This window comes from Excalfactoria chinensis, chromosome 4 (genome assembly GCF_039878825.1).
Source record: "Excalfactoria chinensis isolate bCotChi1 chromosome 4, bCotChi1.hap2, whole genome shotgun sequence".
NCBI lineage: Eukaryota > Metazoa > Chordata > Aves > Galliformes > Phasianidae > Excalfactoria > Excalfactoria chinensis.
The window spans coordinates 21,945,536-22,046,524 of NC_092828.1; the positions used below are offsets into that span (position 1 = coordinate 21,945,536).

The following is a 100,989-nucleotide window of genomic DNA, read 5'->3' on the forward strand; positions in this document are numbered from 1 at the left end:
CTTAGCTTGCTTGTGATGGTTATGACATTTGAGACCCTATCAGCTGACTTCTTTTGCTATCAACATATTTCATTACGCATTCTCCTGGTGCTTTACCGAGTCTGTTCCAATCAATCTTTAAGTTTAATCATCACAAGCCAGAAACGAGGCTGATTGTGGCTGCTCGTTCCAACAGCCTCTTTCCCCAAAAGATGTCTTTTATTTTCTTATTTTTTTTCTTTTCCCTGCTGAAGAGTAATTAAAAGCATCTGGGAATGATTAGGAACTTGAGCAGGTGGCCTGCATTTCTGGAATCTGTGTCACCAGGAGGGGGAACCTGTAGCACGTTCCTGAGTGAAATCCCAGAGCTCAGACCAAGCCAAAAAATGAAAGCTTCCTTCTCAAGGTTCTTTATTTGTCTTTTGCTATGTAGTTGCTTCAGTGGAATTGTACTCCGTGCATGGACCTCTACCCAAGAATAAAATCATGTATGTATGGCTCAGGTCAATTAAGAAATCAATATTAAGGCAAGGAACATATCAATGAAAGGAAGGTTAATCATTTCTGAGACCTTTTAGATGGCATATGCTACATATTACAGAGCAAGCAAGAGAGATGCGCCTTGTGTTGTCCAGCTCATAACGGCATTGTGGATCTGGTTCACACAGCAGGAGCTCTGTGGGGAGTGCTAGGCCTAGAGGGCTCAGCAGTGCCGGAGGTGCGGTATGAGCGGATGGATGCCCGCTGCAGTGCTGATATACTGCGTGTGCTGATGTCATTACGTGGGCGAAGCAGCTCAGTGTCGCCTCGCCGGGCCGCATGAAGGCACCGTGCGCTGCCCAGCCTTATGGCAGCCGTGTGGCGCAGGACTTGGCACCCAACGCCGCCGCAGACCCCGGCAAGGCCTTGTTACGTCACGAGCCGGGAAACGTGACGTCAGCGAGCCTACATTGCCCGGCAGGCCGCACGGGACGCTGGAAGTGACATCAGGCCGCATCCGGGGCAGGGCCCGGCGGCGCGTGGGGTCGGGTCCGGCGGTGCTCGCGGTGGGTCCCGCGCGGCCGGGCAGGGCCGGGAGTGAGAGTGGAAAGCAGAGGCCGTCCTGATCCCACACCCAGCTGAGCCGCTTCTCTCTCCGCAGGTGCGGCCATGGCGGACTCTACGCAGAACGGGCACATGCAAGGCGGAGCCGGCGGAGGAGCTGTGGTGAGCAGCGCTGGGCCGGGCGGAGTAGGCCCGGCCGTGTGGGGCGAGTCGGGACACGGAGCGGGACCGGCTCTCATGAGTGACCCCGTGGTCCCGGTGCTGCCCGCGGGGTGGCTGCGGTCCCGGTGCCGGGGGATGTTCTACGGGCTCGGGGCGGGAGGAGCAGCTTTGCTTTCTGGTGGTGTGTGCCGCCGTGCTGCCAAGTGCCTCGGTTTGTGAAGTCAAACTCAAAATGAGGCACACAGATGTGGAAGCAGGGACAAGTAACCTGCCAAGAGTGCAGCTGGAAGGAGGGTGGCATCCTGGCATGTGTAACTGAAAGTGTGCCATGGTTTGCTACAGCCTTCCTGGTGTTGGGACTGTGTAAATGAAAGGACTGTAGCTAAGCAGTGTTTAAAAACAGGAGAAGTGCTGGAGTGTTGGGAATTCCATTTATTTATTTATTTATTTAAAGCCATGCCTTTTTCCCCTGAAGGCAGGTGTGCTAGTTTCAGTTTGCTATTTCTTCTCTTCCATAAGGAGTGTGGTGTTCCTAGGCCCAGCTGCTTGAAATTTGATTTTAATGAGCCTTAGAGTGATAGATACAGCAGTCAGTTTGGTCTGAAGATGCTGTGTGAGAAGTTCTTGAAGTTGCCTGATGAGGTTGGTCTGTGTGGAGATGTTCACTACCTCTACAGGGAAACTCAGTGCTGTGTTTCTGTATAGGATACAAAGGAGCCTTTTGATTCTGAGCTATTTGCAGTCCGGTTAGTACATCATAACACCGTATGAATCTAGTATCATGCAGGATGAAAATACTCCCTTTGCTTCAGGCAATAATTTGATCCTAGTCAAGGCTGCTATTCAATACTGAAGGAAGAACGTTGAGCGTATGTAAATATTAAGATACCAACTTATTTGGGGTTGTGTTTTTGTTGTTATCTTTCAACGTAGCAATTTCTGATGGCTAACAAGTTGGATACAGCAATGTGGATTTCCCGCTTGTTCACAGTTTACTGCTCTGCTTTATTTGTCCTGCCTCTTCTAGGGTATGTATTTTAACATTGTGAAACAACGTTAAAAGTTTACAAGTGACTACATTCCATTTTCATAGAGTAGTTTTCCACGTAAGGGTAACTTTCTATTAGTTAGTTTGTGGGCTTGGTTTGTGAGAAAGATTTTACTAGTTTACATAGTTAAGGTTGGCTTTAGACATTTGTTGACTTGTTTAGAAAATGCTCAGCAGCTGTCAAGTACTGGCAAATACTCACGTTTTGATGTAGTAATGGAATAATGTATTGAGTTATTTTTACCTTCAACATCTGCAGTAAGTGACTGTTACCAGTTTTTAAGTGTCCTTTGGTAACAGTGCTTATGTACAATAACAGAAATACGAAAAGTACTGTGCAGTTGTGATGCAATTCTCAGGGGTGAAAGGCTTCTTCTGAACAGGGGCTTGGTTCTTATGGTAACGTCTCCTCTGATGATTTGCAGGTTGCATGAAGCAGCAAGCTTCTATCAGCGTGCCTTGCTGGCAAATGCTCTGACTAGTGCACTCCGACTACACCAAAGGCTACCGCACTTCCAGCTTAGCAGGGCCTTTCTGGCCCAGGCTTTGCTGGAGGACAGCTGCCACTACCTGCTGTACTCTCTTATCTTTGTGAATTCCTACCCTGTCACAAGTATCCTTTGCTTGGTTTGTCCTGGTGATGTTTTTAAATATCTTAAAAACTTGATTCTTTTCATCATCCATGCTGCCTCCATTGCAAGACAAGGGGAAATGGTTTTAAGTTGAGGGAAGGAAGATTTAGGTTGGATGTCAGGGGGAAGTTCTTTGCTATGAGAGTGGTAAAGTGCTGGAACAGCCTGCCCAGAGAGCTTGTGGATCCCCTGTCCCTGGATGTGTTCAAGGCCAGGTTGGATGGGGCCCTAGGCAGCCTGGTCTAGTATTAAATGTGGAGGTTGGTGGCCATGACTGCAGAGGGAGAGAGTTGGAGATTCGTGATCCCTGAGGTCCCTTCCAACCTGGGCCACTCTGTGATTCTGTGACTTAAAAAAATGTAGAGTATGTTTGCTATTCACAAAACATACTCTATGTAGAGTAGGATTGATCCATGTTCAGATTAATCAACTCTGTGCACAGTGCACTGCAATCTCTGATCCTCATTTTCTTTTCCTGAAACTCAGAACTCTCTGAATTTATGACCAACCTCATATGATCCTTTAAGAGAAACTGATAACTTTCATTTATGACCAGTACAGGGTTTATATCTAACTTCTCTAAAACACATATATTGTGTAGAGATACAATTATTCTGTAATAGCTGTTTCAGATCAGTAACTAAGCATTCTGCAAAAAGGGCTTATTCCTGTGGCTTGTCAAAGCTGATATTGAAGTAGCGCTTCCTCATGCTGCTTTGTGTGTATGCTTAATGTCCTACTCTTAGAATGTCTCTGACAGAGGAACATCTATGTCCTTGCTCTCCAAACTGCTGGCAATTGCATGTTCTTTGGTGATAAAGTGCATTTTGTAGCATCTGTTCATGAAAACGTGGTGAGTACACGTACATGGTGGATTTTAAGTAGTAACCTTACATGTCTTTCATTTAGAAAGAATGCATTTCATTAGAAGCAGGTTGGTATATAATAATGGTGTACGTTCTACATACATATGTATACACTGATTTTAAAGCAAAGAAAAATGCAAAGCAAAGATGTAAAGAGAAAATGGAACAGCTATAAATATAGATGTTAATCATAGATGTATCTTACTTGAGTATTGCTCATTCCAGCCAACCTCTTGCATAATATCGTGGGGAAATGATACACTTCTTCAGTCTTTAATTTTCCTTATTCTTGCTTCAGTGAGTATTTTCCCAGTTCTGCTGTTCTCTTTGCTTCATGCTGCCACATACACAAAGAAGGTTCTTGATGTAAGTATGGCATGGTATACAATATGATTAATATTGTTTGTGCACATGGGATTTATAAGCAAGTTTGGGAGTTGCAGCTGTCTTTTCAGCTATGTTAGAGGAGTTAGAGTGAATCTGTAGTATGGAATCTCAGCACACAATCTGAGAGGTCATCTGGTTTGGTTTTTTCCTTCTATTATAACTCAGTAATATGCTGAAGCTGACACTAATTATTTCTCTTGAAATGGTTCCCTTTGAAGGAGGCCACTCGTGTGTAACAGTGGGGTCCAAACTTCCGTCTTTTCAGGCTTAACCATAAGCTATGAAGTCAAAAGTTCTATTTCAGTTGTGGAATAACAAACCTCAGGGTGAGGCTAAGAAGCAAAAATAATTTGTCAGGTGAACCACCTGCTCAATATATGGTTTCCCACAGCTTAATGTATCTCCAACATCCAGTGTTCCTACCTGGGCTGTCTTGCCATAGGCACTTCATCCTAGTGGACAGAATAAGGCTGCTGGCCAGCCCTGTGCACTTAAACACAGAATGTGTGCAAGGGGAATTTACAGCATGCTTTATTTTTAGTTAAGCTTTTTGGTTCCTGAGATTGTTAGTGGTTATTCTAATGGGGGCTCTGCGCTTCATAAAAGTGTTCTTTGCAGTATTAATTTGAATCACTTGCTAAAATGACTCATAAATGGTAGATGTTAATACTACTTTATGCTGAAGAAGATTGATATAACGTGTATATTTTATGTTTTCTTTAAGGCACGAGGCTCAAATAGCCTGCCCTTTCTGAGAAATCTTCTAGAGAAACTGAATGCTAATCAACAGAATATTCTAAAATTCATTGCTTGCAATGAAATTTTTCTGATGCCAGCCACAGTTTTTATGCTTTTCAGGTAAGAATGATCATTAATGTTTTCAGAATTAGGAACTGTGTGCATGAGATTGCTTTTTGCAGTTAATTCTGCAGGTTGCAGGGATCTACATGTGAATAGTTGTCTGATCAAGCTTAAGTTTAGTTTGGTTCCTAGATTTCTCAAGATGATGCATCATGAAATCAAACATCATTCATTCTGGTATAGTTGGGCATTTAAGAAAAAAACAGCTCTTGCTTTCATAGAATCATAGAATTACAAGGTTGGAAAGGACCTACAAGATCATCTAGTCCAACCATCTTCCCTTTACCATACCTAAAGAAAACCACTAAACCATATCTCCTAGCTCCCTATCCAGACGCTTCTTGAACACTGCCAGGGATGGTGACTCCACCACCTCCCTGGGCATAGCATGAGTGACACTGTTGAGTCAGAGTTCTTTTCAGGTCTCTAACTTGTGTTCGTTCAGTTTGTTACATTTTTGAGAGTGTAACAGAATATTGATCTTCAACCCCGCTGAAAAGTATCTGTTCACTCTTACTTCTGGTTTTACATCCCAGAAGTAGCGTGGAATTTCATGGTGCTAAAGAGTGCAAGCAGGAGCAGGTTATGTCCTCTTCCATGTTACTTCTGACCGTAAAGCCTTATCTATTCTGTTTGGGTTTGCCTGCTTCGTTTGTGTGCAGCCTGTTGAATTCATTCTGGGGATCTTAAGAAAGTACATGTTCGAATCCTATTGAAGTCACATAGATGTAGCAGTCTGCCAATCACTGAAGTTTGAGTTACTTCTTTTTAATACTCGAAGAGGGAATATTTGTATTATGCATGTCATATCACAGTGAGAGCATTTGTCCTGAGTGGTCTCAAAGGCATCTTCTCGTAAGATGATAGAATGCATTATTTGTCTTACAGTTGGGCAGCTGAACACTTAAATGCTTCAGCCCCGATGGATTTTATTTCCTTCTAAGGCCACTTACCAACTGATGGATACTATCTGTATCTGATATCTGAAACATTTGAGTGCTCTCAAATTCTGGGATGAAGATCTTGGTTTTAGTTTCCTCTCTATATGGAATTCAGTGTGTGGAATGGAGCTAGTTGATAAGTCATGTATTAGAAACTTGTAACAGATGATATATCAAATGGGAAAACAGTATAAAGGTTAAATGCAACTGTAGCGGAAGTTTAGAGAACAAACTGTTGAAGCCTGTTAAATTGCTTGTAAATACCATACAAATATAAGACTTTGCTTTTTCGCCACTCTGAAACTGTGATGTGGTGACACAGATTTTTAATATTACATTATTTGAAGAAGCTTCAGTCAAATAAGCTCAAGGTATTTCTGAGCTTTGCTGTGTATTGGCTTGCAGCTCTGTCATGTGGAACAGCAGCTTCGTGAAGTACAAAGATCTTATTTCAGAGTAACTGAAACAGTTCATTTAGCTTTAATGTATAAATACATAAAGAATAATCTCCATTGTGTTCTGAGGTTATTTTTTTTTTCTCAAAAGTTACTATAAAAATAGTGCTTCTATAACCTGAACTATGCTGTGAGCTGGAAAAGCTCAGTGTACCTGGACTACTTACATCAGTCAGTTTTAGTGCTTGTACAGCAAGCTTTTCCTTAATACCGAACGATCTTGCACTTGTCACTTCTGTAATTCTTTATCCATCACCAGAAATGCAGCGATGCCACATTTCTCAAAGTTTCTGCTGTTGTTAAAGGCATGGTTATAAATGTTTTCTGCTGTCAGATCTAGATTGTCTGAGCAAATACAGCCCCAGTCTGGCTTTTTTGAGCTGGGATAGTTTCCTAGGTTTTGTTAGGGAAAGTCCTGACTCTATTTTATTTGTTTATTTATTTAAATTAACATTAACCTCTACTTCTCTGTTCTCTTTCAGTGGTCAAGGAAGTCTGCTCCAGCCATTCATTTACTACAGGTTTCTAACATTACGTTACTCTTCTCGGAGGAACCCTTACTGCAGGTAAAGCACCACATTGATTTTGGAAGTTAGTGTTTAACAGTGTAGTGATGAGACATACAGATGTTTTTCATTCTGTAATGGATGCATGACGCGTGATACTAAATCACAGAATTGCTGAATTGTTGGGGTTGGAAGGGACCTCTTGAGATCATTGAGTCCAACCCCTCTGCAAAGCAGGCCCTCTACAGCAGGCTGCACAGGTAGGTGTCCAGGTGGGTCTTAAGTATCTCCAGAGGAGGAGAATCCACAACCTGTGCAAGTGGTAATTATAGGATGTAAAATACAGCTGGACATGCTTGCTTTAAATAAAAAAAAATACCACAATTGCTTTAGAGTAACATTTATTTCATGTAACTGAAATTATCTGAAGTGCTCTGCCATCCTTGAATGGGAACTTGCAGAACATGTTTGCATAATTAAAATCTATGCTTTATGAGAAGAGTCTTTTAATCGTTCTGCAACCATTTATCAGGAAGATATTTATAGATTCTTGGTCTCTCTAAGGCTAAACATGTACACAAACAGATGTGTACAAACTTGTGTAATGTCAGCTGGAGGAAAAAGAAGTCAGTCTTACTACATGTATTACAAAGATTGTGAAGATACTTTCTTTTATGTAAATAAATGTTGTGCATGAAAACAAACTGTATAATTTCAAGTGCTGCTAGGGTTTCAGGTTTTATTTCTTAAGTGTTTCTTTTAAAAGTTGAATCTAGAGTGCAGGGTTGTTTGCATCTAATGAGAAACAACCCAAACACATCACTTTTCATTGCCTCCTGAATCCTTATGCTACTTAGAAGAAATTACCGCTCTTCTTTCCAGCCTACCTGCAGTGGCTGTTTTGGTTTCTTTTTGGTGTGTGGGTTTTTGTTGTTGTTGGTTTTCTTCTGCCTGAATGTGGAATTTTTCTGCTGTCTCTATGTCTGCTTTTTGCCAAGTTAAAGGTGATTAATAAATATTAGCGTTTAAAGGGCAGGAATTCTGAAATTCTTGCAGGATGCTGCAACGCTGAGTTGTTCTAAAGAAGTCTCTAACTAGAATTAGCCTGTAATTATCTTATTTACAAAATAAGTGAATTAAAAAGGTGATCTAGATATTAGTTGCTTCTGGTGAATGTTATGATTTTTATTCTGTATTTAAATTTTTTCCTTTTTTTTTTTCTTTCCCTGCAGGACTCTCTTCACTGAGTTGAGAATTGTTGTTGAACATTTAATAATGAAGCCCTCATGCCCTGTTTTTGTAAGAAGACTATGTCTCAGCAGCATTTCCTTTATAAGCAGATTGGCACCAACTGCTGCATAGCCAAATTTCAGACACGCGTCTATTGTGAACATTATGAGCAGCTGGCACTTCTGCTGATGATTAAATTTCTGGTTTTACACTGATCTCACTCCAGGCTGTATAAAAATGTGTCTTTGCTTTTCTCGGAGATAATATAAAATTTAGCATATCAAAAGTAAGTCATGGGAACTTTAAAATTACTGTGCTATATTGGTAATTGGTGGAAAAAAAAAGTAGCTGCATTCTATCCTAAACGTGCCCAGTCTTGCAGAATTGTTTCTTAGAAATCATTAGTTGTTGGATGCTGATTAAAACTCTTTAAGAAGCCTGTGCATAATAGGTTTATACTAGCTGGAACCATTGCTATGGTAGGATGTCTCTAGCAGGTAGCATTGGTACATAGACCTAGGCAGTATGTGTTGGACAGTATTCTTCTGCTTACTAAAAATATATAGAATTATTGTCCAAATTATTATATTCAGTGAAAAATATTGCCCACATTTAATTTAACAACATTTAAAGGTCGTCAAGCTGGAATAGTTGACGCCTTTTCAGAGGGAGAGCCTATTCTAATGTCATTTAATAAGGCAAAAGCTCAGAAGTGTTATGATGTAGCCTTCTGTTAAGTTGCTGGGAGAAATCTCAAGGCTCTGACCATGGAGGATTCAGTTGTCTTGTCAAAACAAGATGTTTTACCAAACCAAACTGCTGACCTGGAGGCTTTTCAGACAAAGATGCAATGCTTAAACTTTTAACCATCTCTTAAGTGAACTAATCAATGTAAATGTTGTAACTTTTGGAGAATCATTGCGGATGTGTTCTTGTGTCTACACAAATGTGAGACTGCAGTAATTCAAGCATGTCTGCTTTTTAGAAGATTAATCTGTACCTAGCTCTATATAAATTGTTATTCCAGTTTCTGAGACTCTCATTGTAATGGGAGATTTGCATAAAGGATTGCACCTGTTCAGGCAGCTATTGAAACAAATTGCTGTAGGATTTTTTGGCATAAATCCATCTTATGACTGATGTGAAGGTAGTATCATGACTACAGAAGTGAATATTAAGTTGAGTGCCGATTACGTATTCACCCGGCAGCTGAAAGGTAGGTCATGGAAAAAGAGTATTATCTTCCCGGATATAATGTCTTTCCTTAAGTTCAAGGCAAAGTATTTGCCTAATCTTCTGGAGCTAATGTTAATATTCTAATTACATAAAATTAAATGGGATAATTGGCCTCTTGTAAAAATCCTAAGGTACTGCGTTCTTCTTCCTTGGTCAGAGAAATGTGAAACACTTCTGAAAACAGTCTCAGAGCAAAGAATGTAACTACTGAGTTATCTTGTTCGCAGTGTGGATGTAATTTGGCCTTTTCAGTTGTTTGCTTGCAATTTTAGAACTGTGTATTTACACATAATTTTTTGCTCAACCTCTTGGTACTAATAAGAACCTGTTTTTGGTAATCGAATATGATACTCTTTGACTTCGCATCTTGCTTTCTGAACATGATTACTTATTTATAGAACACTCGCATACTGCATAAACAACTGCATGCAGTACTGCTCTACAGCTGCTAAGACTTGCAACAAGATTCACTATGTGTATATCCCGTAACTTGAGGATTTTATAAAACCTAAAATTTCTACTGCAATAAAAGGAGTGTTAAATGTAATTTGCTAGGCTCTTCAAGCTTATTTTCGTTTTAACAGAATGTGCTGATACTTGAACCTCGAAGTTGAGCAGAATGCAGTCTTGTGCTTATATGCGTGCACACTTGCCACTACAGCTCTTGAAATGGGACAGCTCAGTGTCTTGTGCATCTTTAAGTCATATTACAGAAATTTTTGCCTTCTACAATGCAAAGATTTGTTACTCTTTCCTTCAAAGCTTAACCCAAGAGTAGGCACTACAGCAGTGATCTCAGAGGAGAAATCTAGACCTACTTCTTTACCATTTCAACTCTTCAGCACTGTTCTAGACCTTTTCATAAACTATATGTTTTTGATTGGTGACATCAGGCTCTGTTCTGCTCTTCACTTCTGAATTGGGCATCTTAAGTTCACCCCCCATCCTGGAAACAGAAAGCAAATAAATGCTTTGGTAGTTAATGTAAGGATAATAACATGTTTCTTCTGAGCAAGTTCTTCTGATCAAAGACAGCTGCTGTGAGTGTGGTCTACTGTTCTTTAACTATATACTGTCATTAAATTTGAGTGAATTGGAATTAATATATTGCAGCTGTAACTGAAGGTTGCTAAGTCTGAGATGCAGCTCTGTGAATGGGGAAAGGTGATTAGAAGGAATAAGTGAATGAGATTACTGTGCAAATCTAAACGTGGATGCGAAACAAGCACTTTTTCTGATAAGTGGTATTAAAATGGGTTGTGGAAAAATGTTTTGTCATAAAAGGGGCTTGGTTTGGCTGGTGCTCTTCTCTTGGCTTTGTCAAGAGTTGCTTGACAAAACTGAGGCCTGGATTTTGCTCGTGGCCTGGTGAAACTTAGAGGAGTGCCTCAAAAGTATGGAATAAAGGGATAAGAATAATTTCCAAGCAAAATAAATCAGGCAGCTCACCTGCACTCCGTATCAACTTTGTTTTTATTTATTGTAGCCTTATGCTGCCTTCCTGGTAAAACCAAGCTTTCTCAATGCTAACAAAAACCATTCTGCTCATGTGCCTACTTCCTTAGTAACTGTTACTATTCATATTACTTTGCTGTCAATAGCTCGCTATAACTGAAATCTGTGATAGCAGAAAGTGGTGAACCCCAAATATGAAGCAGAAGAGCTTTTGTCTTGGTGAATGGTTGCCTACTAGATAGCGCTATTGTTCCCACTGGTATGAATCACACTGGTAATTGTTTTTATTGTCTCAGCTTCCGTAAGTTAAAAGTGATGTTGGATAAATTTTTGGGTAGATGCAATCCTTGCTGTGCACAGGTCTGCTGTAGATGTGATATTCTAGCATAATACTTACCTGTTCTGTATATATAAAACACCAGGACCAATTGGGTCTGTTGGGAGCAGCTACTGCCAGTTGGGATTTCTTACACACAAAGTAACCCACTAATGTGCATCCATCTTTTCCTTTATCGTCTTTCAATTTTCATCTTTTCATAGTCATTGTTGTGCTGTCAATCTTATGTTCTCTTTCCCTCATAACTGAAATGCTAACTGTGCTGTGATGGACGTTCAAAGGGAGTGTTATTGGTCAATATTGGTCAATAACTTCCATGTGTTTTTTTTTTTGTTTGTTTGTTTGTTTTTGTTTGTTTTTTTGGTTTTTTTTAGTTATAATAATGAACTGCTATTTGTTCTGAAACTTTCTGAGCTGTTAGTTCTGTGATAGTCGTGTCCAAGCAAATAATTTAGCTGGATGCTTTGCACAGTCCATGCTGGACCTTTTTATCATTAGGCTCCCATATTGTCATGTTTGCTGTGCAGATCTCTAATTAAGCAAGTATAGTTCTTGTCCATTATACAGATAGAAATTGAGGCGTGGGAGGAAAGGTTCATCTCCTGAAGTGATGTAAGAACTCTAGCAGAGCAAACAATGGGAGGGAAAAACAAAAATTGGGCATTGGAGGGGCTGGTGATTTGTTGCTATAGCATGTATGATTTGGTCCTGTTTCCGAAAAGTACTGTATCTTGCAATGCTCAGATTAAAGCTGGGAAAGACCATAGAGCTAGAAGAGCATGTTCCTTTAAAATGTCACAAACTGCTTCGTACTTGCAAGAGCTCGGTATGGCTCTGGTGTCTTTCTGTTGAGGGAAGAAAGATGTGACTGTGAGATCATGAGCACTTTCTGTGCTAGATTTTAATAGGCTATGCCGATCTGTTGCAATTGTCTATAATTGCTGCCTATATTGTGGTTAGAATATACTGAAATAGTGTATCTCTATCTTTTATTCCAAATACATGTCATCAGTGTGGATCATGTAATTGAATTTAATCTTAAACGTGGATTCAAGAATACCTTTTTAATGAACTGTCAGCATTACTTATTAAACTTTTTGCAAAAGCCAGCTCTGTGATAATGGCAGATATTGCCCAGGTAAAGGAGTTTCATAGCTTAGCTCCTTGCCATCCAGATGGTACAAATTTCTCAAATGAATTGAGAAATTCATCTTTTACTTGCATTGAAGGACTGAGGCACAAAATGCTAATGTAAGGCTCAGAGGGGAAATATAGTTCTCCTGCATATTTGAGAAAATGTGAAGCCCTTTCAAGAAAATCTAATAAACATAATAATCACAGGCTGCTGACACTAAGGAAAAAGCACCTCATTCGCTCTTTCTTTTATGCAGCAATTTACCGGTCCCTACTGATTTTCAAATTGGATCACTGCAGTAAATTATCCATGCCAGTACCTGTGAAGGAAAGCATTGGGATCCATATTTGTTTAGTGCTGTGCTTAAATCAGCAGGAATGATAAATTTGATGGTATAAAATTGGAAATACCAGGGGCTTTTCTCAGTGAATGAGCAAGTAACTCCCTTAGTAATTTACTGTGACCCTTCTCACTGTATGCGCTTTGTATGTCAAATATTTATTTCAAAACAAATTTAATTGTTTTCTGTATTGATACAGCTACGGTTTGGTTGATGTTCTTGAAATCAAATTGTATGTATATATATTTTTTTCTGGATGTAAGATACTATCAGTGTTACATTGCAAAATGGCGCTTGTTTAGGTTTCAGAGTTTGCATTCCTGACCAACATCTTTATGTGCTGAATGTCTTAAGTGTGTGTTGTTTTGTTTTTAGTTTGTTCTGTTTAGGTTAGTGCAGGGAATGCTGAGCTACTGCAGCTTGCTGTTTGCTTTTCTAGATAAAAATATTAAGTTGCATATTAGAATGAAAAGCTGATCCCTGTTTTTTTCAGTCATTGGAACCATTCTGCTTTACACATAGTGTTTGTAATAACATCTTCTGTGAAAATGTAACTATGCGCTCAATTTACTGCTGGATTTCCGTGCACATCTTTAGTAGAGAAGGTTAACTACCTGTTTTGGCAGTAGTTTTGGCCTGTTAATCCTCACGTAGGTTACTTTGTGTGATGTAATCATAGTCACATAGCTACATAAGAGCAACTGCTGATCTGATAGAATGCTCTTAGCTAGCACTTGCTGCTTGGAATTTATATCTGTGTAATATTTCCTTTTGTAAGAAGTAAGCAAAATCATGAACCAGTATGGTTTAAAAATGTGACCCTGTGTTATCCTCCTCTCGTGGGCTTAGCTCTTTAGTGATGGCATATTTAAGTGCTTCTGTTCAACTGCAGCTTAAATCATATGGGATTTATTCTGTCACTGTTGGCTGCTACCACAGTTGCAGTCCTACATTGCTTCTGGAGGAGCAGTAGCATGAATGATATTCTAAGGAAAATTAAGCTGAAAAATCAGACGTGAGGGTGCAGGACTAGATTATCAGCAAGGGTTAATGTCAGCTGCACTTGTCATAAAGGGAGAAACAGAAAAGACTGGGGAGATAAAAGAAAATGGGGAAGAATTCAGCTCCTAGGTAACTGAGGTATGGAAATTCTATGGCATACTATAGCTTCCACAAGCCCCAATTTACCATCCATGATTTTGCGATGCCAGTATCCTCTGGACAGCATTTAAATTTTCTAGCTCTAAGTTATGTCTACTTTATTCTGTATAAAAATAACATTGGGATCTTTAGATGCTGCTATGCTGTATGAGAGCAGACAGGCTGGTCTCGGTCTACCTGGAGGGAAAAATAAAGGAGCTGTGGGATTATGTGGTTTTGTACATAATGTTTGAGACTCCTGTAGTGGAAAAGTAAAGAAATAAAGCTTTACTATGACCTGGATTGCTACTGGGTTTCTTGGTATATTTAAGCTTTTTTTTCCCCCCTTTTCATATTGTTTTGTTATATGTTAGCAATATAGGGGAAGATACCATATATGCACCTGGTATGTGTTAATGTATGAAAAGACAGACTGAGAACATGTATGTGCATGTGTTCTAGCATTTGGGGATTAGCATCATTTAGATTCCTGACCAGTGTTTTGAAGTAACCTTTGCCTATTGCAATTCCTTTCAACGTGCTTTCTGTTATAGCAGCTTCAGTTGGGGTCTGACTAAAGCACAATAAAACTGTTGTGAAAATAGCAGAAAGTTGAAATCAAAGCTATTATTAACAAATTTTTTTTGGTAATAACATATGGAAATATGAAGCTGTTGTAAAACACATTTCTGAGTTCTAGTGTGTTTGATACAAAGGAATTTTGAGACCTTAGTATAGTTAGAGCAGCACGTGCCAGCTTAGTATGCATTTCTTAATTACCCAGTGCTCCTATTCCCAGCACTAATTGTTTCAACTTTAACATTGCTTTAATGCAACCAAATGGCCTGCTTACCTCCATCCCAGTGTGTATGTGCGAGGGATTGATGTTGTACGTATACTTACAGCAGCAGATAAATGGCTTAGAGATCAAAATATCACATTTTAATTTTTGTTTCCTATTTGAAAGTGTTTGATTCTTTTTTAATGGCCTCTCCCTGCCTTCTGCCAGCCTTCTCTGCTTGCCAAACATCACACATTTGTAAGGAAAGAATACTTTAAAAAAGATAACTTGCACTGAACAGGTGCTTTTAATCTCTAGCTGTTGTACGCTTCAAAAGCAGGAGGCAAGCTGACTTCACATTTATTAAATAATTAAAAACCTGTAAAGTTTCTGGGGGCAGGAGAGCCAAGCTGCTTTCAAGCTGGGGCTCAGTTTGTTCCAGTAAGACTGTATGACAGATGGAGCAGCAGACTTGATCTAATGGTACCAGAGGCTTCCTCCAGCCTCATGTTTCTATACATGTCTGCATAATACTGTTCAGGCTGAAAGCTTCAGTAGAGTGAGTATGCATGTAGCACTGTTTGTTAAGAATCTTAGCTAGCTTTCTGATTTAGGATGAGGTGACTGTTGTTACCCTTGGAGGTTATTTTTCCATCAAAAGAAGCTACCTATGATTTGATCAGCTGAATCTAAATGGATTTTTTCTTTTGTGTGCTAGTTTTGTTCCAAACCAATGACCTCTAGTGGATGACTTGCATCTGTGAAGCAACACACTTGAATTTGATGTACAGTTAGATGTGTATTGTTTACACTGTAACCTTTTTTCTCCTAAAAAAGAGAATAATGTCTTTTCATGAGTACTTTGGTTTTACAAGCATCTACCTGTCCTATGCATTAGAAAGGAAATTGAAGATTTATGGTTAAGGTTTCTTTAACTAATTACTCATAGGCCATAATGTTTGTCACAACTGCTGAGAAGCTAAAAGACCCTGTGATCTGAGAGCATCTCGTAGTAAAGATGTAAAACCTTACAGTCATAAGTCATATATAGCAGGAGTGCAGATTCACACAGACGCATGGAATGGCTGAAGTTGGAAAGGACTGTCGGAGATCATCCGGTCCAACCCCTGTTCTAGGAGGGCACCCCAGAGCATGCTGCACAGGATTGCATCCAGGTGAGTTTTGAATTGAAGTCACTTCCTACATGTGTAGGTGTGGGATTATTGATACAGAAAGAATGACCTTTCCATTCCCCCTTTTCCCACATAACCATTAAGTGCACTCTTTTGGATGTACTTGTATCATGATAGGTGTGCAGCTGCATGAATCTTTCCTTTTTCCCTAATTTGATTGCAGCTGCATGCATCTCAGTATAATTCCCACTGATTTTTGTTCAGACATGCAAGTCATTCCTCCGGGGGAAAGCAAATTCTTCAGAAGTGTAAAATCTTCCTTTAGGAAAACAGTATTTAAAAAGCATGGAAGTTAAAAGAGGTGCCTGCACTGGTCTGCTAAATCAGAGCCAATCAGAGGTTTTGATGCAAATCCACATGTGCTCATTTACCATGAAACCACCCTGGCAGGGTTTGCCCCAGGCTCATCTGATGGGATCAGTGGGGCTGCACTGCTGCTATGTTCTCCAGCATATCATAGCAGGCTCCCAAGCTGTGGAGATGCCAGTTGTGTCTTGAAGGACCAAATAATACACCTGCCTCCACATTTGCTGTCAATCTCTAGCCCTCAAACATTAGCCCGTCTTTCTCCTGTCTTCTTTCTTTACCTGCCCAATCTCCTGTTGTTAAACCCTCTCTCCTGGAGCCCACTTCTATCCCCACCCCACCCTTGTACTCCCATTTCAACCAGCTCTGCAGTACTGATGCCTATTCAGCTTGCCAGAAAATCAGTCACGTCTCAGCTGAAGTCCCAAGGAACTGATGAGGTTATCACTGTGTGCTGTGATGGGTCTGTGCTTCCTTGTGCACCTGCTGGGTACAAAAAGGACAGGACTGCAGTTGCATGCTGTTCATGAACCGGAAATGACTCAGCGGGTATTCAGGTGAATGAACTGCATGTGAATAATTAAACTCCTGCCAACACGCTGAAAACTAAAGATACTAACTTCTAGTTTATTTTGAACTTTGATTTGGTGGCCAAGAGATTATTACAGACCTGGAATAGCGCGACTGGGAGTTGTATAGACTTAGGTGGAATTACTATCATAAAAGCCTTAGAAGGCCTTACTGAAAAGTCTATATGCTTTATACAATAAGGTTCTAACATTGTTGGCATGTTTTGCTTCTTACTGTTTTCTGCCAAAGGGAAGCCTGAGGAAATGACTCCAATGCCAGAGTCAGAGCAGAGCCAGCCTGCTGCCTTCTGTTAAGCAATACACCAAAACCTTTGTGTGATATGTACATTAGAAGGGTGAACATCCCCATGGATATCATGCTGGGCAGGACTGGCCCCAGCTGTCTCTGCAGGTAGTCACGGCAGCTGTGTGGTGCAGTCTGCAACCTGCCAAAGTCTCATCACCAGAAGCTCAGAAGGCACAGGAGCCCCCTGATAAAGCAGGGCAATGGTGCTCTGTATGCAGCACATAACTTTGACAGGGGAGTCTATATTTTTTACAGGTATCTCTTGTGGGGAAAGAAAGGGATTTATTTACCTTTATGACTCCACAACTTGCAGTGATCTAGTATTTAACTGCAGTGCCGTCCATCTGTTGGTTAACGACACGGCATCTGCTGCGGTGCTCCCTCATTCACCTGGCACGGCCGCCATAGGACTACAGGGTGTCCATTAAATCATATCACACAGCCTTTCGCTCCCCTCTGCCTCCCCCGGGCTCACGGCACGCTCACGCTGGCGCTGCGGATCAGCGGATGACTGTGGTACGAGCGGCGAGCAACGAATGCCCTCACCCGCGCACGGCGCATGCGCGGCGGTGGGGAGGGAGCGGCCCGTGAGTCAGCGGCTGCCGCCCGGCGCTTCCCGAGTTCGGCGCACATCCGGGTGTCGCGGCGCCGCCCACCGCCGGCAGCCGCCCGCGGTCCGGGGGGGGGCCGCGCCGCCGGGCCGGGCTTTTCCGATGCGCATCGCCGCCCGTTCGGCGGCCGCTGGCGTGCGGCGGGGAGCGGCCGCGCTCCGTCCGAGGTCGCTGCCATGATGCCGGCCCTGTCCGTCCCGCGGCGGGGCTGCCGCAGCCTGTACCGGCTGTACGTGCGGTGCCAGGCGGCCCCGCTGCGCCGCGCCTGCCACGGTGAGTGCTCGGCCTCCCCGAGCGGCTGGGAGCGCGGCGTCACCCCGCGTGGGGCTGGGGGTCGAGAAAGAGCGAGGTCAGGTGCCGCTGAGGCAGCTGGGGCTGCGGCCGGCCCCGAGTGCTTGAAAGGACAGCGTTCCTGGGGTGGCTGCTGTGTTAGTCGGGTCGTAATGTGACGAGCGTCGTGTGCTTCTCCCAGCGCTGCGTCGGCCTCCGGCGCTGCCACCTGCAGCCTTCCCCGCAAAAACATGGTGCGTGGTTCGTTTACCGTCATTCTATAAAGTGCGTTCTAACAAGGCGATACAAGTCTGTAAAGCAAGGCCAGGCCTTCCCTTTGGGTTGCAGGTTCTGCATGGTTAAAATTCTTACCAGCTTTCATACTGTTACTTAGGGCTGAATTGCGACACAGGCCTTCTTCGGTAGCGGCTGTTAGTGAACCTTTAAGGCATAAAGTAAAGAAGACTATCATCTAAACGTACCAGCCGGTTTCCAAGCACTCACTGGAGCGTAGGGAGCAGCACTGCCTGTGTCATGTCACGTATTCACTGCAGTCTTCTAAAAGCCTTAATCACTGAGGTCACCGAGTTTTGTTTCCTGGGCTTTTGTACACTTGCAACACTAAACAGAGAATGAGAGCTTATTTGATGACTTTGCTGTTTTTCTCTGTAAGGTTCAAGTCAGTGACACTCACACGTGGTGTGTGTGCTGTGAAGGGTAACAGTAAGAGTGAAGTTGTTGGTGCTCTTACAGAACGCACAGTTCTAGGTAACAGTCATTGTATTGCAAGGTGAATTATTCATGCGTGATTAGCCATACTTTGCATGACCTGATTTACCAGCGCTGCTTGAGTATTTTCATCCTGTGAAATTATTTATTCCTTTAATGCATTTTTTCCAAGGGAACTGTTGTGCCCAGTGCACACCAGGCTGGAGGAGCCCTGTGCCCTCTCTGCTGCCTCAGCCGATCGGTTGCTAATGCAGGCGGCCTAAAGGCTGCCCACCAGTGTGGCTTCCTACTTGTCTTTTTTACATGTTTGCATTGTAATTTGTCTGTTGTAAATACTATAGAACTGAAGATTTTTCTTCTCTAAGGCTTTTTATAAAACATAATGCACTTTTATGGCTAAATTTGTTAGCTCCTTGCTCTTCAGTTGAGCTTTGTAACACATTTTGTTAATTGGTAACATACAGTTTGTACAGAGCGGGTACACAGTGAAATGAAGTGACAGCACTGGCTAATAGTTTTGTAGTGCTATGGGTTTGTTCATTTGTTTGTTAAGACTTTGAAGCAGTGTGACTGGAACCAGGAGTTAATGTATCAATAAGCCAGTCTTATCTAATAACTTAGTATCTCTGTCCTAACTTCATCTAGAGGTACTTGCCAGAGTATAGGGAAAAACAAACAACCATTTGACTGGAATGTAAAAGGGGTGTTTGCAGAGGAGGGAGGAAATTGTGTTGTTCTTCTGTGTTATGGATCTTAAGCGTTGGTAAAATCAGCACCAATCAGTACTTTGAAGTTAATTTTCCATAACATATGTTGGTATTTTTGGACAGTCTTCTTTTAAAAACTGTTGTCTGAAACATCATTTTGTCCTCCCTCTGTCAGGATGGCAAGCTTCAATGAAAAGTGGGAGCCTGTTTTGTGTTTTGCCATGCAATCGTCCGCCTGTGCAGCTGATGAGTCAAGTGAGAGTTTATACCTCCAATGGTCAGAAGAAAGATCTCGGATCAGAAGATAAAAATGCATCTACCCCTGAAGAGGCTGCTCGCAAAGTTGGAACAGGTACCACTGGGCTGAAGTAAAAAACATTTATGTAAATGGGAAAGAAAAAGTGTGTGTAGCAGCTGATACTTTTATTCCACTGCAGTACTAGAAATGTAGAATTCTAGTATTTGTTTCTTCTGGGCATCTATAAGTTTCAAATATGTACATGGTAAGGAATGCTGAAATTTACTCCTTTATCCTTGCAATATTTAAATGATTTATGTTTAAGAGTAATCAAAATTAACATGTGGATATCAGCAGGGATTGGGTAACAAATAGAATACATGAATTTTCTTTGGCCACTTTGCTTGTTTGAATTTTTTCTGTGCTGTTGCAGGCTTGCTGTGTGAAATGGTCTAGTAATGAAGACTGGATGAGTGTAAATACTGTACACTGGGACTTCTCCTGATCAGGGCATAGGTGATTGGTGAAAGAAGGCTGAGCTGTTTCATATGTTAGAGTTCTCTGGTCTTGCAGTTGTCACACCTGTAGTGTTCACATTGAACATTTGATGTAACAGACAGACCTTGGCTCTGCTTACTTTTCAGTCTTGTGCTAGTTAGGTACTTGGGAAATTCAGCAGTGTCTTGTGCTTTCTCTGTCATAGCATCATATATGTAATATTAGCAGGTATTAGTTCTTATTTTAGTAACTTGTAAATTCCTGAGGCTTTGCAGTGGTCTTGAAAAGCTAGTAAGCATAGTCTGCTAAGAGTATTACTTTTCTAATGCTTGGAACTACAGAATTAGATCTCAGATGTTTCTCTAAGTGTAACAATTAGGTATTGTTTCCAAAGTTTGTAATCAAATTTTAGAACAAGATAATACTGCTCCCACTTATGCTTCGTGGAAAATCTTGATCTGAAGATGGTTGCTAAAGGATGAAAATCTTGCAAAAATATCTGCTCAAATACAGCAAAATGTTGTAGAGTCAGTGGTAGTTGTTGGTGTCTTCTGGGTTCTCAATATGCAGCTACTGGTGTTCTTGGAGGTTGGACATGTGGAATTTAGTCCAGCACTATTGCTTTTGTGGTTGCTGTAAACTTATGTAATTGGTGCCTGTTGTCCAAAGGAGTGTCCAGTCCCTCCCTGACTGTGCTGACATTAATGATGTTCAGGCTTGTTTTGTGTACAATTAGTTGCTCTCTTCTTCTGTGGGGGTTCAGGTAGATCAGTGAGCTGATCCTGCGCACTGTCTCGGCATGATCTGGAGGAGACATTGCCCTTGGTGGTAGTACAGCCTTAAATCCCACTGAGCCTTGAGGGTAGCTTTGCCATATGGTCACTGTAAGACTCACCTGTTGCTCAGGGTGTTGCTCAGGGTGAGTGCACATGAAACCGACCCATACGGATGTTATGTGCGCGTGTTTCGTTTTGAAGTTCGCTTTGGAATGCATATTGTTACTTTCACATTTCAAATAGGGAATGTTTTCTGGGGCTTAGTGGATGGAGCTTCATTCTGCATTATGGTTATGTTACCGCTGTTTGTTTTAAAAATAGCAATATTTTTTGATACAGTTCTCCAAAGATTGTGTACTGTATGTAATGGTTGACATAATTTTCTAGTAACTCAAAAGTTTGCCAAATAATGAACTATTCATCGACCTCAATTTCTTAATCAGTAAAGTTGGGGAACGCTTTTTCTGTTAATGGGATATATTAAAAAAAAAAGAAAAAAAAGAGAATGTATTCATCATCATCATCAAGGTCTGTTTGCCTGCGAAACAGTCATAGTGAATTGAAGTATTTGATGTATATTTTTTCTTACTTGATGTACTATGATGTTTTTTCCAGTCTCTAGGCCAAGGCTGTGAAGTGTGAGAGGGTAACTGATGTGGGTAGAGTGCAGTGAGGTCTCCCTTGAGCCTTCTCTTCTCCGGGCTAATCAATTCCAGCTCCCTCAGCCGTTCCTCATAAGACTTGTGCTCCAGACCCCTCACCAGTTTCATTGCCCTTCTCTGGACACGTTCCAGGACTTCGATGTCTTTCTTGTAGTGAGGAGAAAGACAATGCAGTACAGAAGTTGTGTTTACTAGTCTAAAGTTTTTTCATTTAAATTGCCTTAAACTGTGTGTACAATGTTAAAATATTTATAAAAAATCTGGATGTATTCTGCTATATGTTACATGTTTGTGATCTTTTTCAAGAGTTCACTGATCAGTACTATGTTAAATTACTTCTGTTTTATGGAATGTTCTACTATTCATGCTTCATGTTTTGAGACTTCTAAATGTTGAAAGTCCAGGATTTTTTATGAATTATCATAAGAGAAGGCAATATTAAGCTATAATCTTACACTGATCAAACTATTATACAAAACAAAAATGACCCTGGGTGTTTCTACATTTGCAGTGAGCTATATTTTTCTTTTACAGGACGAGATACTGGCAATGCAGATCAAAAGCAAACTTTCCTTAAAGAGCCTATCCAAGTGAAAGGTAATGAAATGCTACATGTATTGTAACTTTACTGCTGTCAACTAGTGGTCAAAAAAAGAAGTGTGTAGAGTAGCTGGCTTCTCTTCAGTTGCCTAAAAAGTTGTGTGAATAACATTTTAAAAATACTCGTGTATCAGATTTGTTTGCTACCCAATTGTCGATCAATATGGCTCCTGAAAAAGTAGAGTATAAGAGTATTACTTATAATTATTCTCTTGTCCATAAACTTTACCTTTTTTCAGTTACTTCTTTCAAGCTAATGCATATGTCAAGGAAGAAAATTAACTTGCTTTCTCACCTGTTATGACAGTCTGTCCTCCCTGTATCTTTTAAGGCCTGTCCATTCATCATTTCAGATATAGTGCAGCTAAGCTGAGTATTTGAAATACTTGATCTTCCCCAAGTCCTTATTCTAAATCTTCCTCCATTCCTTCTTATTGCTGAGTTAATCTAATCAGTGTGGTTTCTAAATATATTTTGACCACATGAACTGCCTAATCTGAGTGCCGTAGTGTTCCTATTTGTGCTTGTAATAAATACTCTTTTGTCTTTACGTTGTTTAAAAACATAACTGGATAAAATAAAGGCATATCTTTTATCATTTTAGTTTGTCATGCTTGATTTCGCTCTATCTGTATTTTAAGTTTTTATTATGTTGTTGTGAAGTTATGCTATAAACTCTTGGGAAAGAACTTGATCAAAACAGAAATTTCACTTTAAACTCCTTTAAATAAGGATCTTTGCAGAGAAGCTGACTGAGAACACAGTAAATTATCTACGTTCTTTCCTGACTTTCTCACGTTCTTTAAGAAAAACCCAAACTCATCAGATCACAGGGCTCCTCAGTAGCAAGGTGAGGTCCCGTGCAGTCTGCAAAGGTAACAAATCTTACCTACAGGATTTGGTGTTGGGGAAAAAAGAGAAACAGAGTTCTTTGCTGCCATCTCATTTGTCAGAACAAAGCTTTCCGAACTGCCATACTTGAATGCTGTATTAGCGGCCAGACAGCATTTCTGACATTGAACTTGTTGGATACGTAGCTGACAGTGAGAGTTAATTGTGTAGGATGTTTGAGATCATTGAACTACCCATGTAATGTTTTTGGAGATGGAATGATCCTACTGCTATTTGTTTCCACAAGTGTGAATGTTTCTGTCTTTTCTTACACATTTTATGCCTTGCTCACAAGCAGTATTTCTTGGATCTCCACTTAGAGGTATCACAATTTGATATCAAATTGAATTGCACTTTGCAATTTCTGCTTCAGTCTTCTCTCCTTCTGTTTTTAAGTGAAAGCTGTCCTCAAAAAAAGAGAGTATGGACCAAAATACACGAAGAACAACTTCATTACTGGAGTCAGAGCAATTAATGAGTTTTGTCTCAAATCCAGGTATGATGGGTTCAGGTTGAAATTTAAATAGTGAAAACATTTGCATCAAAAGTAATAATGGATTATTCTAGAGTGATTCAGCCCAGCAACTTTTTCTGAGCACTTCTGCAGTGTATATAGTGCTAAGTGGCTAAAGTTAGCTCTTGTTTACTTAGTGTTGCAGTGCATTCAGAATCTGAACTTAGTTTGCATGTCTCTGCAGTGGCTTCTTAAATTAATTTACCTGTATTTATATGATCATAATCTTGGTTGAGGAGTGTCCACCTGTAGAGCAGCTAATTGCTGAACACTTCATGTTATGTGAGGTCTGTAATTTGAAGTGAAATATAATCCACTTCAATGCGACCTAACTCCAAAAGTAATGCCTCCTATTCATTTCCAAGGAAACTACAAGAGATATAAAGAACAGAATAACAATATTTGATAGAGGAAATTCTTAGCTACAAAATACCATTCTTTTTTCAGCGTAATATTTATAAATGGTGGTGACTAAGCTGTGAACCCTCTTATACAGCACTTGTATACAATCAGTTACATGCAGATCATTCACTGGAAATGTTTTATTGCTTTGTCTTCGATGTATAGTACTTTCATAGTGTGAGTACACAGTCTGGACTTCTGACTGTGGGAAAACAAACTCAGATTAAAATTTAGGATTAGAATAATACAACCTTTGCTAAACTGCTTGTCCACTTTCCTTAGTGATTTGGATCAACTGCGGAAAATTAAACGACGAAGCCCCCATGATGACACTGAGACTTTCACAGTGTACCTGAGATCGGATGTAGAGGCAAAGTAAGAGAATTTTTGTAAAGGAAATGTTTGGCTCATTTAAAATGGCTTCTGTGAGAGGGAGAGCTTTTAAAAGTAAAGTTTACAGTGTGAAAGGGCGACAATGTTTTTCATTTTCTGATTGAATACATTTTATTTCTTAATTTGTGTAACTGTAATCGAGTTCATGGAGGCTGTGTTTCATGTGTTCAGTGGTGAAACACTTCACCCCTGCTTCTCTCCCAATGTTTTGCTCTGCAAAGTAACACAGGGATTCTTGTCAGGAGGAATGATGTGGTATTCTGTTTTTAGGAAAGTCATTTGTAACATAGTTAAACTAAAAAGCAGTTACAGGTCTGCTGTTTCATTGCACCGATAGAACTGTTGTTAAGCTACTTCTACTCTGCACAGGTCTCTTGAAGTTTGGGGTAGTCCAGAGGCTCTTGCTAGAGAGAGAAAACGACGCAAAGAGGCGGAGATCAAGTACAGAGAAAGTAAGTATGGAGTTTTCAAATCAATTCAAGTAAACAACAAAGTATGATTGGAAATCCACTAGATTGTGAACGTATTTGTTATTTTGTTGAGAATGTACAAAATTGGACTTACCAATTATTGAATTAGATTTTATAGCATATTGTTAGTGCAACTCATTACCATCTATGTGGTAATATTCTGATACTATCTCATCGTTTATTAATCATGTCATATACCAAGAACATATATTGAGTTGAAATCTGTTGTCATACTTTGTTTCTAGGGGGTACTTTTCATTTCTGGATGATAAAAAAGGTTTGGGATTTTTCTTACTGAGAGTATTCCAAAGATGTAAAACTTATCTAAATTTTTATATTGTATTTTTAGCCACTTGTTTTTCTTCTGGGTCTGTTTAGCCTTGAGAAAAGAAGGCTTAGAGGGGACTTGATCCAGGTTTATAAATACCTGAGGTGTGGGAGCCATAGTGGCGAGGCTGGTCTCTTTTCAGTAGTGCGTGGGGACAGCACTAGGGGAAATGGGCTGAAACTTCAGCATAGGAAGTTCCGCATGAATGTGCGCAAGAACTTCTTTACAGTGAGGGTGACGGAGCACTGGAACAGGCTGCCCAGGGAGGTGGTGGAGTCAGTCTCCTTCTCTGGAGATATTCAAGACCCGCCTGGACACCTACCTGTGCGACGTGGTGTAGGGAGCCTGCTTTGGCAGGGGGGTTGGACTCGATGATCTCTAGAGGTCCCTTCCAACCCCTACAATTCTGTGATTCTGAAATGAGTTCAGTGCCCTTCTGCTCTAGAAGGGGTAAAAACATACTAAAAACATCTTTTTGCTTAAAATTATTGTTGTAATCCTCGTATTATCAATTGCAGCTACAGTTAAATCAGTATAGCTTGTAATGGATTTGTTAAAATTCAGTTAAAATCTCATGAGAGGTAATACTCCAGGCATACACTTTAAAATTAGAGATGTCTGAAAACATTAGAGGCTTTTAAAAAATAAACATACTGTTGAAACAATTTTGCCACCGGAATATGCAGTTGTTTACTTTGAAATTAACAAACAGCATCAATGAGTGGAAAAAATACAGTTGTTGAGTCACGCAGTGAAACGTCCTCTCTTCTCCCCTTTTGTGGCACAAAGGATTGGGACAGGGAGTGTAGAAGCCCTGGATTCAGCTATACAGAGTTGGGGGTCATTTTTTTGTTTGTTTTGGAGGTTTTTTTTTGTTTGTTTGTTTGTTTTTGTTTTACATAAAGGTGAAGGAAAGCAAAAACTGTATTTTGCAATTTTCTCTTTGTATGTGATCCTTTGTTGCTCGAAATGGTGGCAATGTATGGGATCATAGCAGATTTTATTGGGCATTTTGTGTAAGTGTATAGTATTTATTTCTGACTTCCAATATTAACAATATTGGGTGGGAGTTTTTTACAAACAAAAGTCCCTTTAGGAGATTTTAATTGGATAAGACTATCTAGCTTTTACTCAAACTCAGCTGCTGTATGGAGGGGGGGGGGGGGAACAAAGTGACAAAACCTTAAATTCCCAGAACTACTTGTATCTACAAAGTATTCATGGTAACGTTTTTTTGCTGCAGATTTATTTAGAAACCAAAGGCTATTGAAGGAATACAGAGAGTTCTTTGGAAATACTAAGGTAAGTAAGTGCTGTTTTAATGTTTTTAACTAGAAGAATATCATGAGATGATACGACAGTTTTTAAAGGAAAAAAAGGTTGTGAAACAGTTTCATAAACATAACTATCAGAACAGTACGTGTAAGTTTTTCTTTTCTTTGTCAGTTGCCTTCTTGGTAACAAAGTTGTGTCTTTGTTTGGATTCTACTTAAATGATTGGGTATCCAACCTTTTGACTTGCCTGAGCCTCATTGAGCAAACACGAGCGTCTTGGGCCTCATATAAAACGTACTATGGTTAATGTATATAAGTAATAAAACTTACTTTTTGCGTATTTTTCTTGAAACTTAAAAAGCAGAGAGCAACAGAAAGATAAAACTAGTGGGATATTTGACTCTGGTTTTGTGACACTGAAGCCTTCTGCGATGGAAGTGATTACAATCCTTAGTGAGTTCTCAGGGTGTTCATCAGAGATTTTAGCTGAAATATGACCGTCCTTGACAATAATGGTTCACAAATGCACGTAGTGTTAAAAAGTGGGCTGTGAGTTGGTTGTGCCTGACCTTCAGTCTATAAACTTGTATACGCTGTTAATTTAAGAAAGTGGAGTGGGTTTCTTAAGGAAAAAAAACACCAGTTCTTAGCTATGTGCCCTGCATTACTCTTGGTCTTTCCTCTTTGCTTAGGTGGATGTATTCCCTAGATTCAGGTGCTCCATCATGGTAGACTGATTTCTTCATTTTCCTGCTGAACAGCTGGCTCCTGCTGTTATGGTTGCAGTGGCCCCTGGTGGAGGCTGGAGGCTCTGTTGGCTGTTTATCTTTTTTATAGCCCTTCATTTGTAGTAATGTGTACGACCTCACTGCAGTTCAGTGAACACTCGGAATTAAATTAATAGTCTTCAAGGAATGCAGCTTCACTTTTTCAGTACAAAGATGTTATTGAGTAATTTGTTCAGTAGATACTTTAGGAGATCTTCAAAGTTCGTCTACTTTGTTTTAGTAACTTGTTTTAATATTCACTTATTTTTACAGCCACGCTCCAGTGCAGCAGCTATGTTTTTCAAGGGACCAGGGAAGGTGGTAATGGTAGCTATTTGCATGTAAGTTTGAAAAGGGAAAAGTTTTGGTTGTGCAAAGATGAAAAATATTGTTTTTTATTATCCTGGAAAGGGGAACATTCTGTGTACTGAAGATGAAGATACTTGTGTCTCTGTAACTGGAGTTAATAGATGTGTTTATTTCTTGTTGCTGGGAAAGATACTCAGTAAATACATTCGCCAATATGTGGAGATGAAAGTATCTCTCTGATCAGAGAAGAACATATTTTTTTGGAGATGATGAAGTGATTTATTAGTGCTAAAACCAACATTATGAAGGACATGCAGAGGCAGATGTTTGAAGTTGTCCACTCTTGCTCCCTTGTGAAAGGAAGCTTTTAATCAATATGTTTTAAACAGTCTTTCATATGACAGCAGCAAATGATGCCATTTTCTGTTTCTGCTGTTGTTCAGTACTGTGTATTACAAGTTTGAGTGGAAGAAGATGAAACTAATGATCCTGTTTTAAAAGAAATGAACATAGAGAGTATCTGGCATCATTCATGAAAATAAGTGAAGTTTTCCTAAGTATGTCTTAATGATGGCTGCTGCTTATTTCTCATAAGACCTGTGCATTTGTAAAATATATATTTAAAATGAAATATTTCTTTACTAAGACATTAATACAAAATGAGCAAAACAGAAACTTAAGGAAAAGTACTTTTTTAGCTATTCTAGTTTTCTTTTGAAACAACATGCTTGTTGCCTAGGGGAAAAAACACAAATTTCACTTGATGGAAAACTTACCTCTGTCGTTACTGCTTGTTCCTCTAGCAAGCGGGAATGCATGATTGTACACTGCTTCTAGTTATGCTGAAAACATTAAAGATCAAATATTCAGATGTTTTTTAGCTTATTTCTTCTCTTTGTTTTCAGAAATGGGTTGAATTTTTTCTTTAAGCTGCTTGCTTGGGTTTACACGGGTTCTGCAAGTATGTTTTCAGAAGCTATACATTCTTTAGCAGACACGTGCAACCAGGTGAGTTTTTTTTATGCTGCCTCAGTTAGCACTTGTAATTATTTTTTTTCAAGAATAGAAGTAAATACTTCAGAGTATTTTTATTATCCTGGAAAGCAGCAATTCAATGTACTAGTTAGTATTTAATCTAATGGCCATTTAAAGTCTCCTTAGTTTTTATTTAATTGAACAGTTACATCTGAGAGAGCGTCTTTTTGTGTTCTTCTCAATTAATAAGTAATATTTTTAGGTTTAAATCATTCTGATTACGAAGCCTGCCCAGGGTGTGCAAGAGGAGCAAGACGTACTCTTCACTGCATATGAGGAATAAATAAGTGCATTTTTAGTTTTCTGGAGGCAAGGGGGAGTATCACATAAAACATAACATTATTGTGTATAGTTCTTTTCAGATTGTAGGCTGATGAAGGCATATTTTGTCAGAAGTGCACGTTACTTCAGAAACATTGCTAAACAAGGGGCTCGTCCTGCTGTTCTGCAATCTGAGTGCAGAGTTGTTGCTACTCTATGGCACGTTCACTTGTAAAATATAGTGATTGCTGCAGGCTGCGCTTTTATTCTTTAAGTAACATCTGTAATTTGGCAGAGAGTTTATAAACCAATAGTAATTGACCTAATCTAGAGGCCTTATTTGCAGATTCTAGAAAGATTTTTCTCTGATTATAAACAAAAACCCATTTCAATATTTGGGCTAGTGTTTATTCTGAGATAATGTATATATACTACGGGAAGAATTATTTTACCTCTCCCATGATTACTTTCAGCCTTCTAAGCTGTTACTTTTTCCGTATAATTCATCATTCCTACTTCAACTGCAACTTACTTTCCCTTCAAGTAACAGGATGAAAGTACACTGATAAAGTTTATACAGGTTAAAATATTAGTCACAGATTGTCCTGGGACTTATTCCTCATCTTGTTTGTCACCACACATATGCATAATGTAACCAGTCCTACCTTCTGGAAGCAGAATTGGAACCAAATACCTGAATTTTAGTTGATGTGATCATCCCTCTCTGCCTCGATCCCTGCCTGTCCTGGACAAGAATGATATACTGGTCATCTTAGTGTTATTATGTGCTTGTCCTCATACCTTCAGCAATTAAATTTTAATTTCTCTTAATGTAAGAATAAGACAAGTCAGAATGTAAATTCTTAAAGTTTATTTTAGAAGTAAGTTGAAGGAGGAGTTGTAATAATTAGAACTGTATTCATCTAGTCCATGCATTGTCGGTGAGACTTGAAACAAAGCTGATGCACAAAGTATACATCTTTATTGTTTTATCTGAATGTTAAGTCGAAAAACTTCTCTTGTCAAATATGGCAATAGAATGATAAAATTTGCTTAGTCATTGCTTGTAAAAAGAATGCTGAGAATTATGAAATTATTGCTTTAAAATTATATTCTGTTGCCATAGCTTCTGTACAATCCCTCTTCAATAGGGATCTATTTAATGTGGTTTTGTTTCCTGAAAAAATGTGTTTTTTCACACTGAAGGAGAGTGAGAACACTTGTGATTACATGTGTTGTTCACTTCAGGTTGCAACTCTAAAATCTCTTACAGTTATAATTAACAATTGTTTTGTGGGGAGGAAAAGGATGACATTTGGTTAACAGTTATGGAGGGTTATGCTCCAGCTCCAATAAAACATGAAGAATAAAAGCATGTATGCAAATCAGCTCATTGCATTTGCTTTTATTTCTCTTTCAAGTTCAGATGAAACAGAATATTACTAATATTTTTTTCAATTAATATTTGCTTGTATTTTATCCTAAATAGGCATTGCTAGCTTTGGGCATCAGTCAGTCTGCAAGGACGCCTGACCCCAGTCATCCGTAAGCTTTTGGAGTAAATAATGGTTTCAGTAATCATATGTAGGAGTAAGATCAGCTTTGTGCAGTTCTTATTCTTGTTCTATGTGCCATTTTTATATCATTTCTGGAATGCTTGTTATTTTTAACATGGGGGGGGGGGGGGGGGGGAAGAAAAGCAAATGGATTTCTGCCAAACTGCAGGAGTTCTAGCTTCAATGGCTTGATATGTGTTATATTTAATGCTTTTTGTTGTGTTATGTGTTTTGATATGCACTGTTTTAATTGGCTTTATTCCTTTTAAGCTATTCTGCGCTCATCTGCCTCTTCCAGTGGTTAGATTTATGTCGTTTTTATATATTACTCACATGACTATTAACATTTAAAATACAAACAACAACAAAAAACACCCTAAGCCCCAACAGAGGGGTTTTTTTTGTTGTTGTTTTTTTCAAGCATACTACATGTGCTGCAAGAAGAGGTGTTAGACTCAAACTACTGTTTACTCTTAGCTAAGTAACAAGTTTTAGTGATAGTTCTTACAGCTCTGTGAGCATTAGAAGCTACCATCTCCATGATTCTTCCGTGTTGGTATTACATACTACTGTTTGAATGTCTCCGAGAGATGTACTGTTCTAGTAGCAGTTAATATCAGAACAGGAACGAAGGTACACTTTGATATTGCTTTACCTCTTCCCTCTGCTCATAAAGACTGCAAGCATTAAAGGTTTGCAGTTAGCTGAAATGAAGTTGTCAGATTTTCTTCTTCCCTTTTCATTAGCATTAAAAATGTGTAGACCAGCTGCCTATACGGTGAGAGTTTTTGTTTAGAAGTTGCATTTCAATATCATGTAAAAGTGACATGATTTTTTTTTAACGGTAGTTACAAAAAAGCCCACACCCCTTCAGTCTTTATCTAAGGGACAGTAAAGCCAGTGTAGTTTGTTTAAATAGGAGTTAGGCAAATATATATGCTTGATGTCTTATTACATACTTGATAACGTTTTTTGAGTGGTCATGGAGAAAGCTTGTAGACATGTTTGCAGAGATGTGGGAACTTATTTTCCTAAGTCACTTTCTTTCTTTATCTCTAGGTATGGTTTCACAAACATGCGCTATATTGCCTCCCTGATTAGTGGGGTGGGCATTTTTATGATGGGCGCAGGACTTTCTTGGTATCATGGGATCATGGGTTTAATCCACCCTCATCCTATAGAATCACTTCTCTGGGTAAGCTAATCTTGTTTTGTTATTATATCTGTACATGGTACTACTGACTCAATAGAAAGTAGTGGTACCCTCTGACATTCACTTCTGGAGTCATTTTGAATCCCAGCACAGTTAACTAAAACCATCATTAACGACCATGTTTTGAGGGGAAAAAACTCTTGTTAAACCATAGCAGATGTTACAGAAGAACAGCTATTCTTTAAACCCTGCCTCTGCCCTTCTTGCCTCCCAAGATCCTTTTCTATTTTACAATATATTGCATATTTCAAGTATTGTTGGTTGCACGATCACTTTTGTTTTTCTGTTTATGAACAACTACGTGGCAGGGTGTCTAATGTCATTCTGGAATGCAGCATTAGGGTAGTCTGTGGTGAAGAGGTTAATATGACAATAACTGAGACTTCTTTTTCCATCCCCACCCCACCCCATACAGGCATACTGCATTTTGGCAGGGTCATTGGTATCTGAAGGAGGTATGTAGCTCCAAGCAATATTTCTACTGAAATATTCTTAATATCTGAGACTGTGCTGTGAGTATTTGCCTATACACAGGCCTTACTTACACAGCAGTAAAGTTTTGAACTCTTTTGGTGACAGTTGTGCTAAACAGAATAATTGGAAAACACAAAACCATGACACTTACCTATTTGTAAGCAAAGCATTTGAAAAGCATAAGTAGAATGTGTTTTAGGTATTTAACTGTCCACATAGATTAACTGATGATTTGTTTGGGGAGGGGTGTGTAGAAAAGGATGCTTCCTGCTGTGTCAAAGAATCGTTAAATAATCAGAGCTTTCTTGATGATCTGTTGTGATGATACAAAGAAAAGTCCCCCTCCTTTTCAAAATGAACACTTTTCACCTCTACCTTTTTTCAGCAGCTACTTTGGTCTTGTTTCAGCTACCCTTCTTGTTGCTATCAATGAAATCCGCCGGAGTGCTCGAGCCAAGGGTCTGTCATTTTATCAATATGGTAGGTGTCCTTAGAGCAGTAAGATAATGTGATTATTTAAAACAGAATCTATTTGCTTGCATTTGCATAGTTACATATAGAAATATTTTTGTCCCTTCACTTCCAATTTGCCCTTGCTTTATTGGTTTGTTTTCTATTCTAGAAAGAAAGGCATCTTACAAATTAGATGATAACCTGTTGATTTAAGTAGCAGTACTTAATTACTCTTACTGAATTACTTGCATTTTTAAAATAAATGCTGCTTTACACTTTTCAAATGCTTCCATGATATACACTGGGTTTGTTCTCTTTATTCTTGAATGCTTTGTGAAAGCATATGGAATCCACAGTTTACAACTATATAGTTATGGAATCTTTTTGTCTAATTTGATAGTGTTAATATCATTCATAGAGTACTATGCAGAATGTAGTAAGACCAAGATTTCCAATTCCTGATTTTTTTTGTGTATGCAGTCGTGCAGAGTCGTGATCCGAGTACCAATGTAGTGTTGCTGGAAGATGCTGCTGCAGTTCTGAGTGTGGCTGTAGCTGCTACCTGTATGGGTCTGACTTCTTTAACAGGTAAAATTCTGCCTCAAATTGAGGCAAGCCGAGTATGAATTTCTTCCTGTTAATTATATGAAACGCAGAGTATTTGGCTGGTGTTGATTGACTTAAATATAGCTCTGCTCTGATGCCTGAACTTATGTGGGTTTTCAGAGGTTTATACTGTTCTCTGATCTGGTTTCCAGTAATTTGAGTTAAAAGTATTTAAAAAAAAAATAAAAAATGGTCTGTTTTTCCTTATGTTTGTTATTAAAGGGATTAGGCTTACAAAAGTACTTGTCCACAAATGGACCTAACTTTCTTTTGAGCTGTTTTTGTGGGCAAGCTAAGATATTTTAAAAATACACTTCTTATAGTCACATATTTAAATTGCATATTCTACGTAATTAGAGCTTCCGTAATCAGTGGTATTCAGCTGCATGTGCATGTTGGGGGGTATTTAAGGAAGCAGTTCTTTCCTTCCTTTTGATATGTAATGGTGTTAGTATTATATTTTGATTTTAATAAGCGTTCTCGAGCAATGTGGCAAACCCAAATCATGCATCATCTGTGTAGCAGCTGGTTCAAAATCTGCCTTTGCACAGTTAAAATGGATTGAGGGAATGTTACTTATTTGCCCCTGTTAAAGGTTTTGACTTTTTAAAATAATTGTTTACAAAAATGTACAGCAGTTTTGTGTTTCTGGCTTTTAATGATTGAGCTGCAAGTCTAATTTTTTAATGGAGAAGTCTTTTTTTTTTTAATTCCAGCTTTAGTTTCCTATGTAAAGTTCAACCACAATATTGTTTCTACCAATTTGAATACATGTTTAATGTCCGTTATATAAATACTGTGTTCCAGAAATGGTTAATATTTTAAGGTCTTTGAGTTGATAGGAAAAATCATGTAGGACATCTGTTTTGTTTTCCATCAAAATGATAGGTATAAATTAACTTAAAACAATGCTGCTTCACTAATAAAAGAGCAAAGACGTTTGGTTGGGCTATTACCTATGTTTAAATGCATAAACTTGAATCTGCACCCAGAAACCCGAGTAACTGAACTGCGTACTCATTTATCTGTGTTGCAGTAGAAAGGAATATATGATATTTTCTGTCTGAGAGGGAGGAGGGACTTGAGGCTTTATTTTATGATGACTTTTTTCTTCTAACTTCCTCTTGTTGATTGGTAGTAAAGAATTGCTAATGCCCAGAATAAAACAGAAAACCACACCTGAACAAACTGTGTACTCCTTTCAGTGGGAAATCTGAATTACCCGATACGTTTTAGAAATGCACTGTAAGCTAATTTGAGATGTCTCATTTAGGAAATCCATACTATGACAGTGTGGGGTCTCTTGGTGTTGGAACTTTGCTAGGAACTGTGTCAGCATTTCTAATCTACACTAACACTGAAGCCCTGCTGGGACGATCTATTCAACCAGAACAACTGCAGAGACTTACTGAGTTACTGGAAAGCGATCCTGTAGTAAGGTGAGAATCTTTGCAACTCAGAAATTCTACTAAATAACAATAGCAGGAAAACAACATTGGGGAAAAATCATTGGAGCACTTAAGAGAAGTCTTCTTGTTATAAGGTGGAATCTTCCGTATTGAGATTTTAGAATATTAATTGTTACTAAGTTCTGTGCTAAAGATTTTAATAAGTGAATGCTCCTACCTCTCAGACGCTCTACAGCTGAAAGGAAACTGCGTGTGTGTAACAATTAATTCCCAGAACTGTCACATGACTTAATTGAGAAGGCCGTGAAAAATGTAGAAGTATCTTCAAGTACATGAAATACTAGCACAGAAATGATGCTGTAATGGTGCTTTTGTAGCTTATAAGACTTAAATGTTTTAATTCTGTGTTACTGTTAATATTCGGTGTCTGGAGTTCAGTAGCAGCTGCCATTGAAGCGCTGCAGTAATGTTATGGTGTAATAGATTCTGCACGTTAGATGCTTACAGAATGAACACAATGCTAATGTCTCTTTCTTTGGAGATTTGCAATTGGAAATAACAAACTTACAGCTCACTGTAATTCCAAAATCTTGCATAAATGCTTTTTAAAGAGCTGTTTTGGATTACTTCAACCCTATTAGACTTAATTTAGAAGCAAAACACTTCTGGTTTTCATATTGATCTTTAGTTATGAGTATATTTCTGAGTAAATCAGCTACAATATTTTAGGGTATTTGTTTGTTTATCTGTAGTCAGTGCCGAGGTCTGAAGGAAAACAAACAAAGACCTTTTCAACTATTCCTGTGTTAAAGCCCTGCATCGTCAGGAATGCTTCAGAAATGTCTGAACAAATTCGAAAAGTTCAACTGTTCTGCAATTCACATCCCGTATTTTAGACTCTGCTTTTTTCTGGCCTGGATGGAAAAGTGTGGAAACTTAACATGCACTGACAATTCTAAGTTCTATCTGTGTTAAGGATAAAGTAAGTTTTTGTTAGTCTAACTAGGGAAGTAAAGGTAGAAGAGTTTCATTGTTGTTGTTTTAAAGCATTGTGCTGTTGAAATGAACCACAGCATGTCTAGATCTAAACTTTATTTGTATCCTGCCCCTGAAAAATATAGGGCTTTTTTTTTATTACCTCTATTTGTGCATCATGGAACTTAAGTAACAAACGTGAGTGAAGATGTACAATAAAAAAACAGAAGGATTCAGTTGTCCAAAATATTGCAACAATCATCTGTTATGGACCTTTGAGTAAATAAGTGTTGTCACCAGTTACAAACAGCTGTACTGTGATTAGTCACGATCAATTATTCAGTATGATCAAAAATGAGTTCCAAACACAACATCCAGAACTTTTTCATGTGTTAAATGTAGCTTGGAATAGAAAATACTCTCAACCACACCCTTACAAATTGTGCATTTAGGTTGGAAAGGACATTTCTGTAATTGCAATGAGTCCTTCCAGTAACTGCCACAAATCAGCTTGTTCCTTACCTCAGAATTGAGGGTACTGAAAGATTTTTAAATAGATGCATGTATGTGTTTTTAGTTCCGGAATACATTATGTTTTAGAGTGGAGGAAAGAACAAAACCTTCTGCGTAGTATCAGATAAGTTGAACTTAAAAGCTAAAAGCTTATCTTTAAATTCTTTTTCAATACTACGCATCCAGTTCTAAATCTACCATGCTTCTTGTAGTCTGCCTTTCATTGTAGCCATCCCTTAAATAGATGGGGATACTTGCGTTGGCGTAGCATGTACCTGTGGGAGTGTTAAATATAAATCAGTATTTAACGGAAATGTGTGATGACAAAATGATTTTAATAATTTCAAATTCAAAAATGACTGTTTCAGAGCAATTCACGATGTTAAAGCCACAGACATGGGAATGAGCAAAGTGAGATTCAAGGCAGAAGTAGACTTCGATGGACGGGTTGTTACACGTTCTTACCTGGAAAAACAAGACATTGAACAGCTGCTACAAGTACGTTTAAACAAAGTGATTTAGTTACTTCTAGCTTTTGATTTTGCTTTGCAGCTTCAAGTATACTTAACAGTTTTTCAAGTAGATGAGACGTTAAAATGACTTCTTTGTTTTGGAGGTTTGCAAATGTCTTTACTTTGTGTTAATGTATCTGTATGCAGAACTGTAATTATGTGCTGCTGAAATAGACCCATTTCTGGGCTTAGCGGGACTTGAGTAAGAAGGAGGGCAGATTTTTAAGTCAACTTAGAAAAATGAAGGTCTGTCTAAAATCATTCTGGTGAGAATACAGTGCATCAGATAAATGTTTTTTAAATTACAACAACTTCAGACAAAGCTAGAAGCCTGTCACCTAAGAATAAGCATGTTTGTTGGCCTGGGTATTTGCCTTGGGTGCTAAAGATGCAGTGGCAGTTCACGTATCTTGCCTTTCAGGCTAGACTTGAATATGGATTATTTGCATGGTGTGATTCAACATTTTGACAGCATTCGCATTCATCAATTAACCATCCTCAATGTCTCTGATTCTAGTGTAGTTACAGAAGCTTTTTTTACATCCCTCCCTCCAGTACTGAAAAACCCCTCTGAGTTGAATTTTATATGGTAAAGCTATGAAGTCTGAAGTAAAGAATAATCTATCTAAACTACAGGGGGAATTTTAAGTAGGCCAAATCTTTTGCTTACACATCTATCTTCACAAGTAACTACTTATTATATGCATTTGCTTGTGTAGCTATCAGATTGGTCTCTTCTGTCTTTTCAAAATGAAAATTTGATGTCTGAGTTTTATGTGTGTCCATTAAAGATGACTTTGCAGTTGTCTGAATTTACATGTAATTACTGCAATTCTTTAAGCCGTAAGTCCATGTTTCAATTTTTAAAACATACCACCCTTTAATAACAGTAGAAGTATATATGTATGTGTGTGTACATATAAAGAAAAAGCAATAGGTAATGCGTTCATGTATTGGATTTCAGTTTAATATGTTTTTTGGAAGGAAGAGTGCTATCAGATTTGTGCGACAGGGAACACAGGTTTGCTTGATTTTTATATTGCCAAGTCTAAGTTAGTTTGTTTTGCTCTTGCAGCTGTTCAGTAGTACCCTTGTCCCAGCTATGAAAACATCTTTAAAGGATAGCCACTTCCAGCAGGACGCGGTCGTCCATAGTCAAGGGCAGACATAATCCTTGCCTTTTTGTCCGTGTTTCTTTGAGTTACTAGCTTATCCTGTAATGCTATCAACACTGCTCATTCTGAAGTGGTAAAATTTATCAGTTGAAGTGCTGTCGTTCAGATTAATCTCACTTCTTTTGCTTGTTAGACTTGCCCTTGTCATAGCCCAACATCAGTGGGACTGGGGGATATTTTTTAAGCCTATTCCAGTACATTATTAGGCTCTTCTGTCCCATTACTCTGCAACTGAAAACAAAGCTGTTGTTTTGTCATTGTATATACGTGATGAATTGACTATTTTACTGGCTCTTACCAATCACCTATCTGTCCTATACTGTACCTGTATTATCTACTCTGTGGCTGAGATACTGAGGACAAATGCCTTCTGGTCAGCTTGGTTCTTGGGTATAAGAGCTCTGAGGAAATCAAGGAGAGTAACATCCTGTCTTCCTTAACCTTATTGTTTCAGTTTGTTATGCATTTAATCTCTTGGTCTTAGTTCTTATCAGCTGTCTTTGAGTGTTTTTCATATTATCGAGTAGCAGCTTTCACAGTAATTGTTGTGGGATATAAGATGAGTTGGTAATGTGATTCTCAGGCTAAGCAGTATATGGATAAGCAGGAATGCGTGAAAATGATGAAAAAATACAGCATCCTGCTTACCCAGCAAGTGATACCCTAGAAGCTTCTAGAAAATGAATGAAATTCCCTAGGCTTAGTTTGCAAATAAAGGAGGAAATGAAAACTATATGTCAAATGGAGGTGTAATGATGAGCCAGCTATTTGCATCAAATGGATATACTTTTGTGCCTTTGATATGTCAGTAGGAGATGTTTTGAAAGGAAATGGTAAAGGCAGATAGGTTTTTTCTGTTTCTTTTTTGCATTTCCATTCCTATTAAGCATGTCAGAACCCTCTGCCGGGTTATTTCTAACGCTGTCACCACCCCCCAACCCTTTACTTAACCTCTTAAATCTGATTTCTTGTAAGGAAATTCAGCAAGTGAAGACCTTAGAAGAATTAGAAGCGTTCATGCTTAAGCATGGAGAGAACATCATCGACACGCTGGGAGCTGAAGTAGACAGACTTGAGAAGGACCTAAAGGTAAAATTTAGCTGTTTAATACGGAATGTATATTCTGATACAAGAGAGGAGAAGAGGAGAAACTACTTGCTGTAGTTTCACTGAATTCTGAACAGCAGCAAAACCTTGTTTTGTTTTGCATTTGGGTCAGTTTTATTTATAGAACACAGCTTTCAATAAAATAAGGCCAGTGCCCCTGTAAATGCTAGAGTATTCTCGTAATGTCAGGTTATTTACAGGCAGTGAATTTTGTTTTGGCTGTGAAGCAGGAAATTTCACATTATTTTTAATCTGGTGCTTAGCGTTCTGTTGAAGCTGATATCACTGTGTGGTGAGAGCTCAAATCACTCAACTTATTCTGCTCATGTTGAAACTGAACAGTATTCACTGCTTTCATAGGCCTGTCTTAACTTCTCGTCATCTAAGATTTAAATGCATTTGGGTTAATGCAACAAAGAATCATTGCCATTTTTAAGTTCCTACTTATTTTGTGGTTGTTAATTTTACCTTTTCTGACACAAATGTAGAGCTGTATGTATACTGATTGCCAGACATATTCAGTAGTGTTATGACCATCTTTTCCTTTGATCTGGAGGTTCTTCTCAAGAGCACGTCTATCCTTGCCTACCATTTTTGATTAGTATTCTACTTTTAGTCTATACCCTTAGAGTGGTGCTGTTTAAAAATCAAAATATTTTGGGGATGTAATTGCATCAGCAGATCCAGTTCTTCATGGTGCTTAAGCTGCAGGCTCATGACTAATTATTTTATTAACGTGAATACTGGGATTTGGTATAGTTGGGGATTTCAGATTCACGTGGCTTTGAAGCTGGTGATTTTCAGTATATCTATTGTGGATTATACAATCCATGTAATGAAAAATACAATACTGGAAAGTGCATATGTCTTAATAGAAACAGTGTTTTGAGTCTTCATAAATAGCTTTGATGACACATGAGAAATTATTTCAGCAATTATCCATTGTTCTGGAAATTACTTGTTACATGCAAGTACATCACTTCAAGTATGTTTTATTTGGGCAGTTTTTAATATAAAAACTAATTGCCTTTTTAAAATTGCAATAGCTCTTTCATATGTTATAAAGCATGAGCTAATTCAGCTGTGAAGTTAAAAAGTATTTGTCTAATAAAAAGAGGATTCGTCTTCAGAACAGCTCAAGGTAACGGCTCTATTGGTTGAACCTACTCCTTGCTTTAAAATCATTGATGTTACCAGAAAAAGGAATTTGTTATCCAGCTGCCAGAATCGTACTAGAAATCAATTATTTCTATATAGATGCGAAAGTGTTGAATATTTTCAACAAAAAAGTAATTTTTCTTAATTCTTCTTTTTAATTTCAGCAACGCAATCCTGATGTTCGTCATGTGGATTTGGAGATATTATAGACATAGCGGAAGAAACCTTTAAGTTGATAGCAATTTGGGAAAGAAGCCATATAAATGGCTGAAAAGCTTCTGAAATGACAGTGACCTCAGCAGCGTACCTCGCTTTAGCTTGCAAGCTTCCCAGACTGTTAGCTTCTTAGACTGCTTCTTTTTCTGGAAGAGCTTTAGACTCGCAGTCAAAAACTTCCATGACAAATCCACTTGAAAAGCTACTTGACTTAAATTCTGCTGGAGAATCTGTCTGTTTACTGCAATTCGGAACTTCAGACTTGAAGTTTAGATGGGCAAACGTAACTGCCTGAAAACACGTAGCACACTTAGTTTTTTCCATTCATGTCCCTTTGCAGTCAGTTTGCACTTCTTTAGTTTCTTTCAAGATATCATTAAAGGTTCTTGGGAGATATTAAGATTAGCTATGATGAGTTTGTTCCAGTGGAACCTGCCAACCTTAAACTAATAGTTATTTTTCAGCTGTGTGATTCTTCCACAGTTTTTCTTTCCTATGAGATAAATTCCTTCAAACGGGCGCTGACCTTCTCTCAATTACCGTGACCTGGAAACCTTTTTGCCACCGTTTCGATTACCAACAGCACTTCAGGGATAAAAGAAATCGGGTTTTTCTCCTTGTTGGATTCTGCTGTATGTGATCAACCTGAGGATGCTGGGTTACCGTGAAGAAAAAAATGGAGAGGTTTCAGTGAATTTCCTCTGTTTAAATTCCATTCTTTTCTTTTCCCCCCACCTTCTTCAGTTATTATTATTATTGTTTTGTAAATATCTTCAGATGTAATCTGGGAGACACAGTAGTGTTCAATGAAAGTTACCTGGCATTTTTGGCTTTTTATACTTTTAATAAGCAGTACTGCCATAAGTGGTCATTGCTTAGAAGATGTAAGAAATGTACTTGGCAGTAATAATAGTCGAAAAATGTATCAGAAGTATTTATAATTAAACACTTGAAGAGATTGTATTTTTTATTTATTTACTTGTAGGTATTTTCCATTTTCTGAATTCTAAACTACTTACTTTGTGGTTTGTTTGTTTTTTTAAGCCCATGTTTGTCTGAGAAAGGGGAAGAATTGTTTCAGTGGTCCTCAACAATCATGAGATAGTGTGACAATGAGATAAGTGCCTAGTCTTTATCACTTTGAATTCCGCGATTCTAGCACTATACAAAATCAGCCTAAAGGTTTTCTGCAGCGGGCCCCTGAGTCATACCAGGTTCTTCAAGAAGCAGCTGTTTAATAGAGGCAGCGATCATGCAGATTGAAATGTAAGTGAAATGACTACGTATAAATAGCTGAGGAAAATCCTTGATGCACTTTAAAATATTTCAGCAAAACAAGAATTCTTCATGGGTGAGAGGTGGTATTAAAAGCTTCCTGCTGATTCTGTTCCTGAGCAACGATGGATTGCCTGACAGGAGAGATGCTGATAGGAAACAGGTCCTCAAAAATCTATTTATTAATATTAAGCTACAAGCATTGCAGTAAAGAATAATCATGGAAGCCAGTAAGTCCAGATTTGCCTAAAAGCTTTTATTATTATTATTATTATTTTTTTTTTTCATATTAAATACCATTTAGCAGTGAATTAGAAGAAGTTATACTGGCATACCTTTTTGCCACTGAGAAACACTTTGCTTGCTGGTCATTTTATGCAGGAGAACATTCCAGAGCTTATTTGAAGATGAGGCTTCACATACAGTAGCTATGGGTGAAGGTATCCCTGTCCCATAATTCCTCTTCCTCAATGGCATCTTCGTTAGCTTCTTATGGCTAATCTGAAAGGCACCATTTACCTGTTTGCTCCCATTGTAGCACCTGTTAGTATATAGAAGCCTGATGATTTGAAACGTGTTTAGTGAAAGATTTTAAAGGTAATTTTGCAGATGTACCATATCAAGTAAATACCACTTACTTTAGCACATTATAAATCATTTACCTTTCTCCTCACTCTGTGGCGTGAACTTCATCTCAACTCATTATGCACTCTGCTGATGTTAGTCTTATTCATGAAGAGCACTGGAATCAGATAAATGCATCACCTCTTTCCTACTTACTAGAATCTCTCTGTGGATTTTGAATTTGAATAAACACTTAAATTGTTATTCCAGAAATGTTAAAATCCTGAAGAGGACTAAAACTGGGGAAATCTTCTTTCTGTGGAGAGGTTATAGGAGGCAGTCAATGTGATGTAAATGATCTCTGTGCTGCCATCGCCGATGCCAGCAGAATAAAGATGTTATAGTCTGCCACTTTGTTAGAGAAATTTCCCTGAGTTAGTAAACATTTCCTAGATACTGAAGTATTCCAGTGTCTTTTTAAAGAGCACGCGTGAGCTTATATTCTTATGGTACATCTGCTCCAACAGCTTGTAAAAACGTTTTCTTATTCATCAGAGTGTAATTCATATGATTCTTTAAACTGGATTTCTTTATCTGAGTCAGAAATATGCCCACGTCCACATCTTTTGTTTGCATCGCAAGAAGAATCTACAGGTCTTTGTCTCCCAGTTGTATTATTGAATATATGAGTACGGTATGTTAAATTTAAGAACGTAGTGCTTGAATGGTTTGGATAGATCATAGTTGCATAGATTGAGCATCTATTTCCATTATCTAAAACGGATCTGGATGGTGATGTACCATAAAAAAGCAGAGAAGTTTTGGCAGTTCCTTATAAGCTTATGTATCTTGTCGTTGGGTGAAAACATGGATTGATTGGGCTTGTCAGGTGGGAAAGGTAAGATAATTGCAGGTTGTTATATTCACGTGTATTTAGAATAATGATTTGCAGTCTGTTTTTAAAAGTTTTGCTGTTTTTACTACTTGAAGAAAGAAGAGAGTTTGAGGGATGTGGGTCCAGTGCTTCATTTCCTTTTGGCTTAGTGTTCTGCTAGGAAATGTTCATTAATCCATTTATGTGATGGAACTGAAGAAAACTTGTCAAGTGTAGAGGAGCAGACTTTTCTCCTCGTCAGAAATACAACTCCATGGTGACTCTTTTGGATGGCTTTTAAGCAGTATTTAAAGAGCGGGGATTTAGCTAACAACGAAGTTATATTGCAGGATTGTGTTCAATAAATGTTTAGTCTTCTAAGTGATTTATTTTTGTTGGCAGGCTTTACAGGTTTTAGTTTTTCAAGCTGAGTTCAAAGCACCGCTGCCCTCTGCTTTGGAGTTCGCTCATTTGTTGTGGTGTGTCTCATGACTGTGAAATCTGTGCTATTTGAGGAGGACTGTCTTAGTATTCCAGTATACCGAGTGATCGTAATGTATTTTAAGTCAAAGTTGGCTGGATGCTGATACATGTTTGCCTTGAGAATTTGGTTTTCAGTTAGATAAGGGTAAAATTCTGAAGTGATTATCTTTGCTCCCATGAATCAACTTAAAGCCTGACTTGTTTATACGTTGTGGAATTCAGTTCTTTGTGTGGCCCACAGCCTCCCTTTTCTAAAGCATTTGGTTCAGTGTGCCGCTGGCACTCTGTGATTCTGGTAAGTGAAGCTTTTTCAGTTTTACCCACAGACTGACAAGGAAGAGAGTACAGGGAAGAGCTTTAGATTTGTTTTGCGTAGGCAATGCACTCACTGCAATTCTGTGTTCTCCTCATTTGTTATCATTTTAACCTCCTTTTCCTTAGAAAAAGAAGCAAACGTGGCAGTACCGCAGTGAGATATGGGCTACCTGCAAAGAGTTTTAATCCCACAATTAAATTCTCAGTTAACGAGCAATGTGAAGAGAGGTGGCTGATTTCAGTCCCGTCCCTCCTCACCTGCCCACCAGTAGTGAAAACTCATACAGTCAGAGAAAACTTGATGCTCGGGAGATGGTATAATCTCAGCTGGAAGCTTCGTTGAGGAAGTGTGCACCAGGTGAGGGGAGGTGAAGTACTTTTAATTGTGGAAGTGGGAGCTGGAGTGGGAGTGAAGAGAAAACGACTGAGACGCCGTGCTGAAATGTAGAAGAAGTGCAGTGTTGGAAGGACTGCAGGACTGTTGCAGTGGCCTGCAACCATTGTTGGATATATTAGTCTGTGTTATCAGGTTGTGTCTGTGGTTAAGCAAGATTTCTGGATAAATCATGCAACGGAGCTAAAGAGCACTTCCAAGCAGTAGTACAAAGAGGATGTATGCTTTATAAAATACCACTGAATTAAAGATACAGTAGATCTGGGGCAAATCGGTGTTCTCAAGGACAGTTTCCTTTTTCTTTGTCTAAACACTTATTAAAATAGAAAGTTTTGGTTACTTCTCAGAAGTGTCACACAAAGGGTAAGACTGGTCATACTTCAGCATTATCAGTGTTCATAGCGCTGTTATGGGGACAAGGTGTCTGCTGAAGCAGTGTAATATAACTCCACTCTAATGTAAGCTAAGCTTGATTTTTCTTTTGCAACTTAACCTTAGATTGTATTTAAAGCATTTGAGGTTGAGATCTGCTGCTTCAAATCTGAAGGCAGAAGAACAAAATGATGCAATGCTGTGTAAATGATGCAAATACAAAACTTTTTGTAAGTTTCTCTTCCAAGTAAAGACACTGAAAAAGGACGCAAGATGAAGCGTCTGAAAAACATCTGTAGCGTTTGGGAGGCGCGTTGGTTATTGACAGAACTGCCAGAAAGTGGGGAAGCCAACAGTGAGGATATTCACTGGTGGTAGAACTTTCTATGGGCAGCCTCAAAATTGAAAGATGTTTTTCCATGCAGCCTGTTCTCTATCCCCCTTCTGCGCCCTTCTGATGCCTGCTGGTGTGCTGGCTATTCCATTCTCTCTTGGTTACTTTGTATTAGCAGGGAGAAGTCAGTTTGATTTGTGAGGTGTAGATATTTAAGTATTTATCTGCGTATGTTTTCTCATGTTATTATGACTGAATTTGGTACACCTTGTAAAATGTCTGGAAGCTGTAATTATTCAGTAAAATGTTCCATAGCTGGTAAAGGTTGTGTTCCGTTAATTGAAGCAATTTCATGTATTGCTTTGAAGGTGGTCATTAACACTGGCTTTAGGCGGTTGATGGTGATTTGCCATATTTCTGAATTAAAAGTTCAGTTACGGATGCAAAAGTAAAGTTCTATCCATCTATCTCTACTGGTTATTCAAACTGCTCTTTCAATGCTATGAGCATGCACTCCATATACCAGTAACCTGCCCAGAGTAGCCAAGCTGTGTTTGTTAATACTTTCTTCACTGCTCTGAATCCTATTCACCTGGATCTTCAAAGAGTGAAATTCCTTCCCCAGTACACAGTAAGATCTTCCCACCCAGCTCAGACACCCTCTGGTACTATCTCCAGTTTGGACTGCAGTCGGTAAGTAATGATTTGACGATACCAGCAAAGCTGTCCAAGCCTCTTAAGACAGCTATCGTTCACTTGAGATTAGTGATTCACCAGGTGCAGACTTACAGGACTTGTGTCCTTCTGCACGAGCAGCTGGCACTTCCGATACCAATTCTCTGCACTCAGAAATTAATCAGGTTATTGTATGACCCGTCACCCCACCATCAGTTATTACTGGGAGTGTTCCTGAGTGCTCACTGTGTAATCCTATCTTCTGCAGAAGCTTTGTGACTCAAAGGACTTCTGAGTGCCAGAATTGCCAATGAAGCCAACCAACATACAAGATGTACCCTCAGTAACCAGATGTTATGCGTGCCAGATCTGTCTTGGTTGCTAGTTATTCATAGGAATTCCTCCCTTTAAAGGGATTAACTCTCTCAAGGTTCTGCCGTACCTTAATGTGTGGTGTTCAGATTGTGAACGACTGTGTCGCAAACTCATTTCCCATGCTAGACAATATTATTTCTGGGTGGTGGTTCCACTGCCAACGGGGTGGGGTGTGATTGGTTTTCTTTGTTTTATTTTGTTCTGTTTTTAATGAACCAAATGGCACAAAGCCTGAGCTGGGAAATGGTAGACTAAATGTGAAGCCTTTTCTTTTTGAGGTTTCGAGGTCCTGGGGTCTGTTTTCTGGGCTGTCTTAATAGCCGTGCAGGTGGTCTCAGCCACTTGGAAAGTGTCTTCTGCAATGTAAACCGGAATTCTTAAGTAATCCTATATTGGCCAGTGGGGCATTTGTTGAAAGGCCGTTCATAAATAACTGTGTTAGGTGGTTGGTTACAAGTCAAAGTGGGTCCTTCTGGTTTTACCTTAACAGTTCTGTTCAAGAATCACTCCTAATATTTTATGGAGGACTTCAGTAAGAGATCTTACAAATAAGCCTCCCCTTCAACCGCTGTACTGATATCTTAGCAAAAATCAAAATCAAAAGAAAAGCTGCAGGAGAATGTTCTAATAAATGTGGACAGTTTGGAATCCTTAGTGAAAGGGTGATGTTTCAATGAGGATATGGATTGGGAAGACCCAGTCTGTGGTGTTCTGGGTGCTGCCCTATGGCTGTCATAGAATCATAGAACCACTCAGGTTGGAAAAGACCTTAAGATTACCAAGTCCAACCACGACCCAACCATACTACCCTAACTAACAACTCTATGCTAAATCACATCCCTGAGCTCCACATCCAAAGGGTTTTTAAACACACCCAGGGGTGATGACTCAACCACCTCCCTGGGGAGTCTATTCCAGTGCTTAACAACCCTTTTGGTAAAGAGGCTTTTCCTGATATCAAACCTAAACTTACCCTGGCACAACTTGAAGCCATTTCCCCTCATCCTGTCAGCTGTCACCAGTGAGAAGAGACCAGCCCCGCTATTGCCGTAAGAACCTGTCAGACATTGGAAGACAGCAATAGAGAACATCTTGTTCTGTCAGCAGAAAGATGAGATCCTGATGGCCCTCAGCTCATGTAGATAGCTCAGATCCATAAGCAGCTCTGTTTTTGAAGATTCTGAAGATGGCCAGGTGCTGACTGGGAAATCTGATGCAAAAGTATGAGATAGAGAATGGGGTGAAGCCTTTGAGTGGTTTTCTATGTGCATCAATCCAAAGAGGAGCTATGTAGGGTGTCATATAGAGCACCTGAGTACCACCAAAATGTTGTTCTAAGGTAAAGCATCATGTTGTAATGTCCTTTCACCTGCTGTCTTTACAAGACAGCATAGGAAGATGTTTGCTTTGGTAGTAAATGTTCAGCAATGGTTAAGTGAGCATGTTATTTAAACAACTGCTCTATCAGTTTTGATGGTTTTGTACTGACTCTAACTCAATATGTAAGGAAAAAGAAGGAACTGGATGTTTCACAGAATCACCAAGGTTGGAAATGACCTACAAGATCATCCAGTCCAACCATCCACCCATCACCAATAGTTCTCACTAATTCAAGTCCCTCAACACAACGTCCAAACGTTCCTTGAACACCTTCAGGGTTGGTGACTCCACCACCTCCCTGGGCAGCTCATTCCATTGCCTGACCACCCCTTCAGAGAAGCAGTATTTCTTAACGTCCAGCCTGAACCTCCCCTGGCACAGCTTGAAGCCATTCCTTCTATCACCAGTTTCACAAGAGAAGAGGCTGACCCCCAACAACCTCCCTTCAGGCACTTATAGAGAGCAATGAGGTCTCCCCTGAGCCTCCTCTTCTCCAGGCTGAACAATTCCAGCTCCCTCAGCTTCTCATAAGGCCTGCGATCCAGACCCCTCCAATAGTGCCCCACCGTCGCTGTGGTGTGTACAGAGCGAGACAGAACAGTTAACCAGAGACCAACTTTTATTGTGCATTGTTATGCAACAGAACAAATGGAGCTGGAGGTATGTAGTAATAAAACCAATATTCAAATTAGGATTAACGCCTGAAATAGTAAACTGCAGGTAACAAATGTCTTTATACTTAAAAAATATTGACTGTTTAAAAAATTCTCTAAGTTTTTTATATTTTTCAAAAGAAATGTGTGTTGCCACATAGAAAACAATTCACACATCCTATAGAAATTGTCACAAAAACCTTACTAGTCTATATTACACTATGCACTTTGTTTTGTACAATATCTGGTAAAGGCCTATCCCTAACCTGTACTTACTCTACACAGTACAATCATCGTTAGAAAGTATTCATAGAATTAACTACACCATAACAATAAAAATATCAGGATTAATGGTTTTTTAATCACAGTTTCTCCACAAATATTTGTCATAGAAAATATAGCGAAGGCATGTTGGCACAGATGGGCGTGCGGTACTGCTACACAAAGTTTGAGAGGAGGCAGACACATAAATGACAGTAAGATTAAAGAGCACGGAGGGATAAGACAAGGATCTATCCTCCTGGGACGTGCGGGAGTGACATGACGGATAGCAGCCTCCTGCTGCCAGCCTGCCGCCAGCAGCCAGCACAGAAGGGATGTGCTGGTGTGCAAAGCACGGCGCGTCAATCCTGGTGTCTCGCTGTGCGAGGGCTTACAGCTATCTGTTATTTCAGGTTCCAGAGCGTTATACCTAACATCTTGCGGCTACATCGATGCTTTGATGTGTGTACATTTATAATGCCTTGTGACTCGGGTAATTGGAGTGAGAGGTGGTGGAATGATAAATGAGATGGGTGGGTCAGGAGTCGAGTGGCCACAACAGCAGTTAAAACAAGGGAGATGGTCGTTGTTAATTTAAAAACAAGACTAAACCCAAAAAGAGATGAGCTCCCATCTTCTGACAGCGGTCTGTGGCTGCTAGTCATGCACTGGTAACTGCACGCAAGAGGCAGAGGGAAAGATTTTGCTCATAAATGAAAGCCGTTTCCAGTGCTTACGTGGCTTTTGGGTCAAAACTATACATTTGGGTGTTTTGCACAGTATGAGAGCGCAGGACTGTGGGTGGTACCAGGACACTGGCTATGCTTTTTACACTAAAAGTAAAGCTAGACTTACAAGGTATTCCAGGAGAATCTTCAGGCTACTAAGTGAGAGAGGTCTGTCCAGTCCAGGAATTCTGTCCTGAGACTGTTAAAAATGAAGCCTCTGTATTGTTAATTTCATACGTTCAAACATTTGAAAGGAACCATCACAATGTTTACAAAAATACAGCATGGTACACATTGCCGTGGACACATTTACAGTATAATGCTGACTCGCACGCTCTGACATGTTTTACCAAGTAGATCTGGCAAGTGTCACCACATAGAACATACACCAGCAAGACTTACACCATCTGAGCAATGTAACATCTTCTATAATAGTTCTCTTAAAAAACGTGTAAGTTCAACACAGAAAAGCTACTATAGGATATCTGTACTGTGACGTTTCTATACACCGAGTTTCTCTCCCCTCAGCCAAAGCACCTCATTGACTGGTCCAAGCAAGTCACCTCTGCCTGACGTGAGAGATGCTGCCCCCAAACCCCTTGGCCTGTGGTAAGGTGCAGCGTGACTGAACTGCTGTTCATGTTAGAAAATAAATCGAATCATCTGCGTCAGATGAGCGCCTACCAGCCCCCTTTTCAGAAGTACCAATGTTAAAATAAGTCAAGAGGTATTGGACATTTAAGGGCCTAAAGCATATCCTGGCTGAGCAGGGTGCACACAGAAGACTGCAGGCCGCTCACAATGGCGGGTGACGAGGAGGTCGATGCTAGGACAAAATGGTGGTGTGGGTGAGCTGCTATTTGTGGGACTGCCCCAGGCCCTTGTTTCCAGCTAGGCTGGGGCTATGGCTGCATTGCACTGCACTGCAGAGAGACCTTCAAGGCCCTTAAAGGAATGTGGTGTGTGTTTCCTGCCCTGCCTGGCGCATGGAAGAAGGTTGGGAAAGAGAGAAGGGTGGAAGGAGGAGTTAGTAGCTTCTCCAATGGTTTGAGCGAGGAGGGTGGGAAAGCTGAGCAGTATGAGACACACGTTCAGGAGAAATAACACTGATGAGGTAGCACTAAAGGTGATCAAAATTTGGATTTTCTTTCCAAAAACCAGTTCCCCATCCCCATCTGTTGGGAAATATCACCTCAAGGAGGCTGGGCCAGGCACTGACCAACACCAGCAGCAGCCTGGGCGACTGACCAGGGTATGGAGATGGAAACACCCTGAAGCTGAAAGTAAAAGGGATTGTCTCTTTGGCATTACGTATTTCTGGAGTGCATCAATTAGGAGGGACGTGGGACTCCCAAGCCTTTGAAATTAAATGTCTGAAAAGGACAGATTGTTTTTCCTTTATATCAGCATCTGCTTCCCATATTGTACTCTGCTGTGAATTGGCTTCTCCTCTAGAACATATCCTTTTTTACAGCTCTTAGTCTGGATCCCAGGCTTACTTCTCTTACAAAGAAATGCTGAATTAGGATTTTCTAACTCAGCTCCTCCCTGAATACACTACTGAACATCTGACTGTTGAGACCAGCACATTGCCTCATCCATTTTGAGGAATGGATACAAAACACAAATTAAAGCAAAAACAAGGAAAGACAATTAAAAACCTCTAAAGCTACGTAATGTAGCTGCAGAATAGCAACAGACAAAGCAAAACCTGTCTTCTGAAAAGGCCATTTGTTTTTAGCCATCTTTTCTTTTTTTGATGAAAACTGTCACAATCAAGTCTAATTCCCTAGAAATCTAAATGAATATAGTCTCTATCCAACACACAAAGTAAATTTTATCTATTAGAAGTGCCTGTTATTGTTCTGGGCCTTTGAAGGACTCTGTGGTTGACGACTGGTGCTGTTTGATGCAAGAAGCTTAATTTCCTGGCATAGTTGGCTAAAGGAGGTCCCTGAATTTTCCATCTTATGTGGTATTTTAAGGTAGCATTTGTAATTGTGCTACTTTCTGATTACGAAATGAGTGACCACTTCTTTTACCGTCACAAGCATGGAGATGTGTTCTTACGTCTCCTGCTCAGGAAAAGCAAATAGTATCTGGTTGTTCCGTCTGAAGGTCCAGATCTGGGCCTGTTAGAAATACGCAAACAAAATGACAGCTTTTGTTTCTCTAGAAATCTTTGTAATATTGAAGTGATCTTTTCTCTAGAACTAGATGAAGCAAACTGCAGTTTCCCCTTGGGGTGCTACAAAGGGCTTGCAAATAATAGGCACTGAGAAATCCCAAAGGGCAGATTCTGAAATGGACTTTTTTTCTTTCTGTAAATGAGGATATGATAGAATGGAGAAGCTGAGATGTATGCAGTATGTGTTCAAACATGCTTTGGACTCTTAAATGACTTCAGGGTAAGTATGCTTAACAAATAGTCTCTTCTAAATTAACCGCTTGCTACTGTTGTGTGAGTTTCCTCTCACTGCTGTCAATCACCAGATCCATCTTGCATACCTCTATTGAAGACTTCATCCTGTGACCCCGGATGGTCAGTCCCTTCGTAATATGAGTTCCCATTGTGAAGGAAAGTCCCCACTGCACGCCCCTGACGAGCGTGTCCTACCGCGTCGCTGAAGACCTTGTTGATCTGCTCTTCGGATGGCATCCACCAGTCAGGGTTGGAAGTACAATGCATTCTAATGAACTCTGCAGGAAAACAGGTAAGAATACAAGAAAACAGCTTGTCTTGGCAGCACCTGCTATCACCCAGACATCAAAAGCCCATGGGAAATAAGAAACAGGGCATCACTGTTCTACTTAAGCAGAAGTAAAGCCTTATGGGAAATGCCATGATAATGCCAGCTGGACCTACTGTACTTCTCTACAAGTGTGTTTCTCCACATGCATGTCTGCTCTTCTACCTGATGAGACCTGAAGATAAAATCCCCACTCGTAGAAAGAAAAAGAATTAATTCTAAGTGACATTTACGATTCAGCGCCTGCAATACATGTAAAAGAAGTTTAAATTGGGATGTGTTTCACTTGAAACCCGTTGTGTGTGTGTGGTTACTTTCAAGGATCTTCATCATCTCCCTCTGCTGGCCGCTGGAACACCAGCAGGCTGCTGCAGCAGCACGCGACCTGCTCTAAAACGTGACTGCTGGCATTTCAGTTTGGTGCTACTTTCTCCTTGGAGTTTCTTTCCTTTTAAGTCCTGCTCTTTTCATCTTGGAATCTGACACTTGTTTTTCCAGAGACTAAACTAGCCTTAGAAATAGCTAAATGAGATGAAAGGGTCTAAATTGGGGAGCCATGCAATAGTTATCAATGTGTGGGAAAGTGAACTGTACTGAATGTAATTTGGCCGTTTAAGCTGCCACTGCTTCTGTAGACAGCTGTTCGTGTGTGATGATTAGCTTTTAACATTTCTTTCCAGATTCTTTGATGTCCAATAACTACACTTGCAGATTCTGGAATTAGAACTGCTAGACAGATCTCCAATAGGTGTTATTTGGACTTTGAAACATCTAAGTCCAATTTTAAATGTGAGGGAGCCTCATTAGATATATCGGATATATTGTATCTTATAAGGGAACCCAGCTTCTTATTTATTCTGTAACATTAGTTATTCCCTCATGCAGTGCCGTGTTTCCTAGGATATTTTTAAATTCCATTTTCTTCTGTTGACAAGCCAACAGCACACAGTAAGTGGAGTAAGGTAACTTTATTACTGTCACAATGTCTTGAGACCAGGTAATGCTGTGCTCCTACATGAGTTGCTGTGCCTGCAAGATATCAGTTGGACAATTAGGATGTGATTTTTGCATAGCTCTTCCAGCAGTGTGTCTGCAGAAGTGATAGCTATCTAGGATTTAAGTTCATTTCCCTGAACATCCACACAGGCAACAGTAATTCCTAGTTACGTTCACACAAGGCTTCACAAACATACTCATTCTCAAAGAATTGATACATTCTCAAAGAAATGATCACTATGTAAAGGATTAATCTTATAACTTAGGCATGCCGGGCAGCTGGAAAGCTGGTTCCAGGCAATGGGCTGTTGTAGGAATACACTGAAAATGTTTACAGATGTTTAATCTACCCTGAATGCAGAGAATAGCAGTTTCCTCTTCTGACCATGGTGTGATATGCTGGAAATTAGTCAGACGTATTATTTGAGCTTGAAAATGGGTAGGAGTCAGTAGCTAACTCTTGGCACTGTGGAAAGTCATAATGTTCCCATACACACAAGGAAGTCGAAAGGGATGACTGTCTATTTGGCTTTCTTAACTACACTGAACATTTTGACTTCCTGTTCAATCTTCTGAAAATTAAGGCAATTGGCCTTTCTCTTTCTCCCAAAGAATGCTTCCACATTTGGTCTGCTTAGTGCCTGAAGAGGCAATTAGCGATACATGTAAATTCATCTACAGGTGGAATTATTGGAATTATTGTTAGTCCTAATGAGAAGAGGCAGGGGAGAAAGAAGAAAAGGGCATTAGCTCTCAGTTTGTGCACAAATCGTTAGATGAAATGTAAATCCATTTAACAAACAGTATTCAGCCCTTCAGCCTTCAGTTTCCAGGAGAACTTCTAAGACCCTGAATCCAGCTCCAGACTCCACTGTGGCATGCTGTGCAATGGCCTTGCCCTTCTATTGGGCCCTCATGGAGTGTAAGGACTGACGAAGTATCATAGAACAGGTTAACAGGTTCTTTCATAGCATAAGAACATCTTTGCCTAATTTGGCTGTGTATAAAAACTGAGTTCTTTACCTGGTTACATCAGTGTGCTACAACTAAATTTATGATTTGCTTGGCCTTGCTGAATTCCTCTAAACCAAATGGGAAGAGGCCTTGTCTTACGTGTAACGAGTTGGGGTTGCTGTTATGTGACTAAAAAATATTACTGTTGGCTGCTGAAAATGTATCATTTTACACCACACTGATGAGTAAAACATTCCTGAAGTCAGCTCAGTCTAAATTTAAGGCATGTGCTCATAGAACGCTATACGTGAAGTTCATTAAATAAATGATAAGCAGATGCGCTTAAGAAATGCAGGCACCAATAACTACAGAAATATATATTTTTAAGGCAGAACATTAAAAGGCCTTGCTTTGTATGTTTCATTATAAAGCACGGCAACAGGTCTTAACATTTCAGGAAACCCAAGTATGAAATGCCGCAACAGAATTTTTCTGTATAGTCCAACATCGTCACTGTTTGCTGTTGTGAACTGCTTGGAAAACTCTTTGAGGACAAATGTGGGGGTTCCCTAACTTTTACAGTAAATGTTACATCAGTATTTTGAAGAAGTTAAGTTAAATCCTTGGACAATGCATTTGCGCACACCTGTATTTATCCATCTAACCTGCAGATGGATAACCTCTTGGCCCTACTGAAAGTCCTAACCTATTCTGAATCCTGGTAAGGTTTTGACTCAAAGGCCGTTCACTGACTTTGAGTGCCATTTGCTAAACACGTTTGGCTTAAAATATTCCTTTGGTTAACTTTATTGTGTATTGGCATCAAAGAATGCGTCTGTTTTACTATAAAAGAGGGCAAACAGCACTGCCTGATATTCCTTTGCAGTTTCACATGGTGTCATGCACTCACTGACTTATCTGTCTCCTCACTTAAGTAAGCAGCTCTGCTTTCTTTCCCGTTCAAATATCTATACACATAAATCTAATACATACATACGCATATGTATGTATTAAAAACCAAGGGTTTCTGGCTGCTTGTCATTTGTCTTTGAAACCCCTTCTAGATGCGCAACTGTCAGCCAAACGCTTCTACTGAGCCAGAGCCAATGCGGTGAAATGAGATCACATATGGTGGACACTGAGCGAAAGGATGCAGTACCTCTGAGACATGTTACTTTTACTGGATCCAGAGGACGTCTTTCAGGACCTGTCTCTCCTGACTGCACTGACCTTTTCCTTTTCCCAAGGCCGCATGAGTACTTAAGCTCATCGGTTGTGAAAACAAATCTGATGAGATATCGAAGGAGCCGCCGTCCATCTTTCTTTGATGAATTTACAGCCTCATCCCACTGTTTACTAGTGATGTAGACAGGATAGTTGTTCAGCAACTGCTTGCTCCCCTGAAAAAAAAGGAAATATTTCCACTGTTTATTTTACAAGGCAAATAGCGTCGGCTGCAATAAAAACACACGCTTCTTAAACAGCTGGGATACTGACAGAGAAACACACACTGAGGTGAACACATCCTTGCTCTTACTGAGTACCTTTTCAATTACATCTCCATTTTTTATAACTGCAACTTGGCAAGGTGAAAGGAACACGTCTAAGAGATGGCTACTGATAATTCGCACTTGAGCAAGTAGGTCAAAAAGTGCTGAGAACCAGCGATTGGATATACTATTTAAATATAACCTTTCTTCTTAATCTGTTAAAATGCATAGAAAGGGTCTTTGAAGAGCATGATCAAATGGATTGCTTCACAGCAGCCGACAGTTTTCTTCAGAGGTGGCTCTTTTGGTCTATTTTTACAATAAACTTATCACTTCTGTAGCGCACACCTGAAACCTGACAGCAGTTACGTTGCTGTGAAATAAAAACATAAAGAAAATAAAGAAAGCAACTATGAAAACTAAAAGCTTCATTACTATTAATGAATGCCATATTAACTCAAATTACAGCTTTACAGGAATGCCACCGTGTCAGCTGGAAAGAAATTTTGCTTTTAACCTTCGTAATTTGTGTGCTTTAATATTCCAACATTAAATGAATGCCGAGGGACTAATTATGGGGATTCCTGTAATCCACACCCATTATAAACCCTCTTTAGTCAATTGTACCTCAGTTGTGTTGCTTTCATTCTTGCCTCCTATAAAACGCTACACTTTGGGATTCGTCAATTAATGTATGATGGTACTGTTAATATACAAAATCAATAAGGAAATAAACCACGCAAATAACACCATGCCCTCCTAGACACTTGTACAGTGATGCCCGCAATAACACCACTTTATTAAAATGTTTCTTACACCCGCGTGCTACACTTGTGGTCAGCTGCTGCAAAGTTACCCATCCTGCTTTCACATCTTTGATATGTGAAAACTCTTTTTAAGAACTGCTCTTGTCTCTTTTCATACGGTTCTAAAAGCGTGCTGGGGGCAGCTTGAGAGCATCATCTTTGAAGTTTCTCCTTGAGATCTGCTTTTAATTTTTTTGATAGTTAGATAAGGAAGCATGAGGCTGAAAGCAGTGGAGGCTGTGAAGAGGGGTCACTGAAGAGCCTGTCGGTCACTTCCCAGTGTGTGGAACACCTCTAGGAGCATCACCTACATGATGGCATGCCATGTATTCGCCTCACTGCACACCTAACTGGCTTTGTGTAAACCACAGCAAAATCACCCATGGGCAAATCCAAAACTCAGCAATGGAAGCCAAAACATAAAGGAGGAGATGGGCCTTGTTGCTCTGATGGCCAAATATCGCAACACAGTTGGAGCTGACACTAATATTTCCTTGGCTTGTTCCCTCAGATGTAACGCTCACCTAACCCTAATGTTGGCACTTTTTTGTCCAGAGGCTTGCTCCACATCCCTTTTCTATATACCATAGATCCCTGAAACTTCCTTTTTATTTCCTATTAAGATAAAATACACTGAAGCAAAATCCTTTCTTACCGATACTGGTGCAGCTGACTCTGGGCACTGCCCTGCTTTTAGGCAAGCCAGTCCCTGCACAGCCTTATGCTCCAAGCTCACTCACATGTGTTAGGGATGGATGCTCGTGTGTGGCTTTGCTAAGCAGCGAGTTATCCTAAAAGCCACCTTTCTGTTTAAATGCATCGCTCTAATGGAAATGTGGGTTTTTAAATCAAGCGCAGGAAGGCCTTGCATCTAAATTTCACGAGAGTTCCCATTACTATTAACTGTGGAGAAGGTAATAAATTTTGCGTAATTTCCTCAGCCCGAATTTTATTATACTTCTCTCTTATTCCCACTGAAATTTAGGGTATTTTTCCTTGTTCCTCACCAAAGGCATGATACAGTGTTATGATATTCTGTTGAACAATTACTGTGTTCCTGCTACAAATACACTTTCATTACTTGCTGCCAGAGTAAGGCACTTCTGGGCAAAATATTCGTGGTAAATATATGATATGATGCGGTTTGATGCGTCCAGCAATCATTAAACTAAAACAAACAGAAAATCTTCCAGAAATGAAATAAGCAGATCCTGAAGGATGAACTAAAGTACAAATGTGTTCATGCTTTTATTTGTACATGATTAAACTTATGAATAAAAGATCAGCATCTAAGTGTTTAATTGAATAAAAAATTCTGTCACATCATGACAAGTGATTCCATGTGGGCACTACAGAACAGCCTCATTTTTACAGTGCTGGAAAAATTTAGTTAAACAAAAGAGCATTAAAAAGGGAAAATGAAACACTGGAATATGTTGGAGCGATAACATCCAATGATATAGAAATATAAATATATATGCATAGCAATTTGCACAGAGCAAAACTGAAGAGAGGAGCAATCTGATGCAAAGTCTGAACTGCTGCAGAGCATCTTCAGCAAAACTGCTCAACTGGACTTTGTGAGACTTGCATGACATGTAATTTATATAAGGATCAATAGGAGGACTGGATCAAACTGGACCTATGTCTTCCCTACTGTGATTTTGCTCGTGTGAATGACATGTAGTGACACGTATGGGCTATATAAATGCAAGCATGCATAGAAAGATCCTGAAATATAGACACTTTTTACATGCCTGAACAGAAACAAACTGGAACAAAATTAATGAGTTACACCAGAGCTGATACCCACGTCTATGGGGGTCTAAGGGGAGGACATCAATTCTCTGCTTTCTAACTGAAGCGCCTTCAAAAGGCATATAAGTACAATAGTCCCCAAACTTTGCATTGAGCACAAAATAGCCAATGTGTAACATTTTGCTTGGGATCCTTTCTGAAAAGAAAGGGTGCACTGAATACTTCCTGAAGTCATACACTGGCTCTGGTGCCTAAGCGAAGGAAGTAATTTGTAGTTTAGCTTACACCAGCTCAGGGTTGCATTAGACAATGGGAGACTGTGGGAAGCTGGAGGCAGCCCCACTTTCTTTCTTTACAAAGCACTTGTTGGCCACAAACTCTCCACTTCCTCCCTCTCTCTCTCTCTCCAGGCTGGCAGTGCCTTAGCCTCCTGCGTTCAGCCAACCAGTAGCACCCACTCAGCTGGGAGAAGGAGGGGGGGACTTCACCAGGCTCCCTGCTTCCAGCTACAGCTTTCACCAGCCCAGCCCCAGCCTGAAGTCCACCTGTGACTCATCAATCACATTCCCAAGGGAAGGGGGAGAGAAAATTACCCAAGTGGGATGGATGCAGATGCACTAGTGATGATGCTCTTACATTTTGGGGATTACTGTACCAAGAATGACAGTTCAGTATAAGATTTTATGTATTTTACTATTACGTGTATTCTTCCAGCAGCTTCTCATTTATTTTCTTACAGGTTTTCAATGAATTTTCAAACACAAAAATAAGCAGCTTGTCTTCACTGTATACTACCTCAGTCGGATGGTCTGCTGGCTGTGGTACCATAAGTTGGTTGTGATGCTGAAGTACAGTCTTCAAGTAATCTAAAACAGTCTGGCAGGGCACTGCATGAAACAAATGGCAATTACTGTATATTAGTCAGCTAGCACAAAACAGGGAAACAATATTAAATCAAGCAGTGTTCCTCAGGATTTGTGTGCTTCTGTGAGATTTATTTCAAATAGGAAATATTCCTCATTTTGATTTGTGTTGTCGTTTCATTCAATAAATACACAGCTGACGCTGCATTATTATTTCCTATGTGGAGATCTCTGACATTCATTCTATTTTCCGCCCGCTAGTTTGTAAACTAGGCTTTCTCTAGTTTGAAATGACAATTATTAGAAATGCAAATTAGGTCAGCAGTAATGATAGGAAAAATATCTGTAAACACGGTAAACAGCCCAAACCGTACAAACAAGAAAACATTCCTTGGACCCAAATCATGCATTGATTAACACATAAATATGCCCTAATGTTTCTGAAAGCACAGCATGCTTAACTACACCGAACAGATTTAATGATTCATATACTTTAATTTCTTTTCCCTTCCTCCTTCCAATTTTTTTTGCTATAAAACTAGGTGTTAGGCAAATTGCTTAATTTGTCTTTCCCTCGTCCTTTCCCCTTCCCATCCCCACTGCCCTCATCCATTTCAGTAGTTGTACCAACATCCTATTCCCTTCTGCTGAGGTGATAGGTTAATTAGGGATGATTCAATTACAGGTCTCTCTTAAGCAGATGCTGCCACATCCCTGATTAACTCTGGAGTATTTTTGAGATACAGTGCTTTTCTCCTGAGCCTGAAACGCAGTAGGAGACTTAAACAGATATTAACCCAACATTAAAACCGACTCCTCCAAGACTAAATAAGCATCATTTTAAAGGTATCAGTCTCACATTCTGTGTGGCTTGTTTCAGTAAAGTATTCAGAGATGTTCTTAGCTTCAGCTGGATTTTTATCCAGGAAAAGAAATCTCAGTGTTCCTCCTTATTTATTTCTTAGTTCTCAGCCTTTACAGCTGGCATCTGGGCTTTGTCTCAAGCTGGCAATCAGAAAGCAAGCAACTCAAATCACCAACATTGTACGAAGGCAGGATTTACAGCGGCCTTCCCCCAGTGTTTTGCACTCCTCCCTGGGCACTCCCAGTAGGTAATAACAAGCCCCTGCCAAGGCACTGCTCTCTGCTTGGCCCTGTGAGAAGCAGGTCTGCTCACAGGAGCCATGCAGAGTCCCTTACATGGGTAACAAACTCCTACCAAATCGTTTCACCTCAGGCTGACGTATCTGTAAAGACTCTCCTATATCATTTGATCTAACAGATAAGTACTTTACCATGAAGTTGTGAACTCTATTGGACAAAAGTTAGCACTTCCAGTGACCTGAACTATTTAATATCTTTGGTGACCTCACTGTTTATTTCTAGACCAGCAATGTAGGTGCTACGCAGTGACACTGCTGAAGTAAGTGTATGAGGAAGAGAGAGTGTGCACATTTTTGTAGGGGAAAAAAAAAAAGAGCCTTTTAAATTAAGTCATCAGATGGCTTTGGAAAACGTTTCAATTCTGAAGAAGTCAGAATGGCAGTTAAGCTTAATAGTCTCACCAACCTCTTTGGTAACCTTGTATTGACAGCTGTGTTTCAGCCTATAGCAGCAATAAAAAAATAACAGTATAGTAAGTTCTTGGGTGGAACAAAGGAGAAAAACGTGCTAACCACAGGTGGTACACTGGATATTCTTCAGAGGGCACAGAAAGAAAAGATTTGCCTTTTCTTCCTCATTTTTGTATACAGGAAAGGTTATGGAGAAAGAAGTTATATATGTCTTTTTGTCCCTGTGGATAAGCTAAAGGATGAGATGGTATTTGAAGATCCTTTCCTTACATTTTGTTCAGCACAACCAAGTCCCTGCGGTCCTGTGCTAGGTGACTGCCGCTTGCCTGAAGAGCTCAACAAAACAGTGCTGTCCAAGTCCCTGCAGAAAATTAAATGCTGACTAAGGACATCATAGGCTGGTGTAGAGGAGAAAGCTCCTTTTAATGATTTGACTGATTGCCGTGAGGCTGGAGGTATTCTAATAGACAAATGGAAACTGTGCCCTACTTAAAACACATCCCTTTTGCCTGTGTTTGCTGTCTGATGTGTCCAAAGTTTGAACTGGGGATACCCATGCACAGGTTACTCTGTGTTTAAATGGCTGTCCAGGGATGAAGCACAAGGATCACGAAGATTTGCTCTGGGAAACTTCAGAACCTGTGTGATATGGTCAGCAAAACCTCCCTCTCAGATACCCGGGATCTTTTGGGAGGTTACAAGAAGAGTGCAAAGGGATATTATGGGTGAACACACCATCGCTAGAAAGAAAAGATGCTCAGACCAGGTTGTGGATGCCCCGTCCTTGGAGGCGTTCAAGACCAGGTTGGACGGGGCTCTGGGCAACCTGATCTAGTAAAGGCGTATGTTTGGTGGCCCTGCTAGGCAGGGGGGTTGGAACTACATGATCCTTGAGGTCCCTTCCAACCCGGGTCATTCTGTGATTCTGTGATTCTGTGATCTGTGACCTGGAGGACAGCTGAGTAATAGCTGGGAAACTCAAAGTATGTGAGAAAAATCCTGCTGCTGTCATTGGATGTGCCCCTTTTTGCTTAGCAGTTTCACTGAGCACAAACAGCCACCAACACATCAGTTCTTCCCCAGAGTTTCAGTGATCTCCAGGCCTCACGAAGCGCCCTTCCACATTCTTCCAAATGAATGGGGCACAAGTAAGAAGATAGCAGGAAAGTATTCAACCTGTTGTGTCCCTGGTACAAGTACAGCTCTAACTGCACCCTGCTGACAAAATGCTTTCACACTGCTGGTGAGAAGCATAAAGGTGCTAAAAGCTGGCTGAAGTAGATAAATAATAAATTTTGAAGTACAAAACTGTATGATTTTTGTATTGTTCTGGTAACTGAAGGACTCTGAGCACTTTTGACCCATAAAATCCTCATGCATCACACAGCTTGCTGCTGGCACAAGTAACCCTTGCCTTTCAAACATCACATGCTGCTCAGGATCCAGGCTTCTCAGGTTGCCATTCCACTAAACCCAAAAGGAAGCCTCAAAGAGGACAGCAGCAGGCTCCAGAGACAAAGGTTCAGTTTTGGTTCCATGCCCTTCTCTGAGCTTTACACATACTCCTTGCTAAGAGACAAGAGGAATTCTTTCCTCCAAACCCTGCAGTAAACGTAACTTTAGAAGGGCCTGTGGTTCCCTGCAAGTATGAATAAAGATGTAAACCCGCTCACTTATTCATTTTGTATTTATTTTGCTTTGATGTGGTCTCCAGAGAGTTAACAGGATCATCACCTGGACAGCCAGTTCTCTGCACGCTTCTGCATGTATCAGGTAACGTCAGTGGCGTTACCAACAGCGATCTGTTCTTACTGTAACCAAAGTGAAAGATGCTAATGTGGAAATAATGCTTGATCTGATTTAGTAGAAAGCCTGAGGGGAGGCAATAATTTTCCTGCCCTTTAGGAAGAAGTTTCCATGCTCCTTACTTTCTGTGTGACTCAGGAAAGATAGCAGCACAGCAACGAGGCCTGCAGGGAATGATGAAGGATTGAGATCTCTGAGCAAGCTCAATGGTGCTAGGAGGTGCTAGGAGAATTCAGTATGTTGGGAAAGCTGGCCAAGCTGAGATGCGGAGCAGAGACTAAGCAGGACACACTCAGAGGTGGCAAAGCTTCATTGTTAACTGATCAAAGTTACAGACCTCATTGTTATTCCACGCAGTAAACTTTGTTTCCGAGTGCTGTAACAAATGTTCCTTTGGCACCGCTAAAGCCTTCTCTGCGGAATAGCCTATTTTCTACTAACAGTTGTCTGTATCAGCCACCAACTACACTGGCTACAAAGTTTCCCAGGCCCCACCATTCCAGCAGAAAGTGTGAGCTGGTAAAAAGCAGAAAGATTCAAGGTACCCCAGCCATGCAGGGTCTACCGTTGGCTGGTTATTTTTTAGCCCCTACTACTTCTCCATTAAAAACGCACACCTTATTTCAGGTCTGCAATGTTCTTTTTCTTCTGTTGTGCTTCTTCAAACTTCTGGGCAACAAGTGCTTGTTCCCTGTTACGCACTTACAGCCAGCAGTCAGGTTGTTTCTCAGCATTCTCTTTGCTAAGCCAAACAGTAACCTTCCTAATCTGCCAGGGAAAGAACAACTCCCTCACAGAAGACTCCAGATGCCTTTTTTAGTTATTCATTTTCTACTGTTTCTCATCCCTGGCTTTTATTTACTACTTCTCCTTTAATCCATTTGTTACGTTTCTAACTGTGTCTTTGCTGTCTCTCTAAGGTTATTGTTTCTGTAACCAACAGGAATCTCCACCTCCTATATAGACCTTGGGGGCCTTCAATAAAATGCTTTTAGTATTTCCCAATTATCACCCTCCCTTTCTTTTTTACCCTCAGCTCCGACAATATTCTTTGGTTTTGTGAAGCCAGCTTTTCATAAAGAGCCAAGAATATTGGTAGCATTGGTTTGGTCTGCACTCATTCTTCTCATTATAAACACTGACTCACGATCACTTGTGCTCTGACCTGTCAAAACAAGGGCTCTCATTTAGCTCCTCTAAAACATGGCCTCTACTGCAACACAATGTAGGTGGGGCTCTGATCGCCCAAGTAAGCAGGTGGCAAGAAACCTGGTTATTCTATTCCTTAATGAGATGTAGTGGTCTGAAGCTGATACTAGCTAGCATCTCTCCCTGTGCCTCACAGAGCAGAGCATGGATTTCAGCACCCCAAAATTGGGAAGCATGCGCACGCACATCCATCCCACTCAGACTGACAGCTGTTCATTAAGACTTGCTCGCCACTGCAACACGTCCTTCTTTGCTTGACCTTGAGCCATTCTTCACTTGGAGTTCATTTCAGGGCATTTCTAAATCGATGCTTGACTGTCAAAAAGATGTGACATATGATATGGGACCTGCCGAAAAGGTGAATTTCTTAAAAGTATTAACTGAGACCCTTCCCTCTCTGAGATTTGGACAAGTGTGCAGCATAACACAGCTTGTATCATTTCAGCCTATACACAAATCTATTTCAATAGTGAGCTGAAAGCTGTGATAACCTGTGAAGAGAAGCTGGGGTGTGCTGAATTTGAAAGAGTGAGAGGCAATGGGACATGGGGAGTTAGTAATGAGCTCCAGATCTCAGCACTCAAGTCCTGGCAAATTTGGATCTCGGTATTTGGGTGACAAAATAAAAGCGGCTCTCTTTTTTAGTGAGAGCAGACAGCAGAAAGATGAGAGCTGAAGAATCAACATCATGTGCACAAGGGCATTAAGGACTGGCTGAAAAGGCCTATCATCACTGCTTAAAGCAGGGGTTGGAAGGAAAAAGAGACAGCAAATATCCTCTTACTTCTAAAATCTCTCTCGTGCTTTCCAGGTGGAGTGGAAAACAACGTTACTTCTGTAAATCTGAATCTGAAAAGCTATTTTATTTCTCTTAATTTTCTTTTGCAAAAACATTTCTTTCAGGAAAGAAGAATGTGTTGCTTCCCAACCTCCCATGGCATTTATTTCTGCCTCTGAATAGAAGTTGCCTATTCCCCCTCAAGCCTCAGCCACAGCTGCAAGGTCTGCAGGACAGGAACCTCTCCTATTAAATACCATATGCATTAACGCTGCTAACAAGTAACAGTGAGACCAAGAAATTCCAGGAAGCAGGAACTGCAAAGTGTGTCACACAAATACTAAGGTCTGACCTTAATAAAAACACAAACCCAGACAAGCTGGGGGATGAAATGATTGAGCACAGCTCTGCCAAGAAGGACTTGGGGGTACTAGTGAATGGCAAGCTGGATATAAGCCAGCAGCATGCCCTCACAGCCCAGAAAGCCAACCACATTTTGGGCTGCTTCAAAAGAAGAACAGCCAGTAGGGTGAGCGAGGTGATCCTGCCCCTCTACTCTGTGCTGGTGAGGCCTCACCTGGAATACTGCATCCACATGTGAGGTCCTCCATACAGGAGAGAAACTGACCTGTTGGAGTGCATCCAGAGGAGAGCCACTGAAATGATCCAAGGGATGGAACACATCCTCTCTGAGAACAGGCTGAGAGAGTGGGGGCTGTTCAGCCTGGAGAAGAGAAGGCTGATTGTAGTGAGACACAGGAACAGACTGCCTGGAGGAGGTGGTGGAAGACCCGTCGCTGAAGACTTCCATGGCCAGGCTAGATGGAGCTCTGAGCAACCTGTTAGAGCTGTGGACGTCCCTGTTCATTGCAGGGGAGCTGGACTAGATGACCATTAAAAGGTCCTTTCCATCTCTAAGGATTCAACCAAAGCTCAACTGAATCTCTCTGCAAATCTGCAAGAAAACCTGCCTGCACAACTTCTCATGGGTTTTCACAAGGGCAAACCTAACAATGAACAGGACAAAAAGCCATAATAAAGCCCTGGTGTGCAACAATTGGGACTTTTTAAGCTCAGACTGGTAGGGTGAGCTAGCTGCACACTGAAGCTGAAAGCAGAGCCATGCTGCAGGAAGATTCAAGCAAGCCCTCTTACAGAAGAGTCCCACTAAAGCTGGTGACAGCTGCAGTCGAGGCTTGTAGGCTTAGGGAACCTCACACTTTGAAGCTGAACAGGCCAGAGATCAGACCAAAATATCCCAAGCATCAAGGGAAACCATGGAACTGGTTAAGCACGAACATCAAGAAAAAAGAACAACAAAAAGAGACATGAAAAAGCGTTCATCACAACCCTTGATGGCTGCTTTATCTCTGCTATTGCTGCAGTAGGCTCTTTGGAAATGTGATGTTCTGAAAGTATAAAAGAGACAGGATTTCCAGGGGAACGTAGTGTCTTTTATTAGATCATTCGACTTAGGGAAAAAGAGTCAAGCTCTGGGCACACAAAATGTTCAGGAAAACTTGTCTGACTTTTTCAATTACACCGATATTAACTTTATCTGCAAACCCTGCTTTGCTTTGGCTACTTTCAGCTAGCAGCGGCATCTTCTCCTTATCTAATCACCTCTAGATTTGAGGGTTTTGTTCACCCCTGTTCTTCTTCCTTCTGCTGCTGGGCCAGTGATGTAAGAGTAATTACTACAGACATCACAGATCACTTTGTCTTACTTCCTTGTGCCTTTCTGCTACTTTCAGGCTGGTTTGACTGAAACTGTGCAGCAAAGCAAGAGCACCAGGAGGCAAACCCTCACACATGACCCCACGCCTTTGCTTCAAACATGCAGAAATACCTCTCTCCTCCCTTTTAGGCAGAAAGTCGTGAGAAAACCCTGCTGACAACAGTGAAAGAGAACTGCATAATAATCGTACCTATCATATGGGCTAGGCCCAGGTCTTACATGCAGATTCACAAATAAATCTTTGATTTTACTTTTGGGAATGGATTGCAGCCCTGATAATTTTAATACAGAGGAAGGAGATTAGGCCACATTTTCTCCCTCATACTGATGGACTTGCTCTGCTCTTTGTGGTCCCAGAACCTTAAAGAGCGAATGGCAAATCTGCCAAACTTCCTCCAGGAATTACCTAATCCTTCTATAACTGTTCTCCAAAGTTATGGGGGTTAGAGAGTACCGGAGGGCACCTATAGCAACAGGGCTACAGGGAAGAGTGCTGGGAAGAGACAAATCTTATTTTCTGTGTCCAAGATACTGTTTTCTATAATACCCGTTAAAAACCAGAAGTGGGTGCCTTCACTGAAGAGACACTTCTTAGCTGTCTTTCTGCATGCAATGCAAATAGTGCTCTGCAGATCTCCAATCAGTTGTGCAGGGCAGGTATTATTAGCATGCAAACTCTCAGGGATTTTGAAAGGCCCTTTGCATATGGAACACACACACAAAAAAGGAAAGCTAAGTATTTCAGGAAAGGGATGAAGTGATTCATTCACAGTTATAGAACAGAAGGGTCAGGCTAGTGCTTTTATCTTGTTTATACTGCTTCTAGCATCTGCCTCAGCTCCTGTGCTGCAGGCACTGGGCAGCCCTCAGTGCACCCCAGGCATAGCAGCAGGAGCTCCTGACAGGGCCCACACAAAGCCAGCATGGCACTCCTTCAGCAACTGGGTGGCATGGCACTGTCACTTCCTTACTAAACCAGATGCCTCCATGCTGTGTTGGCTGCCCTTACAGAGGATTTTTTCTGCATGCATGGCCCTGCTCAGCCTGCTGAACACCAGAGTGAGGTGCACAAAGGAGAGGGGAAGGAGGCTTGTGCTCCAGGATGGCTCTAAAGCGGCAGGTGGAACCAAGACCACTGAGACATTACACTTTCAGGAAGGCCTGTGTGCCTCAGAAAAGAGCCAGAAATGCCTTGATCAGCTCTGGGCACTGTCCATGCTTACATACAGAGATGAGCACTTCAAGTTATGGGGCAATTTCTGTCAGTTGCTCTGGTAGCAGAATGTGGCTGGAGCAGAACCAGCAAGTGAGGCAGAAATAATAAGACACAATCTTGACTTGCTTAAAGTCACTTGGGAAGTCACAGGCAGCTGTGGGACTGTCAGGAAGCCCAGACCTTGGCCTAGCATGCAGCAAAGTCATATGGGACTTTGTGTGGCTCTTGATGTTTCCTCCAATACTTCAAGCTTATATGCCACCCAGACAGCATCAGGTGACTTGATGATTGTATTATATTGGCTGGTGAAGTCATACATCCTTGCACATTTATTTTAGTTTTTCCTGCTTCCTCTGACACACCACTAACAAGGTGTTTCAGTATTGCTGAAGGGTGAGAAAGACTGTGTCTCCGTAACATTCCTCACTTTTAAAGTGAGATGAAGGGTAACCATGATGACCCACGTGAGCACTGCTTGCTTGGCCTGGCATTAATCCTGGCACAGGAAAATGCAATGGGATTTGACTGACAAAGAACCAAAGAGCATGAATAAAATGAATGCCAGTCAAAACGGTCTTGTGGAATGCAGATCCCATCTGACTAACCTGACTGCTGTTCTTTACTAAGGTTTGACTGGAAAAGTTTGGTTGAACAGATCTAATATACCTAGGCTCCTGAAGGGCATTTAACTACCATGTGCTACCTGACTGCAAAAGCATCAGTAGACTATAACACACTTTCATTAAGAAACTGCTGCTGACATCTCTAGTGTTTGTCACTGGGGGAATCACCCTGAATAAATGTGTTTCTAGCAGGGTTCTACAGGGACTGATAGCAGCCTCAGTAACATTCATCAGTTCTAACCAGGATCAGGAAGTTAATGTAAAAACAATCAAAAATACTATGGATAATTCAAAAAATTGTGAACCAACAAGCAGTGGGAAAAGTAGTGTATCCAAAGCAACCTGGATCACATAGTAAATTAATACAGCCAAAGACAAAGTGGGTATGTGTAGGAAGAAATGCACCCAGAAGGAGAAGCTACCTTCTGGGAGCTGTTTCGAGGGAACAAAGAGACTATTCCTCCTTCAGTCAGGCAGATATGAGCATATTGTACACATTTCCAGTGCTCAAACTTTAAAGAAATGAGCAGAAGGGAGAAAAGAGGTACAAAGAAGGATCCAGTACATGCTGGTAGCTTCAAATAGCTCTGTCTGCTTAGTTTATCTAAAGATGGAAATTAAGCCAGCTTTCAATTTCTAAACACCTTAGTCTGGAAAAAGCACTTGGTGGTACACAGCATTTGGTTTAGTGGAGCAAAGCACGTAAGTCTGGACAGAAGCTGATTTCATATCATGACATACACTGTCACCCATGTAACTGCTGGTGTCAGCCACCAATGTAAGAGGCAGAGCCACCTGTACAGTTTACAAGTCAGCACTGGTAGCTTTCTGGGATGCTACCTCCATTAAATCTATGTTATGCTTTAGTCAAAGTAAAAAAGAAAGCGGGTTCAATACAGGTCACTGACTGAAAGCCGCAGGTCAAATTATAGATTCTAACTATCATTTCTGACCTTATGGTTCTAAGACTAGAATTCAGCAGGAGCTAAAGTTCACGCATCTCCATCACACAGTGTCTCCATGCGATATACAGACCACTACTAAATGCAGCAAGAGCATATCAGTTACGGTGACTCCAGGTTTTGGGAGGTGTACGGGGAAGTATTCTAAACGCTGAGTTTCCCCTGCCCTGAACAATGCTGATTATGCGATTTGCTGGTAGCACTGAGGGCCCAATACATGAAGGAAAGCAAATAATTAATAATATATCTCCAGTAGCTGGGGAGAATGGTGAAAACAAAAGCTCCTTTCTTGATTGCTTTTTGCTCAGATTTTGAAACTAAGTAAGTATTCAGGATACATTTGGTTGTTGCCTTTTTCCTTTCTGCACTGTTAGCAACTCTGGAGTATTTTCTCTCTTGCAAACCATGCTGAATTATCTGTACCTTCCTGCTACTTAGGGATTTGCTTAACGAACTTTGCATGCATCTACTAGCACTGCAAAGTTCAGTAAGCAAAGCTGTACTAACCCAGCATTTAGAGATGTGCTGGAAAAGAAGTGTGTTGTACATTTATTTTCTTGGACAACTTCTGATTTGCTTTAAGTGTTACTTGAGGTGCATTTCTGTTTGTGGTTCAAGTTTAGAGGATGTGGGTTTAAGATACTTTGTTCTCATCTGGTCCCACTCTTCAAGTATCTCAGTGCATCTTAACAGTGAGAAGTCTTAAGTTCAAAAGGAATGAAAAGGTTTTCACAGACAGGACTTATACTGGATAGGGTTATTCTGTCTGCTTTCTTTCCTCCAGTGTTGCAATGGAGAAGTTGCTAAGTCTTTCATTCTCTGGGTTTTATTGGAAGGTGAATGGGAAGAGACATATCTATACCTCTTGCAAAACTAAGAGCAGCTTAAGAGATACTGTTCAAGGCAAAAGCTGAACCCATTTTGTTAAAAGTAAGGATAAAACTTTGAACAGCTTCTTTAAGTAACCAAATCAGGAACCCCCAAGGGGAATTAGATCTATAAGCTGCAACATTACTTAGGGAACAACACAGGCAATTAGGTATAAAAGCATATATTTGAAACAATCATGATAAACCACCTGATGCTTTACATTTGGAATTACAAGTATATCCCATCTTGAACGCTGCTCATCAGTCTAGAATTCACAATTCACATGCAGACAATTTTTCAGTAGGCACAGCTATAGGAATTTAGGATAGAGACAAACGCCAGCGTTTTATAATGATGACTGCAAACTTGAAAAAAAACAACTAGAATGTAAAACAATTTATCACCTCAACTACTTCTATCACCGACTGACAATATTATATAGCAGGGGATTGTTTACCTGGAATGCTCTCCAGTTTTCTACGGAGCTCCTCGTTTTCTTGTTGCAGTGAAATTACCTCCTGTTCAAGCTCTTGACACCGAGGGCAGTAACCTTCTTCTTCCTCTTCCTCTTCTTCCTCCGGAAGCGTAGAAGACGATGGGTGACCATGAGATTCAGAAGTTGCTGGAGATGTCCATCCACCTAAAGTGTGTACTGGAGAGGTTGAAAGCGGATCCACATCTGCCAAATGGCTAAAATCATTTACTGACGAGGTGTTCTGAGAAGGGAAGCTCCCAGAAAGCAAATAGTTCTGAAGAGAATCAGTAAAAACTCTCAGAAAGGCTGAGGTTTGTTGTTTCTTTTGCATATACTGCATCTCTATGTCTAAAATGTCTGACGTCTGACTATGGACCATTTTCCCAAGCTGACATTGCTCTTGTCTTTCACTATAATTTGGGTTTTCCTGCTTTATACAAGAAATCATGGACTGAGAGTGATTGTTGTCCAGTAGTTTTCCACCACAATTTAAAAGACTTAGAACCCGGCTGCACTGTTGGGCAAAGGCATCCAGAATCATTCGACTCTCTGAAACAAAAGAAAAGATGAATCACAGAAACCTAATGCAAAAAAGTTCTGCCAGGCAGCAGCAGCTAGATGAATGTATACAACCATTCACAGTAGCATGCATTTTATTTCTGAACATATTAAAATTACGGCTTCTGCTTTCATACTTCTGCAACACCGTGATTTAAAACAATCCTGACTTTGCTTCTATTTTGAGAGTGCCCTCGTGCCCTTGCTGTTAATCAGAAATGCACTGCGATGATAGTCACCGCTTAGTGTCATGTTCTTTCGGAGAGATTAAGACAGGGAAATATGGGGAAAAAATATTAATTCCATTCAATTTGCCACAACAAAAGTTTACAGGAGTATTTTCTTTTGAGGCAGATTTCAAGCCATTGGTGAGCGCTGCCTGTACCTATCTGAAGGACTTTGTGCTACATCTTCCTCCTACGCCCCGTTCCTCTCCAACAAGGCTTCCAAGCTTCAGTCCCTTTCACTTTTGCCGCACTTACCAGACATTGGACGTAGGCCACTTCATGAGACCCACTCCAATTACATGGTCTTTAATGGCTCCTTTTGCTTTAGCTTCCAAAGAGGTCCAGAAATGATTTGAGAGCAATACACACAAAAACCTTTTAAACCAAGGAAAGGCATCAGAGAAAGCTGCTCTGGACAGAGGAGCAATGCTTTATGTTGTGACTGCTCGCAAAGTTGTGGTCATGCTGCTATCTCACAGCAGATAAAAGGGGCTGAGCAGTTTCTGGAAGCAAGGAAGCATGCCATGCCACAAATGCCTGGACCTGCCTCTAGCGATAGGAGAAGCAAAATACAACACCACTAGAGGATGGGTTACTTCTGCAGGATGTGTGTGTGCAGAGTCAAGCTGCTATAACAGTGTCTGCACTACATGCAAATGGCCAACGTGTCTGGCTCTGATTTATGGTATGACCTGCTACATTTCCCTGATAACAATGTCTTTAAAAATATTATTTATAGCTTATAGCTGAGCTCCCTTAGGCATCTGAAAGATGTAACTAACATTTTGCAGGAAATAATAATAAAAAAAAAGTGGTAGATTTAAGCGCTGCCAAATTTGGAGAGCTCTTCTCAGACAGGCTTGACTTTTAGTAAGTGACAAACGCATTCACTTTTGAAAAGGCAACCTGCTACAGATGCATGGAACTAAGCACCCCAAACCTTCATTTAACTTAACCTTGTCACTAGAGATGAAAAACACAGCCTCATCACACTGATAACATGTAAAGACCAGAAACTTTGGGAATTCAGTCCTTTGAGAGATGGTACTTTTCACAGTACTTTTCCATGACCCTGCAGTTTTGTTTGCTGGTAGAAAATTACATCATCCTGAGGTTAGTGCAGCTGTCCTGCAGAATACCTGAAATGACGCTAATTTGTATTTTTACCATCCTCCAGCTGTCAATAACGAGGAAAGAACTGAGGCAGCATATAAATGCTGTGAGTCTTAAGTACAGACGGAGTAGACCTTACTGGCACACAACCCAAGTGTGTCATCTCCTGACGACTCACAGGTAAGAAGAGAGACATGGGGAAGACAGAAGGGAACATGCTAAGCAGTGCTCTGAGATGGCTGGGGACAAGACTAGACCACATCAGCACGTGAAGTATGGGGGGCTCTGAGACAGCACTGAGCAGCCCCACAGTCTGTGCCAGCAACTCGCATCACACCCTCACTTTGAGCTCGGATCAAGCAGGACAGATCCCTCCAACAATCTTCCTGTGATCAAAAATGCCTGGGTGCTCAGCAGCCTCTAAACCCACTGTCACTTCCAAAAGCAAGGTGTCCTGGTGACACTGCAGCTTTCCAACTGGCACCTACAGACAAGAAAGGAAATCGTGAAACTAAAACACCACTAACACTCTCCACTTGTGCCTTTCTTTGCCTTATGTCTTTACTTCACATATTTTTCCCTTTAAAAATCTGAAAGGATATTGATTGGAACTTTGCAGTCCTACTACAGAGCAGTTTTTCATTCATTTTAATCCCATAATCCGATTCCAGACCTGAAGTCATATTTACTGTTTGTATTTTAATCATTATGGTCCCTGTTGACAAAACAGTTACTCAGTTTTTTTTGCATATCTTTCTTGCAAGGGGACAAAAAATGTATGAAACAACTGAAAAGGGATTAGATTAGCATAGGAGATGCTATTCTAGTATTATGGCTTCTGCTAAAACACGGCCAGGAGTAACCTGCCATTTCAAATACCAGTTCTGAAGAACACTTTAATAAATACTACCATCAGTAAAGATAAAATTAGTGATTAGTTCTGTTGTAAAAATGAATGCGTTAACGCATTCGCTGTGATAATGGCTTAAAACGTAGCTGAAATTTTATACAGAACTGACAGCATTGATTTAATCTTCAGTTCAGTATCAGATCTACTACAAAGACACAATAACAGCAATTACTGTCTTTTTTTTCTTAGCTTTAACCCATACCCAAGGATGTTAAAATGAAAGCTGTGACATGGCGAGGCTACTACAAAATGTGAGCACAAAGCTTTGCAAATGCTTTCTGCCAGTACCACAGGGCAGTGACAGTGAGGGATGCCCTGAGCACACATCCCTGGCTCCATGCATGTACCACTGCAAAGTACACCGCTAATACTACACGTACCAACAGTCTGAACAGCCCTGAATGAGAATGGCAACCACAGTTATTCCCTGTGATGGGAAAAAAATAATAATAACAAAAACAAATGCTGCCTATTTAGCATTTACTGTAGAGCTTGGTATTCTAGTTTTTACAGGGTGACTGTAATTAGAAACGCAAGCAGCGTGCAGTGTCTAATCAGTAATAAATGACCAAAAATTGTTTGTATGTGAGTACTACCGAATAATCACAGATCTATGATTCTTAATTGATTTAACGTACTGTATGTATTTTCTAGGAAAGAAGGATTCTGCTGAAATGACTGCAGCGGACTGAAATAGTGTAAACTACTTACTGAAACTGTATTGTGACACTCCTCTTCCTTATTACGATGCTCACCAACCATGTAATTCTAATGTGTCAGAGCCTGCAGTCTTCAGTCTTACAGAACTTCTATTGACTTCAGCTCCACTTCTGCCTGGAGGTGGACTTGCCACATTAGGCCCATAAAGTGCTAACAGGAGATGATTAACTCTCCAGAAGTGTAAGCAGTTCTAAATGGACTATTTCCTTTGAGAATGCAAGCAACCAGCCAATAACAATATCACGTGGCAAATGAGGGACCAACTCCTGGATACAGTTCTTCATTTTCACTTCTTCTTTTTCTCATTGATACTGATGATCTTTTTTTTCCTGTTGTTTTTTTGAGCAAACACATGAAATTCAACCTGATGACCTACAGCAATGCATTAGAAAAGCTGTCCGGAAAGGTTGGTGGGCACAAATCAGATTTTTCTACACCTGAGAATCTTTCCAATACTCAGACCAGACAGCTTTATTAACAGGACGCTGTGCTGGGTCTCAACAGATCTGCATTCAGGTGTTGGCTTTTCCATGGTTTCCTTTATGACCTCAGATGGGTGGTAAAAAGGATGTCTTTACTGAGCTACTGAGGGGGTCCAAATGAGGGGGTCCATCCATTCTCACCTGTGGAGAATGTACCCATTTGTATTTGATCTTCAGTAAGATCTGAAGATCCAGTTTCAATAATCTCACTCATCGCTTTGCAGTGTTTCAGACTTTTCTCTCTTGATCTGCTGAATAACTGTATTCTATTACTTAAGGTCCTGGGGTAGCAGCTCTGTATCCCCAAATGGCTTTGTCCTCGTATACAAATCTTTTCATGACACGTTTAGATAAGAACATTGCTGCAAAGGCCTGGGTCAAAACCAGGAGCACACGACACCCTGACTAAGGGACGCTTTTCTTCTGCATGAAGATCACTGAGAAACTTGAGCAGAAACGATCTATCTACTCCACGTAAGTATTTCCAACTTCTTGCTTAAGGCCAAATTGATGCTCTTCCCCTTCTCTATTCAAATATATACCTATATAAATGCACATATATTTTGGACACGATAGAAACTGCTTAAATAGTCTTGTTAAACATGCCAGGTCCTTAGCACTAAACTACTCCATTGCCTCTATGACAGCTCTGCTTGTCTTTCTGGCTTTTCACTTACACCCTTCTTAAATTTCAAGGCACACTTTGGGGTCTATGCCATGCTTTCCTGTGGAAAAGGAGTTTCTCTTGGAGTCCATCATACTGTTTAATAAAAACAATAACAAAAATCAAAGATATGCATCGTTTCCATACCAGGAAAATATTCCAAATACTAAACTAATAAAGAATTGCTGCTCCAAAGGAGAAAACAGGTGTCTGCCCACATTTTGAATGTCCTTGTGTGGCTTACACTGCAGCAGTCATAGCAAGCACTGCTCACTGGAGAAAAGGGGAGGGTTGTGTTTGCAGCAGAGCTCCCCATTTCTCACAGTAAGACGACATTTCTCAAGCTGGACCTTCCTTCGTGATGAGGCAGGGTGGAGAATCCCCCCTTTTCATCCTTCCCACAGCCCTCTGCCTGCTGTTGTTTTGGAGCCTGGGCCAGGGCAGTGTCTTAGTCCAAATTAGACACTGTTTACTCCTGGCAGGAGCTCAGAACAGTGGGATATGCTTGAAAACATGGAAGTATCCTTACTCTTCCCCTTTGGCTGTGTTATAGGTGCCCACTCTCAAAATTAGACTTGGCGCTCTGAATCTCTAAGTGCCAGAAACACTATGCCTAAAGATTAAGAACCAGCTGTATCAAGTGTTTTAAGCTGCCAGACCAGAGTAAGACATACCAGGAATGGCACTTTACTGAACAGTTTACATTCTGTTATCCACATATGTGAAATGCCAACAGAAAGCAGGAAACCCCTGAAACGGGTGTTTCTATAGAACTGCAGCCCTCTACCAGTTCATTCCAGTAAGCACCTGCAAAATGCTGCAGATAAGCTAAGGGGGAAAACCTTGTAAGCCAGGGTAAGGACAGCCTGCCCTGTGTAGAACAACAGCACACGGCTCAGACTGTGGTGACAACCCATATGGAACACCCCTCCTGCACACTGTAGCAAGTCTGGGGTTTGCTTTCTCTTGCTTTGTCTGCTCTGCTCGATAGCTCAGCCTCAGCTGTGAGAAAGGTAAGCTGGGGCCTGACTGGGAACTCCAAGTGTGCCTGATGCAAAGGTGACGAGGTCTGCAAAGACCTTCAGAGCACAAGCAGCCACTCCTCAGTCATCCTCTTCTGCACAGACCCAGATCGGTGACAAACTCCAGAGCTCGCTTGGGCTCCTGGTTGGTACAGCCACAGAGGCAGGAGGAAGTCCAAACTTCTGCTCGCTAAAGCCTAGAGAGCTCTGCCACAAATATGGCCTCACCTGTCACCTACCAGGCAGCCGAATGTCTTTGTGGCGTGATCTGCTACTGTGAAGAAATGCAGGTGTCACATTTATCAGCAGCGTTTTGATTGAGGACCACAAATATGCTGAAATAACAGCATCTGGGCACCTAAATAACGGGAAGTTTCAAGAACAAAAATCCAGCGTGACCTCCTGCCGTGGATTACAGGACCATGTGTCAAAGCAGAGAATTTTCACACTCGTCTATTAAACTTTTTTTGTTAAATTACGTGAATTCTTTGTTACAAGAGGTGATAAATCCATCCCACGCATGGCAGCTTTGGAGTGAACACAGGCCTTAGCACGCAGCCATATATTCTATTAACCAGCACATCTCTCTGTTTGGTAAAGAAATGTCATCGCATTCGTTACAAAGGCAAACAGCAACACAGCAAAACAGGATCCAATTTTTCTAAATAAATAAATCAATGATGTGTCAAAAATTAACAGATGAGTTAATATACCCGACGTTATCAAAACCAGATGGTGCTTCATAATATTCATCCTGCTCAGTCAAACCCTGAATGTATTCTGGACCATCAGTATATAAAATAGGATGCTGCTATTTGTGATGGCAAACAAAAGCAATCATGCCTGCCAAGCACATACTATAACAGGCAGCATTTCAGCTCTGCTAGACAGAAAGTAATTAGAATGCTTTTAATGTCCAAAAGAATGATGCTGATAGGCTGCCACAGATGTGTAGATTTATGAATATTTATATGGTGGTTTATAGCTGACACTTTTATCAGTTGAAGAAGATAAAATATCTGCCTGACTCAAAAGCTTGACAGTCAGGTTAATAAAATCTCATTAAAGAGAATGACCTATGCAATTATATAGGATTTATTGTAATTCATTTTTGATTGTACTCTACTTAAAGATGCAATTTCCCATTTCCTGATGCCAAATTTAGGTTGCATATCAAGATCTACGTGGTTTTTAACTCCGAGCCATCGCCAGAAGAAAGATACGCGTTCAGCATCTCGCTATCTTACACCTCGCAAGAAAAAAATATTAGATATTTTCATCTCCAAACGGCGCTCCGCGAAAGCGGCGCGGGGAAGCGGCCCATCTATCGCCCCCGTTACGCCCCCCACCCCGTTCCCAGCCGGCACCCCCCCCCCCCGTACCGCTCGCAGCCCAAAGCGGCGGACGGCTGCGGGTCCGCGGCCGGGGGGCTCCCGGGGGCGCCGGCCTCACCGAGCCGGAGCTGTTCTGGGAGAACCCCGACGGGAAGCGCTGAGCCGCGCCGCCCCCTCCTCAGCCCTCGCCCCGCGGCCGCCCCCACCCCCCGGCGGCACCGGCCCGCTCCGCCCGCAACTTTCCCGGGAGCGCCGGGACGCGGAGGGCGGCCCACCCCGCTGGACCCCGCGGGACCCCGCGCCTCCGCCCCGCCGCGAAGTGCCCCGCGAAGTTGCGCGGGGAGGCGCGGAGTTGCGGTACCTGCGCTCAGCTCCGCGCCGCCGCCCGCGGGGCAGTGGCCGTAGCGGCCCGAGGAGCTGGGGGCCGGCGGCGGCGGGCGGGGGTGGCCCTGGGCGGCGGCGGGGCGGGCGGGGAACGGGCCGTGCGCGTAGGGCAGCGGCTCGGCGGCGGGCGGGAAGGGCTGCCCCGCTGCCCGCCCGCGGGGCACCTCCACCATGCCGGCTCTCTCGTAGCGCTTGGCCAGCGCCGCCCGCTTGCCGGGGAAGGTCTTGAGGACGCTGTAGGGACCCCGCTGCTTGTAGATTTTGGGGGTGCTGGGCCCCTCCTCCGCCGGCTGCATCTCCTCCTCCATCCTCCGCTTCCTCCTCCCCCGGCCCGGCGCAGCCCCGCTCCGGGGCTGTGGCCGCCGCCGCCGCGACTCGTCTCTGTGGCACGGCGGAGCCCCGGCGCGGCGGGGCGCCGGCCTGATTGACAGGCGGCCGCGCCAATGCCTGGAGGGAGACGGGCGGCGACCGCCGAGTGTTTGGGGTAATCTCTGCTAATGGCAACGGGGCGGGGAGGCGGGCCCTGGCGGGGCCGCCGCCGCCCCGCTCGCCGCCGGCGGGGGCAGGTGAGCGGCGGGAGCCGAGCGGCGGCGCGGAGCGGAGCGTCCTCCCGGCACGGCGCGGCCCCGCGGAGCCGCCGCTAAACTTTGTCGCCCCCGGGCCGGTCGGCCGCCTGCCCGCTGCGGGGCGGCGCGGGGATAAAAGTGTTGGGAGTGCGGGACCCGTCAGAGTTGATTAGGGAGCAGAGGACATTTTCTTTCTCATTATGCAAAAAGCGCTTCGCGGCGAAATAAAAAGCGGCTCTGCCGTAATTCGTGCGTGTCAGATTTCCGTGAATCTGGGAGATTAATCGCGTTTGGCGTTATTTGCGGCGTGCCCTCTCCGCCCCCACCCCGAACCCGTTCGCTCGGCGCGAAGTGCCGCACCGAGCTGCGCCCGTCCCTCTGCCCGCCCGGAGCCTTCCAGGGCAGTTGGGAAATAATGAAATGCCGCTGAGAGACAGCTTGAGAATGAGATGCCATCGAGAGACGGCTCTGAGAAATGGAGGAGATCTGGGGAGATGGAGACGGCTGAAGCTGAGTGATACGTTGGTGAAAAATAAACGATAACAAACCGCTCGCTCTCCCCATTCTTTTCGGCGAGGCAATTTGATATTCTGCATTAACATTTCCCTTCTCCTGTCCCACTTCTCCCCTGCTTTTGCTGCTGTAATTTATCAGGATTACAATAAGCCCTCTGGCTTTGGGAAGCAAAATTACAGAACACCTTAGTTCTATTTAAGTCGTGGCGGTGGGAAATCATCCTTCTGCCATCGCGGGGTTCGGCTGCGTGCTGCGGTCATCGCTCTCTGCTCCTATGGTGTTTGTTTAGCGGAGCCGGGCTTGCTGGGAAGGGCAGCGGCCCCATCTCTGTGTGACCGACCCCGGGCTCACGGCCCCCTCCTGCGGCACTCTGTGGGCCGGACCCCGTTCCATGCGGGGCACATGGGAGCAGGGTGGCTCCAGGTTCTGATTTTTTGACAAGTAGGGTATATCGATTTCTTGTAGCAGCCAAAAGCCTCTAAATAAAGGCCAGTGTAATAGGAATTGCTGTTTTACTTAAGAAAATCAATGGTAAGTCTTTGTTTTCCAGCCCACTCCTTGATCGCCTGCTCTTTAAAGAAAATATTGTACTGTAATGCAAAAGAGAGAATGGAAATAAGCAGGAGAGGAACTGTGCTTCCACTTGGTAATGAGACATCTAGGGGATGAGCTTCAATACCTGGCATTGGCCACTGCTGTAGTAGACCCCGCTGCGGCCTCCACATCCCACCCTGATCCTGCAGCCCCCACAGGTCACTAGGGCAATAGGGTTGTGTAAAGTTGATAGATTCAGTATCTAGATAAAGGTAAATTCCAATAAGCAGCCCCAAGTTAACTGCTCAGGTATCAGCTGCAGTTCCAGTAGCTCAGTGTTGCTTGGCACTGCCCCTGCTCCTAGTGAAGGAAACAACTCTGTCTTCCATGGCCCACAGCAGGGCAAGAACTGGGGCAGTGTGTCCTTCCTCTTGTTAAGGTGCCTGCAGCCCCACTGACTCCAATTCAGGGCTGGAGCTGTGTGGACACGAAGGGAGAAGGCCATGTGGGGATAACCAAGTGTGAAGCCTCCCACAGCTGAGCCAAACTGAGCTCTGGGCCTTGTGGGGTGCCCCTTGTTGGGAAAGAGCTTTCCTCAAAGCTCTGAATAGGCACATGGGTGCTCTAACAGGTGGGCTGATGTTATTTGATCCTTTTATCTCTGTATTGTAGTCCCATTTCAGCTGCACGTTGGATTAAAATGAGCACATTGCCCTCACCTTGACCATCCTCCAAAAGAGCCTTAGCTGACACCAGCAGCTTGTTTCACTGAGCTAACACCTTTGTTTCCCTCCCCATCCTCTGGGTGAAAGAATTCCCCCTAACATCTAATCTAAATCTTATATCTCTTAGTTTAGAGCCATTTACTCCTGTCCTGTCACAGTCAGACTGTGTAAAAAGTCTGTTTCTCTGTTGTTTATAAGCTCTGTTTAGGTACTGGAAGGCTGTAATGAGATGTCCCCAAAGCCTTCTCTTCTCCAGTCTGGACAGTCCCATCACCCTCAGCCTAGGAGAAATGCCCTCTGATCATCTTCCTGGCCCTCCTCTGGACACACTCAGTGGGTACAGGCTGCCAGGAGAAGCTGTAGATGCCCTGTCCTGCAGGCTTTCAAGGCCAGGCTGGATGGGGCCCTGGGCTTCATCTAGTGGGTGGCAGCCCTGCTTATGTCAGGGGGTTGGAACTGATGGGCTGTAAGGTCCCTTCCAAGCCAAGCCGTTCTGATTCCCTCAGGCTGTGCTATGCTTGGGGTTGGATCCTGACATGATGGTTGCATCTTTTCCTATCTGTTTACTGATGTGAGCTTCCATTTTGCTGGTACTGGGGACTGTGGTACTGGGGATTTGAGACCTGTTAAGGGTTTATTGCAGGGTACTCTGTGTGTGTGGAGAAAGAGTGGGAAGTAGCTGACCCCCAAGAAATAATAATAAAAAAGCTAATCAAAACAAAGACAAAAGGGTGCAATGAAAAATACGAAACCCAGTGTTGCCGCAGCATATGCTCTCCTGCTCCTAGAAATCACTGCAAAGAGAATATTTGTCAGTATATAGAAAAATACCCAATCCAGACACAGGCCATCAATCACTGGGCATGCCTGTGTGAAGGTACTGCGAGGTGCTCAAAGAACAGAAGCATGATCCATCTCTATCTGCCGAGCAGGGCTAAATCTCTCACTGCTTATTCGTGGGAGCTGCGCTTCAGTGCTGGAGAGAGCCTGCAGGATTTGGCCATGAGCTGCCAATATCGCTCTGTTCGCTTGGAGTGCACGATGAGAGCTGAGATTGGCAACTCTCCCCTGTAATCTAAAGCACTCTGCAAGCAGGCTGGCCGTAATTTGCTGCCCTAAACATTTAACCCCAGCTAGTTAATTTAAGCTTAGCTCAGTTGCTCATGTTTATGGATAAAGAAACAAAAGAGAGAGCATCAGAAGGAAAAGATGACTGTGGAATTCAATATTTCAGCAGCTGTTGATAGGTAAATGTTATTGAAGTGTGGCATTCAAAACCAAAGGCCTGCATTTATGATAATGAGCCTAACAAGGAAATGAGATTGACACAGCAATTCTCTGTTTTTGTTGTCCCCTGAGGTTAGACATTATGCAGTGTGTGGTTCTGTTTCTAGCCTCTTTGGTGATTCCAACTGTGATTTGTCAAGGTTGTGCTTCAGTCGGGTGACTCAGGAGCTTGAGGGGAGCACGAACTGCTGGCCTCACCTCACCTTGAGCCCACATCCCATACGGAGAGCCAGCAGCCCCTCCATGGGCCATCCATCCCCTGTCTCCTGTCGGGCTTGCTCAGTCCTCTGTGAAATGCTTTGAAATAATTGAAACATATCTATCACTGCAACAGTGTGTTTTGAGAATTACTGGAATGTTTCCCAATGACATTAATTGGTTTAAAAATATTTTTCTTTTTCTAATTAGTGCAAGATTGATGAGCAGTGGAAAGGGCATTTATACAGGCAGACACATATTTCCATGCTGCATTCGTGTCTTAATAAAATGGTAGCTAACTGGATTCTTGTGCTGAGTAAACATTGGCGAGACAGAAAATATTGTCTACCTTCAGGAGCAGGAAATATCCAGTGTTTTAAATGGAATTGTATTGTGTGAGGACAAAAAAAAGAAAAGAACCGGTCTCCCTGAGGACTGGAAAATGGATAAATGAATTATTTAAATATAGTTAAAGGACACACAGGAAAAAAGTAATGGCTTTGATACCCAGTGTAGGAAAAATTATTAATATTTTAAGGGATCAATTGTGGACACATGGAAAAGCTCATTTTAATTAAAGATTGCTTGCATAGAATGGTTTGAAGAAGGGGAAAAATTGTGCAGAGTACTTGTTGCTTAGAATTTCTTAGAAATATATCCTGGATAAAACTGATGATATGACATGTTCATAACTTCAGCCTGCCCCTCTGGGCTGGTTCCAAATGGCTTCAGCTTCTTGGGACATTCTGTCCCAGGGAGACCTCATTGCAGCCTTTCGATACCTGAAGGGGGCTTATAAACATGAAGGACATCCACATTTTAAACAGACTGAACAAGGGAGAATGGTTTTATACTAAAAGAGAGAAGAAGGTTAAATGTCAGGGGGAAAATGTTCACTGAGAGGATGGTGAGGCTCTGGCATAGGTTGCCCAGAGATGCTGTGCTCAGGGTTAGGTTGGATGGGGCCCTGGGCAGCCTGATCTGCTTCCTGATTTAGTGTCTGACAACCCTGACCACGACAGGGGGTTTGAACTAAGTGATTTTTGAGATTCCTTCCAACCAGAGTCATTCTATGATTCTATGATATTCTCTCGTGTAGGCTTGGTGCTTGCATGTTGGTCATCTTGTGATTGTTCTGTAATGTTTTAGTCTTGTCTTGCAGTGCTTGATGTTTTAGGAGCGCTTCTGAAGGTGTGCCTGCTGTTACTCTGCAGGTTGGGATCGCACTGCTTTTCCAAACCTATTCCTTGCACTTTCCCTTAAAGGGATTGCAAAAGGGGGTCCTTGTAGGACAGGAGCAATCACACTGAATGACCCCTGGCTCTTTGCTGACGGTGGGCATCACCCCAGAACAGGGCTGTAAGTAGGGCTTTGTAGGAGCTGAGGGGCAGGAGACCATCCCTGCATTCGCCTTCAGCACCCTTCCACTCTCAAGCAGACCCTAAGCCTTACATTAAATGATGACAAATTAACAGCTCATTCTTAAAAGCACAGTTCAGACACTTTACAGAGAGGAAGTAAAGGGCTCCCTCTACATTAATAATCTTGTAGCAGTAACACTGGTGATCCTTTGGGAAACCCCAAAAAGCTGTCCTCAGAGGCAAAATCATTACTTACAGTCCAGAAGAGCAGAAAGCAATGGACAAAACCTGGAATCTCCTGAGATCTCTCAATTGTGTAGTGCAAAATGACTCCATTGGGAGAGGTGCTAAAATCTTCAGAGCAAAAGCTAAACTGAGTGCCTCACTGAAAGAAGTTGAAAAAGAATAATAGATAACAGTACAAAAAGGCAAAATTGTATGGGAAAAGGACCAGAAAACTGCTGTGGTCTCAGGCAAGAAGAAGTTCTGTCACCCTGCAAGTACTGTGTACCTGGGAATGTGTCCATCACAAGCTGCATCTGCTAAGGGGAAAACAGAAAGGTGAAACCATGTTTGCTTAAGGCAGTGTGCAGATGTGTTTGCGGAGGCTGAAATTCACCTGCTGCATCACCCACCTCTGCACACAGATGTTTCACCCAAAAACATCCAGAGGGGATCTCTGAACAGCATTCCAAATAAATGGCATCCAGAATAAATGAACGTTTTCATTTTCTTAAATGCAAAGCGTCTCAAATAAAATTGATGCTATGTCTGTGGTTGTCTCAGATCATACCACGATAATACCCTGAGCATATATCAGCTCTGCTTTTGTGATTGCTATTATCACGAGACTCTTTGTACCCTGATCGTTATTCAGAATCCTCATTACCGTGTTTGTGTTTCTTTGCTATATGACGATGGGTTTAAGTCTAAAACCAGGAGGGACCATCACCCATCAATGTCAAGAGAGCAGTGAAGGTTAACTTTAGCTAATGATCTGTTCCCAAATCTCTTTGCTTTTAGCTCAGGAAAGTTCTTACGTCACCTACCATCCCTGGAAACGTCTGCTGGTTTTGATGCTGATTCTACCAGCCTTACTAAGAGTAAAGAAGATCAGAATTTAGGTCATTTACATTATTTTAATCTGGACTAACGTTTAAAAATGTATGAAAATCTTCCACCCAGCTAGTAGGAGAGTGGCTCTTGAAGAAAGAGTATTTCTTGCTCTCCCTCCACAAGCATCCATTTCACTTACATAGGATTTAGCTTGTTAAGGAAAAAAGGGTTGTGGGTGTTGGGTTTTTTTTTTTGTTGCTGTTTTTGATCTCTGTGTAATTCTCCAATCCCTTTGATTTTTTATTACATTATTTCATTTTCTTTTAGTGCGCTAAAAATCCTCGGCTCTATTAATGATGGAGGAAACCATGCTTTCCAAAGTTAAGGGCTTTAGTTTGCCTAATTGTCGTGTCCAGACTACATATATATGTCTGAAAGCAAGAAACCATGGCCCCTGGAAAGCAGTAGTAACAAGAAAACTGCTTAGATTTTAAAGAAAGTACATTGCATGACCACATGTGGGCAAAGTATGTATACAGGTATGCCCTGTCTTGCTTTACAATTTATTGCAGACACATTCAGGAAAGTAGAAAACTACATATTAAAATCTGACTTATGCACAGTTAAGAGGTTTGCCTACACAGGCATCTCATTAAAAATGCAAATGAGGCTGGCTTCTGCGAGCCGCTGACCTGAGATCAAGCTTCCTGAAGGCAGGCGATTTCCTCCTTCCTCGGAAGAAAGAAAAGAAGCACGGGGAGCTTTTATTCACCTGGATGAAGCACAGAAAAATGGTGTAAGAGCTATTTATAAATATGTATGAATAAATATTTAATGATATATATGCTGAACAGTTGAACTGTTGTTCATCAAATACATAATTTGTTAATTTTGCCTGCTTCCACTGAATAATTTATTCATCAGATCAGCTGTTTTAATATTCACTAGATGATCGTCTGATCAAATCCTGTTAGCTGAATGTGTTATTTGATTTTTTTTTTTTGCCCTTTTCAAAAATCACTTAGTTTATTGGAAGAACATTGCTGTGATTTATTAGAGGTATATTCCATCCAGTCCATGGTGACATTCTTCAAGAATAACATCTGAAGACAGTAGATTTCTTGCTCCTGTCATTCGATATTAACCTTTTGTAATCCTGACATGTATTAGATATTTCTGACCAGGGAAATAAAGCCTTGTGTCCAACAGCACCCTTCTGTGTCTCACATCCACGACGACGTGCATATGATGTGGTTTATTCTTTATTTGTTGACTGAATATTGAATTATTTAGATTAACTACATCAATCGGTCCTGAATTCTTCTTCATCCAGGGGTCCCTACAGTTCACTCAGCAATGCGTCTCTGCAAAGGATTTCTTCTAACTCCTGAAATTGTCATGCAGCTTCAGAAAGACCCTGATATTGCAGTGCAGAACAAGATGCAGAAAGGACAGTGTCTAATCCTTTACGAGCCAGCCTTGAAATCAATCATCTGGTGTCCCTTTGTAGCTAGAAAAGGACTTCTTACACTTCCCACTTGAAAAGGGAGGTTTGCAGCCTTCTCTTGAGCTGTCCTCACACCCAGGGAGGTCTTCAAATATCAGGGCGTGCAGCCATGATATCATTACATCCAAAGAATCCTTTAATGTTTTATAGTATTATTTTACATTTTCATAATTTTTAAAGCTTGTAAGGTTGTGCTTCTAAGTTACTGAGGCCTAAATACTCAAATAAGGCTATCATGGAAAAAAAGAGGCTGTAAGGAGCAGCACCAATTCGATTTGTTTTTAAAAGATCTTTCTCAAGTTAATTCCCTGTAAACTTGCTCTATAAAATCTCTGGCAACTAGAGAATAAACAACGTTCAGAAGCACTGAGAGCACTCTGAAATGACCTGTGTAACTTTGTTTTTGCTACTGCCATCAAGGCTAATGCCGACATCTAGGATTCAGTTGTCTGTGCCGTAATCTGTGTGGCACAGCCTAATGTATTCCATATTTCAATATGCATGCATATGTAATAGGCTATATAATATTCCATACAAAAACTGCATTAAGAAAATGTTAAAGTTGCCTAATTCGGCATTTAAAAGTCAGGAAATAAAATTAAGGTTGTACATGCAACATTAACTCTGTTCCCTAGTGCATTTGCCTATGATACACTCTAATTACATGATCAAATATTATTTCTCAGATTATACAGTATAATACCTAGATTTTTTTCTTCATCTTACAAAGTGTGAAGTGAATTAGGCAGGACTCAGCTAGATTTCATAAACCTACAAGTGAAGAATTTCTTAATGAACAGGGGCTGACCAGTTTGGGAAATGAATGATTGAAAAAATCCTGACATAGTGTTATAAAACCATGAGTGGTGTGGAAAAGGTAAATAGAGAATGATTACTCACTGATCCTTCTATGGTAAACTGGAGGGCATTCACTCAGGTTTGTATGTCACATACTTTCACGCTGTAGGACTTCACCACCACTGGTTATTCAGTAGTTCCAAAGTGTAATGCCACCCAACGACCACCAGAGAAATGTGTAGAGTATCCAACTATCACTGAGTGTTAAATGTGAGATGTGGGCACACTGTCCATGCCACGAAGTCACGCTCTTCTTGATGGTGAGGAAAAGAGCTGCAAAGGCAACCCCTTGGTCTAGGGCAGATGTGCAGATTTTTACCAGCTGAAAACCCCATCCTTTGAGCCATTCCATGGGGCTCTGGTCAGCCTGGTCTAGTATTAAATATGGAGGATGGTAGCCCTGCCCATGGTGGGGTTTGGAGCTTCATATTCCTGAGGTCCCTTCCAACCTGAGCCATTCCGTGATTCTGTGACTCCTTACAGGAGACATTTCTGTGCACATAAATAATCCAACCTCCTAAAAGCCTTGCAGGACTGTCGGCAGCACCATTCTTCCTCTCTGCCCCACACTCAAATGAGATCTTGCTTTAGGTGTTCTTTAGCATGCTTTAAGCACTACGTGGAGGACTTCTACAACTGTACCCTTCTCTATTTTCCTTGGCTAGAGATACAAATCCCTATACCTCAGTGGGTTCTCCCCCTAACCCAGATGCCAGAGATGTTGGTTATATGGTTGCTGGCATGGTATGCATCCCTGGGGACCCTGTCCCAGAGGAGCCCAACGGGTGCTGGAGATGACACACTAGGCTGCATGCCCCCAGTAGCTTGTGTCTGAATGCAGCTCAATGAATGACAGCACTGCCTAAACATAGAATCATAGAATGGCGTGGGTTGGAAAGGATCACTGTGATCATCTAGTTTCAATCCCTGTGCTATGTTCAGGATCTCCAACCACTGGAGACCAGGCTGCCCAGAGCTACATCCAGCCTGGCCTTGAATGCATCCAGAGAAGGGGCATCCAATGCGTGGGGAAAGCTGGAGTGGAGAACTTCCGTGGGGCTGTTTTCATACATCATGAAAGTGTATGTCAGAAATAAAACAGGTGGAGATGACAGCCATGTGATAGACAATATTCACAATAAATTCAATTCGCCTTGCATATATTATCTGCCTGCTTCACCTGCACTGTCACTGCTAATTCATTTCTACCGGCAGTCTTTTTCTCATGCTAATGAGGCTCTTTAAACAATTGTTGCTAAAAACTGAGTTGCTAGAGAAATGCTGGTTTCTTTTCCTAAACTGCAGAGCAGTCCTTCCTTCCTTCCCCAGCAGGTCTGACAAGACAGTGTTGTGCCAGCAGTTTTAAGGTGTTATTTCAGTCTTTGTTGGGTATACAGTTCCATTATTCTTATAGTTAAGGATCAACAAATATCAGTTTAGAGGCATTAGAGTTTGTGAAATGTTGCCAGATTGCAAGGTATTGCATACAATTAACATGAAATAATCTGTAATTAAAAGATTAGCTATGTAAAAATGGTTGTTTGGGGGGAAATTATGAACGGTTTAGAAAATCTATTAGTGATGATTTTTCACTCCCTCTGAAGTCTGAGGAACTTCATGACTTAGCAGACAGAGCAATATAAATACTAAGTCAGTGTTCATTTCAAAAGGCTTGAACTCTTAATTTCATATTCTGTAAAATGTCTGCAACCATCGGTAATGTTGATCTGTCTGTAACAACTCAAGATTACATCTGGATGAGGTACCAAATAAAAAAGCTGGTCTGTTCTTACAGAGGAGAAAAACAAGCTGGATGCTTATGTCTGCCATGCTACAGTGGCTCCTGCAATAGGATTTTTGGGTGGGGAGGGGAAAAATGTATGTGAGAGGAATTACGATCTTGTGATAAGGACACAAACTTACTGTGCTGACTGTATGCAGCTCTCCTTCTACTTACCTGCATGGCAAAAATGAGGTCATTGGTAATTTGGAGGGTTCGATTGCCTTTTTTTCCTGCCACTCAGGTGGGGTGTAAATGGAAGCCTTGTGGAAGCACTTTGCGCTGGAACAAATCGCTGCACAACACCACAGCACTGGGGAATGCAACTCGGCCTCCCATGGGACATTTCTAGGTGGAGATCAAAACCTGTCTTTTGTCTTTCTCTTTTGTTTGTCAACACTCCCAGACTGGAGAAAGACCATTCCAGAAAAGGACAGACAAGGGGCCACCGACCCCTCTGCCTGCTCCTACCACCAAAGTTTCTTTTACTTACAACTTGTTACAGGCAGAACAAGGAAAGAATATGTGTCGGTAATGTAGCAGCACAATTGTCAGTCTGAGCCCACAAGTTAGTCTATCCACAGAAAAGCAGAAAAAAGAAGCAATGCTTGAATGCCTGAGGTCTCATAAGCTTGTATGTGCCGGTGGGAGCAACCCAGACTGCTTCTTTTGAGCATCAAGAACAGCAGAGATATTTAAAGAGGCAGGAACTTATGGTGTCATTTGCACAGACTGATAGAAGCCATTAAATGTTTGCAAAGCAGTTCTTCTCTGTAACATTACACTTAATGGGAATAAATTATCTGAAATATATGATTGCAAGAACGGTAACAGCAGGATTCTGTATGAGCTCTGAGCTTACTGAGTGTTTTTTTCTGCTCCTCCATAAAGAGTTTTTTATGCATAATTTCTGTGGCATTTTATATACACATTTTAAGCAAATAAAAGAGGATGTGACTCTTTGCCCTTAAGAATGGCTTGAGTTAGGTGGTGCACAGATACAGATTAGATGTGACTCTGAACTACTGTGTCCCCCAGGGCTGGCACAGTTCTTGTATAATAGGACTTTTTAAAACAACAAGGTGAACGTGGTTACAATAAGTAGTAGAAGCTACATGGTTTGAATTCGATGTGAAATTGGTCAGATTGGGCAGGCTATGAGAAAACTAAAGAAGTGATGGAAAGAGCATAGGTAAGATGTTCACAGCAAGAAAGTGATAAAGCTTGGTCCAAACTGCCTTCAAGGGCAGGGTTATGGAGCAGTTATCTAAACTGCAACTCAGTAAATCATTAAGTCTGTGTGTGAGAAGATGGGCACCCCCACGCCTGAGTGTTAAAGCTATCTCCATCAGAACGTGGTGTCCAGCCACACCCACTGGTATGAATGAAATGGCTCTCAAGCTCAGTCCTTCTTTATTGCATTTCTGGATTTGCTCTACTAACCAGATTCCTGCTATTCAGGAGTACCTGAGCACTTTTACAACAAAGAAACTGCAGAAGACACGTAATTTCAAAATCAGTATGCAATATTTCACTGTCATTGTATGCCCTGAGCTTACACTGTGCTCAGCTCTTCCAAAAAGTAAGGTTGAAGGGTTTGCCCAGGACCACATAACACAGCTGGCAGAAATAAACTAAATATGATTTAGGATCAGCCACCCACCAGAAGGCTCTCACTTCTCCAACCTATGCTTCCTGATCATGCTAAGTTAGTCACAGCTCTGGCAACAGAACTAGGAGGAGCTGTTTATTATCCTCAGCATAGTAATGATACCTCAGGCCACAGTGACAAGTAATTGGAACAACAGGAGTCTCAGAGATACTTAAAAGCAGAGATTTTAAAATATACAGGAGACCGGCATAGACAAATGGGATGTGTAACTAATAAATCAATTGCCAGCTGTCTGCAGAATAGTATTTGAGCCTGAATCTAGTCATTCCAGAGAGTTCCACAGTGCCACTTAGTACCCTTCAGAGTGTAAATCTGCATCAAGCCAAGGCTAAAATAACATCAATAATAATAATTAGTTATTCACGCATACTTTTGCCTAAAGGAATTTTCACTTGTAAATCCGAGGCAGGTGAAGAGAGAATTTAACACAAAGGTGTGACAACAATCACATCCAATTATGGACCTACTGCTATGCAGTACTGAATATCTATGGCTTGAAGCTGATGAGAAATTAATCAAGTAAATGGTGATGCTTATAAATATTGTTGACTTAATGCATTGTGTTGTGCTGGCCTGAAAGTCTTGTTATGTCATTCTGATGATGGGCTTAGAGACGAAGAACAAAACAAAGCGTTTTCTCCACTGTTATATTTGCCCTAAACAGATGTCATGGAGCCTTTTATTGTAAGCTCTCAGGAAGGAGGGATACAATCTTCAAAGTAAGTCTTATGCCATTAGACCCACTGACGTGTATTTCTTTATGTTCGTTATTAAATGAAATTGCATTTTGTATTTTTCATTTGCTTTTATGATCTATTAATAACACTTTACTTGCCCATCAGTCTGTATTTTCTGCATCATTTTATCCAGTGCCTTTTGCTTTTAAGATGGTCCTAGAATTTATAGTACTATTCAATGTACTGTACGCATTTGTGGCATATATTTTATGCAGCTGAGATATATCATACTTAACAGAAAGTTTTGCAAAACCATAGTCTCACACTGTAATGAGATACAGAGAGATTAAGGCTATTTTAGTACTTTGGCTACTGGATGGCAGATGAAGGGCAATATGATTAAAGGTGAGATAAAACTGTGAGCTGAGTGATAAAAACAGACAAGTACATGAAAGACTCTTCTGTCAGAGGTTTTACTTATTTATCATGTAAATATTGCCTGAGTGTGCTATTACTGAAACTTAAGTTTGTAATTTTGCACCTAGTAACTCTCCATTAGAGGTACCATTTAATTTATCACTATGTGAATGTCTTAGGGAGAACAGGAAATGTGGTGAAGCTATATACTAATAATATCCCTTAACCCGCACTAATCTGAATGTGCTGTTTACCTCTAGTAAGGTACACCATTTGTGGGAGCTGAGATCTAGCAAGATCTCCCAGTGCTGCTGAGTGTTTCTGCCATTACAAGTACAAAAAAGTGGAGAAGAAAAAAAAGAATCTGCCTTTGTAGGAAGGGAATGGGTAGGAAATCAAGTGTACAGCTGCTAAGATGGTCAAAAACCTGAACATCGCTGGCTAGTGTGGTGGTGAGGCCATTGGCCTGAAGAGAGTTTGGTTTCTTCTTGCCTGCAAACAGGTCTGTTGGTTTTGTTCTGGCTCTGGATCCAGTGGCCACCTGCAGAGGTGTGCAGATGTTTGCAGAGGTGGCTGCTGCCTTTCACTGAAGCGTTGCTGGGGTGCCCACCTGCTTCTGCAGCACTGGAGGAAGGCAACGTTCTCCAGGAACTCCCCAAGCACACAGAAGGCTCGGCGTAAATTGCAGAAATTACTGGCCAAAGATTTCAAATAACAAATACTTTTGTTCTCAAGGTATTTATGAACACAAACAGATAAACAATCAAACACCACAAAACTCAGTGGTGTGTTGAATGCACTTTTTTTGCCTGGTATTGATGATGTCTGCAGAAGCTGGGCTGCATGACTCATTCAGTCAAGCTGTAGAGGTAATCAAAGGGGGTGAGAGATTCTTCCATAAGATCCAATTCTATGTTCTTCAAACATTCCAAACGTCCAATGACTTCAGTACTGAAGCATTAAGATGTTTCCAGTTCTCGTGTTTCCCTACTACTTTCTGTAGGGACTTCATCAGCTCTGAGAGCTCATACATAAGTTGTGTATTACATTTATTATGTGCATTTCTAATTCCTGGGCTGGATCTCATCTATCTGGGTGTGCACTTTTCCCCCGAGGCTCTCCAACTCACCTGGGGATGGAGACCTTACTGTGCAGACCCAAGTGCTTTGTTAATGAGCTGTCTGGATGCTCTTGCTGAAATTCTTGGGTCCCCCATGGATATGAAGCACCCAGGAGTAAAATGGAATTACCATTATAAAAAATCTGATCTTTTCATGTCTGTAATTTGTTCCCGTGTTTGTGTGTTATTGCATTGCATTAAGCTCCCTCTAAAAATAAAAAGCAACAATTCATAATCAGAAAGAGAGAGAATAATGCCGGGAATCCCAGATTACTGAAAAGGAGAAGAAAGGGAAAAAAAAAACAACAAACAACAAAACAACACAAAATTGCTGTCTGGGATGATTAAAGACACTTCATAATTTTGTAGTGAACAGTCTTCAAAATTGCTACAGAAAATGGTGAGAGGAAAAGAAGAAAAAGCTATTAGAGGAAGAAACAGGGGATGCAAAAAGTTGCCATGTGAAAATATCTTCTCTGGTCTCCGAAACTAAAGGGTGCCAAGAGCAGATATAACCAAGGAACATAGAGATGATCTGTGTTCCCATGCTTCATTCAATCAGGCAATCAAGATAATTAGAAAGTATGGGCAAGATTGATTAATGGCCAAGGTAGACATTGAGTTGACCTTTTCCTTATTACTACAGTAGTACATTTAAACAGTTTCCACTTAGTGGGATTTAAAATAGAAAAGTGAGCTGTTATAGATGTGGTAAATGTGTACCTAAGGGTGCACGATCTAACACCCCAGTTCTGTAGCTTGCTTCCCATCTGTAATCTCCACATCATCTCACCTGAATATGAATTAGTTTAATTTCTTGAATCTGTGCTCCATCAGCAGAGCCACAGCACTGATGACCTCTCCAGGCTTTGCAAAACACAGACAGTCTGAACGGGGAAGAATCTTTGCTAGGGTATCTTCAGGATGTGTAGTACCCAAAACATGTGCTGCTGGTGGTGTTCATTTGAGAAGCTGAAAATGTAACACATGTTTGCAAGTGACTTGTGCTGCTGGCATGGTGGCATAGAGCTGGCTCGCTTCCTGGCCAGAGCCACCACCTGGGCAGCAGACTTTGGTCATGCAAGGAAATTGGACTTAAGTATGTGCAGGGAACATTCCCTCTTGAGAAGGGTTTAACCCATCCTTTTGTTCAAATATCCCTAGCTCTGTGAGAAATGCATACAGTTAAACTCTGTAAGGTGACTTATGAGGAGTAGAGCCAGGGAAAATGCTCCTGGGTAACAGAGTGGGATTGAACTATACTGGATCTTGCCACAAGGTATCCCAGGGCAGCAGTTTTGTGGCATCTTGAACAAAGATGGTGCACCCTTTGCCCTTCCATTAAGAAGGCCTGGAGGCAGCCAGCCCATGCCTACACAGTGATGAGCACACTGCCACTGCCCACTGTGGCCTGGAAGCTAAGCTGAAGGCTTGGTGTAGGCTGGAGGCTGCTTACTGGGCAGTGTCCCTGCTGGAGTCCTAACCTTTTAATTTTGTAGAGCTGAAAGTCATGGACATACTCAGTGAAAAGTTTTCTTCTGCAAGATATCTCTCAAGTAGAAATAATCCTGCACCAGTATTGGAACAAACAGTCAGATCACGCAAATCAGTAAATCAGCAGAACTCCTCTGTTGTCGATAAAACCTCCTTGATTTACTGTAGCATGAGATCTGGTCTATATATCCTTTTGAAAAATGGAGGTATTCACACACTTATTGTTTCAAAGGTAGAGGCATGCTTGGCTCCAGTGGGACACAGCTGTGCTGTGTTTGTCTGACTGCAAGGTCCCTACAGGTGCAGGAAGAGAAGGGCTTCCTCACAACTTGTGCTGTGTAGGAATTCACTGAGCAAGGAGTAACTCCAGCACTTCTTTAGGGACGTCTCTTTACCCTATTCCTTCACAGAGGCACTTGGAATGGTGATTAATTGGTTCTGGGATACCCTCCAGTGCAAAGGGCCAGATCCAAAGATCTCTGTTCTGCTGGCCTCAATGGGCACCCAGCTCAGTGTCAAGGTTCTCTTTTTGGAGGCTGGTGGTGGTGCTTTATATGCATTTGGGTCACATCCTGTCTGTGACCAGACAAGAGAGCTGTGATCCCGCTCCTGTCTCAAGATGGGTGTTAGACCACGTGAGGCTCTTTTAACTATGCTTTGGAATCAGTATGGAAGCAAAGGGCTGTGTGAGTGTGCAGAGGTGCTCAGCCTGACTGCACTTGCTTGACTAGACCAGGCCTTGTAGTCCTGTTCCTTGTGTCACTGGTCACTAGGTGAGATTCTGGTCTTGTTTAGAATGGCGCTCTAATTCAAATATATTAAACAAGTAGACTAATGAAACATGAGCCTCACAATAAGAAAATGAGACTGCATTTTAAACAAGAGGGCAAGAAACAGCCATTCTGGAGACTGCAGAATGTGCCAAGTAGTGTCAGAGCAGAGCTTGGTTTGGCTTTTGTATTGCATTCAGAACTCCGGAACTGGTGGCTCAGTGTGCCAAGAGGCTGAGCACTTCTGCCAGGTGCTGAGCTCTTGCTGCTCTCATTGACTTCACTGGAGGCCACAGAGGGAGCTCAGCACCTTGGAAGGTGACTGCAAACTGTGACGTTTGAATCATATTAATAAAATAATTTCCCTTAGTGGGATATGCATTTCCCTTCCCCCTAAGTTTCAAATCACACTACTTCTTAAAGTAGGAACAAACATTTTACTTATGGCTAGAATGCATTTATTGGTAATTTTCACGTAAATCAACTTGTATGAAAATGAATTCATAATCCAAGGCTTCTCTATAGTGATAAAATGTTTCTGCTTCTGTGATAGAAAATAGCTTATTATGCAAACAGCATTGCTAGTGTTACATTATGCATGGGAGTCACCTGGAGAACATCACAAAAGCTTCAACCAAAAGGCAAAAAAAAAGAGGGGAGAAAATCGGGTGTTCCATTTACTGCACCACTTGCCTATTATAATTAGCTGTAAATGAGCTGATATCTGTACTTTGAAATGTATCTCATATATGCCTTGGTAACACTATACAAATAAGAAAAGCAGAACAGAATGGAAGAATATGAAACTCACCAAGGAATGGCCTTGAAAAATGTCATTCCAATTAAAAAGCAAAAGCTGCTTTCCATTTTAAAACCTGTTAGTTGTATTTACTTTTAAGAATACCTTCGTTATATTTTCATACCACTTGATTTAATTCAGAATGCCATGAATTCCCACTGGACTGTTTTTATTTGAAATTACATTGTCAAGAAGTTTGATTAAATAGTATCTGTTCAGAGAAGACAGAAAAATATTGCCTCAGATTTTTTTTTTCTTTTTTAATATATATTTTTTTAAATAATAGGGAAAAAAGAATTAGTCCCAACACAAACATCTGAGACCCACTGCCTCATGCGGCCTTTCTTACTCTGGGAGAAGAGGGTGATTTTAAGGGAGGATCGCTGCAATTCAGGGAAGTCTTTTGGATTCACAACTTTTTAGGAGCTGTGGGGACAAACCATGTGCCACCACAGCTCACTCCCACCATTGGTGTATGGTTGGAGTTCAAGACAGTGTCTGTAGTATTTATGTACTGAGGACCGGCATTCAATAATACTGAATCTTTCACAAAGCACAAGACTCAGTTTTGGGAATGTATGTGGCTCCTCTCACCAGCTCTATCTCATCCACTGTATTTATGCCTAAGATGTTGTTAGATCTCATGTATTTTCACCAGAGGTTTTTTTTTGGCTGCAGTTTTGTTGTAGGTGCCAGATGTTTCCATCGCCTTCTCTAAATCAGTGTGTAAGCAGTGAGACTTCTGTGATGTTCTTGGCTTTGTCTGTAGTCTAATTGAATAACTAGTATCTCCCTGAAACATTTGGTTTTAAAAGCATTTGGCTCACTCAAAGCTGTCTCTGTTATGAAGCACTCATTTGATGAGTGCTGCTGTCAGTAGTAGGACCAGTGGCTGTGCTCCTCAGGGCAGAACTTACCCTTCCAGACATGTCAGCCAGCTCAGAGCCAGAGTTATCCCCCAGGAGAACAAGAAGAAACTGAGGGAAGGAAGAGGCCATGAGAGCTGTGAGAGAGGAATTTCTTCTGTGGGTTTCTTTTGCATTATGTTTCTATATGACTACCAAAGGACATAAGGCAGTAGGAGGAGAACAGCTAGGTAAACTTCCTGAGAAAAAGACTGGAAGTCGAATGTTAGATGTTGAATCTCTCTGAAAATGTGCCAGACAACTGGAGATGATTTCCATCTCACTTCACCATCCGTGAGATATGGAAGCCAGCAACAAGAAGATAATCAGAAGGCAATTTCCTTTCTGGCAACACTTTGATCTGAGGCAGCTCATCTGCTTAATAGTTTTCATTTAATGCTCTCTTGGAGAGATCACTAGGAAACTGTACATGGAAATGTGAGGCGTACTGTCCAACCCAGAAGAAAAACACGTTGCTAGCATTGCACACATATACTATATATACAAGTGTGTATGGGAATGTGTATACACATGCATGTCTGTGTGTATCTATCTATGTATCTATCCAGAAATCCACAAGCCAGTGCAGAGGAACAATCTGTGACACATGTAAAGCTAAGAGGGCAATCCTAGAGCCCCAAGTCTTTATGTCATGATAAGAATTTGGGGCAAAATACGGGAGTGACTGAGAGGTCAGAATTAATCTGTGGCAAAGAAAACGGCATTTCTAAAAAGTGGTAATAGAAACTGCTTTATTTCTTATGAAGGTGACGCTATGGTCAGTAAAGGCAATCCAGAATATTGCATAGAAACAGGAACAGAAAGTCATGGCCAACAAAAATAGCATGTGGAAATGCACTGAAAGCTACTGTAAGCAAAGTTAATGCCTGATATTTGGGAAGATATGCAAAATTGAAATGGATTATGCTACTTTGTAAGAGTGCATACACCAGCACAGTGTGCACAGCATGGACAAAGCAGATGACAACAGTATCAGTAGCTGAGAGCTGTTCCTTCTTTGAACAATGGATGCTGCTGCAGAAGACGAGTGGAATATTAGCTTGAAATAAAATGGAATATTTATGAATTTTAAGTTGGACACAGGTAGACAAGCTGGTGTGGGGCCAGAAACACTGATATTATCACAGAGATAAAAGCCACAGGCAGAAGGAAATGAGCTGGAAATGTTGGGGCTTACAGAGGAAGCTTATCTCTACCAAGGGAGTGTGTGAACTAAATGTATGAGAAAATGATATTTTCAGGAAAGAAAAAAAAAAACAACAAACATTTGCAGATGTGCCAAGGGTGTGGGAACGGGTCTGTTTTTGAGTTAGAAACACAACAAAACACGTACAGCTATGTCAGTGAAATGAGACTAAATCTGTTTGGTAAGATTTTGAGGACATCATCCAGAGGATAAGGAATGAGGCATAGAAACCCAGAGAAACCCTGACACCTCCAAGCCAAGGATTTCCCTCATCTTAAACCAGAGGGCAAAAGAGAAATTAGTTGAGCTACTGGTGTTAAAACACGGAGTAAGTGAAGCATTCCTTCAAAGCAGATTCAATCTCTGGCCATTGCAGGAGGAAATCCTGCACGTACTCCTGACAAACTGGTTTTACTTCTGCACAGAAATATGCCACATCTCCTTATTCCAACCCCACGTATGCTGTCCCTTCTTCCTCAGGAATTTTATCTCATCCCTTCAAAAATGGGAGATAAGGGGCTTTCTATGGAAGCCTCCCAGGAAAGGTAAGTGAGGTCTTGGGATGGTGGCTGGAAGTTAGAAAGGAACGTGAATTTCTGTGCAGGTGTGGAGAAAGGTTCAAAGAAGCCCACGGGACTGTGAAATAAGGTGTCCCTTCAGGCTGCTAGGCAAGAGGGAGCAGTGCTTCTTCAGACACAAGGCCGGGCTGATAGGGTAATAGCTTGCTATAGTAAAACTGCAGACGGGGTTATTATGGCTTTAGATAAGAGCTGTTAACTATTGTTAAGGTGATTGATCACTTTTATCATTTTGTCATGGAAGGAGATTCACAATCAGAGCTAATCATGGGGCATTACAGTGTCCCTGGCTGCTTAAATGCTGAAATCCAGAAGGACAGATTGTGAGATGATTACAAAAATTGCAGGACTGCCATTTCCATATTCAACAGGGACCAGGCAGAAATCATAACAACACATGGATTTCTGAGATACCCCATGTGGGGGAAAACACTGCTGAAATTTGCTTTCAGCCTCTGGAGAGGGAAACAAACAAGTTTGCTTACTGTTCTGTTTAGCTTTTCCAGCACACAAAGTTTCTAGAGTTTTAGCACTGTGCTACTGTGCAATTCCTATGGTATACGCTTGTCAGGCTTCTCTGGTACCAAATTCTGCTATTGGCTGCAAGGTTTGCTAGGAATTCAGAAAAGAAAGCTTGAAGAGAGGTTTTCTTGTGGAAGTATTTAAAAGGAGGTTTAATGATCATGTACCTCATATTCAAAGGAATGGATACTCGGATTAAAAGATTTGAACTGAGTTCTGTATGGCAAAAAAAAGGCATCCATGTGTCTCCTGAGCAGTGAGATGCTTTCCAGAACTGTAGAATTCCATCCTCACATGCTCTCGGTGAGGCATTTTGTGAGGCTTCCATTTGAAATGTAGAAGACTCCAGCCCGATGCCTTATTGTATTGGATGGGGAAAGAGAAATTCACATCAACTAAAAATTATGTAGATTCTGTGAAAACCAACCGAGTCACATCATGTGAGGTCTGGGTGAACCCAGGCTGGAGATCTGTTCAGAAGCAGGAGGAGACCTAGCTGATGAGAAACACTCAACAGCAACACATGGCTGATCCTACATTAAGAACCGAGATCAAATACGTTCATACCTACACCCATATCTCACTAGTGATGGATGGAAGAACAGAGGGTAACTGCAACTTTGCTCTTAGAATCCCAGGAAAGTAGTCTTTTCAAGGCTCATTTTTCACCTTGGGCACTCCATGAAGGTCTACCTATCAAACTAATGGCTATTCACCCTAAACACTGTAATATGCAGCTTCTGTTGGAAGAAGGCATGTGTTCAGCTTGACTTTACACATATAGTAAACACAGCAGCAATGAAAGACATCAGTGCTGGACAGAATGGAAAAGTGAATGACACTGGCCTGGCACTTCAGGTATTAATAAATAGTAAATAGTACAAATAATAAATTGTAATAATTACACAACTAAGTAGCTTATTATTGTACATCATATTAATAATGCCCAAGGTCACCAGTCATCTATGAACTGGGGTGTCAGTAAAGATGTGAGTTTTGGTTTGTTTGTTTTTCTGGATCAATGAATTTCAGTGCATTTACCAAAGTGCACAGCTCAAAGGAGTCTTATATGGGTATTACTTGTAATCCTTTGTCATGAATGACCACATACCAGAATTTAACCCATTTGCCTCAGTTCATCTGTTACTAATGTGCAGAGAGTCCTGTTGATATGCACTGTATAGATGGTGCATGCACAGGATGAATTTGGAGATGCTTTGGACTTACCGTACTGCCTTGGGAGATGATGATTTTACAGGTGATGGAGGAACTCGGGAGGAGAGTCCGTCTCATCTGGCATACCCAGATTTCAAACTGCTTTCTGAACAGAGGGGAAAGCCATCGCTTAAGTCTCTGAATGTGCATACCAGCTAGATTAGATCTGTACCGATAGCGTTCGTTTCTGTTCTTTTCTCTCTTGCCAAGTTTAATATGCATGGCTATATATGGAGAAAATGTGTCTTTGTGCTGGCATAGCAAAGATAACCTTGAAGAGTATAAATGAAAGTACGTATTGATGGAGCAATTTGTGTTTTTATTGATTTCTTGCTGTGTCTCGCTGAATTCCTAGTATGTAGAATAGGCTGTAACTATTTCATTATGAAGAATGCTACAGAATATATTTTCCCACACCAATTCTTAAGGGACAAGGGCAATTTATACATGAGAATACAAGAGAAAGCATATGGTATGTATTGATTATTATTATTTATCACTGGAAGAAAGATTTAGGGCTCTGGCTGAAGATACAAGACTTGAGATCAAGAAAGGGTGGCATGTTTTCTGTCTAGAAAGGTGGAGCTGCCAAGATGAAATATCTTGGTTTTAAAGTCTAATACATGGACACAGGAGTCCAATCTGTACGTATTAAACCAGAGATTCCCTGCTTGTTACTTAGGAACCCAGTCTGAATCAGTGATACAATGATTAGTGATATTTAACTGAAGACATGCAGATGTCTCCATGGGTAGCTTGGCTGGATTTTCTTCTGCTAGTTTGTTGTTCTCCCAGCGCACAGCAATCAGAAAAATATGTTGAGTGCTGGATACTGTGCAGTCTTGCTCTGTCTCAGATTTGAACTAAGACTCCATTCAGAGACAAGGGCACAAAACTAAGTCTTTTTTGCCTGGTTGATCATGAATGAGGAGATGAGCATGGTATCCATCCTCACACAAACGCTGGTAACAAAAGGGATACCGTTCTGGGGAGAATGTACTTGCATTGAGCCCAATATTCGTTCTCTGTAGGTGCCTGGAAAAGAGTGCCTGATAAATCACATATACAGTAGTGCATGTGTAGCTTTTGGCCTTTGTAGCATTCTCTAGTAATAAACATCATAATTTAATTGCATTTTTTTGTGAGAAAAAGGACTTCCTTTGATCGTTGTATAGATCTGAGCCTTTTAATTACAAAAGAGCAGGCGTGTCAATTAATAACTTTCTTACAGTGGGGAAGGAAAGTCACAAAGATGCATGTATAGATCCGGTGCATGAGGATGGACACTAAATTGTGGCAGTGGGCAATGCCAAAAGGCTAAGCAGTGAAACAGAATAGTAGAACTTTATAGACCTAGTTAGATATACACTTTTCCAGAAAATAGAATAATTATGTGAGAACATAAGAACGTGTCGGAACAATTATTGTGTGATGTGCATTATCAGTGCAGTGGTGAATCATCACGCAGGTACTGGCGTCTGATGGATGCCTGTAAATGAAGGCAGCTTTAGTGTGCTTCCTCTCCATTCAGTGTCCTTGCCAACACTTGAACTGCACATTGTTCAGAGTTTGCATATACCGTGGATTTGTACCATCATACACTGGTATCATACTTTTCTCTTTGTTCTCAGCCTTTTGTTACTGTTTCTTAAATACTGCATTCTCAACAAAGAGATATAGGTCTTTATTATTGAAGAGTGATGATCTAGACCTAGGACAGCAAGCAGAAAGATGCAGATTTAACAACAGTGACTTAAAATTGCAATTTCTAAGCACAAGCAAGCAACAAAGCTCCGGATATATCAAAGCAGTTCACACACCTGAAGGTAGCAGACAAACCCAGTGACTCTTGCAGCAGCAAGGAAAGCAAAGAGTGTCGCAGCCCTCAAAATCTGTGTATTCTCACCTGCCTCTGACCATGCTGTGGAGCACATCTCTGTACTCTGTATGCTTTAGAAACACAAGTTTTTCCTTACAGTACTCTTGCAGGCACAAATTGGAGCATTTATTCCACAGTAGTGGGACCAAGATGCACGTACTAAATGATTTCTCTAAGGCTGGGAAGACCCAGGATAAAATTCACACCTCTCCCTTGTGAATCCAGTATCTTAAATTAGGACTTTGTGCAGGGACAGTCACTTTCTACACATTCATGTCCATCTCCTTTCCTTTTAAAAAAGACTCTGACACAGACAAATGCAACCCTCTTTCTCTCTGCATATGTGACAGATGGCTTGTGCAGTGGCA

General features: G+C 41.2%; 3 protein-coding genes across 5 annotated transcripts; 2 read left to right on the plus strand and 1 right to left on the minus strand.

Moving 5' to 3' along the window:
• The first annotated feature begins 892 nt into the window (after nucleotides 1-892).
• On the plus strand, nucleotides 893-13,501 carry TMEM33 (transmembrane protein 33). 2 transcript variants are annotated; one of them, XM_072334731.1, is made up of 8 exons: nucleotides 893-1,025; nucleotides 1,121-1,185; nucleotides 2,119-2,213; nucleotides 2,659-2,846; nucleotides 4,030-4,097; nucleotides 4,843-4,976; nucleotides 6,858-6,941; nucleotides 8,114-13,501. In XM_072334731.1, exons 2-8 carry the CDS (start codon nucleotides 1,129-1,131, stop codon nucleotides 8,241-8,243), a joined length of 756 nt encoding a protein of 251 aa, XP_072190832.1. In that variant the 5' UTR covers nucleotides 893-1,025; nucleotides 1,121-1,128; the 3' UTR covers nucleotides 8,244-13,501. The 2 variants fall into 2 exon arrangements, with proteins under 2 accessions (XP_072190832.1, XP_072190833.1); XM_072334732.1 differs by having other exon boundaries at nucleotides 996-1,185; nucleotides 8,114-10,075.
• Nucleotides 13,502-17,428: 3,927 nt separating this feature from the next.
• Nucleotides 17,429-45,087, plus strand: SLC30A9 (solute carrier family 30 member 9). Its single transcript, XM_072335254.1, is given in 19 exon segments — nucleotides 17,429-17,594; nucleotides 17,597-17,794; nucleotides 19,403-19,579; nucleotides 21,936-21,998; nucleotides 23,289-23,388; nucleotides 24,091-24,183; nucleotides 24,571-24,653; nucleotides 26,243-26,301; nucleotides 27,315-27,382; nucleotides 28,256-28,358; nucleotides 30,136-30,191; nucleotides 31,262-31,397; nucleotides 31,831-31,870; nucleotides 32,298-32,369; nucleotides 32,823-32,930; nucleotides 34,222-34,387; nucleotides 36,214-36,343; nucleotides 38,508-38,621; nucleotides 39,962-45,087. Coding segments are annotated over 19 exon segments (1,959 nt in total). The 5' UTR covers nucleotides 17,429-17,446; the 3' UTR covers nucleotides 40,007-45,087.
• Nucleotides 45,088-47,660: 2,573 nt separating this feature from the next.
• On the minus strand, nucleotides 47,661-77,376 carry BEND4 (BEN domain containing 4). Of its 2 annotated transcripts, none has more exons than XM_072336212.1 (5): nucleotides 76,956-77,376; nucleotides 69,547-70,113; nucleotides 58,246-58,337; nucleotides 54,627-54,796; nucleotides 47,661-51,396 (listed from the first exon to the last, which is right to left on the minus strand). In XM_072336212.1, exons 1-5 carry the CDS (start codon nucleotides 77,284-77,286, stop codon nucleotides 51,387-51,389), a joined length of 1,170 nt encoding a protein of 389 aa, XP_072192313.1. In that variant the 5' UTR covers nucleotides 77,287-77,376; the 3' UTR covers nucleotides 47,661-51,386. The 2 variants fall into 2 exon arrangements, with proteins under 2 accessions (XP_072192313.1, XP_072192312.1); XM_072336211.1 differs by having other exon boundaries at nucleotides 54,556-54,796.
• Nucleotides 77,377-100,989: the final 23,613 nt, after the last annotated feature.

Bases quoted from the DNA above. Each gene is read 5' to 3' on its own strand.
- BEND4 (XM_072336211.1), bottom strand. From the start codon at position 77,286: ATGGAGGAGGAGATGCAGCCGGCGGAGGAGGGGCCCAGCACCCCCAAA. The intron at 70,114-76,955 runs GTACCGCAACTC...CTTTTGTTTCAG, and splicing joins CGGCGCGGAGCTGAGCGCAG to AGAGTCGAATGATTCTGGAT. The intron at 54,797-58,245 runs GTAGTATACAGT...CTTTTTTTTCAG, and splicing joins CAGCAGACCATCCGACTGAG to GGGAGCAAGCAGTTGCTGAA.
- TMEM33 (XM_072334731.1), top strand. From the start codon at position 1,129: ATGGCGGACTCTACGCAGAACGGGCACATGCAAGGCGGAGCCGGCGGA. The intron at 1,186-2,118 runs GTGAGCAGCGCT...CTTTCAACGTAG, and splicing joins GAGCCGGCGGAGGAGCTGTG to CAATTTCTGATGGCTAACAA. The intron at 4,098-4,842 runs GTAAGTATGGCA...GTTTTCTTTAAG, and splicing joins ACACAAAGAAGGTTCTTGAT to GCACGAGGCTCAAATAGCCT.